This window comes from Spodoptera frugiperda, chromosome 20 (assembly GCF_023101765.2).
Source record: "Spodoptera frugiperda isolate SF20-4 chromosome 20, AGI-APGP_CSIRO_Sfru_2.0, whole genome shotgun sequence".
NCBI classification, from domain to species: domain Eukaryota; kingdom Metazoa; phylum Arthropoda; class Insecta; order Lepidoptera; family Noctuidae; genus Spodoptera; species Spodoptera frugiperda.
In genome coordinates this window covers 13,562,370-13,681,420 of record NC_064231.1, presented here as the reverse complement: position 1 = coordinate 13,681,420, position 119,051 = coordinate 13,562,370, and the positions used below count along the sequence as shown (strand labels likewise).

The following is a 119,051-nucleotide window of genomic DNA, read 5'->3' as shown; positions in this document are numbered from 1 at the left end:
GTCTCAGATAACTGGATATTAAACTGAACTCATTTAAGGTTAACATACTTAAAAGTAAATTCCAAGAATACCGTATAAGAGAACAAAATATTTTTTTAAATCAATCTTGTTGGTTTACCAAGTAGGAGTAACCAACTATGTACGCAAAATGAAATATTATTTTCGAAGTCGTACGACTATCGTGTCGTATTGTATAAAGATCACAAAATCACCAACCGTAAATATTAATGAAAACAAACGAAGAAGCGAAGGCGTTCAGTTCACGAAATGTCAAACCACAATATTAGTCTATTTCTATACGTTTTTTTTATCGTCTAGCTTTTAGCTGCGACTCTGTCTGCGAGAACTTAATTTAATAATAGCGAAGTTATGCACCTGATGGAGGTGGAATCTATTATTTAAGAATTTAATGCTATCTATAAATTATACATATAAGATAAGAAAAAAAGCATTTAATCTAATAATAAGGTCACTAGAGCTCATTATGAGGTCATGACACACACATCACAATGAATAATCGTAACCACGTAAGTCCTGAATCAAAGTCAATTTTAATAATACATACAAGATTTATTTTCAGTTTTTCTCTGATAAAATTCTACGTAATCCTTGCTTATCATTCTAGTGCCTATAAAATATTAAATCGAATATTAATTGCATAACAACGGCTTTATTATATGTGTTAAATAATACATAGGCTTATATAATGCTTATATGGATATACAATGAACTAGATATGCAGAATCTTCGAACCTAAAAACAGAACTACATTCTACAGCCTGGTCCAAATGAATAAATCAACAGAACAGGTGACATTATAAGCCCAAATATTATGTGGCTTATATTTTATTACACCACTTCATATCACTGTGATGATCACATCATACTTGCTAATAGAGGATCTAAATTAGATTAGTGAATAAATAACTGATTAATTTTGCTTTTGTGTCTTTATTTTTGGGAATAATAAATGTTATTTACGTAGGAATGTGGAAAATAGTTGCTAGCAGCGTCACCTAGATGTCTACCCACGCAGACGGATAACTCAAGGAACACGTTTAGCTAAATGTTAGATCAAGAACATAAAAATAATATTTTTATTAAATACCTGATTTTTTCCTATCGGTTATTTTGATCGAGAATCAGATTTTCATGTATTATTACTAGACAAATTTTATAAAAAATACGACAAAAATTTTACCACAAACCATAATAAAATCTACCCTGAAGAAAATCCGACACATGGTGGACAAATGACCTGATTAAGGTCGCAGGGAGCCGTTAGATGCAGATCGCTTCCAACCGGCCTATCTGGAAGTCATCGGGGGAGGCCTATGTTTAGCAGTGAACGTCTTATGGCTGATATGATGATGATGAAGAAGAAAATCAATGAATCAAATATTTGAACTTTACGCAATGCGTCAGGTGACGTATACAAAACTCTTTTTTTCTATGACATCATGACACTCGTCAAAAGACTGCTAGATTTTCCCGAGTCAACATTACACTACCGACCGTCTCATCAATTCCAAATACAATATTGTCCCACCAATCGTGTCATCAAACACTTAATTAAGGCTTTCCCAAACAAAATAATGTCGCTGACATCATGGGTACCTTGTGCAAATACTACGTAACTCATTAAAAAACCTAGAGTAACGTTAATTGGCTGGTTTACGCTGGGTCAAGCCAGAACCGGTTTTATCTGTGGGACTAGGTGACGGACGGACAAACTGTCATCCTAACGCGTTGTTGAAATCTTAGAGTCAACATATTGACGTAAAAATTAGTAAGGGCATGTTGTGTTACAAAATTGAGTTAGAATAAGCACTTAGTACCTATGTCTTATGAAAACGCTATAGATATTAAATTTTAAGTGTAGCACTTTAAAATAATTTAAAATATATATTATCTATGTTTATCTCCTAATCGATTCTCTAATCCAAGATAGATACACACCTTGAACCATTTTAAGTCATAATGCAATGTGGAAGCTTTGGTATCAGGAAAATCAAGGTTACGTATTGCTTTTCTTTAGTTAAATGTCCGATATAATACTAACTTACGCTACTTAAATGTGCTGCAAAGTGCTTTATATATCTATCTAATACTATCTAACACTACTATGGGGCGAAGTACTACACACACTACACTGCAAAATATCTTTTCATTAACCCTCGACATCTATGAAAGTGCACACACACACAAGTTTTCCAACTAATTGAATACCTAACAAACAAATTAAATATTTTACGATGTGCCATCTTTAGATGTTATTTTATAACCATTGATGCAACAGCGTAGGCTTATCTTTAATTACTTAATGACAAATAATAATCAATAAATCAAACAAATGTATGCAAGAGTAACGCCCATTGTTCTACTCGGTGACACCTCTTTCTAATATCTTGTGACATACTTACTTCGCAATTAATTAATTTTGGATATGATTTATGTCAACACGTGTAGTAATTTGTCTAGTATATAATTAATAATTTCTGTTATGTAAATACTGGACTGGAAACTACTAAATACCTTCAAATATTTTTTTACTCACACAGGGCTCGGGGATTTTTGCGAGAAGTTAGATCTGTTAAACAACTTTAGGTTATTTTTAAAAGAACATGTTATAGGGCCTCAACTACTAACAAATATTATTCTGCTGCGGATTATCAGGCGGATTACCGGGGCTCAGGCTCGAAAAGCAGGAGTAGGAACGGAGTAGTTTTTAGTCAGTAAGAGTCTGACACTCCTTCTCGCCTCGCCAAAAGAAGCAAATTCTTTAGTTAGAAAAATGAGTAGCTGACAGATTCAAAAGTAGATCCTCTGTGATTAAAGGGTGAAATCATTTTTGTGTTTGTAAACTTTAGAATTTTATTCTCTGCATTCCATGCATTAGTGACTAAGTAAATTAATTAATTATAATAAAATTTTCCTAAAACATTGAACATTAAAATATCAGGGTTTTGATATATTTAAACAGCCATGATTTTACGTAATAAATAAATAAATATCAATAAAAATGTCTGTAGATTCATATATAATTTAATAAAAAAAAAATAGTTTATTCAGTGTAGTACATGCCATATGTAAATATGTATAATTTATGCGACCTCAATTAACCTTAGGTGGTTAGTGCGAGCAAGATAAACACATATTTTAATATTCTATTACGATGGGACCATCAGTGGCTGTTAGAATTATGTCTTGATTTGTGATTTGCTGATGTGTGACTCACTGGTGATGACAATCATCACTAGTGACTAAGTTTTGGTAGAAGTTTCTTTATTATTGAATTTCCACGAAGTATCTTCAAGGGTGGATGAACAGTTGATACATTTAATGATTACTTAAACTTTAAACTATTCCTTAGCAATGATTTTGTTCTGAAAACAATTGCTAAGGACTTTGTTAATTATAATACATTTCTGAGGATTACTCTACAAAATTCTGCAGGACGGTCCTTGAGGTCTTGCTCTGCTTGTTTTTATTTCCTTGCTTACCTAGTGCGACCTTCATTAAACATATCGGTCTAACTAAATTGGGTAGACTTAAGGAAGTTGTGCAATATCTAGAAACCGCAGGACTCAAACAAAATTGTTTAACCAGTGGGTGTAGCCAGCGATCTTTTTTACAACTACCCGCAAGGCTAGAGTTGTTCAAGAAAAAAAAATTGTTCAACATTGACTTTTATCTACTACGAAGACACTCGGTGTCGACCACAAGTACTCATCATCAGAAATTACCGCTTCTGCGAATACGTACATCAATTAATGTCACATTGATGAAATGATTATGTTTATAATGTCAAGTTCAACGATTATTAAAAACGAATTTGGGTTTCTCATTAGTTCTAACGTACGTCACATTACATCACGACGTGTCGTCATTAGGGCAGGCAGTAGTGTTTGACGTTCGTTAAGTAAGAGATTTGTAAAGATATATGCTTTTATGGCGTTGAATCAATAAGAGCGGCCGACGTGGACGTACTCCCTAATACTAAGAATGACCATGATTTCTATCACTAAGTCAACTATTGCTGAAACTGTCTGGCTCTTGTTTCGGTATTTGTACGCTTTATTTGGCACCGGGGACGTGATGAGAATTAATTATCGAAATAAGATAACATATTTGTACACAGCATATTTTATAATATAGTCACTAGCAGAGACTATTTAAATAAATTCAGAATAAATTTTTTTTTTGGAGACAAACTACCCAATTTTGAATTTGTCATTTGTGAGGTTAACACGACTCGTGAACTTCGTATAGCGACATTACGTCCTGTAATGTGCACCTCTGCCTATCCCTTCGGGGATAAAAGGTGTGACATTGTAATACAACTCGTAGTTGTCATAACAAGACCCAGCTCAATACCTACATAGACTTCAGCAATACAAAATTAACTACTCTATATTACACTATAACCTTTAAACCAATAGTGAGCTAAGAATTACAAAGAAAAAATTATAAAAACCGACAACACACTGTACTATGACGGAATCTGAACAAACCGCAGACTAACATAGGCTATCTTGATTAATTGATTGATTGCTCTTTTTGGAACCACAAACACACCGCTGACTATTACACAAGCGTCACACTCAACAGCTGGTGTGAACAAAGCCTTTATCAATTAGTATAATTATTTAATGCAGCATCACCCTAAGACATTGTTAGAGAATCTAAATTGTTAGTGATGTATGTAAAGCTATACATATTAAAAATAAAAATAAATAAATATAAAGTTATCGGATATCCGAATAGATAGAACAATTGTATTCGAAATGTATTTCGCTTCTTACTCTTTCTACTAACATAAAACTGAATGTAAGTAACTCTATTATTGGGTTTGGATTATCTTCTGATTAATTGTGATCAGGCAGGATACTTAATACACTACCGAAAAGATTTTGCTTAGGAGGAAATAACACTTCCTAACCTTAACATGATATAAGATTGAATAGCGCGGATACATCAACAAACATGCAGAAGATACCTACTGCTACTCATTTTAAGAAACTGATCGATGTTTAAGGACATAACTAGGTTTACTACTCATAATTGACGTTTTAACCATAACTAATCGACAATCTGAATCCCGTATCGGTATCGAAACATCTTATTTTACTTAACGGTGCATATAAACTGTTTCTCTTTTTATTTTCTTTCTAAACATAATAAAATTATAATCATCATACATCAGACATACATGTATCCCTGATCTATTCACACTCGCCTATGTTAGGGCCAGCCTATTAATATATTGTAATATGATTATGTATTAATGATGTGTAATTAAACCATTGACTACCGTTCTGACGTATGAAAGTCAATCCAGACAATCGTAGGCCGTACCGTTTGACCTTAATTAATGTATATTTTAATAATGGAATGCTTTTATTAAGATTTAATGATTCGACTACGATTGATTGTGAATCAATATCATAATATTTTAAAATGTCTATGATATTTAACTGTCAAGCTAAGGGTCATGGGATTGAATTTCACTGGAAAGCCAAATAGATTATTGAGTTTTTTCGTATCATAACTTTTAAGAGATATTTAAATTACAACGTTCGCAGAACCGTTGTCGTGCAATGGTGTTCATGAATACGAGCCCCTAACGTAGCTTGAAACTAGTTGGATACCCTTGTCAAAAGTCTTTTGTCAGTTACGTGCTAAAGCCGTTAAGCGTATAATAAATTAATCATATTGATTTGCGAAATTTTCTGTATTTAGTAAAAGAATAGAATTGAACCTTGTGAGTATGTCTAATCCTTAAACAAGTGTTAACTTAAAATGTTACAAGAAAACGCTCAATATTTATTACGTTAAACCTCTTAATTCTGTTTATATTCTGATGTGGTTGTAAATTAAGGCATTAATCCTTATTACTTATAAAACTATTTACAAACACAATGAAAAACAAATATATATTATACATACAGAATTAGGGTGCATTTCCACCAGAGATGTGCTATGCTACATTGCTGTGGATGTGTTTGGCTTTCATCAATCATATTCATTGGTACATATAGCTTAGCACTGGTGGAAACGATTCAGCAAAGCTATTTTTTTTATATAGAAAGATGTGTGCTATAGATGGGGAAGCCACTACTACCATAATCGAGCTGCGCATCTTCCTTGCACAGCTATTTCGCGGCGACGCATCGTCATAGCACATCATACTCGCACAGCTACATAACTTAGTATCAGTGGAAATGGTCACACAGTTTGACAACTCAGCTATTACATTTTCGTAGTACAGCTATATAGCACATCTCTGCAAAAGCACCCTAACCTAACAAAAGCCTACGGTTACCTCAATAGCGTGCATAAAATCTATTAAAGTTTTCTCATCATGTTATATATTACGCTTAATTACTCTAAATGAGCTAAACTATATCTTACAAATGGATGTTTTGAAGGTGGAGACGAGGGGTACTTACATTCACGGTCAATACCACACTTAATCGTTTTGGTTTAGTGGTTGGTAAAAGCAGAACATTTGCAATAGGCTTAAAATGTGAATGGTTTTTTTACATATTTATGACTTTATTTTTAAGTAGCTGTTAAAGAACATTTTCCTGTTAAGATAATCTAAGGGAATATCTAGTTAGTTCCAGAAATCAATAACATTGTTGTGTCTTTTCTGATATGTGATGATGATCACTTTCAATCGAGCTGTTCCAATGTTGATTGACAGACATGTGTCAATTAAAATTCAGCTGAAATTAGCAGTAGGTATAATCGAACCTTATAAAATATATGTTTTTTTAAATAAAAACGGAAACCTCTTTCAATTTCCTTAACCACTTCTATTTTAAGTTCATGGTAGTTATCCCTGTATTTAAGGCAATAATTTACGTCGAAAATAGATTCTATGATGAAACCGCATCAAAATCAATTCAGCCAAATGCGAGATAGTCTTGCACAAACATACATACATACAGGTCAAACTGAAAACCCCCTTTTCTTTTTGAAGTCGGTTAATAAATCTTAATTCAATACTAAGTAAAATAAATGATATTTAATTTATTTCCACACACTACATCTGTACGAACCTTTACACTCGTTACAAGTGTGTGACCTATGCCTATTGTACTGAAGCCTAAATATGAGACCTATCACAACCTGCAGTGTCGCAAGCAGATGTTTAGTAATGTCTATCATGGCTTCGCTACTGTATTCGAATAATCGTAGCTGTCAGTATAAATAACATACGTTATTGTTGTGTTTAAACCCACATTATATAAACTAAACATTTTGATATTTCATTCTAGGTTTTGCTGTGGTTTGTACTCGACGGATGATTAAGAGAATTTGTAGCTATTTGTAAAGATTATGCAATAGTAAGGATGGTCGTATTAAAAATTAAATGTGAGGTAGCCATACTTTAGCTCGAATAGACAAATAACTCGACCTGGGTCCAGATCTTACAGTAAATCTGTATGGCACAATTCTTGAGATACAATGGAGAACAGATCCGCCTGACCATTTTCAAATTGCATTACTTGAACCCAGCAAAAACATTAAGCTATACCCCATAAATGTCTCATTTAAAAAAAGCAATAACATCGCAGTTTATTAACGCAACACTTGTAAATGCTTAGTCAGCTGTGCGGATGATGTTGTTAACTGTGCCGGAGCTGGCACTGTGTGACCACTCCGCTTCATTCGTCAATTCAAGGTCATGAGGCGGGCTCATCAGGAGCAAGTAAACATTACCTCAGTGGTGGTCAGGCGCATACAACCACCATTGTACCTATTTAGAGGTTACCATCCCTTTGAATAGCTTGAATGTCAGGCAATACGTCTGCTCGTTGGCGATCTTATCCAATAAGAAATATGGTAAAAATTAATAGAACTATCAACGAAGGACAAAATCAAGGTAAATATTCAAACATATAAACGTTTTCGTTTTAAGATGTCTTATTTAGTTTGGGACGCTACTTTCGTCCTACGCCATGGATAAACCGCAAATAGCGGAAGTATTACAATCTTGTTGACAATGATTTTGATGATCTCAGCTGAGATAATAATAGTCATTGGTATATTAAGCTGCCATGGAGTTTTGGCAATAGCTTCGCGTATATAGTATACAGACTGTGAGATGAATATTAAAAACGGTTAAAAGTGACCGTGCTGTAAGGTGAACATGATCTGCTTTATTAGGATGTGTGTCAGTGGTGTCTAAATAATCTTAAAAAGTACACATAACGTGTATAAATGGTAGGTTTCGAAATCGCACCCTCATGCATGTAGAGCGGGCGTCTAAAACCTCCGGACGACCACGACATTTTTTAAATATTAGTACCTCAACATCAAACTATTAACATCTATAGCAATGAAAAAGAAATTATCACAAAAAAACCGCAGGACAGCCCTTGACAACTGACCACGATGTTACTGGTGACGTCACAAAGTACGAAACGAGCGACAAATAAATTCTTGATAATATGCTAAACATCACATTGACATCAAATTCCATTGACATGTTAGAGATCAGAGAGGGTACATACGTGAGATACATGTCTGTTCGTTTGTTTGTTTGCTGAGAAAAAGTTCGGGTCAAGAACAGAATTTGTTAGTATTTAGTCACGATTCAATTAATTCCTTTATTTGGATGTATTGTCATGGTAATGGTGGTATTAATATCTGTCTGCTTCTAATTTTAGATATGTATATTAGTAACAAAGCGTTATTGGTAAATTAATAACAATAAAAAAGTTACATAACCTTATCGCCTTTAATAGATTGGTAACGATGAGTGGAGTGCATAGTACATATAGAAACAAAATATCGCTGCCGAAAACAGCACATTAAATTATTTTTTCTTAATGAATTTTCATGAGTTTAGCTTTCATTATCTTAGAACTTTCTATGTGCAGAAAATGAATCACAAAGAATAAACATAATGTACATACATGTATACATAACCTCACGACTGTCTCCCATAGAGACAGGCACAGACTATAGTACGCCAATTGCTAAGAATCTTACATACTTCTTTCGCTTTAAGAAAGAGGTATTTTGTGAATGAATGTATATATAGTATTATAGCATAAGTATATAGGTCAAGATCAAGCAAATAGCATACAGGCACATTCCAATACAAATATTCAATTTAAATATTAACAACGGCGTGCACCCACAATGTCGACATTTGGTTAGCATCAGTTAGGCTGCGGTGTCGGTGCGCGATGACGTGAACCAGTGTGCGACAGCGAAACGACGTGAACTTTAACGTTTCACAACAAGTGGGAAGTCATCAATGTTCTGGCGATTTAATAGACACTACCTGTCTATAAAACGTTAGGATTTTGTTAAGAAATTTGAAGCTTAGGTGTTTCTAGGTATTCTGGAATTGCGGACAACGTAAGAGGTTACCGGGGCTCCGGCTAAAAGCAAGAGAAGGTGACGGGGTGTTTTTTAGTAAGAAAGAGTCTAACACTCCCTCTCGCCTCACCCAAGGCGGGAGAAGAAGTGTATGGATGATTTTCCTCCTCTAAAAAAATAAATTAAATAAGGTGTTAAGGTGTAAAGTCCTTTCTTAGTTTCACTGCTCTCCTAAAACTGGGCTGCAGCACCCTCCGATGAAACTAAGCCTGTGAAACTATGATCATCTTTTAAACTTGGAGATTATGACAAACCCTTTTTTGAGGAGTTTGAAGATGATGTACCTGAATACTCACTGCTACAATTTTTTAAAGTAACTTCTTAAGTATACGTATATACCTACGTATGTTAGATAAACTTCGAAAAAATTACAATAAATTAATGTTTATGGAATTCCTAAAATATTTGAACTCAAATAAATAATGTAGTCCGATGACTAATTAAAATATTTTGATAATATATTCATGTTTTAATAGCTACATGTTGGTTATTAATATTGTTATGATTAATGTTCCCTGTATGAGAGATGTCTTCTTAATTGAAAACAGCTTCCTATGACTGGTCGTGGTTTAGAGTCGAAGGCCATCTTAGTATTTTATCAGTCTGCGGTCCAAACTGTTGACTGATTGTAAAGGAATTTAATGTGCAATGTCTGTGTGTACTTATTTATATAAATGCAGAATGTTGTAGAACAAAACGTACGTTTATTAAAAAAGAATTATAAGGAAAAATACTTTAGCTATAAGACTCACAATCTCCATCTTAGTAGGAAGGAGTGGGTTTTAGTAAGTAAGAGTCTGACACTCCTTCTCGTCACATCCATGGCAGGAAAAGCCATTGGATAATATTCAACACGATCTTTCGAAAATAGTTAGTAGCTAGTCTAGCTTTGGACCATGAGATCATCACTAGGATCACAAAGATTTTCTCCTGTGTCGTGGGTGCTTTTACAAACATACAAGTTCACATACACATGACACCCATACCCGAAACAACACAAAGAGTTGCTCCATGCACGAATCCAACCCACTACACGTTGCACGGTAACCAGTTGCCCAGCCGCTGCGCCAACCGCGAGTGAGTTGCAATAAAAGTTAATAAAACCTACTTATAGGTGATATATTTCCCAGGACATTTCGCAAACACAAGTAACTCGTAATATGATGCAGTTCATCTTAACATTCTTCCAGTATAGCATCACCAAATAACACGCGCATTATGTTCTCATTAATCGAATGCGCCGGCGCCGACAATCATCGTATTATTTATGGCCGACGTAAAGGTTGACTTGAAATAAATATCTATCAGTATTACACTCACTTGTTCGAGTGATGTATGGTAAGTTTAAATTTTAATGTGGTTTCCTTATGAGGCTTGTAGCCTTAGTATGAATTTGTTTTACGCTTAAACTAATCGAATCGAGATCATGTTTGGCGCTCTGTAACCTTAGTACGTGTTCCCATTTCGTTTTCGTTCAACGTAAAGAAAACTCGAACTAAGGATACTGTACCCTAACCTAACTTACTAGCAGGACCGACTCGAAAGGGTATAGTAACCTCAGTATGAATCGGCCCGGCTAATCAAAGCACTGAACGCGCTCTCGTTTTGATTACTTTACCTAAACGTAAAGTAAAGCCATCTAAGGTTACTGATTGGCCAGCTCGAACAAACTAACCAATCAGAGCGCTGAATGCGCTCTCGTTTCAGTTACCTTAAACGTAAAGCAAACTCTTACTAAGGGTACTGTTTTCATAAATGCATCTGCTCATTAAGGGTTTTGGGTAAGATCTTGGAATATAATTTTGCATCTGGAGCTGCAGCGGGTAAACGTAAACAGCTGAAGAAAAACATCTCAGTGCGAAGGGTTTCCTCTGAAAAACTGAAGATACAGAAATTATAGGCGGAGGTTTGGTGACCGTCCTAGTATTGATTCTAAAGATTACACTGTAGGTGTATTTTCTACCGTGTTAGTAGGAAATAGATTAGTACGAAACAGAGAAAATATTTTTATACATGACTTAGATTGGATGTGTATCAAATTTTATGAAACTGTCCCTGAAAAAGAATATTACAATAAATAAGAAAACCGCTAATCCCTTGGGAAATTATATTTTTGGAAATAGACTTGATGTAATATCTATGTATGTGTGTTCATATTTCAATGGCGATTAGCTAATTTGAAAATGACCTAAGAAGTAGCGGTACAGGTAGACAAGAAAATTAATTATAATAAATCAGTGTCAAAATAAGATGTCAATTTGTAATAAATTATTATTAGCATATATTTTGGACATGATTAGTCATAAACAAAAGGTGACTAAACTAAATATAGAAATAAACAATGTCAAAATAATATTGGCCATCATTGTGACTGACGTGGGTTTTTTAGCTAATAAAATAAATGCATTATGTGTTATCAGTTTCTAAAGCCACTTCCTTACCTTTTATGCTACGTCACGCCTTTTAACCCCGAAGGGGTAGGCAGAGGTGCACTCACTTTTCACTATTTGTGTTCCCATGTATTAGGGGATTAGCCTATTGTCACAGACTGGGCACAATACGGTAGTTTCCAACTAGTCAAATTCAATACTTTTATCAAAATGTCAAAAACGATACTTTTCTATGAATTTTGTAGGAGATCGCAACTTATGACGTCATATTTTTTTGCGTCAAATAGCATACTTATTTCTCAAAAAATTGCTAGAAAAATTAAAAAAATAAGTATATCGTCATATTAATGAATGAAAGTACGATTATTTTGGGATATTATATTGTATTAAAAAGCCAAAATAATTTATTTTTGACCTAGGAAACTACCCAACTCCAGACTCCGTGCTACTACTGAGACTTTTTTCGAAAAACCGATAAAAGCCCAGTAATACTTTGCCAAACCTGGGAATCGAACCCAAGGCGCCTTGTTCGGCAGTACCACTTGCAACCACTCGACTAACAAGGTAGTCTTGTCCTGTACCTCCTTTAGTAGTCGATATTACTATTTTTTTTAATGTTGAAGTCTGCGTTTGGCCACCAGTTCGCTTACTGCCAGGACGGCGAAGCGAAGATGTGACCGAAGATGGAGCACACAGACATAATACAGCAATATTTTAGTATTACTACTAAGTAGGTATTAATGAGTTATTCATTTTCGAGCAGATCAGATCGCTTTAGATTCCATTATCCACAACGTTCTCCACACGACACAGAAATGGATACACGACACGAAAAGGAATACCTACATAAGAGTTGTCCCGACGCTCAGCACTTATATTAGGGAAACAACATAAGGAGGAAATTCTTACAAATAGCAAAAAATTTGGTGTTTAGTAAAATACCTACATGGGAGGCAGACGTGAGTGCGTGAAGGTATGCATGTATGTATGTATTTCTGTTACATAACACATTTTTTGCTAATTTTCCTTGACAAATGTTTGTCGTAGCGTCATTGTAACGTTTCAGTTTTTCATAAGAATAATATTGTCAAATCTTAAATTAACTAAAAATCACGGTTTACTCACGTACATTAATGGAGAAAAGCTCTACTAGTTTCGAGTCACAGAGGAACTCTTTGTCATGAGCAGCGTGCGCAGACATGGCGACGTCGCGTAGCCTACTGTGTGACCATGATTTTTAGTTAATATAGTATATCTCACGATAGTTATTATAAAAGTCGTCAAATCCTGTTAGTATCAATGAAAAATAAAATCTACGCTTCTGTTGCACATATACATGACGTTTTCCCTAACAGGTGCAATAATAATAATTGTACAAGTAAACATAAAAAACTTGATGTATTTAATGTCATGTGGGTGAACTTTAAGCTATTTTCAAAGTTTAGGTAAGTTCATTTTCCTCAAGACAGATTTAACACTACAATAGGAAAAAATATGATTAGGGAAAATCTATTATTTTGTTACTTACGTACATTTTTAAATTTTCCTTGACTCGGGTATCAGACTCTAGCTTGACAGTCATATTTACGGCAGTTAGGTACACTCAAACAAAATATATTTCGTAGTCGTAGCATACAAATTAGAAGTTAAATAGTCTATGAGAATAGAGTTAATGCAGGTATTTCCTATAGGTCGATACTAATATGTGAAGATGTAGAAAGATTTCCTGTTTTGGCTTCGTTAGACTTACTGTGCTAAAAATTCATCTCTTGTCTGTCATATCAACACCCCGTGTCAATCAACAAGCTGAACTATAGGTCTCTGTTTAATCTAGTGTTGACACCAGCCTCGATAGATGGCGTTGTACGGTTTCATACAAACTGTAAATCGCGGTGTCAAGATTCTCCGGCGATTAATGACCCTTCGGGGATCAAAACTTTTAACTTTTACTTGCAAATGTATACAGTATTACTTCATTCACTACTCGCATCTCCAAGTTCTAATTCTAAACAATTGTTCTAGACATTCTTCTCTTCAAAAGAGGGGGATGCGATAGATATTTTTAATATTCACAGGAACGCAGTATTTTTATACTGCGTACCTTTTATACTGAATATTAAAGGTACAGGTTTTAAGAAAGAGTGTTACTGCCTGTGATAAACGTGCACTTAACATACAATGAATACACATCACAGCCACAGCCAAAATTTGTGGATCACACAAAGAATGATATCGTGAGAGGATCAAACCCGCGACAAGTTATTTAGCAGCTGGTTGTTCAACCACCACGCCAAACGTGTAGTCCATTTTTATTTTTGAGGGGGAAAATCATCCTATCGCTTCTTCCACCCTGGTTCAGGCGAGAGGGAGTGTGAGACTCTTACTGTAGTCAGTAAGAGTCTTACACTGTGTAGCTATTCTACCCTGATGTCATGCAAGAAAAGCAGATGAATGTATGTATATCTAATTGACTCGGCTATTACCGCACCAGATCGGCGGCAGATCACGTCACACCATTGCAAAATGGCATAGAAAGAAAATCAATATTACGAAAAACTAATTAAGGAGGCGTTTACCTAAAACTATAGAAACATCACCAAATTAAATGAAATATAATGAATATTTATTAGAAAATTTCATTTGATTCTGTTCATCAAGTTTTTAATGAAAATATACGAATATAATCACGTATTAAAATTGATTATGTATTCACGATGGGGCAATATTTTTTTTATGTTAGGTTTGCTGTTCATGTCAAAATAATTGTATAGGATGAACTTTGCGGTCTGTAAATACATTTTTCGGGTAATTGCATTTAAAGTAAACCTACATTTTAGACTTTGCATTCATTATATCCTGTCAACAAAATATTCGATTTAAATAAAAATAAATTAATAGACTTTGTTAAAGGTAATAAGATCCCTATTTTGTTATCTGACACACCAAATAAACATTATTTTTCATTAAAAAAAATGTGGTTTTTAGTTGGTAAGAGTCTGACACTTCCTCACGTATCGCCCAAGGCGGGAGAAGTAATTGCATGGTATTTTCCCTCTCAAAAAGAAAACAGGTATGTAGGTAACTTAGGTACGTACACATCTGTTTACCCACTTTAAGATAAGCACGTGTAATATTACGTATTGTTACGTAACAAAGAAAAGCCAAAGCTAACACAAAGAGAGTGAAAACTCGTACGGAACCTACGCAACACTTGTAACCATTGGCATTGAAAACCTTGAAGTACAATATTAGGTGTGGGTCGTTTACGCTATAGTAAAGTAAAGTAAGCAATTATAGGGTAGGCAGAGACTTTCGTTCGTTTAACTTAATGAAGGTATAGTTATTGTAGTCATTATTTTCTGAAAGCTGTTTCCTACTTTTTCTTCATCACATTTCTTATTTTTCACCAGTTGGGTAATAGTGCTATTGTTATGTTATTATTTTCAGGTTTTTCCTAATATGACAATTTGTCCTTAAATGTCGTGGTGGCTCGAAGATTTAATATACGAAGTGCTTCTCACTTTGAGACTGACAAACGGTGAAGGTAATCATCGAGAAGAAACCTAGGCTTTATAATTTGTAATTAGTATAATAAGTTTGAAATTGCCAATCCGCACTAAGCAAGCGTGGTGATGGTCAAACCTTCTCCGTGCGAGAAGAAGCCTGTGTTCAGCAGTGGCCACTTATAGGCTGATGATGTGATTTTTTTATAAAAAGTGTTGCTGAAATAGCCCAGTATGTTGGCATGCTGAAGTGGCAGTGGACGAGGAGTATAGCGCGTAGAACCGACGGCTGACGGGACAGAAAGGTTCTCAAATGTAGGTCACAGACCAGCAAGATGACCTGATTTAGCTCGCAAGGAACCGCTGGATGCAGGTTGCTTCTTACTATCTGAAGGAGGAGGAGAGGCCTATGTTTATAAAAGAATATTTTGTGGCTGATAAGCTGATACACTTTTTTAAACAAAAAGGGCTTAAGATCTCGTTCGTCCTCACCAAAGCCAAGACAAATTATTTAATTATGTAGCTTTCTTATATTATCTCCTTTTAAAGATTTAGATTAAGATAAAAGTAAGGTATATATTGAACAGTTTGTAGCCTCAATACCTCCGGGTTCGCCTGGCAAGTCAATAATATCCATAAGCGATAGTAGGTACCTATTGTAAAACAATGAATATTTCCGCATATCGTATCAGTTGATCGCGGATGCAAGGAGATTGCCACCTGCCTCTGACCTTTTTATTAATTCAGATAATGGTTACCTACCGACGGAGACGAATCCGTACTTTAATAATATTATAAACGGGAAAGTGTGTTTGTTTGTCCTTTCGTCACGTTGCAACGGAGTGAATTTATGATACGATTTGTTGTGTGAAGTTAGGGGTTGGAGAGTAACATGGATACTTGTCTTTTTGTATCTTTCTAAACCCCATTTCATTTGATTCAGACTTTACGTAATAAAATTGTACTGGAAATTCAATTTTAGGGTAAATTTCAAAAGCACTTTAATTTGGTATCTTCCAAGCTCGAATTTCCAAACATCAACTTAATGTTGGCAGCCATTAAGAATTGGTCTGAGAGGTTTGGCATAGCGGTGAATCCACTGAAATGCCAAGCCATTATCCTAGGAAGCACCCGTATACGCCAAGTAGTAAATACTGTAATATGCATCCCTCTGAATAAAAGGATCTATGTGCAAAAATGACGTCACCACAGTAATTGCAAGTGATTTTAAACTTGCATAGGAATAACATTTCCTTCAATGCAACGAATTTTAAGAAGTCGGAGGTCGCCGTATTTATGTGCTTTTCACACTTCCCAATGTCTAGACTAAACGGTTGCAGTGTGGATCTTGAGCCATATTGTTTGTTGTTGGTTATTGTGTGGTTTTTGCGAATTGCATTGTCGGTGCAGTGGCTGAGAGATGTGTGAAAATATATCACTACATAGTATAAAACAAAGTCCGTTCGTCCCATAACCGTCTTCTCCAATGTCCCACTCATCGTACTGACTTTCTCCATCTTTAAAATTACGCAACGGATTTTGTGGATGCGGTTTTTTGTATATCAGGTAGAGTCGATTCAAGAGGAATATATCACCAATGAGTTTTATACGTATATTCATCACAGACTATTTTCTGCGTAGTATATTATCATGTGCACCCATGCGAAGCTGGGGCGGGTAGTCATATATAAAAAAGTGAAAATGAGAAATATTATTTCTTATTTATGTTTAAGGAAGGTTACGTATATGTTATATATCGTAATTTTTTTTGAAAAATGCCCCATTTTTGAATTTTCTCCTGTGTCGTAAGTGCATTTACAAACATAAAATTTCATATATACGTAACACCCAGACCCGGAACAATAATCTTTGGATCAGAAAAAGAGTTACTCCATACGGAAATCGAACCCGCCACAGGTTGAACGGCAGATAGCCACAGCGTCAACTGTGCAGTCCTGGCATAATCAATAGATTTCCCTTACTGTTTATAAAGGTTTATAACGATTACCAACTTTAGGTATACATATAAGCGTAGGTAGGTGAAGCACCAGATTTTTGCTGACCTTTTTGGGGCAGTTAGGATTTTAATAGGTTGTTGGGGAATTGGGGTTGGGAAGAGGGGTAATTGGGCCTCTGTAAACCTCACTCACTAAACGATAACACAATGTCTATGCTGCATGCTGTCGGTTTTGACAAAATGGTACTGAATTTTTCTAATTAAAATATCCATTAGTAGGTAGTCCAGGGTCTGAAATAAACACCCAGAGGACACGGTGGAGCATATAGTAGCGGTGTTTCTTGCATTTTAGCACCGCCGTGTCCTTAGGGATGTGATCGGCGACGGTGACCTCTCGCGTCCGGCCCTGGTTCTGGCCATGGTACGGAGCGAGGGGGAATGGGACACCGTCTCCTCCTTGCTGCGAAGCAGTCATGCTTGCTAAGGAGGAGGCGGAGCGCTCGAGGCAATCCTCCTAACGCCCCAGCCGCCGTTTAGAAGACACTCCGGGCGTTTAGGATCGCGTGACGATCTCCAGGACACAAATAAGGGGGTCTGCGGACGACGAGCAAGGGTAGCTAAACCGCCCGATCAAAACCAGACCCGTGCTACGGCGCGTTTGCGTTCCGCGCGCGCCTCAAAGAGGCAGACCACCACAGATGGAGCCCAGGTAGGGCTGATGCCCGATCCGGAGCTTGGACAACTTAAAAGGTTAAATGGGCTCCTGTCTCACTCCCTCTCGCCTCACCCAAGGCGGGAGAAGTCATTGGATGTTTTCCCCCTTCAAATATCCAATAGTAGGTAAAACAGGGTCTGAAATAAGCACCGAAAGTTCGTTGGTCCTCTCTGGTTGTAACTAATCAGGAGCCACAGCACTCTTCACAGCATCTTAAAAAAATATTAAAATTCTAACAAACAAAATATCCATAAAAAACAAATAAAATCGTAATTTATCGGATGGTAATACAATACGAACTATACCCGACATCTTTATACGATTATTACATCACACACAAAATAGTTTTTAATCTATTCCTGAAACTGATCTTCAAAATCTCTTATAAAAGAGGATACTTCAATAACGCGGATGCGGTTTGGAAATACCACGCTTTATTTTACTATTAAACGAGCAACAGAAACTTTATACGAAAGATTCACGTCAAAAAAAACTAGTTCTTATTACCAATATATTGAAGGATCTAATTTCCCCCCACTATAAGGAAAATACCACAAAATAATTTAAGGGTTGACCTTAATTTGACCACAAGCAAGTTCAAATAAATGCTGGAAAATGTTCAGTACATCAATGTCAGTCAAACTTTCAGCCTTATATATAAGTTGGTAGGCGGTATATAATATATGCGATCGTCTCGGGTAAGCTCAAACGTATTCGCGCACGCGCAAAGTGAGTCGCGTTTGGTGCAGTGTGATCTGTAGATCAATTGTAATATGCAGTGTATGTGCTAGTCAACCGAAGGAAAAATGGTGAGTTCTGTGATTTTTCCTTTTATTTTAGGAAAATTTTAATTTTTAGTTTGCATTTGAAAAATGTTTTATGAAGTTTAAAAAAGAAATAAAAGCTTTTTTAAGTGATAAAACTCATATAGTAAATAGTTGTAGTAAATTTTCTTTTGATAATTTTCCTAAACAATAAATAAACGTAATTTTTTAAACATAATAAATTAAATAAAACTTTACTTAAATACTTAAATGCATAATCTTTTAAATATACACCTTTTTTGCAGATGTAACACTAAAAAAATATTTAAATTCACAGTCGTTTCCTAGTATGTTTAAATATTTTCAATGTCAACAGCTTCTTTTGATACAATTGCGAAATTTATCGATATCCTAATATATCGATGAGTACGAAATCGTGACACTTTCGAAACGATTTTCCCTAAGAATCGGATTAATATTAATATTTGACATTCGAACACATTTTTATTCGAAATGTCATAATCACAATGCATTCTTGATCTATGACAAAATGTTCGCAAATAATGGAATTGAGTTACGAGTGTTGATTTATTGTTATGTAAAAGTTTTAACATATTTACTTAAACTCATTATTAAATATTGACTGGATTACCTGGTTACGACAATAACTTAAAGTTCATATTACCGAAATAATGACGTGCTTGTTCTTTTATATTCCATCAATACTTAAAGAATCAAACATTTACCAAGGAATAAGAAAATAATAAGAGAGTTTATATAATAATAATATCCCTTACAATGCCTCTCAAGAAAACTTTAACCATAAACAATTACAATGAAATTGAACGAAACGTGACGCCAAAACCGACAAGTTCACTAAAATAATTGGATAACTGTAACCAATAATTAGGATGCGACTTTGTTACAACTAAAATTGTAAAGCTACGAAGATGCGCTTGCGCCGGAGGACAAAGTTACGCAACGCAGAAGGCCGCCGCGTAAAGGTCACACCCACCGAACGAGTGATTCGGCCAGTGGTAACTGGAATATTCAAATTTGTAACGTTTTCCATTAAATATTTTATATAAATAGAACATCACTTCATTAGGCTTATGTTCATTTACATATTTTATGTAATTCTAGATTTTATTATCGACCCGGCCAGAAATTTTAGTAGTTTAGTACCAATCAGATATCTTGACGCATATTCAAATATTCTCTCAATATATTTTACATAATATATATTTTAATTGACAGTTACATACCTTTAAGTTCGTAGAAATAACATTAGATAAGAATCTCGTTGCAAAATGTTATTTGAACAACAGAAACAAAACATTACGTACCGTGAAATATTTATTTAAATACCAACTTTTCGATGCAAACGTAACTACGATCATTTTATGGATTTATTAACTAGGTACAAGTTCCGTCAGCCGTGACTTTGGAGCGACGTCTTTTTATAATTTACGTACATTTATTCATAAAAGTATTTGTTTAAATAAATTAATCATTATTGATTTTTATGCTACAGGTACTACTTAATGCGTAGTATTAATGTAAACCTCTATTTATCAAAGAACTAGACAGGAATATAAATGACATATGACACACCCACATTCTTCAAATATTCATGATTTTTAGCACTCCTTATAAGAACATCTTTTGTGGTACAAAAAAGAATCAGGTAAATAAAAAAATAACTAAAAATCACGTTTTACGCAGAAAAAGACTTTTCTCCATTAATATACGTGGGTAAACCGTAATTTTTAGTTAATTTAGTATGTCTTACAATAGTTTTTATATAAAAATAAATACATTCTCAAACTAAAATGCAACACGCGATTCTCAAATCGATACGTGTCATGAGTTATGCGGTGATCTTTGACCCAATACGTAACACACAGTACAGTTCTATAAAGTTAGTTACAACTTCAAAATGTTACCGACACTACACACACACAGAACACAGATCTTTATGTCCGATTAGGGCCAGATGTCAGAAAAAAAATTATAGCGTCCAAATCCTACATCATCATTGGATTTCCTAAATGGCAAACGTGTGGGAGCCGTCTTTACTATTTTGGTTAAACTATTCCAACCTATTATGTGTAATGTTAATTTTATGATATTCTTTGTAAATATATTTTGTAAAATCATCAGACCGATCATTAACAGATAGTGAGAGACCACTGGTTGAGGACCCTTTCTACAAAAGATGGAGTTTGTAATATCCTTCATTCTTGGCAAGCGGGTTGGAAATGTTAGTTTCAAAGGGTCAGTTATATAAGAAGACTACTGCCCTGCTTGATCTCTGTTAAATATCCCTTAGTCCACTCAAATCTACCTTCGGGAAGTATAGGGATTGTGAAAAACGTATTCTACTTTGCTGTTATCACTCGGCTAAAATAACCATTTCTTATTTATAGGATCATAATCATTATTATATTTCTTCTGTATACACCGTTATCTAAGTTATGACCTGGGAGCATTGTCCTGCAACTATCATCAAGTGACATCATTAAATGACAATCGTCTTCACCTTGGCTTCTGTCCAAAAACTGTTATAATCACTGTTGCACCATATGTAAATATATGTCAGAGTAGCATTCTTAGTCATTTTGTGACACATCAGTTCCATATTTTCCATGGTCACATACTATAACACCTTTGTGTTCTAAATATTAAGGTAGGTGATATTAAGCACATCCTGCATTAGTCAATTGTTCTTGGGTTTTTATATATCAGGTCGAATTAACACGTTGTAGACAATAATAAAATTTGTATATCAAGTTTGGCATTATAGGATGTATAAATGTCAGATATTACTAAAACTCTGTCGTATTGACTCTATGCAATATTTAGTTTTTTATTGCAATATCACTTTATTTCTATAATAACACTACCACCCAATTTTTTCTTCTTGATATATATCTTTAAAGGTATACTTTTCAAAGTATACAAAAAGCCAAATAAACAATTTTCATATCAGTAGCGTATAAATCTAAATTAAATAATTAAAAGCGATCACCTCCTCATCAATACCAGTAACACCCATATATAATCCACTCAATAACTCTAAAAACGTAGCGATGTCAATTTTTTCCAACAAATTGAAGAAGCCTTAGTATTTGTATATTTAAATATCAAACCACATACCAAGGTTGTGTGTTGCGCAAACGTTGTCATTGGTCACTCAAGATTGTATTAATTAAAACGTATTTAAGTAATGATGTATCTATAAAAGGTTTTATTATTATGTATTTTTTATTTTATACGAGTCGGTAAATAAGATGTAATTATCGGATTAACAGCAGTTAGCAATTAAAGAGGTTTTGCTTATTAACGCGTGCTTGGCATTCTGTAAAGACCGGTAGCTAATTATTTATGAGATGTACTCCTATATTATATTATTATGTAGTATGTACTTATAAGCTTTAAACTATTATGGTTATTATTTATAATTATGTTATTAATTCATAGTTTTACACTGGACTTCTACAAATAATTCAAGACTAAAATTTGCCAAATCGGTCCAGCCGTCCTCGAGTTTTAGCGAGACTAACAAACAGCAATTGATCTTTATAATTATATAGATTTTCTCCTATATCACGGAAATGGAAAACTATTTGTTAAACTCTATTTCAACTAAAATAAACTTTTTACAGTTTCCTTGTAGATATTGAATGAAAGCCTTCCGCACTAAAACAACCGCAGAACGAATCATATTGTATTGACTTGCCGCATTCAACATACATACATACATTGAGTTTGACTGTGCATCAAATTGACTCGTGCCACAGTACAAAGTTACAGCGTACGGACGCAACTGGCCTATGGGATTAAAACATAATAGATAAGTGACAGGTACACTATAAAGCGCTAAGTTTATGTCTTAGTTACTCAATACTTAATCATAAACCTAAAGACTTAAAGGTTATGTTTAAGACAGCATTTGTTTCAAGTTTCGAGTGTCAATGCGTAGGATTTGTTGTATACGCAACTCTGACATTTTAAGAAATCTACAATCGATTATATACGGTACAGGTTGTCTAAAACTCATCGATATAATTTAAGCCGGTGATAGACCTTTCTGTGATGGTTCTGGAAACATACAAGAAAAATAAATATTACAGGTACCGGGTCAAATTATATCGTTGAATTTTGGGACATTCTGTATATGAAATGAAATACTGTTCTTTAGTCTTACTAAAACTCGAAAATGGCTGGACGGATTTGGTTAATTTTGTTCTTTATTGTTCAGGAATGATTTAAAAGCGGAAATAAAATGTTTGAGGCGGTACGGTATTTGTCGGGTCAGTTAGTGTATCATAATTATTGTAGTTTACGTGAAAATATAGCATATTTATGATTTTTCACTGTATATGAGTTACAATATTTTATTTTTATTTTACACTTTTATAATACCTGGTAGCTTAGTATGGTATGTTTACAAGCTTAATTTCTAACTGTTTTGACACACAAAAGATGTGACAAAATAACGAAAGTAATATTAATAATGCTTCTTGACCAAAAGTTGTTTGTCCTTGCTATTTTGAGACTATAATCTATACCTAATGTCCATTAAAATAAAGTCCTTAAGCATAAACATGTAATTCAAATGTCTAGACCTCTGACCTAAGCTTTCAAGACGCGGTGTAATGTGACGGGCGCTTAATTTAATTAAAAATCATCGCCTGTTTTGTATGTTGTTTGCAAACAAACATTAGGTCATAATGTTTTGAAAAAAGTCAGACTTATAGTAATTTGTCAGTGCAAGCTATTGCTAAATTGACTTTGGAAATAGTCTGTTAAAAGTAAATGCATCGACCAAAACAATAAAACTGTTTTAATAGATTTTTTTAGTCTGTAATTTTATTTTAAGTTACTATTTTTTTTTTGGTATTCTTTTATATATCCGAACGTCTCTATTGTTCGATGATTGATGTGGTATAAAAATGTATATAGAGTCATAAGTTCATACGAATCACCTGCGGATGTTAGTGTACCTATTGTTCTTGTTTTTTAAGACAGTACTAATTTCCAACGAAGGCTAGATTCTACATCTCACATTTTATTCTTACGAAATACAAAGCGATCGTACGCCGACACTTATCCATTTACTCATCAGCTAATTTTCGCACTTCTATTGTCTTATATTCCCTACCATTTTCACAAAGGCCCTGTTTCCAAAAGTCATTGGTTAGTCAACAATAACTTGTACTTAACATACACTACATATCTTCATTGTTTATGAAACAAAACGATGTTTTTTTCAGCAAATATTTTCATAAACAATAGAACTAGAGGAATGTTGCATACGTTTTGTATTTCTGTGTTACACCTAGATGTGGTATATGTGACAAAAGAATAGCGATTACACAATGCAGACTTTTGTTTTTATTAAAATGTACGACGACTATATGATACGACTATAAGTAACTAACCTTTACTCATAAAACATTATGTATACAATTTAAAATCAAAATGATAGGTCATTTCTCAGATATTGTTGTTCAGATAAATTGTAGAGTTTAGGAGGATATTCTGTAATGCACATTACAAAGACTATCACTCCAATCCTTGAAATCTATTTATAGTCACACTGTTGCATGTACAAAACATATTGCTCCCTGACCTCAGAAAGGCTTAAAACATAAAGATAAATGATGAGATTATCAATATTAATCATGTTAACACTACCAAAATCTGAGTTAAAAGGTTAGAGTATGTAAAAAATTAATAAATAAATAATAGTACACCAATGCCGCGTGCTTATTTGTCGTAACTAAATAGTATTTAAGAACAAATATGAATTAATTATTAGTCTGTTTCTGGTTGAAGGCCTGTTTGGTTACGCAACGGCTTAAGCGCCACCGTGTGTTATGATAAATGATGCACGTAGACATTGCTTAGCGGAGCGTCTTTAATACTAGTATTTGTTTGTTAGATTTTTGTGTTACGACGTAAGAATATAATAAACTATGCTAAGTATATGTATAGCAAATTTAGTAATCGCTCGTAGGATTTAAGATTCTAGATTATAGCAGTACACAAATAGGGATATTAAATTTTCAGTGCACAAAAATAATCATCTTTGGTAAATATAATATTTAATTAGATTAAAATCACACTGTAAATATACAGCACACTAATTCACACAGAGAACTACACACTTTAAATTTTTGTAACAATTTCCAAGCTGTCTACAATCTATTCTAAACGCTACCGCTTATGAATTAAGGCACAATATAAGCAAACGTACGCACTTTACGTCCTACTGTACAAGATGCGACGACAGATAGTTTTGTGTTCATACGCTTTGTCTAGCCAACTGACAACGTACACTCGTGATCACAAGTGATTAGAAACTATTTAATTTTAAGTATTTAACTGCCAATAGAATACTGTTGAAGGCAAATCCTCCGCTAACGTAGGTCACCGATGACCCCCGTGGCGTTTAAAGTGTTAATAAGGAAAATTTTGATAAAGAGTATTGATTGAGTGATGTGCTCTTTAAGTAATATTTTTGTAGAGGAAGCAATATAATATTATATTAAGTATTTATGAGGATTAGCATAAATGTCGAAGTATGACGAAAAAATGACGTCTAATGATTACCAACTTAATTATTATTTCTAAAGACTTAAAGTCAATAAATGAGACCTAGACCTTTTAATGAATTGCGTGATAAAACTCTTCCTATATTTTTTTTCATGAAATACCTTTGTTTTGTTTGCCAACTTTTTGCAAGAATCCGCAAAATGATTTTCGTAAAAACATTTTTTTTCCAAACCAAGCCTCTATTCACGTTGACCGCAACAAATGCATAATTAAATAATTCTTCCTTGTTTACGAAAACGATTATCAATGGAAATTACTTCTTATTATAGCATAGAACTTACCATATTTACAAAAACTTAACATCACGTTTTTTAGTATACAGGGTGACTTTGAATTCGACGTATTCCTCTCGGGAGGTGATAATACAACTAATTTCCTACAAAATTAGCCCTGAGGTCCTTGGGCGGAAAGTGGCTAGTTTCTGAGATATTCAACTTTTTTGGTTTTGGTGAAAAATCCCGAATTCATTACAAAAACATCAATAAATAAAAAAATACTGGATGGATTTTAGTAGTTTTAGTTTTAATCAGTTGCCAATACATCAGTTATCATTTATAAATACTAATAATGGCACAAATATCATTCGTTTTAAAATAGCAAGTAATTTCCTGTCAAATTTCTTTTTGTGTCACTAATTCGGTCGATAGGAAACTGGATTTATTTCAAAAAAAATTTATGACACTAAGCGTACAAACTATTAGAAAAACTTCCTTAGTTTATTAGCTATCCAGAAACCTAAAATTATTGACAACATTCTCAAAAATAAATGAATTAATTGATGATAAGTCGAGTGTAAAGAGAAAAGGGCAATTTCAAAAACATCTGTATTTGCAAAAAAATGTTCAAAGTAACCTTCCCTACGACAAATACATGCCCGAACACGCTTCCTTATCACTATTACAGTCACTTTTGGACTGAATATGCGTCTAATTTCGTCATTATCTTCAAATATGTTTTGGAGAAGAATTTCGATACACGACGTAATACCCCCTGTATAAACAAGGGACTCTATTTACAATCAATATTTACAATCCAAGACAATTTAATTTGACGTTTCAAAAGTGTCTAATTTAGGATTAATTGAAATAAATGCTTTGACTTTGACTTTGACTTTGACTATGTAAAAATCAACCGGCGTAGGTTTCTGGTCACTGTGCATGCCATGTAGTCATGTAGTGGGACCGCCCTGTCAATATACACATGGGAACCGAAATATCCTACCATTGCCGCACAGTAGATCGATAGTGCTCTGATCAAACTATCACAATATCCATTATTAGCCCCAAAACAGTCAACAAAATCTAAAAAAGCAAAACACGGTCCACGGATACGGTTTTGATACGGACTTGATTGGGCTCTACTTTTTACCCAATAATTTAAATAGTGAGAATTAAAATTAATTTTTAAGGAATGAACTAGGATCATTGTATTAAATTTGAATTTAGAAACAAGATTATGAGTTTATTCGAACACGACGATTGTTTAGTGCACTATCGAACTACTGTGCGGCAGTGGTTGGATAAATCGGTTTTCAGGCGTTGAATTGATAGGGCGGTCCCACTACATGACTACATGGCATGCACAACGACCAGAACCTAACGCCGGTTGATTTTTACATGAAGTCCCTTGTTTATACAAACGGAATATGCCGTGTATCGAAATTCTTCTCCAAAACATATGTATTTAAAGATAATGACGAAATTAGACGCATATTCAGTCCAAGAGTGACCGTCATAGAGATAAGGAAGCGTTTTCAGGTATGTATTCGTCGTAGGGAAGGTTACTTCGAACATTTTTTTGCAAATACAGATGTTTTTGAAATTGCCCTTTTCTCTTTACACTCGACTTATCATCAATTTATTCATTTATTTTTGAGAATGTTGTCAATAATTTTATTTTTCTGGATAGCTAATAAACCAAGGAAGTTTTTCTAATAGTTTGTACGTTTAGTGTCATACATTTTTTTTAAATAAATCCAGTTTTCTATCGACCGAATTAGTGACACAAAAAGAAATTTGACAGGAAATTACTTGCTATTTTAAAACGAATGATATTTGTGCCATTATTAGTATTTATAAATGATAACTGATGTATTGGCAACTGATTAAAACTAAAACTACTAAAATCCATCCAGTATTTTTTTATTTATTGATGTTTTTGTAATGAATTCGGGATTTTTTCACCAAAACCAAAAAAGTTGAATATCTCAGAAACTAGCCACTTTCCGCCCAAGGACCTCAGGGCTAATTTTGTAGGAAATTAGTTGTATTATCACCTCCCGAGAGGAATACGTCGAATTCAAAGTCACCCTGTATAACTAAATTATATTTGTGCCCAATCCAGTAATAGAACTGAAGACCTCTTGTTTGATAATCCCGTTCTAGGACACTTAGCTATATTCCTCTAGTATCCAGACTTTTACAAAGATTCTCATTATCATTAACAGATCTGAATCCAGTCCATCCATCCAGTCCCCAGTATAAAGACTTATAACACTAATTGTGAACAGTGGGTGTACATTGTATAGCGGCATTTATGTGCATCTCTGCCTACTCCTTCGGGGATAAAAGGTGTGATGATGATGAGATCTGAATCCACTACAAAATATAGGTCACCATACTGAGTTCGACCGCTGGCCTTTATAAATCCATTACATTTTAGTAAACATTTTTGAACACCACTGTCCTCGATAGTACCCACGTGTTACGCAACTCAGTAGTCGCTGACAGGTTATGAAACTGATTGGCAGTTCATGCGCTAAAGTTAAACGTACCGTTTATTGTATTAACTCACTCATAAGTTAACTTGTACTTAATTATTATAAGAATAAGTCATGTGTTGTAAATATTTTGGTAGAATAAACCTCCTTTGTTAAATTGTGGTTACTATTGTAACTGAACGCATATGTGTGAACAGTTGAGGTAGGTCGGTTGATGGTTATGTTTTGATATGAACATTCTCTTTACTCTTTGTTTTAAATAGCATGAAATTTAGGGTTCGACATTGTGTAGTTTGTGAGTATAATAAATAAGACTCCCAATAATATCATACATTGTTTAAGTGCTACATTAAGGCATCGTTGTTAAATTCATAATTAAAATGTTCTACATACATAACCCATTGAAATGTTCAACATCTTAATTAAAGTATAATAATAATATTTCCTACATAAGTACTACATTATGAATCATGTCTAAGCAAGGAATTTTACTTAGTTGATCTTATCAATTACAACAAAATTTATTACTATTGCAGAATTTAACTTGAGGTAATTAAATTTGAATGCTATGTGATTAAAAACTGCAGACAAGTAATGACTGAAAGTGTTGAAACTTAGAGTAATCGTGTAATCTCTACTCTTAGTAAAATATTGTGGATCCCAAGCTCGTTAAATAAAACGTCTACTTAAGAAAGTCTTAATAGAAAACTTCAGAAATAAGATACTACCGTGAATACATCTAACCAAGACAGTGCAGTTTATATATTAACTAAAAAAAACTATGAATCCATAACGCAAACCGCAGATCACAACAGATTGGGCCTTCAGGGCTGATGCCTAAACCGGAGCTGCGGAATACCTAGCGGGTTTACCGGGGTTCCGGCTCGAAAAGCAGGAGTAAGAGCGTGGTGATTTTTAGTCAGTAAAACAGTGTGATCACCAGAGCAATAAAGATAACGAATTTCATAGTACTCTCCTAGTAACTTAAATATCATATTTAATAATACTTTTCCAAATCGGAGGTATGTCTGACCTTGTACTCAACAATTACGCCTCTGACCAACAAGACACACAGAACATCGTAAGAATCTCGTTAATACCTATATTTGGCGAGAAGACGCTTGAGAAAATTGATTGCCTGATTGTTCACAAGCATATTGGCTACCTCTCATTATTTGTGACTTTTGCAATCATACACAAGCCTGATAGGTCAAAATACGTATTAGGCAATCGATATGTAATTTTGTATATTTTGAATAGGTTGTGTTGGTGAAATTACGGGAACATGAGCAGTTTATAAAGTGTGACTTAAAGGTCGGTGATGTATCAAAGATTACCTTCGTGTTGGTAAGGGATGACAGTTACCTTAAGATCCAAATTACACTCTTTAAGATTATTTATTCACCGTTAATGTGCCAATTGTGGACTATTATTTTAGTTGCTTTTGCTATAGGATTCTAAATTCTAATGTATAAGTATTTTAATCATACAATTGCTTGCAGGTATCAATACAAAATATTGCACGTTAGACTCAGTCATCATATCTATGTCACTAGGTACCGTGTTGCTAATTAAACGTCCATTAAAGGTTTACTACCGAAGAGAATTGTAAATTAGGATTACATTATTGCACTTTAGGTATATGCTATAAAATTATAAAAACATTGCCTGTTTGCTTAAAAGCATTAATCATAATTACATTGGCATCTTTCCAAGTTCTATATGTTCGAAATTGTAAATAATATGGAAAAAGAACATACGAAATGTAAAAATCTAAGGTGGAAACAATTAATTTATGACTAAGTGATTATCGACTAAGAAATTATAGAACTCAAGGGTAAATTATGGATTTGTTTGTCCTAATTTCAGACTTAATCTGCAAGTTCAATACAAAACGAGATAAAATAAATAGCCAGCATTTATTTAACCGAGTGCAGCCCACTGAGCAGTAATAGGGTGATTCATCATGGTGTCATAATAATTTATCGAAACCTTATGTAATGTATTCAACAAAAGTATTTTACAAATTGAAAGTGCGGGGTCAAGCAAGAATATTTATGCCTTTAACTTTATGGTTATGTTTGGATTTGTGACGTCGATTTCAGTAGTATTGACAGTGGGTTGCGCGATGTCGCCGCATCTGCGCGCGCTGCTCATGATGAAGAGATTTTCTCCATTAATGTAATTGAGAAAACCGTGAGAGTTTAAATTAATTCGGCTGATATTCTTTGTCGAACAATTTTATTTGAAATTTATAAAAATAATGATTTAAATCAATTTCAATATTAAAATACGTAATAAACCAATAATTAACCCGTAAGACGCGAAACGTAGATCAAATCCACGCGAGACACAATGTACGTACCTAATACTGTATCTCAAATACCGACAGTCAACAGGTTAATGAGCTAAAAATGAGTACTAACTGAAGAACTAACCTTAACCTCAAAATACAGTTCACTCACAAAGACAAAACACTAGGCTGTACACAAAAGAAACGTAAAAATCTTCACACTCATTGTTTATTTTGTTTCTTTAATTACTAAATACAATAAGTTGCACTGTTATGATGTATTTATGATTATCTCAATTATTTAATGCAAAAAGTAAAAATATTTACTTTTCTTTAATTGAGACATATAAAAGCCGGCTTTAAAGTCTCGTATAAAATTGTATGTAGGAAGAGAAGAATATTTGAATAATAAGTATCGCGAGACATACTAAATTAAGACGCGGCTCATGATGAAAAATCCCTCTGTGACTCGAAACGAGTGGACTTTTTCTTCATTAATTTGCGTGAGTAATCTGTGATATTATACTGGCATAATTATACTTTTATTTATATATTATGCTCAACCAGGGTTGATGTCACTAAATAATTGTGATGAGATAAAAAAAATAGCCACGATTTCCAAATTACCGTTCAAGTATATTTGTCTAGACATAATTAAGATATTTTTAAACGATCAATAATTATTTGAATGTAAATAATGTCGTGACCATTTTTTCCAATAAAATAATTATAACAAATAATTAAAAATAATTATGTCTATACATGATGAATACTAGTTAAGTAAATAGTCATTCATATCCTGTTACGGACATATCACAATTCAATGGCATCGCCCCAACCTAGCGATAAACTTGTCATTAAAATTTGAACATTAAATCTTATGTCGTATGATATATTTCGTAACGTCAATATAAAAAGGCTGTAAGCGAGTCGCCCGCGCCTTGGCAATGCGCTTACAGCTTTTTTGTATTGTTTTCAAAGCATAAACGCCATGCCGTATCCGTGCAGTTCATATGTGCGATGGCCCTTATTAAAAACCTTTTAGCCTAAAATTATTATTTCTGCAATTACTTGTATCAATGCGGATGCGAATTTTATTATAAATATTTACCCATATAGGTACATAATGATAACACAAAAACAGGATTTAAAGAACGTAGGTAATCGGTTTTTACCAAGACATCCTATAAGATTGTATAGGCACTTAAATTGATAAAAAGACAAGCCTTTAAATTAAAATACCGCGACAATTTTATACTTTAATCCCATCGTAATAAAGCTTATGATTAAAGCAAAAAAAAAACGAGCAGGAGCTTCAATATACTTGAATGTTCAATGTCAATTATTGAACAAATATGTCAAAGGTAACTTGAAGTGTCATCTATGCGGAAATAAATGTCTATACGCAAGATAGAATGGACTATATCGTAATCGAATTAGCGTTTATTTTGCCTTGAGTATAAAACGTCGCTTATGTCATAGGAATGTTTGCAAAAAAAAAATGTAAGTTTGCGAGAAATTAATGATGTTGTTAAACCTTGAACTTCGTATGTTTGTACTAATTAGACGACAGTGGTATAAAAATGTGGTATAATTGTCTCACATAATAACCATAAAGTTAATTAGTTTTCCGAATTTAAATTAATCCTTATTTTATGGTTTAGACACGGATATATTCGAAGATTACAAGAATAAATTATTTAATCTATATTTGGTAAATAGTTTTTTTATAATAAGCCCGTATTTTTATGAACAGTATTTTTATACAATCTGGTTCAAAAATTAATGAATAATGTATAACTTGTATTAATGTATAATTTTTATACGACACTAATTTTAAGTGTATTCTTTCAACAAACATGCTATATTGAATGACTGATTCAAGTTGCACGTCACTTGAAGTGGTCGATTAATAACAGTTTGCGCAACAACCATAATAAGACATATTTGGGAGATGCTTGGCTTAACCCTCCCACGCCACGGTGACAAGTGAACAAAACTTACGTAATACCTATATTATTATTTATATTAATAATTTTCTTTTGCAAAAATGCCAATTTCATGTCATACTACTATCTTAAACATGATTTTACATTTTAAATATCCAGTCAAGATTTCAATCATGAACAGCTTAGTGGCCACTGATCAAAGCCTCTCCTCGCATGTTTAAAGTTTCAGAATTAATCACCACGCTTGCTCACAGCGAGTTGGCAATTTTAAACTTATAATTAGACATTACAAACGGTGAAGAAAAAAATCGTGAAGAAACCTGGGCAGGATTCCTCACGATGTTTTCCTTCACCATTTGACAGCTGTGTCTAAATAATTTTAGAAAATAAATACAACTTGGAAAAGGTCACATTGCCACTTTTCCTTAATAGAAGCCGCGATGTTGCCAAGTCAAGATTTAATTAATTAAATAGTTTTCCTAATATCTTCAAAAAGGTTAATTAGTATCTTAATGATCGCGGAATATTTATAACAGAAATTAGATTGTATAAAAAGTAAAATAAGCACGTAATAGGTCACAATAAATAATCTGTCTTAATGGTTTAGATAAGATCAAATACCATTATTATTATCCGTATATGAATCCTGTATATTAAATGAAAATTCATTCATTAACAATAAAAGCAACATTAAAAAACTTGTTTGAACATCCGCCATACTTTTTATTATACAACAAAATAAAATAATAATACACACCTATTTGTTTCAAATGTCTAATCATTTCTAATTTGAATATTAATTTGTATAAAGAATGTAATAATTTAATGGCATTTGCACAGCTATTAATTATTATTATTCTTGAACATTACGGTTTTAATTGAATAATTTATATTTTATTATTGATTTAATCGTTACTGGTATTGTAATAGGTAAAATGTCGGTAGATACAAAAGAATAGTGTAATAATATCCTATTTTGTTACATAGTATACGTACATATTATAATTAATTATTGTCTTTCCTTATCGTCCTTATTTAAATATAATACTTTGTCACGTATATAATGTTGTTGGTGAAATATAAAAAAAAACTTGAATTATGTAATAACTTAAAATTAAACTTAAAGGTCAATGGCCGTAAATGAAATATTTTATTAATGGTTTTTATTTTTGAAAAGTGACGTAATTCTGTGGAATGCCGTTAGGTTCTTCTTTTTTCGAAAAACTTATTAATTTAATTTTGTTTAATAGAATATGCAAATTAATCTGTGATATTGATTTTTTAAACAAAGACTCATTTTTAAAGATACTATGTATTTGTCATAAGTATTCAATTCCATAATTCTATTTTTATACAATTACCAATTTATAACAATTTAAAAAAATATGTAAATTCTACCAAATTCACTCAAACTGAAGTTAGAATTAGTTCATTGAAATACCGTATTACTAATATCAAAAAAATTACAAGCATAAAATATTTCATAAACAACACATAATCCTATTAACGGTTTACGGTCACCTGAGGGTCATAATGGTCAAGTTTGCGTATCATCGATACTTATCGAAGGTTACAATTGGCGTTGTAATGCATAATGCTTATTACACAATTTTAGGCCTTGTTTACTGTTTGATATAAGTGTCAGAATCTTGTATTGTTAAGAAAAACATGGAGTTAATTACACAAATAAAAATAACTTAAAATATTGTAAGATTTTTATTGTGTGCGCATAATATACCCATAAAATAATAACGTGATATATTTTTGTAATAACTATCATGAGACATACTAAATTAACTAAAAAATCACGGATACTCAGCGCGACGTCATCATGAGCACGTCTGCAACAATGCTCATGATAAAGAGTCCCTCTGTGACTCGAAACTACTAGAGCTTTTCTCCAAATATTTAATTGAGAAAACCGGGGTTTTTTAGTTGACGTGATATATTTTAAGGTTATCTATTTTATATTTTTCTTATGATTTCAAACAAGTTTACCGGTCACCCATTAACAAAAATTAGTTATATAGAAAAACAGGTAACTTTTGTATAAAAATAGCCGATGACAAACAGAATTGATAGGTATCGTTCCGGAGATAGTGTTTGTACCTAATTAATTAATCGACGCCAAATTCAGTGACAGTAGGCATTCAACTTGTTTTGATAATTATAATAAAAATGCCATTAAAAATAAAATACGAACAGTATATACATACATATATGGACCCTTGAAAACGAACCAAGGTCATACCCATTAAGCTTCTTCAGAGTTCCAAAAGGAATCATAGCAATTATCAAGATAATAGATATTATTGCTTTGTGACAATCATCACATTTCAATAACTTAATTCCGAATATTTTAAGGAAAATTGGTCAGTTTTTAAAGCCCTTATTAAGATCTCTCGCTTATTATAATGCTATCTTCAAAAAATGTTGATATCTTGATTGACCTTACCTTTCATTACTTACACGGCGAGAAAAATAAACTTATTAATATACAAACCAGTTCCAATTTACCCATAAAAATTATAAAAAGACGTTTAGCCACCTGTGGCACTAATTATGGATATTACGTGATCTCACCCATTTCTGGGGAATCACAAAGAAATTGATTTAATTTAAAAATAAAAACCCATTTTTATTTTAATAAAAGTCAATGGTCTTTCATCATTTATAAATATGACGTAATATTTTATTTTTGAGCAGTTTTTTTAACTTGATTACCTATTTTATTTTATCTATTAAATTTAAATATTTTTATATCTAACGCATTAAAATTATACCAAATCAAATCTAACAAGACATAATATAATACATTTGATGGTAATAAAAATACATAAAATAAACGATACTAAAAACAAAATAAAAAAACAGGATTATTGTTTATCATTAAAACAAATAAAAAATAAACTTCATAAGTATAAGAATAACTTACAATTTAAATAAATTATAGATAAGCAATACATTAGAAAAACGAAAACTAGAGACACAGTCTGAACGAACAACAAACATAACACCTAATTTAGAGACACGTGTATTTTCCAAAAATTGCATAGAAACAGTATTTTTATTGCAAATGAGAATTGACATTGCAACAGTGACATTGACAAAACGGATGTATGAGTATGCGTAGGAGCATCTCAAGTCGACTGTCCTCATATAGACGTTGAGGGAACATTGGTGGGCAGTGTAGGTGCTGCTCTGGGTCATTCTGATACATCCTTTATTATAAATTCTATTAAAATGTAATTTTGGTCTGATACTAATTAAGTAGTAACATTTTAACTAAAAGAATTCAACATTGATAATGAGATTTACCGGGAACTTGGTTCGAATGCATTATGAGATACTTGTTTGTCAACATACTTAGGTCCCTAATAAACTATTAAGAAGATTCACTGCCATATTCAGAGACACTTAATGATTACTTAAACTATTCCTTAGTAACGATTTTGTTCCGAAAACAATCGCTGTGGACTGGGTTAAGTAACCATTAAATGAGTCTGAGTACGGCGGTTAGTAAGAGTGACGTCAGTTGGACAGATTAATGTCACTTGTCTACGCAAGCCCTAAGCAATAAAATGGAGAAAATATTGCATAATTATTAACAGCTTAATAACGCAACAACTAAGTAATAGTCACAGTAGAAGACACCAATAATTACTTTCAGCAATTATTCATTTAAACTTGACATACATAAAGAAAGTACTACCCAATCAGTAATTAACTAATTTACGAACAAACTTCGCATGTTTGTATTTGTATAGACAATACAATTTTTTCTCCACTCATACAAACGTAATGATAGTACTGAGTACTGCACGCCTTTGTTTTACCAAAGAATTTTGTACTCAATGCCAAATGCAAATAAAGACGGAATTGTAATAGCGTTACATTAAATACGACCAATTGTTCGGTACGTTGAGATGGTATCTATTTTTAAATAAATGGTGGAACGAATTATATTAATGGTGCTTTATCGGTTGCTTGGTAAAAAATGGATTCCGTAATGTGGTTATGATAATTTTGGACATGGTACCTAGTGACATCTTAAAAGTAAAAGGTTTTAAAACTTAAATGTTTATTATGTAGCAAGAGATAATTATGTAAGCTTAAAATATACCTGTTCGGCATGTACTTAAGGGAAAACTGCAATATGGCCGCTAATGTAGGTAGATACGTTTCTTTGAAGATTCAATAACTAACTTCAACAAAAGTTCACACTTAAAAATACCAAATATTTTATCTCCGTTTCAAAAATAAGACATTACTATGCATTCTTATATAACACGGATGCTTATTAGTACCATATGGCTATGTATTGTATTAATAGTAGCAGACGTATACGGTCTAGACGTAATTAAATGCCAAAAATGCATTATAGCTTCATCTCAAATCTCATTCACACGAAAAATAATAAAAATAGACGATGTTTATCCGAGGTATTCCTCGAAGCGCAACTGTTTTGAAGCGCACCTCTCCAAGCGCACCTATTTTATTCCTCGAAGCGCACCCGTTAGTTGCGCTTCAAGGAACTATTAAAAATATTAATTTTTATTTCCTCGAAGCGCACCTATGTTTTATTTTCGACTAGAGAGGGGATGCTAACTGAAACTATCGATAATAAGATATCAATAATCTGATATACGTAGCGCTATCTATGAGCAAATAAGGTTAAACCTTTAAAAATAGTTTTTTGTCGATGTATGACATCGCAAGATTAAATGTTCCGCTTGAAACCGCCAATCAACGACTTTTATTAGTTATTTTATACAATATTCAATTTAAAAATATTGAAACTGGACTGTATAATAAACGGAATAAAAGTCTTGGACTTCAACGTTTGTTTGGGAAATGTCCAACAGATGTTCAAGTAAGTAATAATAATTATACGTATTATACATATACTTTCGGTTGAGGTCTTTGTTCACTCATTAGGATCAAATAAATGAAAAAACTAAAAAACCCGACTGCGTTTCTTTATAATATAAAAATGAAAAAACTCTAATCTATATCTGAAAACTTAGTGAGGGCACATATAAATCTGCTTCAGTTTTACGATGACTTTCTTGTTTTAGGGTTTTATAAAGAAACGCAGTCGGGTTTTTTTAGTTTTTTAAATTACCTTTTTTATTTTATTATTTTTATATTTTGATATATCTAGTGTCACTCTCACAGTAAGTATACAAATCAAACGATTCCTATCAAGCTGAAATCCATCGAGTCATTCAGGCTATAAAGTGAACAATATTCGAATTTGGCGCCAAAAAACCGCTACTTTGTATTTTTTTTATATTTTGATATATCTAGTGTCACTCTCACAGTAAATACGAATCAAACGACTCCTATCAAGCTGAAATCCATCGAGTCGTTCAGGCTAGAGAGTGAGCAATATTCGAATTTGGCGCCAAAAATCCACCATTTTGTTTTTTTTATTATTTTGATATATCCAGTGTCACTCTCACAGTAAATACGAATCAAACGACCCCTATCAAGCTGAAATCCATCAAGTCGTTCAGGCTAGAGAGTGAGCAATATTCGAATTTGGCGCCAAAAATCCACCATTTTGTTTTTTTATTATTTTGATATATCCAGTGTCACTCTCACAGTAAATACGAATCTAACGAGACCTCTTAAGCCAAAATCCATCAAGCCGTTTAGGCTGCAGAGCGTGCCAAACAATTATACATACATACTCTCGAAAAACATAACCCTCCTTCTGGCGCTGTCGGGTAAAAAAATAACAATCTATGGTCGACGAGTACAGAGTTCTTGAATATTGTATAAAATGACTAATAAAAGTTTCAAGCGGAACATTTAATTTTGCGATGTCATATATCGACAATAAACTATTTTTAAAGGTTTAACCTTATTTGCTTATAGATAGCGCTACGTGTGTTAGATTATCGATATCTTATTATCGATAGTTTCAGTTAGCATCCCCTCTCTAGTCGAAAATAAAACATAGGTGCGCTTCGAGGAAATAAAAATTAATATTTTTAATAGTTCCTTGAAGCTCAACTAACGGGTGCGCTTCGAGGAATAAAATAGGTGCGCTTGGAGAGGTGCGCTTCAAAACAGTTGCGCTTCGAGGAATACCTCGTTCATCCAAAACCGAATAACAAAAAACTTGTTCATGAAACTCGATTATCATAATTAAACATTTAAATACTGTGAGTTTTATTATTTTGCTAAAACCTACATCCTACTGTGTTTGAAGTACCAAATTATATAATCACGAAAATATCACACTAATATTATAAACCTGAAAGTTTATTTGGATTTGTTTGTTTAGATGTTATCCGTCAATCACGCTGAAACTACTAAACGAATTTTGACGAAATTTGGTATGCAGACAGGGTATGAGCTGACTTGGGTGATAGGATACTTTTTATCTCACCGGAACGCGGGCGAAACCGCTGGCAGAAGCTAGTATATATTCCTTAGCATCATAAAATAAAACATCATAAATCTCTAAATCTTGCATCTATTCATAACTTTATATATTCTAAATTGATTCACAGCTCGCAATAAATCCCAAATGTTAAGTGCTTCCAACCAAATGCAACAATACAATTGACGTTTGACCTCAAAACGATATCATCAATCAGGTCAAATGACTGCAAGTGTGAACTGTTACACAAGAGAGAAAAAGGCCAGGTCAAAACTGCAACTCCTAATTTGCGGTTATAATATCACAATTAGCTATGGTCATACACAAAAAATAAGAATATTTAAAGCCCAAAAATATTTTGTATTCTGAGAAATTTACTAGGATTCCATGATATCCGGGAGATAAAAGGAAAATCCTAGTAAATTGTAGTTAATATTCGTGAGCTACGAACGTCACTAGCCAAAGGGCATTGGACTCTCAAAAATATGCGCATAAATTTCGTTAAACCTTAGGATGGGCAGACTAGTGTTGTAGTGAGAGGCTCTTTTGATGCTAGAGAAGATAATAATGCTTTAAACAATCGTATTGCGAAGTACAAAGATAAAGAAAATTACTTGAATTGAAAGGAAAGGGAAAGTATAAGATGCATTGAATAAAAAGGACAAAAATTCAACAAAAAAGAAAATCTATAGACACAGTCTATGTAATGACATAATAAGCAAAAAAATGTACTACGAAAAACAAAGTAAAGAAGCGTAATTAGATGCAAAGAGTTTATCAATATCACACGCAAATATGAAAACGATTATCGATACAGGATCAGCAAAATGGATTTCCCCGAATAAAAATTGGCAATTCTCTTACAAGATTTGACCCGGATCTCAAACCATCCGGACAAATACCGGAGCAAGGACAAATTCTACAAGTATTTTCTAAATGTCAAGGCTCCAAAAATAGCCCATCCGATTTGATTTACGATCTAAATCACCAATATCCTGGAAACATATTTCATTGTAATTTGGATTCTATTCAATAAGACTTATATGGTTCGAAGTATATTTATGTTATTGATCACAACTTGTTCTATGATCACTGATTTATTATTATTATGTTTATAATGCTTCTTTAACAAAATGTTAGCGTTGGTTATTTTGAATTTATCGTCTAGACTACGGTTGTTAAGTTCAAAGTGTTCAATACCATTGTTGTAGCATTCAATGTTCATCAAAGATTTCATATTGTTAATTTGATTTATTGCATATACATTTTCATGAACAAGATTATGTTTAATATTATCTTCTTCGTCTAATTTTACGTCCCTTTCTGCTGTTTAACTACTCTTTAATTATTTTATTTATTTTTAGCCGTGGTCGTCCCACTACAGGGCAAAGGTCTCTCTACCCTCCTTCCACTCCTCTCTTATATCAATGGCCAATCCTTATTGAAGGTGTCAAGTTCATCCCGCCATTTTCTTCTGCGGCTGCCTCCGCGTCTGTTGACGTCTACGACTCTTTAAGTCTCTATTTAATTATTATTATAGCAATAAAACAGGAGCATGTATAATAAGTATCCACAAATATATTCAAATTATCCCCCAGACCATCATTAGCGTCATTTATTTTGCTTTTACATCAAGAGTTTGCAACACTTTGATAGCTCTATTAACCTTTGAAGTTATTCTTCACCATTAACTCAGGTATTTGAATGAAGCTTGAACGTGCTTAATGTTTGCTGGGTCATCTGCTGCGACCACAAGGACGATACCTTTTATAGGCTCTGTGGGTTTAAGTACATCATTATTTAAACCATTAACATTACAAAATCATATACAATGTTTGGTGATAGAAAAAACAGACACTATAATGAACAAAATGATTTTCAAAGTTTTGAAAATATTCTCTTATATGAAATGGAATCCGTTGACATTAAGGAGTCTTTCAAACAAAGTAATTTGACCACATAAGAATGCCAAAATATGGTACACTCCATATTTATAGTCAAAATCAATCAGACACAACAAAACAGTTTTGACTTCGACATAAATTTTAACGCCGTGGGGTAAACCCGAAAATATGACCATAAAGGATGTCTGAACCCCAAAACCAGAATATAAAATTAACTGTCATATTAAAAATAATTACTATACAAGAGGTCCTCATTACTCTCGCTAAAGCTTACGTTATGGGTTACGCAAGCGAACCAACTGGACAAGCCATGTATGGGGAGATGACACCAAAAGACAATGAAATTGGTTTCGATTGAATTTTGTTGAGTGTGAATGATTTTGGTACTTTGAACGGACATAATAGGGCCAAGGTACGCGTTATATTTTAGTTTTTTACATTTGCAGAGAAACACCCAGAAGTAAATAGTGTAGGAGAGATTGTGAAAGAGGTATAAGAAAGTGACGTAATTTTTTCATGCAATAATAAACATGATGTAGTAAAATTCAATGGAATATTTAGGTATGTAGGTACAGGTTATTTCGATGACACATAATATTGATTTACTGTCTGCAAATAACTTTCCCGAGTATGGTTGTTCGTGTATTCGGTTTGCGTGTAGTTGGCGAAATAAATCAATCATTAAGAAATTCGAATGTGGAAAAGCAATCATTTAAAAGATGATGAATGCCAAATGAATTCCTTTCATTTTATCAAAAAAGTATAATAGATTGATGAAATCATAACTGACATTAGACTTCAGAAATTCCGTAGCTGGACTTAACACATTTCGAAAGACTCAATTCAATCAAACGACTCTACTAATATAAATTTACGATTCCAATCCCATCCAACGAATACAAATTAAACTCATAAAACATAAGAAATACTAACTATAGGTACACAGAACCATTAAAATCCCAGTTATGTTAAATGTGTCCTAACATCACATTATAAAGCAGTTAAGTTAAAACCTAATGGTCATTTAACTTAAACCTTGAATGCAGGTAATCTTTCACCAGTTTCTGGTTAAACTGGTTGGTGTTAAGTTAACGTAAGTTGACTTATTGTTGCTGATCTTTAAGTTAGAATTAATAAACCGATTTAGGACTTAAGTATTAAGCTCTTTGTATTGAAAAAGGAGAGTGAGTATTGTTACGTATTATTTGTTACGAGTGACATATAACTACTCGGTCATGGTCATCTTGGTTAAATAATTCTGATAAATTCTAAAAAGTTTGTTCCAAAATAGATTATTTTGACAATGAGCCGATCATCTTCATCAGCATCTTTAATCTCAATAAGTAATCATAAAGATTCTAGTATTAACGAAACATGCATGTACTCAAAGTTCAGTAATAAAATAATAATAATTAATAATACAGTTTAGGTTAAGAGTTCGTAGGAGGTAATCATTTTATCAACACATGCTTCCAATTGGAAGCTTGTAAGCAGTATTGATTTCTTTAATTGAATTCAATTAAAGAATGAAAGAATTCACTGAAGGAAATCGATACTGGTAGTAAAGTAGCAGATGTTATCTCACGAACTGTTTATGTTTCAAGTTTCCTTAAAATGGTAACCGATATCGTCTGAACGTTGCATTTAAATTGATTTCCATTTTAAATCTTAAAATGTCACGACAATTTGTAGGTAATATTTATTTACTTTTTCCTTTTATCAGCCGTTTATAAATTTCGATTTTATGGTAAATCTACGAAATAAAACTCTAAATTTTTTTATATATTTCTACTCTTCATATTACTTATCTCAATCTACCATTTCGACTACAAAATCCTGTGTAGAGACACATTGACATTTGCACCTGATCGCACTAAAATCAAATCGTATCGAAGTAATTGATTCAGAAGGTTTAATGAAACACGAAACTGTTAAAGAGATTATAAACAATTAGAAGTAACACTTTAACAGCATAATAGATTAGCCAAGCCAATTACAATCGTAACCGGCCAACCCGGGAGGCATGAATGGTATTTAACAGTATTGCTGATATGATTCCGGTAAACGCAACCTAAAGGTGAAGGTCACAGAGCATCAAATTACATGGAAGCGTAATTAGCGTGGAACCCTCAGGCGATATGATGACAGATTATTATTAGATATTGGCAAATTAAGATATATTGCTTAGCAGAAAAAAGAATAAAGCTAAATAACTTGAATTTGGAGATGTTATCGATAGCGCACATTACACATTTTTTCTGTCAACAGAATAGAAATAAGAAAGGTGAGGATTTAAGAAATAACTTCCATAAATTATGTTTTGGAGACTATTGATGTTTAATTTAACGTTGCGTCGATAGGTCTCGATGATGACACCATTGCTCCGTAATTTCAAACAAGGCAGATGTAAATATTAAACAAAGCAAAGTTTAGTGCATTACAAAAAAATATGCAGACCATTAGCCTAACGTTCATGATCATTTTACTAATAAATCTAACATTTAACACATCCTTTCACCAATTACAAAACGAGCTTACACAACGTAAATAACTATTACACGTACTTCAAAAATATTATCAGCTTAAATTTTGGTTAGAAACAAATCATCGATCACGGCTCCCTACAATTTATTATTGACAACGTCTAATTTATAAATGTTAAGAAATAGGTAGCAAACAATGGATTCTCCATCACCTTCAATGATTTTAATATTACTGTGATTTAAGGGTCACTTGACACCAATCCGTCTAGTTGTTGCATTACCAATGTTAAGCACTTGTGTCTAAATGGTTTAATATTCAATGGTTTCATTGTCATCAAGTTTCATTTCGGCTGTGACTTATGTTTCAAGTTGTATCATTATTTTTGTTTTCCCATCCCACATACCTTCATCTTCATTTAATATGTCTTTTTGTTTGGTTGTTTGTTTTCTTGATATGTTTGAATGACATTTGAGTGTTTTATTGACATCTGTCTCGTCTTTGTCTATCTTGACATGGAGATGAGCATCAAGGTTGTGTAGCTTAATATTGTCTTCATCACCTTTGATTGTTTTAACAGACATTTAATCTGATTCACGATCCATTGTGTAATGGACTACGATATCAACTGCAATGGTGTACAAAATACACAATAATGTTTCGAATTTTTGCACTAGTTTGTAGATACCAATTGTGTTAGTAAATATCGAAAGGAAAATTGTATCGTCGTCTACAGTATCACGAGCTAATGTTAGTATCAGATTACCTTCAGTATAGAACGGTGTGAAACACATTTTTCCAAAAAAGTATTTGAATTTTATTTGAGTAAGTTAAGACTTGATTGTTTTTACATAGTTTAGTTTAAATAAACAAACGTTTTGTGTATAATTTTCCAATTTCGTGTTGTATAAAATAACCCTGATATAGGTTTTTGACCTATTCTGTTTGACCAACGGAGATTAATGTCGATTGAATTTGATAATGATGAAATTAATAGATCATTGGAGTGAAGAAATGTCATTTGCTTGCACAATAAATAACTTTGCATCACCGTATTACGGTATAGTTTACTTTAAATTACCTCAGTGTTGTTTATTGAGTTTATTGGCTTTGGATTAATTACCTCATAGCGGAACGGTCAGTGTTTGTTTTCTGTTTGTGTTCTGTAACAAATATAAGTGATTTGATTTCACACCCTTGAAATTTAATTGATTAAAAGAGATTTCATTTCCTTGCTTTTAGAAGTCTCAAAAAGGGCTAACCATGACCTTATAGCGTCTTGAATCGTGAGCACTGCATTGTTTTATGGAATTTTCTGGAAGATCTTCTAATTTTAATACAACTTGTTACTTATCAAGTAACTAAGACAGATGGCCCAATTCAGAACACAAAGGGCTTAACAACACCGACCTACATGACATTTTTCTCAACCACTTGGTCAACATGTTGCGATCTGTTTCCAATCGATTCGCCTCGCCCGCTTAGAACATGTTCTTTTATCTTAATGGGACAAGTCAGTCCCCAAACAAATGCTGAAACTAGCACAGTTGCTGTTGTAACCTATGCAAGTCGCGGGTCTAGTTGAAATTAACAATGGTGTGGAATTTCTAGCATAAACGAGTACTTTAAGGTGAGTATAGACTACAGCATGTACTTGTAACACAACAACGAGCCGCTCTTTGATATGTCCTAGTATATCATCATTATACGAACTAAAATGCTTTGGAAACTAGTAAAACTGGAGCTTTTGCCTTGTATTATACCATTCATAAGAACGTTACATTACAGAGAAATGCTCCAAAAATGTTGTAGTCTATACTCATCTTTACTTATAAAATTGTTACTAGTGTTATATTAGGAACTGTCTTATTAGATACAACCAAACGCTAAAAGAGTTCCTTAGTACCAAACAATAGTAACTTACAGATAATAATTAGATTGATATTTTAATTAGTAATGCATTCTAGATACTTTGATGTAATCTATTTATTTTTTCGTATAAAAACTAGATAAGGCTGGTACTCGAGATTTTGGACTTTTGTCTAAGCCATCTAATGAAGACATAGTAGTTTATTTGCAAAAATTAAGAAAGACCTAGAAATACCATCTCTCGCATGACTTAATTTATCACCAGTAGCTTAAGTTGTATTTACTAAGTGTCGCAACCAGGGGTCAGAGCTGACTGTATCTTAGGTAAATAATTGCTCAGCCAGTGTCGTGCGACCTTCGATGGCATTTGTTAATTTTTGTGTGTCACCCGCTAATGTGTGTGACCTAGGGATCGCTGCCCGTTCAGTATTTGTATCAGCTATTTTACCTTCGAATTGTTTATTGATTTCATCTACATTTTGTACAAAATGTTGATTCTAAGGTTATTGTTAAGTGTTTTATCAAATACTAACAAACCCCGACGAACTCTGTTTGAATATGGCCACCAATGAATTTCCCTTTTTTCCTGTATTTGCTTTTCTTGATTTTTTTCACGAAGCCCGAGACTTTTAACAACGCCGTGGAAATCGGTTCGTGTATTCTGGTGTTATAGTCAGGAAGGCAAACCTGACTTATTTTTATATTATACATAAGTTCTAAGAAATAGATAATGTCAAATTAATGATTTTGATGTTTTAAAAATGTTAGTTGGTGATAAGGAAAATTATGTCTTTTTCCTTATTTTCCTTGCAGTTTTCTGTCGCAGGTATTACCAAATTTAGTGCATTTGTATGACGTAAAGCAAATATTTTAACTTCGTCATGTTTTATGAATGACCAGGAGACCAGACACAACAAAGACGTTTTACATAAATAGGTATTAGTTGTACATTTGTAACCTACTTACAAATACTTGTGTAGACCACACGTGCTCATTACAAATTCCTTTAATGGACAAAGAAAATTTATTATGTAAAACACGCATGCGCAAAATAATGGCGAACCATGCCTCGTCTAGTGTACTTTTGTTACTTTTAATTTTACAAAATTATTATAATATTCTACAATTACCTTATTTAGACGAGCTCTGCTTTTTGCTTTACTATTTTAAATAACTCTTTATTACTTTACGTCAAAACAACAGATACCAACAAACTTTCTCTACTTTAACTCTACATAAAAAGGCCCTAAATTCAGAACGCTACTCACTTTTAACCACTCAAAAACCGACTCATTTACTAACAAAACTACAAGTATTACTCAATAATTCCAGTAAAGCATCATTTAACTTCATCCTATTATACGTAGAACAAGTCTAATCTTTAAAGGTGAACAGATTATCTACAATTCTTATTAGGACTCCGATTGCTAACAGATTTTAATATGCATACTTAGTGTATCTTATATTAACAGGTAAACCGAATGGAGATAAAGTGCTAAGATACACATAACTTTAATATGCTACTACTATCATACATCGGTTTTGCATTAGGGAAATTTTAAGTGTATTAAAATTCTCAATCGAATGGTCTAATGAAAAAGGGTATTTAATAGGTTTTATCCTTTCATATGAAATTAAACTTAGCGCCTGTCTGATTACGGTGCAGTTAGCCTAACTAGCATATTACATAGCAACAACGCTTGTCTTGTGTGAGTGAGGTTACCAGAGGCTCAATCCCAGATTTCCCAACAACCCTTATATTCCTAACTCCCAAAAAGCCGGCAAAGCACTTGTAACGCCTCTAATGTTTTGGATGTCCATGAACGGCGGCAATTACCTACGATCAGGTGATCCGTCTGCTCGTTTACCAGCTTATACTATAAAAATAGATAAATTCAGTGTATAAATACGTAAAATTATTTGCTGTGACATTGTATGACGAGTCCTTAGAGGTGACTAAAAAATATTTTAAACATTTAATGCTCTCTTTATAACGTCAATTATCTGTTGATAACCCTATACATACTACATATTATGTACTTACCATCTTACATAGATATTTCGACAAATATCGTAAATCGAAATTCTCAAATTCATAATCAGTACAAAATCTATTGGCTTTATCTTTATCATCGACTATTAGTATTAGCATACAATTAATTGTACAACCTCTATTACTATGCCAAACTATTGTTTTATGTTGGAAAGAGTAATTATCATCCTACTGACGCCGACACGAGACCAAATTTATTGATGTTTTTGATGCTTGAGTGAACTGTCGAATTTTAATACAGCTATGCTTGGCTAGCTGAGTATCTGTCTATTCTTATACAACTATAAAGACAAGTAATACATAAAAATATGTTTTTATGTTAAACGATTTTTAACATATTGTATAGTAATCAAGATAAAGAATGCGCACCAAATATGAGATCAATCGGACGTGAGGAAGAGGGTTAAATGCCTATTACAAAATTTGACTAAAACAAACAAACAGGTCAAGCTCAATAAAACCATTTACATACTAGCTAAAACCGAATAATTTCATTTGCAAGGTATTTCTTTTTTCTGCCTTTCTCCTAAATTACTTAATATAGCCACAATATGTACATGTGTAATCTTTTCACGACTATTCCTATCATCCGATTACACTCTATTATTTCTTCACACAAAATATATTACATAATGTTTTAACTTTAATTCTTTTTTAATTAACCGAGAGGAGTTTGTCTTGCAACAAATAATACCTACTATAAAATGACATTAATAGAATTATATAAATTCGCAATCCTGCAATTACCCAGATATTACAAGTTGGCGAATCAAACGAAGGACAAGTAATCATTACGCATAATAACCAATCAGCGAACAAAAACACTATGACACGAGTGTGTTGACTTAATTAAATCATTGTTTGTGACAAAATGCTTCATCAATGTCATTGTGTGGTACAAGTTAGAAGGTTGAAGCGTTCATACTTAGAATTGAGATAATTATGATTAGTTATTCATTATTGATTAATTAATGAATATTATCCATTTAGATATCGTTTAATGTCAGCATGATAATTTAGATACGATTGATGAATATTGTTGATGGTAGAAAGATGGTGTGTAGGAATCGAATTACTTGGCATTCGATTGTCTAAGTGTCTCCCAATGGAAAATTGATGTGTACTTTGTTGTCATGCAATAATTTAATTTTTAATTAAAATGAGAAATAACACTTAAACTAGTCGCCATTATTTCCGCAGATAGCTTTGATAAAAATGGTAATATGTTTATCAGTATAATATATAAATCTGATCAATTAGTACCAGATAATGATGTCAATAAAATACATTTTTCTTTTAACATAAATTAATAAAAATAAATCAGATGAAACATAATACCATCTTGATAAGACATAAAACTTTATGTACTTTTAATATGTCGTTTACCCTTGAAACAACTGTCGCCTCTTCGCTACTCGATTTTACAAATTCACGAGCAACAAAAAGCCTACTTAATTTCCCAACACAAAATCAACTCGAATAATAAATCGATTAATTTAAAACAAAACTTGGTAATAAATCCATAAAATTTAACGGCAGTTGACGAAAGCCTTTACCTTGGACCAAACGACATACAAGTTGAAATTCTACAAGAGCCAACCGGAACGCCTTGAGCTTCTTCGAACGAAATATGTTTCATTGACGTATATAAGCGAACAGTCGTAAATACCATTCAGATGATAATCATTTAATCCAATTTAGTATTAAAAAGTTGTTTTCTGATTCTTATGCTATTATTGTATCGTGAATATTACGAAACTTGCTTCGAAGTGCCTATAAAAAACAACAACGCAATTTCTTTTATTAGAGCAAATTGCTATGCGTTTTATGACAGAGTACAATTCATCTTTAATTAGGCACTTTGGAAACGTGAAGATTGAATTGTCCGTTTGTCTGTCAGTGGAGCTAGGTGCTCGTTCCAAAATGAAGTTTCGAGAGAGATAGATATAAACTCCATCGTTCTTCTTTTAAAAATTATTTGCCGGCCAATAAACTAACCAATCGCAGATCCGCACGCGCACACACTCTCGTTTCGTTTTCGTTAATCATAAAGCAAACTTGTTCTAAGGCCCCTGAATAAAACAATGCACTCGTAACTTAGTTTCAACTATTATGACCTGGAAATTTCCACTAATCTAGCTTTTTATGACATAGTTTCTATAGAAATATTTATATTAGTTATGATATATGATAAATTATGCATTACATATATTATGTAACGTTGAATTTTGAAGTTTTCCACATTGAGAGATCTAAACAAATCTAGGCTATGCCACACAAGCATTTTCTAGATGCGCCAACGTAAATAAATAATGAATTAGAGATTAGATTACATAAGTAAAGACGCATTTAATTTATTGACATATAAATGTTAATGACATTGTTCGTTGCATAAAATACAATGATTAATGGGTACGCATGATGTCAAACAGTGGTCAGCAGGTCAAATACTTTGAAGCTGATGTTATGACACATGACCCTGACACAGAGATTTAAATCACCTAAGATTAGGGGAGAAGATTATCCCCGATTAAATATAAGCTATATAAATTGTTCACGAACTCTGAATATGGACGTTTTAAAATTTGAACTAAGTATGACCATTAGAATCCATGAATAGCGCTTTGTATGGATAAAATATCAGTACAGGACCATTTTAGATTATTTAGTATTTTTGTCACATGGTCATTTAGTACTTCTAGGAAACATATTAAACAATCTATCGAGTGTTATAGATTACATAATTTTAAATCCAAATTTTCTATTATTCCAGAGGCTGTCACTGCACCTAGCAGTGGTGCTGCTTGCAGTGTACCACACGTGCAAGGCAGAGCCCCGAGTGCCGCGAGCGATACAGTTCAGCTCGAATCAAAACTATGCTGTAATTGGATCTCCAATTTCTGCTAACCTTGACGAGGATGGGTATTTCTATCCGAAGCCGAAGATCCCCTTCCCGCCGCCGCCACCGCCGCCGCCTCCGACCAGGCCACCACCACCACCACCACCGCCACCTACCAGGCCACCTCCACCACCACCACCGCCGCCAACTAGGCCACCACCACCACCAGTCACAAGACCACCGATAACTCAAACTACTGGATATTATTATAATACTCCGAGCATACCATTTGAGATACCTACTACTCGAAGACCGCTTCCTCCCCCAACAACAAGGAGGCCTCCACCCCCTCCTCCACCACCTCCGACTAGGCCACCACCACCTCCACCACCACCACCAACAAGGCCTCCACCACCACCACCGCCGCCACCAACTAGACCACCACTAACTACAGGATACACATATCCAACACCACGCATCACATTCCCGCCACCAACAAGACCCCCACCTCCTCCACCACCACCCCCCACGAGGGCTCCCTCTACATACCTGCCACCTCCTCCACCAACTAGGCCACCACCTCCTCCACCACCACCCCCAACTAGACCACCACCTCCTCCACCACCGCCACCAACTAGGCCACCACCTCCTCCACCACCGCCACCAACTAGGCCTCCACCACCACCCACAACTAGGAGACCTCCTCCGCCACCACCACCTCCTCCAACTAGACCACCAACTTTAAGGACAACTGGCTACACTTACCCCACGCCACAAGTACCTTTTACCTACCCAACAACAACAAGAAGGCCTTACATTCCACCTGTAACACAGCCTACTACTCGTAGACCATTTCCTCCAGTAACATATCTGCCTCCGACTACGACGAGGAGACCTCCTCCTCCACCACCACCACCAACTAGGCCACCAACACCTCCGCCAACTAGACCCCCGACTTACAGAACACCCTCCACATACCTGCCACCTCCTCCACCAACAAGGCCTCCTACTCCTCCGCCAACAAGGCCACCTCCTCCACCCCCCACGAGGGCTCCCTCTACATACCTGCCACCTCCTCCACCAACAACAAGGAGACCTCCACCACCTCCACCACCACCACCAACTAGGCCACCCCCTCCTCCACCACCGCCACCAACTAGGCCTCCACCACCACCCACAACTAGGAGACCTCCTCCGCCACCACCACCTCCTCCAACTAGACCACCAACTTTAAGGACAACTGGCTACACTTACCCAACGCCACAAGTACCTTTTACCTACCCAACAACAACTAGAAGGCCTTACATTCCACCTGTGACACAGCCTACTACTCGTAGACCATTTCCTCCAGTAACATATCTGCCTCCGACTACGACGAGGAGACCTCCACCACCACCACCACCACCAACTAGGCCACCAACACCTCCGCCAACTAGACCCCCGACTTACAGAACACCCTCCACATACCTGCCACCTCCTCCACCAACAAGGCCTCCTACTCCTCCGCCAACAAGGCCTCCTCCTCCACCCCCCACGAGGGCTCCCTCTACATACTTGCCTCCTCCACCCCCAACACCACCACCAACAAGACCCCCGCCCCCACCACCACCACCACCGACCAGGCCACCACCACCTCCACCACCACCACCGACCAGGCCACCACCACCCCCACCACCACCACCAACCAGGCCACCACCACCACCACCACCACCACCGACTAGGCCACCACCTCCAGTGACACCACCACCAATCAGGACAACAGGCTACGACTACCCAAAACCTAAAGTGGAGTTTACTTTCCCAACGACGGTTAGACCTCAGACCCGGCCCCCGATCTATATTCCTCCAAAAACAAAAGCACCAGAGTACCTTCCTCCCCCTACGACCAGACGGCCAGTATACACACCCCCTCCAACTACACGAGCGCCCCCTGTATACATTCCCCCCTCGACTACCCGAGCGCCCCCTGTATACATCCCTCCCCAAACCACGAGGCTTCCAGTCTACATTCCCTCCACGACGAGAAGACCATTCACGACTCGACCTCCATTCGTCGAAGACAAGGGCTATTTCTACGACCGACCATTGGTACCATTCGTATTTTAACTTAGCTTAGTGTAGAAACCTGACGCATCATTTAAAAGTAATATGATACAATACATCACTCGTGTTGTTGTTTGTAGTTGCAATCCCAACTCGTACAAGTGTAATTTTTCTTGTGGAAAAAGTATTAATTTATACGAAATTGGTATTGCAACTACTGACAGATGTAATTTGTTAGTAGTCACAGAAACAGCAATATTTCATTATCGACATTGAATCAGCAAATACATTAAGTTAATGAACTTAGCAAATTATCTGGCTTTAACAAATCATTAACTGTCACATTAAAGAAGACATTTATTTAAATTTTACTACAAATCGTAAATATTGGAATTGTTAAGTAATGAGAATTAATTGATGCGATCAGGTATTAAATAAGTTGCCATAAATTGTGATACCAAACGAGTACTACGTACTTACAGTCGCAATAATACTATAATAATACTTTGTTAATAACTGTTTGTTTATGTATTAGTAACTAGTTATATATATTGTAACGGTAATACTCATAAAAATCGAAACGCGGAAACACTGCCTTCAACTAATTCTACGTTTAAGATTGTAAAATATTTTTTTAAAATAAATAAAAATTAATAAAATACTTGTAGTTTCTTTTGAACCTTTTGATAATGCTATAGCAGTCGACAAATGACATGTTACAGATGTCAGAAATCGCACATAGTCTATCGACGAGCAAATCAACGGATGACGTCATAAAATCCTACATCGCACATATGAAGTTTACATGCAGATAAACATGGATAGAAAATCCCAACGAAGAACGGTGGGACAGAAAGCCCACCAGGCATGATCACCTCGCCTGGTCAGAGCATCCTCCTTTTCGTAGGGAACTTTACTCACTGTTCTCTAAATTGAAAATGAGAAGAACATTTAGAATATCCTATCTTGATTTTACTATTAATTGCTACGTCATTGAGCGAGGCCTGTTAATGAAGACGATAAGTACACATACATAAATTACCAATTCCAATACACAATGACAGCACTTTTGTATCCATTCATCTTATTGAATCCAAGATCACTGTGAAAGTACAAGAAACATTGAATGATCATGATTATTCTAACCAAAAACTAAGTTTCATTTTCTTATACTTCTTATCCAATAAATCAACGCAGATCGTTGAAGCGCGACGCTCGACGACGCACTACTAATTCATTATCCGACTTAATGAGCTACGGACTTAGGAATTCCAGTGTTCCTAAGTGAAAATTCAGAAAGAAAAGAATGACATGTTGATGTATTAGGTCTGTTATGCATCAATTTATCAGAACATCAGAGGTTCATCAATCTTGTATATAATTATATGTAAAGTAAGCGTCAACGTTGTCAGTTTTGTATATAACTTTACTTACTATGCATGTATTTATATATGTACTCGTACATAACAAATTGGTCTGTCTTCATGCTATAGTGACACGAGAATGGCATTAAGACTTAGGCCATTGTGTCTCATTGAAAATTGCTTCTTTTAATTGTTTTTTTTTATTTTTGTTATTTATTCGAAAAAATCTATTACCAGGATCAAATAAAGTGAAGTGCGTTTTCTTCACAAGGAAATATGAAACAAAGACTATTGATATCGAAACTAGGTACAGTTATGTTATGAATCCCAATTTTGTTAAAGCAAATGTATTGCCATATACCAAGCTCCAATTAAGACCCCGTACCATAGTTGGACATTATCGACTACCCCATCAAACATCAAAACATCGAAACCCTATAAAAAAGTGACGCCGGTATGCCTTTGAAGCTCGGAGCTGCGGACTACCTAGCGGGTTTACCGGGGCTCCGGCTCGAAAAGCAGGAGAAGGAACGGGGTAGTTTTTAGTCAGTATGAGTATGACACTCTCTCTCGCCTCACCCAAGGCGGGAGAAGTTATTGCATGATATTACCCCTGAAAAAAATTCTATTAAAATTCTATTAAATCACCACGTAACAACAGTTTCCTCAGAGAGAGTATAAATACAAAGCAACAATGTATCACGGTCCGTCACAATAAATCCATTAAACTGTATTACTTCCAGTTGTCCATCATTGCTACGTATCGACAGCCGTATGGATTAGAAAGTTCATTAAAATTGTAATAATTGTAATCAGTATACTGTAGACTGTAGGCCTCTTACGTAATGTGTACTGTAACTGTAAACAATACACGTGAGAGTTTTTGTTGTGTTCTAATTCTAATAATGTTTGTAATTGAAAAAGGTTTGTTTAGATAATATCATTTGGATAAATGATTGCAAAGAATGAATATGGTTGGTGAAATGTTTTATTGAAGTTGTAGATTATCAAAAATTTTCCTACATCCCATATATAATTTTACCTGCGAATAAACATGGATAGAAAATCCCAACGAACAACAGTTGGGTAGAAATCCCGCCAGGCATGATCACCTCATCTGGTCGAAGGATCCAACAAGTCCCTGCAAAAAATAATTATCAAAGAGTTACAATTATTGTTACACTGCTATCAGAGACAAAACGAAGCAAAATGCATTTTAAAGACAAATCTGTCTTCAGATAGTACTTATAAGTTGTGCTATCCTTGATATTTATTCATGGTTTTTATGCTGCCAGTATTATAGTAGGCCTTATAAGTCTCTCAAAAGTTGACATAGCGATCTTATTCTTCTTCTTCATAATCTTCTTTGCTGAAGGTAAAGTTCATAGATTTTCAATGGAACGATGTCCATCGTGAGACATCCTGAATGAAGTTGTTAGCATGGCGATAGTGAGACATCCTGAATGAAGTTGTTAACATGGCGATAGGTCCCCTAAAAATATAACATACAAAGATATTAAATATACCTATACAAGGTAGTACTATAAAGCAGACTAGAAAAAAAATCAGCATATCGACCTCCTCATATCCGAATAAATTCGAAAGATTTTCCACATTACTGCATTGTTATAAAGTCGATTTTTGAAAGCTTGATTTTTATATTAGTGCTTGGCAAATCTATGGTACCGCTATAGATAATCCTTTGAGAGCAAAGAGCGTAAACTGAAATGAAACTTGATAATAATATATTGCAGTGGGTAATTAAAATTGATAGCAATACGAAGCGCTGCACTCAACCGCGGTAAGTGGAGCTCGTTCGGTGCTATCACAATGTGCTGAGATAAACATCTCTAGAGTCTTAGCGCATTAGGATAGGTATAGACTAATACAGAGACTGAATAATGTTTTGTGATATAGGATTTTATGAAGGACTTAAACTTTAAAACTATGATCGCAAACCCACCTGCCAAGCGCCAAGAGCCAAGAGATTAGTGCGGGTCTGCGGATTATGAACAAGGGTGTCTCGCCGCTTGGCCAGAACCAGACCCGTGCGTGCGGCGCGTCGCGTTCCGGGCGTGAGGTAAAGAGCCGTCAGACCACCACAGGTGGGGCTCAGTAGGGCTGATGCTTGATCCGGAGCTGCGGACTACCTAGCGGGTTTACCGGCTCGAAAAGCAGTAGAAACGGGGTGGTTTTTAGTCAGTAAGAGTCGGACACTCCCTCTCGCCTCGCCCAAGGCTGGAAAAGTCATTGGACGATTTTCCCCTCTTACAAAAAAAACTTAAGAGATTACGACAGTCCTCTTACGTGGAAGAGGCGAGGCCATCATCTAGCTGTGGACAGTAATGCAATAAGGACTGAATTACTGCAGTGTTCAGTTTTTAGAGCACATAAAACAAAGACTTGAATTACTGTTCAGTCTTTGTTTCAAGGCGTTAGTCATTTTTGATGTGTTTAGCTTATGAAACCATCGTCGCAAAAGTGTGCTAGTAAACTACTATCCTGGCTTCATTTTTTTTTTTCAGAAAGACATGTTTGTAACTTTCATGCGTGAAAAGATTGATGACTTGATGAAGCGAAAGAAGTAGTAGTTATGTATGTAAAAATCGTAACAATTGGTGTTCCATAGTCTCTTTCTATCCCCACGGGAGACTGACATAATGTCTGAGGTTATGTATGTAAATAGTGATCTTATATACTTACCCTAACACAATTAAGATTTACGACAGATTGATACACACCAAAGCTCACATAAACCAATAGATAATCGCATTACACTTATGTACGTAGATATTAATCGTTACTTACTCGTATTATAATGAAATATGGTTACTTTAATGATATTTTTTGTTTACAATTTGACTTTTATGTGACACGTTATTGCTTTAGAATAAGATTTGTGGTTAAAGATGATTGTATTTGTAAATGCTATCATTTAGATTAGATGATAATCTCCGTGAATACAATAAAAGTCTGTATTGCATTATCCAAAAACGAATCACACGATTGCACTAAAAGACATAAAACATAAGTTTAATCGTAACATTCACTTCACACGCATAGAAAGCGATTTACAGCCAAACAGACAAATGGTCATAAAAGTGTAATTTGTCCACTAAGCAGTGGATGTCCGGCCGTGACATGATGCAACATGTCAACGTCACAGAAATTCGCGATACAACACTCTCTACACTTACCCAAATGAGCCGAGCAATTTATGAGATAAGAGCACATAAAATAAACAAAAATTGCCCGTTTATTAACCTTACAATGTAAGTTTTGAGAACATAGGTAGTGATGTGAATACATTACATATTATAATTGCGATTTTCACTGGTGTTACGAATATTCGGTCGTGTGGGAGCGGTGGCCGGCACGCTCCAGTGCTCTGCGTCCGCGCATCGTGCTGGCTAGTGCTGGGAAAGTTATATCTATAGATATCGATATGTTTTATTTTCACGAATGTAAGATAAACAATGAGAGTAATATATTAAAAAAAAACGGTTTGAACAGCATGCAATAAAAGAATTATGGTTTTTAAATTAAAATATGTGAAAACTCTTTTAATTGCCTATTGTTTGATGTATAAAATATTTTGTGAAAATGTTTCAATTTAGTAAAACTAACAATCGAAATATTAATCCATCTCAAGAATCATAAAAAGCGGAAGATTCATATATCAATTAACTCTAAATTTAATTTTAAATCACAATTAATATTATTCAGAGACTTTAAATAAATGCATCTACTAGAGTAAAACAAACATATTATTTATCGATAACAAACAAACACTAAAGCCCCAACCCTACAATCTCAAAGGAAAACATTATCGTAGCTCGAAGAATCCGTCACATTTTCTAGTGCGGACGCGGCGCGTGCGCTCCAACTCACAAACAAACCATTCTTGCAGTAGTGATGTGTCGGTAACATGTCTAGTGAGGGCTCAGTGACGTCCAGTGGATCCCGGATCCGACAATTCGGGCTGTACAGGACTATCGATGCTAGGACCGAGGAGTTTTTAAGATCTTCCAGGAAAAGGCAGATAAGGCAAGGATGCGCCTGCGCTGCTATTTCTACCGCGATCACAGTTACCGTTGTCGTTGTAAGTATTGTTATATTTTATTTTCATTTTTTTAAGATAATTATAATTATATTTGTGTGTAAATGTTGTGTTAAATTTTTATGTGAATGTGAAGTCAAAGGTTTGTTTTAAATGTGTTTACCAAGTGTTTATTTATGTTTTGTGTATGACAAGCAATAAATAATTTTATATGTTTTGCATACTTAGTTAATGAATTTACAAAATAAATGTGTAAGTGTGTCTCACGTACTTGTATTGGCTAAAGCGTAGGTAAAGCAGACGGTTATGAAATGTTCTAATGTTAAGGATAGGACTAAGTAAAAGCCATGAAGGTCGCAAAATCGTAAAATTTTCGATTTCAGAACTTACTAACATTAACATAAAGGATATTATTGTCTTAGTATGTTTTGAGTGATAACTTGATTAATGTAAAATGTATATCTGTGTAGAAACCTGTGTAATTGTTGATGATATCGACATAAATGTATTGTCTTATGATTAGTGATACTTTTAGTGCTCCTCTCGCCTGTGATTTATGATATTGTTCCTAGTAAAGGCATTCTAAATTTGCGAAATCTATGATTTTGTTACAAATAATAATGCTTTAAAATTAAAGGGCATAATCTATTTTGCAATGTCTGATTAAGTTAGTAGGTGCGTATGACTAACTGATAATTTAATATATTTGTCGTACAATGCGTTAAAATATGTAAATAAATCAGTTAAACAAACAGATAATGCTGTGAAATAGATCTTTATGTAATAAAGCTAAAATGTAAAGTTGAATATGTCTCATTACTTTCGATTCAAGAACTAACATCTTAACACACGTTTTATTTGACATTTTCAATTCTATATTATGTACAATTATTTGATGATAATGTTATTTTTGAATACATTTAAATAGTGTACGCCTAATGGGCATTTTGTGTTACTATAATAAAAATTGTAAGTCCTATTGTATAACCAAAAAGCACACATAAGCAAAATTAAATACTTTGACTTAGGTAATGATCAAATACTTTGAGATTTTAGGTTATGACTAAATATAGTTTTAACAATTACGAAATACAAGATATGTTCTTAAACTAATATATTTTACACGTATAAAAGAATTATAAAGAAAACAAGGACTGAGAAACCAAATATAGACCTGAATATTGTTAAATAGCTACTATTTTCAGTACAATTTTGATTACCACGATAAAAATACAAGTCATAAAAATGTCTAGCTAAGCCTTTCAATTGTCGAAAGAAGCCCCGACGGCCAATGTAATTGACAGAAGAAAGCATAACATATCATCGCAACAGAAACAGCTGCAATAAATTAACAAAGGAAAAAACTAAAAAGAGGTTTGCAAGGAAATATTATCAGCAGCACAGTAGTGACAACAGCATACGAATATTGTTTACAAACTAACATATAAACACATTGTCTCAAATTATATAAACATTGGCCAATGATGTAGTGCCCATTGTAATTTTTGTTGTGCGTTTAAATTAATTGTTTGGCTCGGTACATACATTGAGAGAGCCTACATTTTGTCAAAGTATTTGATTACATAAAAGTTATTTGTGTCTTGTATGGCTATTGTTTCAGTTTACTGTGTTTATTAAGTCCGGTTTATATTGATTAGGCACTATGTAAACTATTTGTTTATGTGTAAACCTGTCTTGAGCATAGATTGACATGTTTTTATTTTAAGATTTAGTTAAAAATGTTGGATAGTAGTTACATGAGTTTTTGTTAGTAACATGGAGCTATAAAACATTTTCCAACTAGAATCTTTTGAAAATAATAAATACTTAAATGTAATGTTAACTAAATCCGTTTGAAAGTATGAAACACTAGCTTCTGCCTGTGGCTTCGCCTGTATTTCCGTAGGATAAAAACTAGCCAATATATTATTCCAAACCATAACCTATGATGATAATGATATTGCTGATCGAAATTTCATCCTTATTCGTTCAGCCATTTCAAGTAACAAACATATACACAAACTTTCACATCCTTATATAATATTAGTATGATTAGTTATTCCTTCAGGTCTACCAATTAGTAATGAGTTTCACAGAACAAACAATTGTTCACCGACAACCAATATCCTTCCAAAATTAACAGACACAAAATAATCATAAACTAGTCATAATTTCCTTTGATTTTGTTATGGCGTCAGTACCTCGAATAATATTCCAAACACGTTGTCATTTGTGTACACAATAGTTAGCGTTTGTTGCCTTTTTGTCAACTTTTTTATTTGTAAACACTTATTATACAGCGATTAGTTATTCGCTTCCTTTATTAACGCCACGCCATTTTTAGCGATGCGCGTCCGAATAACCAATTTAGGTAAACGTTTTGCCTGTTATTTAATTGAAATTTAGTATTGCCGCCGATCAAATAACGATATTAGCACAGTTTATTAACTTATGAATTATTTAAAAAATAGGCTCTCGGTACCCATAATTTGGCCCTTCTTTAATATTATACCGCCAATCGATGGAGCTATACAACCTACATAGCTGCGTCCCTCTTGCACTGATCAGTGATCGACCATTCTGACACAATTGTAATAGCAGACTAAGGCCCCTGGTCGCTTCATGTCCGACTAGGGCGCCCTCTGCCGACGACCTTTAATATTGTCATTATTGTTTTTAGTACTGAATCAGCTTAGAGTTAAAAATGTTTTGATTTATTGGAAAGTTACTATATAAATTATTAAAACTTCAAATCGTGGGATGCCAAAAAAAGAGTTTGATATGTAGTACTTTTCATATTTTGGATAAAATGCTTCTTAATACATGAGACCTATTATCTAATTATCCTGGTCAGTGAAAACTAAGTGCACACGTTTGCACTTAAACGGAATACATGCGTGACATTTACAGCCAAATGAAACATTATCTGCACACGATATGTTAGTGCGTTAAAAAGTAAATCACTCACACGTTTATTGCCCATTACCTATTACTGTTATTAATTCATAATCATGTTGTCATCGGCAGTTAAGTATTAAATAAGTTACTACTTCTTGTATAATTTATGAATATTATTCTTCTTTATACTTATATGTCATTGGGAAAGGTCTATGTTCAGCAGGGTGTCTTCAAAGTCAAAGACAAAATTATTTCAAATAGAGGAGGAAGGCAATTTTGCAAAGCAAGTTAGCTTTGAAAGTTAGAAGGTTGAAACTATGCATGTATGATCCTGGATGAGATAAGCACTAAATAGAATTTCCCTAAATTCCCTCTGGAACGGTAAAAACGCAAATCACCTATTTGTACTTATAAAGTCGCTGCTAGAAAGCTTGTTTAGTATTATAGTCTCATTTTTTTGAAGGGAGAAAATCATCCAAGTTTTTCTCCCGCCTTGGGTGAAGCAAGAGGGAGTGTCAGACACTCACTGAATAAAAAGAATCCTATTTGTCCTTATGCTTTTTGAGCCAGATCTCCGGCAATCCGGTAGTCCGCAGCAGCCAGATATAATAAATTGACACTAAGACTATTCTACTATCAAACCTTATCTATCCGGATCTGCGGACTACCTAGCGGGTTTACCGGGGTGGTTTTAAGTCAGTAAGAGTTTGATACTCCTACTCGCCTCGCCCAAGTCTGGATAAAAAAACCACCACTCAGTAAAGACAGTTTCTAGAAACGTCTAGGTACACCATCAAGAATGTCTGCCGTCCATCAACATTACTGTTCTACTTTGAAGGGCAAGTTGTCGCCGTAATTATAGGCATGAGAGACTCGTCAACTTTGTCTTTGAACGCTAAGCTACATGTGTGTGTTGTGACGCATCGACGTCCGTACACAACCGTGACCACTTTCCACCTCATGTACCGACATTTGAGTACATTTATACTTTAAATAGTAAATATGTACGGTTATAAACAAACCACTTTATTTACTATTTGCATTCTAAATTACGTTACGTACATTAAAAAATGTACGTTTGTTTTCAGTTATTTTTGAAATAAATAATCACTTGAATACATATTGTTATTTATAAATCTCTCACTGAATTAGATTAACGAATCACTGCTGTATTCTTACTCGGAAGAATACGGCAGTGATTCGTTAATAGCAGTAGCCTAAGGAGTAGTTTAAATGTCTCTACATGCAATAATTACTTAAACTATTTCTTAGTACGGTAACGATTTGTTTAAAAAACAATTTCTGAGGACTGCATTAAGTACTCATTAAATGATTCTGAATACGTTTGTCAGTCTCATTATTTTTACTTATTTATTTATGTATTCTTAAAAACAATATTCTATCCAATAAATGTCAATTTTTATTACTATTTAGTGCGTGTAGGCCACATTAAGCACGTATCTATTGCAGATACATAAAACAGCGATAGAATTCTTGGAACACCAGCTCGCGTGGTGAACAGAAATATACCACAGATAAATTATGGAAATAACATAAAATGCAAATATTTTATCTTCGAGCTGAACAACGTATGTACGTAGTTAACATATTGAGTGTGGTGTGCATACTTTCTGCTTTCTTCATCGGAGCAGGCGCACGGCGTGACGTCACTAGATAGTCTCTTGGCTAGTGTTTTAGTGAAAGGTTTTAAGAGAATTTAATGATCCTTAACACTACCACTTACATTACGTTGTTAATTTAACAATTTTTCTATACTTAATTTGTGTAATCAGACTACAGAATAATACTAATATTACTAATGATTAAATGATAAGTAAAGAATAATAAAATGTATCTTAAGTATAATAGTGTAAAATGTTATCAAGTCAAACATCTACCAGTAATTTAAATGTAAAAAAAATAGAAATAACAAAAATTAAACACATAAATAACGAAATAGTAATTAACATATTATACACAAAGGCGTACGCAAAAAATTATAATATTCATATTAGAATCAAAATTATATTGCAAATTTACGCACTCATAAAATCTGAATGACACAATAATAGTTCGCAATAACAATCTGTAATATTATATAGACCGTGAACAATGACTTCTTTTACATAATATCTTGTAATAGAAAAATATAGTTTATACATACTAAATCTCATTCAAAGTCATAAAGATTGGAATCGATGACAAATAAAGATTATTATGACGTTTTATTGTATATTAAGTCTTATATTAACGAGCTTAGAGTATGTTTTTATTAAAGATAGAGATGGATAATGTTAATTCTACGTTTATGTGGAAATTCAAGGAATTTCAGCAATTTTCTTTTACGTGCTTTGCTTTTACCCGGAGGTTTGAGACCCCCGTCTTAAACCTCCGGATTCGGCTTTTTCAGAGTTATATAAACTTTCTAAGATTATTTATACACCACTGAAAAACATCACGAGGAAACCTGAGGTTATAGTTTCTAATTGAGCAAGCGTGGTGATTAAATAATGTTCAAACTGACACAGCCGTGGGCAGCGCTGATCACCTACCATCGGGTGACTCGTTTGCTCGTTTGCCACCTATTCTATAAAAAAAGTGGCCACTTATAAGCTGTTGATTTGTGTGTGATATGTGATGTGATGCTAAATCTAAGTAAAGGTTAAATATTACTTAAGCTTAGACATGATACATTGATTGTTGTTAGTCTCCCATGAATAAGCGATGATAAATTTTTTGATGATGAAAATAATGTAATAATGCCTCGTTTTGTGTAATGACTATTGAGTTATTTATTAACTGTTCATTTTCACTAAGATTTTATGGTTTTCTAATAATGTGAGTTTAGTAACATCTCTCTACCTACGTTTGTGGTAAATCCTTCCTACGTAACTAACAATTTATGACTAATTGGTAAGTGTTTGTTATTACTTTTTTATATTTTTTTGCTATCAAATGGTACTATCGTTATCGTTGAAAGAAGTATAATTAAAAAATTCAATAAACATAATGTGTAAGTAATTTTTTTCTTTATTTTCAGACCGTGATACTAGTCTACGAGTACAGCATCAATTCACAAGCAACCAATGTCAATAAAAAAGTTACAACAAAACCCAACTGGATTGGTGTAATCAACGACAGCGATATCACATCCATAAGCTCTAAGTTTAATAAAAAAGTTAACTTTGATAGAACGACACTAAAATTATTGCCTATATTACTGAAGGCGTTAAACAAAAATCGGTATTTAGAGAAAATCTTAGAGGACTACTCGAGTTCCAGTCCACCTTTTGCAGGAAAAGATTCTACTGAAACATTTACAAGGAACATTTTTGCTAACTCCAAAAATTGGCTAAAGTTGCCAACAACAAGACACTACGCTGTTGATTACAAAACGTCACCATTAAGTTTCTGGAAGAATCCAACACAACGCCAAGATTATCTCACTAAAATAAGAAAGATAAGAGATTACCAAAGAATGTTGAACTATTTTGACAAAATGATCAATGATAAAAATGGCAGTAATCAGAGAAAAGACTTCGAATTCACTGAAAGGCCATTCGTTTCTGAGACAGCTCCCATGAAAAAATCCAAGCCCAGAAAAGTAGCACCGCATCAGCCTCCCGTACAATCAACGGAAGAGAGAAAGGAATATAAATCAGAGGAAAAGGGCGCTCATACTAGTTGCAGATGTCCGAAAAGATTAGGTAACTTGTTAAGTAAATTAATAGCCGGGATACAAGATATAATGCCTCATATTATCAATAATAAAGAAAGTTCTTCTCCTTGTAGTAAGACTAAATCAGTTACAGTCCCGACTCCACACAAAAGTGTTCAAGAAACTGAAAGAAAACCAAAACCCGATACAGGATTACTAACAAAAGAAGTATACACAGCGCATCCAGTAAGAACATATTTCGATAATGAACGTAAATCCAGGAGAAAATTTCAGAAACCAGAAAGATTTAAAACAACAACTAGTAAAATTATTACTTCAACTAGTACCACATATAGGACACCTTTAACTACTAGTACTATTACTCCTACCCGTACCACTACTAGTACCACTTCTAGTACGACATCAGACTCAACTACAACAACTAGAACGACTACAAGTACTACAGACACAACTCCTTCAACAACTTCAAGCACGGACACCTCCTCTACTGCTTTTACCACGCCTACAATGTTCACCTCCACAACTGAGCCCACTGCTACAACAACTGTTGACGATAAATCACTATCTGAAACTAAGGATAGTAAAACAAATTTTGAACAAAATACAGTACAGATGCCGACAAAAATGAATATGTTACTCTCTACCTTAGACGCAGACGAAAAACATATCTACGACTACGATTTCATATTTAAACCAACTGACATTTACTCAGAAACTTCAAAAAAATCAAACATAAAGACTCCAACAACAGAAATGTTTGTTCCAATCAAATTTATTGATTCTTCTCATGAAAGTACTACCACTGACAAATGGTTAGCAAGTGTAAGCTCACTTCGTCCGCGAATTAATGTTCCATTATTCAAAGAAGAAGAATACGATGATTACTTCATCACAACACCTAGCAAAAGTACTAGTGAACTGGAAAACTTCGAACTTCCTGATATGAAATTAATAAAAAATAAAATGTCAACAACTCTCAATAATCCTCAACCAACGGGATTTCGTGATAAAATGATTGGTAAATTGAAAACTACCAGTAGTCCGGCTAATAAACCGGAAGACTCAGATTTGGCGATGCGAAAAATGGCCGATTTAATATATTCGCCTCAAGAAAAAACTACAAAAGAAACAAAATATTCAACAGAAACTAGAGCTCCTGTTCCATTCTACGGAAGATACACTGATCCAACGTTACTTATTGACTTGAAAACAACTAATTCTATAGATAACAATAAAAACGCTAGAATCCCTCATTCAACTTCTTCAAAAGATACAAAAAGAATGTCCGAAGTGAAAATTGAAAATGAAGAGACAAAAATTAGCGGTGATGGACATATTAGTGAAAATGTATTAGACGATGAATTGCAAGAAGAATATGGTTATAGACTAGAAGTCACGACTAAAGTGCCCGACAAGTATTCAATGAGCCCACCCTTACCAGGAGATAGTAACAAAACTGGAAACGCAAATACAGTAAAAATGAAAACACCAAATAAGTTAGAACTGACAAAAAAGAAGGAAAAGCTCATGAACATCAACAAACAATCTAAATCAATGTTGCCTTCCATGAGGCCAATATACTTACAAATTCAGAGAAATAATGAATGGCGACAAGATGACCACGCCGATTACGATATTAATTTTAACAATAACATCTTTGATTTACCAAATATTAATTAGTTTACTCTAAATAAAATAATACTTAATCTTAATTATGTGGTATTCACTCTTTAAGATTTTTAAGGAATTATTATCGTATTTGGATCATTTGTTTCTTTGACCTCCGTTGGGGTTTGAATCTAATCCAAATTAATTTACATATCAATTGATATTCTTATTGAATAACTCCATAAGTTTAATTGTATATGACGAATAAAAATGTGTGAAGATCAGCGTCAAGATGCAGTTTTTATTTGCTGGTAATTTTTTTAGATGTCAATCCATGTTTTTACTTGTTTTCTGTTTATCTAAATTCTATTTGAAATCAAACAGACTACGACCTCTGTAGAAATTATAAGTTTAAAACAAAATTTAAAGATTAAAAGCGACAAACAAACCATTAAAAAAAACTGTACTTATGATGCAGTCAGTGTCTAACATTTTCTTTTTTTATTTCAGTAACTAATGCTCCTACACTTTAACAAATTGAAAATTATACACGTCAATAACAATTTTATCTTTCATTTTCAGGTAATTCTTCTGATCTACGAATACGCGATAGCTGTAGAATGGAGTTTAGTACAAAACAAACAAATCACGAACAGATCCGACGCCACCTGGAGGGACCAGCCTTTTGCCGACAGACTTGACCGCAGTTACTTTGGACTCGATCAAGATTATTATGAACGAATGCCCTTACTAATAAATGCTTTGCAAGAAAGCAGTTACTTTGACCCAACCATAGAAACAACAGGACCCTTCGCCAAGAGGCGATACAACATGACAATAATAAAACCGACAACCACGAAACCGACTTTTAAGCCGAGTTTAGTAAGAAGAACAAGCCCTCGACCCTTTTTCTTTGAATACAGAAGTCCCACTCCACTACCCTTTAGCAAAACTTACGGCTCAAGAAGTTGGATAGAACGATATCGAAACGAAGAAAGATTAAAAAATATTCGCCAAATAATAAAATATTTGGAAAACACAATTAACGCAAAGTCTGGAGACTTACATTCTAAGCCCTCAAGCACACACATTGCTTTTACAGGTGTTTATATTGAACCGATGCTAGATCATAAAGGCGTTGACACAGAACCCAAGTCAGATTTACAACAAGAAAGTTCAGAAAATATAAATCAGTTTAAATCGAACCATCTAGCAGATCCACTCTTCAATTTCAAACCAGAAAGTCCTGGAGAAGTTAATCTGTTAGCTGACGACTTTTTGCGATTTGCACCTGTTCCTACGCCGAGTCTGGATACTACGCACAAATATCCAATGTTCCGACAGATTCCATTCAACAAAAGGAATTGTCTGGGTAACAAATGCGAACAAAATTTTCCAAGTTCTATTGAAATAAAACCAACAGAGGCTCCACCACTGAGCACTACCAAATCATTTAGTGTTATGCTTAATTTGTTTCCCATTAAAAAGGAACCTACGACAACTGTGAAATCTTTAGATAGCATTTACCTTACAACTTCACGGCCTCTAATACAATTTAAAAGAAAGTCCAATGTTTTTCGACGAAGAATATTCACTCCTTACAAGAGACCGAAATATTTAAGTAACATTATAAATAAACAAAACAAAGTTGTGAAGCCTAAAGAGAATGAAAATAAAGAAACACCAACTGCAGAAGGTACACAAATGATAGTACATGTTAAAGTGTATAGTCCTGATGAAAAAACCGATTTGAAAAACGAAACAATCAAAAAGCATTTAACGATACCGTCAACACAAACCAATCCTTATACTACAAAGGCTCCTATAGAATTATCGTCATCAGAAATAGAGGATCATCACATAGGTAGCTCGGGTTACATACCAGTTGAAGCCAGTAGTACAGAACCAACTCTTCCAAAAGTGACAACCATATTACCATTCTTTGAATATACTACTGAGCATTGGCCAGCTCCAACTGAGGTATTTCAGTTTAATGCAGAAGACGCAAAAGTACCTAATCAGTATTTAGAATTAGAAAGAAGAAGTAATAACCGTCAAAATATACAGATTAGTAGACGGAATTCTGGCGAAGAAAAAGAAATCAGTGATCATGAAGAGCTGAGTACACTTATTGTTAAACTTAAAAATGAATACGTAAGAACCACTACAGAAGCTCCTTTGCTTAAAAGTACGGAGAAAGTAGAGGAAACCACAACAGAGTGGACGTATGTACCTCAAATAAATGGTCATTATAGAAACATTAATCAAAATTCAAAGAATGGTGATACTGAGTTGAATGCGAATCCAGAGAATAATAGAAAAAAACGTTTAGAGCAATCTGTATCGGGCTATCGTACTTATGTCCCAATGTATGTAGAAATTAAAAGAAATCATAGTCAAACTCCAACCAGTGATTCTGAGGATATTGTTGTTAACAAAGACAGTGAATAATGATATTCTTTCGTTGTGATTTTAATGTAAAATTTTCTATAGTAGTGTAATGATAATTTAGTTCTAATTGTAAATTTTAAAAGTACTTATTTATTTTCTGTGTCCCACCGACTTTACTTACTGCCCATTATTACGTGTCTCGTGCTGATTTCAACTTTGTGGGAACGTTTGTAAATAAAATAATAAATAATGGTAATCTTTGTTGTTTTATTTTGTCATGTGTCACAGTTTAGGGATCTTTTTATACCGTATGGAAAAATATACGACTTAATTTAAACCACATATTTGTTACCATCTTGGCTGACAATGTATGAAAAGTGAATGAAATTATTGAAGATCCAGATTATATAAACTTTTATGAGGATACACAATAAACCCAAATCCTTTTGAGTCATAGTATAATACATAAGTATGTAATCCGCTTTTAGCGCCACGATAATTTAACGGCAACATCCGGAACTAACGAGAATCGTGAAAGCTTCTCTACTCAATGCTCATACGCACAAACCGAAACGTTGTTCCGTCTGTATATAAGGCAGTTTGTTTCGCAATACATAGATGGCAGCACTATGTTACTTATTATTAAACGACTAATAAGATTTTTCATAAACCAGTAAGTAAATGAATAATAGTATCTAATGGGGGAGAACCCAAAAAGAAAACCTTTTTCAACTTAATATTAGGTATGTATGCCATCAGTTAAAAAAAGGTACACAAAGATAAATGTGGAAAGTACTTAGTACTTATAATCCCACCCAAAACATAAATGTGAAAGGCTTTCGATAATATTGGAATGCTTCGCCTATAAAAGTAGATCTAAATAGGGACCAAGTTCCATACACAGACCTCAGTTAAAAATGATATAACAAGTTGGCAAGTTTTCACACACTTTGTTATAAATTACTGTAATGAGTCAAGTATATAATTTTCTATTAAAACTTGCCAAGTTATATCATTTTTAACTGAGGTCTGTGTATGGAACTTGGTACTTATTTAGATCTCATTTCTTTTATAGGCGAAGCATTCCAATATTATCGAACTTGGCAACATTTATGTTTTGGGTGGGATTTCATTTATTTTTGTAAGGTTTATTTTCATTTTTTCTTATTTTACTTTACTTTGACTAAATACAAACCTTCGTAACGAATTTTTGGTCGGTACGACCATTGGATGATATAGATAATTTTTGGATAACCAAGCCAAACCACTTCATCCTACTCTGATTAGTTAAACAACGGACATACTTTTCACACTTTCCATAGCAACATACATTTTTGGTAAGTAGGTAATCGCCAAATCATATCATAGCACAACGTCATTGTACATATTGACTCACTCAAAAGTGAAAATAATGAGTAAGCGACATACTAGTCATCGATAGCATAATTTGAATGACGAAGTAAAAGTAGGTACCTTCAGTTCTTTTGTAAGTAAATAAATCGGATAAAAAGTGAAATAAAAGAAAAAAAAATGCTACAAGATCTGTGCTGGTCACGTTTGCAGCATGTCGGGCGAAATGTCGGCAAAACTTACAACTGAGTGGAGCCCACTCAACGTCAACAGAAGTTACGGCTGTCCCAGTATGAGGTGGCGGGACAAACTTGACACCTATGACAAGGATTGGCCGCAGAAAACTTTACACAGGGAGTAGTGGAAAGAGGGTAAGGAGGTGTTTGTCCTGCAGTGGGACGATCACAGCTGAAAATTACAAAATAATTAAAGTTACGTGATCAATAAAATATTTCAACCAATATTATAATGGAAACCGATGGTTAAAAGCCAGTTCTTTACATGGGACCCTTTCTCAATGACTAATATTGGATACCAAGCAAACAAATAAATCTCATTTATATATAAGCTCTAGTAACATACAATTTAAAAGATATAGGTACTTCTATATTCATCTATGAATAACATTGTAAGTGCATAACAAATACTGCACCAATGGAGGTCAGTGACCGATTAAATTAAAATTACAACGCTTGTCTACTGCCGGTATGAACCTGGCAATAATTTCGTTAGCATTTCAATTTGCCAGTTAAACCGTAAAATTTATGATCAAGGCCAATATGGGCAGTGAAAGATGAAATGTCTTAAACTATTTTTAGAACAAACATTGATTAGGTGATCATTCGGTATTTTAAACCAACTTGGCACCTGGGCTTTACGAGATTTTTTAATAGGTTAATTATAAAACCACTACTTGTCAGTGAATATAATAGTTACTATGTTTATTTTAATAAATAAACTATCTGCTAGATATAGTAGTTTCTACATTTTTACAGAGCTAAATACGTGAGCAATTCACACGCATGTGTTTTATAAGTCTAGTTGCATCTCGTTTTCCGTCAGGCGTCGGTTGTTACGTTGTTGCGCCAGTGAAAAACATCATCTTAGCGATGTGTCAGAAGTAAGGCAAACGATGCGATTTTCATTAATTGGTGACTGTCAGTTACACTTTATAGAAAAATACCGAACTGAGTACAATTCTTCTGAGTACATCAATTATCACTATCACTCTGTAATATCACCATTAATCTCTGACTAACAATCCATCACAGGTCTATGGGTTGGCTCCTTTACTTTTCTATAGTAAAGCCGGTAAATGAGCAGACGGATCACCTAATGATAAGCCATCCCCGCCGCCCATTGACACCCGAAAGGCCAGAGGCGTCACAAATGCGTTGCCGATTTTTTCTCACTCACACAACGCAAGCGTTGTTTCACGTCGGTTTTCTCTGAGGCAGTGGTATCACCGATCGAGCCGGCCCATTCATGCCGAAGCATGGCTCTTTACTTAAGAGGACTTGCCGTCTATGTTTTGTAGGCAAATTGCATTGCAGTTTGGAGTGCTATTGCCCGGTCTCTATAAAATGTGTAGTGTGTAGTCCCTTAGCCGATTCTTATAACAACCAAACAACAAGGTATACAATATATTTTCTTCAACATCCCACTTTTGAAGGCAGTCTGAAGACGATATGGTATTGACAATACATTAGGTGTAATAATAACACAATCCATTAAACTACTTCAAACACCCTACCAGCTTTAAAAGTTCTGTTACAACGAAAACTGAGATAAAAAGTCACACTAGTGCCATTTGGTTAGACCTTGAAGTAGTGACGAAACTTTGGATACTGTTATAATGGTCGCCAGTTACACATTTTATGAGATACCACGATGTTGTCGGTCTCATGAGATTGTAGTCCAGATTATAAAGATTATATACAATGTATTGTTTTAGAGCCGAGAGAAGATCTAAATAGAATCATTAGAAGACAAAAAAGGTTTTTGAATGCAATGATGCGATGCTCTAGATCTGTTTTTCCTTTTTTGGGAAAATATTAACTTCAACTAATGTTGTTCATTCAACGTTAAGTAAGGTTTGTCTGCTATCTCAACATATTATGCAAATTCACGTTGAGTTCTAAATAACTCTGTAACCAACAACTAGTCATGCATAGCATTTCTATTAGCACACGCCTGTACACCAGTTATTTTACAAATGCATTCAAAAAACGGCGCACCTACAAGTTTCAAACGGTCACTCCAATTTGACCCAAAAAAATCTAAAATGACCCTTAAAAACAGTGCCGGGAACTAAATTCCCTTAGTACCAAAACACTTCTCTGAATGCAACGGACCCCTTAGAACGTGACCTAGTAGACCTTTTCTCTCCCTCTAACACCATTGACCTCAAATCTCCTGTCTCACATCACGCATCTTAAGAAAAACCCCGTTACTTTTACCTGTGCAAAAAGGCTCTATCTGCGGAGGTAGAAAGACGTTACTGACTGGTTTTTGTTGTCTCTCTCTTTTATTTACTTTTAGTTTGTACGTAAGAAAGGGAGAGGTAGAATGCTAATCCGGTACCGTAGACCGGTGGTGCAAGTTTTTGACAGTACGTATCAAAGTTAGCGGAGTGTTTGAGTCGGTGTATAGTGTATTTAGTTTCGTTAGTGTTATTTAATATTTATAAATAAAAATATGTAATATTGTGCGTTTAGTGAAGTGATTTGTGTTTATAGGAAGTACTTTTATCAAGGTACGTGGTGAAACGTGTAAAATTTTGCAATAAGGCGTGTTTACACAATACTTTCTTTGCATAACATGTCAGTTAGTCATCAAGGTCAAAATATATCTCTTGTAGCCTGACCTTTAGGAAACGGATAGATTTATAAATTGAATAGAATCAATAAAAATCCAAAGAACCAGTAGGTACTGCTTATGTCATTGAGAAACTTGATGATATCATACATATTTTGCCCATAACAATACATTTAATTCGACACAGCAGTTTTTGAGTTTATGCAAGAATACATACTGACTGTATAAAAATATTTGATTGTGTTGGTTTCCGCATTTATTGTTCTTTTAAAATGAAACCTTATAAATGCTTACCGGCACACAAACTACGAAGGTTTTAAAACTTTATACCAAGAGTGTATGATGATGTAAACTCCTAATGGATTCTTCCCTAAAGAGGTAGGCAGAGGTTTAACAGAGTAAATACAATTATAGTTTGCTAGTTAATTAAGAATTTAATATAATATCTAAATCTAATCCAATTACGAGTAGTAATACGTTCAATTAAAGAAATGAATTTGTATGTCAACTACCAGTATATGGCAATAGGTTCACCCCCATGGGACTTATAACACAGATGGTGAAAAGTGTGTGTACATTGTATAGCGGCATTACTTACCGTCTTGTGCACCTCTGCCTACCCCTTCGAGGATAAAAGGCGTGACGTTGCATGTCAACTACAATACCATGCATTAGGTAAATAATACAAAATGATAACACACATTTAAAATACTTTAAGCTAGCCTTCTGTTAGGAACAGACAGAAGAGATGCTATTGTATACGTACTCACTTTTTGTCCTTTGACAAATCTTCATACGTTTTTCTATGTCTACCAATGAGCTAATCATTTGATTATATTTTCATCAAACAATATCAACAATATATTTTTTTCAATGTATTTACTTTTCCATTTCAAATAAGACTTCGTTCATCAATCCAATAAGACGATGATGTGACCAAAAGGTTTCGGAACGAGTTCCAAACGGTACAATTTGTATGTCAGTGGCGCAGCGGAGACATTCGGAAACAAGACACGCGGTATGTCACGCAAATTGCGGTATTTAGGTAATATTATAGGCTTGGTACTAATAAACTGTTATTGAACATGAAGCTAGTTATTAGTGTGTTTAGTAACGATATACTTTTCTATCATGATGCAGATAATACGAGTAGGGTAGTGGAGTCGCTGTTGAGCTGTGTAATTGTTGTTTGCTTTTAGATTTCGAAAGTCTCTTCTTTAGAAGGAGTACGGGTCTGAAATTATTTCTATATTTATATGTATTTATGTATTATAATACTATAAAGCTATATAATATAACGCTCAAGAGTCTGTTCGTTTGTTTGAAAACGCTAATCTCTGGGAGTAATGGTTCGATATGAAAATTTTTTTGCATTGGATAGCGCATTTGTTGAGGAAGGCGATAGACAAAATAAAACATCACGCTGCGACTAATAAAAGCCCAGCAGCAGGGTGAAACGTACGTCTCTCTATGATGGAGTCTCGCAGTAAATAACGCAATCATAATAGGTCACCCCCTATGACATAGGACTTATAACACAAATGGTAAAAGTGGGTGTACATTGTACAGAGACATTACGTGCCGTAATGTGCACATCTGCTTACTCCTTCGGGGATAAAAGGTTTGACGTTGCATAATAGGTCACTTGAGCAAGTTGGACCAATTAAATCCGAGTATGATAGGATAGAAAACAAATAACATTCTTCTAATTGCAGTTCAAATTATCCTTTTTAGCATATGCATAATCGTAAGTTGAAAAGTCAAATATTAATTTCATATACCAAACCGCAAACACTACTGCCTTCCTTTCTAGTTTATCAAGGCCTTGAGTGGAATATAATATGAAGAACAATGACATTACTTCGAGTTTTAAATAGTTCACGCAATACTTTGTTTGGACGTTTCACATGCTTCGTAGTGGTAATATCAAACCTCTTCAATGTGTGTAACTAATTACATTGTAGTGTTTTTGTTACTGTGCATTTAAACCGATATATCATAACATCACGCAGATCACTTCAATCCCATTTTTATCTTCAGTTCAATTACAATTTTTGATTCATACTCGCCGATTGCCGGACAAGGAACCTGTCGGTTTTTTCCAGCTTCAAATCCTGGGTCGAGTATAATAACATTAAAATTCTAGTAATAATTCTCTCCATCTCTCTATGACTCTGGTAATATGATAATAACTTTTGACCCTCCTGGGATAAATAGCATAAGTGACCAACATTGGGACTTGCTTTATAAACGGCCTATTTATTCCTTCAGGTAATATAAGAGGTCTTAGTACGTATTTATTTTACGTTCGACGAACAAAACGCGACTGCATTCGGCGCTCTGAGTAAAAGAAACTAATACTAAGTATGTTAAAACTGCGCAAAATTACTTCGAAAATATTCTACACACGTACCTAGATATTCTTGAGATTGCGATACCATCAAAAACCTACATTTATTCCCAAAACAACACTATTATCTAGCAAAATTCTAGTCTAACTGCATTGATACGAGTATTGTTATAGTCTGCTACTCCCACACAAGATGTTCGGTCACCCCATAAGGAAATGAAAGCGTGAAGATATTGGTAAATGTAGTTTTATACAATACAATGGTCGAACTGGTCATTGTGTTCGTATAGTAGGGTCATTCCGGCATTTTGTATGAATGATGTACATGTGTGTAGATTTGTAGATAGGACTAGTTTCTCGTTCCGTGTCCGTAAGGAAGAGAAAGAAAGAAAAAGGAAAACTAAATGTAATAGATCAAATCTACACCAGAATCTGAATTCAATGGTAATTAAAAACCGAAATGAATAACCGATCTTAATCCAAAATCTCTGGATCGATCTAAGTAAGAATTTGAAATTCTATAAAAACTATGTATATTCCTTAAGGACTGTAGGGGAGAACTAAAAGAGGATTTTCCTAAATTCCCACGGGAACAGAAAAATGGGAATCACTTATTTATGCGAACAAAGTCGTTGGCAGATACTAGTTTGTCCATAAATAAGAAGTACTGAATGATATCCTCGAAAATCTGTTTATATCTATTGTATTGGATATATATTGTTATGTAACGGGATTTATTTAACTTTAGATTTTAAACGTTAATCAGGTACTATTTTAATTGGTAACTTTAGTTAGAAAAATCCATCACTATTTTTTTAAAAGCATACCAAAAAAGTGTTTCATTCACAGAATCAATGTTTGTTGAGGAGCTGTGAGAGAGGTATCAGTTGCTAAGTAATCGCAGGTTCTATGCTCAGCCGGAACAAATAATGTATCTACAGGTAGTATTTTCCGGTTCACACAGTGTCGGGATAATATTAGCATTTACACTTGACAAGACCTCAGGACAGTGTGATATTTTACTTTTATTTTTAAGAAAAAAATCATAAATTTTTTGGTCTCCTTTAATTCCAAGTTAAAAAATTACAATACTAAATGGGTACTCAATAAGAAATATATTGTAATCAATTGAATTCAAGTCTATGGGAACGTGTTGTAGCTAAGTACCAATAAGTATGTTAGAGTACAACTCAAGTAACTAGTAGCTTGTTAGCTCATCGCGTTAAGTAACATATTTCCTTCAACTAAGTACGATTACACGGAAAGTCGAACACATAATCACTGTATTTTCTCGCACATTAAGATGCTATCTTACTTTGTATGTCTTCATTACAAACTTAGATTCATCTTTTAAGGAATGTATTTGATGATTGCTATTTTATACCTATTCTAACCGCCGTACTCTAAATGATTTAGGGTCGGTTCATATCTGACGGAATATGCACCGCGTATTATCGGTCACGTAACGCCAGAACAGACAAATGTATAGAAAAATAGTTGACCATTCTCACTCAACCAATGATACGTTAGTGCAACCGATGATACGCTTGACGTATTTTACGTCAGATATAAACCGACCTTTAATGTAGTAGGACAAAAAGGTAAATTATTTTTTATCAATGTTAATCACCTCACTACGAGAATAGAGCAAAGGCTTACTTTTTCTAACCTGGAAGTAATACCTATACAAATTATACCATAGGTAGGCTTGTATGTATACTGGTGCCCCTTACAGGTGCTGAGGGTGGCCACCGGGGTGGTTTTGGTGAGGTAAAAATCGCACTCCATAGTCTTTTATCCCCAGAAAGCTAGGCGCCTTTTGAAGGTTTCCTACCGTTACAAAAAAAAAAGGCTTGTATTGTATACAAGGTAATTGTATAAAACGTAAAGGTTCGAAAGTTTCTTATAAATTCAATATTCTAGGTTAGAAGCAGTAACGCAACGCCATTGTGTGTCGACCTCGTGTCACTGAACTGAGCACAATGCTCGTGGGAAATCACCATAATAATTGTTTGACTCCTTCGTTCTTCGAGTAACTGCTTTTTGCAAAGGAGGAACTTCGCTGTTAATTCTTTTGTCTGAACACTTTTTTGTTAAGTATTGATTTAGGCTTGCTATGTGTTGATTGGAGTGGCGAAAACCTATTTGATCCAATATTGGACGTTAATGTTTTTCCTACCAACTAAATAATGTTTGCTCATGTTTATCACAAACTTACGTCCATGTTTAAATTTCAAATAGCAAATCATAGGTATGTGACCATTGGCTTGCGCACGTAACTGTTTGATGAGGCACTCGGCTAGTTTCAAGCTATACTAAAGGCTCATATTCATGACCACCATTCTGCGATACACGAGAAAGCCGAAAAATATAATAATTAATTTAGTGAGTCTCACAAAAGTTATAATAAAAACTTATCAAGTTATCAGCTAAGTAAGAAAATCGTCAATTTTCAAATATTCGTCGTATAAGTCACTGAATGACTAGACAGTGAAAGTAGTTAGAGAGAACACCTAAATAAACAAGAGTTTGGTATCGATAGTTCTTTGTTTTGCACAATAAAACTATTCTCTAGTTCTAACTCATTTGCTCTAGATGCCAATTTAAGATGGCCGTATAACTTTCATCATTTATTTGATTGGTAGGTACTATTTCGTTGATCTAACGACCGCAAGCGCAATAACTGATGAGCATGAAGCACTTGGTATTAGGCAAAGTATTATTAGGTTGTTAGATTTCAAATACTAAGTAGACTGTGAAGGCTTGAATTAGGTAGTGTATTGAGATTGTGTACTTATTTTTGGTAACTATATCAGATGAAAAATTTTTTATAAATAAATTGTTATTTGTGCCTTTGGGCCTTTCTCAGTCTTTTTGTCTCCTGCGTCAAATTCACTGAGGGAAGAGAAACTATCGTTTTTCTCTTATAATATGTTTTCTTTCTTTCTTTCACATCTAATCTAATTCAAATCTTCTGATTTATTTCTTTGCGGGATCCAAGACAGTTATTCAAGTTCCTGGGACTTCAGTATTCCGGTGTTGTCATGGTTGTACCTATTGTAAATCCTGGCTTACAAGAGTTGCAGCCGTTTCGAGAGGTCATAGTGCGCTTGTCCGATAAAAGAAATCTTAAATTGCAATGACATTGTTATACTATCTTTATAAAATATACTATAAGTGTTATTACACAACAAAAGAACTAGGTATTAAAAGTAAGTAAGTACCTATAATTACAATCAATTAATATTCTTAGCATGACCATCCATAGTATCGATATAACACGCATTATGATAACAATTACTAAGATAATTAATAAAACTGTTTAGTACACACGACACGTTACGTGTGACGTCACATACATACTCAGCATTTTACGATAATATCGTTTCAAGTAGTATTTACGTAATAAGATCATTAAACAATTATTCTTATTAAGGTAATCGAATATGACATTACGCAGAAGCAGTATATAGGGATCATTTTATGTAACATTTCGAGATTTTTGACTGCACGGTTGGTGCGGTGGCTGGGCGACCGGCTGTCGCGCTACGTGTAGCGGGTTCGAATCCCGCACGGATCAACTCTTTGTGTGATCCACAAATTGTTGTTTCGGGTTTGTCATGTATATGTGAACTTGTATGTTTGTAAGCGCACCTACAACCCAGGACAAAAGCCTAGTGTGGGTCAACGGTTTAAAAGAAAAGCAATAACTATAAATTATTATAAATAAGTATGTACCTATCGTCAACTTTATGTATTGATAGTAGACGATTAGTTTTATTTAAGCCAATTTATATTTGTTACGGAAGCTCTGGTGTATTAAAGTACTTTCATCTCTATTTACTAGTAGTTGTAGTCTATTTTAATTTAAATTCAATTACACCATTGTCTATCAATTCAATTATGGACTGCTATTAGAACATACATAATACTAAAGCTTCCATTCTTACATTGAGGTGAAGGGGATGTTTAAATGTTAGCAATCCAGTTGACTTTGACATTTCCTTATGTAAAGATTGCACTAACATATACTTAAATTCTAATTAGGTACGGTACTTATTTATACCGATTTTATATAATAAAATAAATCTACACTGAGGAAATCTATACTAAAACTAATTTTAACATAGGATGCTAATATTTCTGTTAACATAAACATATTTTTAAAGAGTAATACTAATGGAGTTTCTTACTCCTTCTTCTCTATTCGAAGCTACACTTTGAAACTAGCACCTAGCTTTACTGACGAACAGACTGATTTACTATTATTTATTCATTTAATTGATGATGTTTCAAAAGTACCATTTATTTAGTTAATATAAAATAACAACATTAAAACTTTATAAATCTTTGGATTGATGTTAATTGAGACATTAGTTTGTATCGAATTTCCAGACACGATTAAATAGGAATTCGAATTGAAATTCTTTATAAATCTTAGCCGTAAAGTTTTGTTTTTGATCCTAACATAACAATATCTCAACTAAAACTATTTTCAAAAGCTGTCGACTATCGTGAACATTATTTTAATGAGTGACTTAATTCCCCAGCCACACTTCTGTAGCGGTCAGACCGACACTCTCGCCTCCTTACATCAGTGTTTTGTTTTGCAACACGATGGTATTTAGCCGATGATATCTAGGCATCGTTAGCATTTGTTTTTGTTACATTGTGAACACAATAGAACATGTTCTGACATGGTTTACAAGAGTCACTGGATTGTGTCTTCCATAGATTGTGTAGTTAGTAAGGTTATATTTGGCTATTTTTTTGATGGGGGAAAATTATCCAATCACTTCTCCCGCCTTGGGCGAGGCGAGAGGGAGCCCCAGTAACCGGCAGTCCGCAGCTCCGGGTCGGCATCAGTCCTATTGGGCCCCATCTGTGGTGGTCAGTTGGCTCTTTGAGACGGGCTTCAATTCTGAAGGGTTTACGAAATATTCCATGAAAAGTTTTGTCTTGGTCGAAGCAGCTTTCAAAATGCGACAGCATCTTTCTTTAAAATGTAATGTAGCACATATTTCCCTAGCTGCGGACTACCTAGTGGGTTTGCCGGGGCTCCGGCTTACCAAAAGCAAAAGTAGGAAGGGGCCACCCCAACCTACTTTTGCTTTTTAATCAGCAAGAGTCTGACACTCACTCTACAGCCTCGTCCAAGGCGGGAGAAGTCATTGCATGATTGTTCTCCCTTAAAAAACTCATATGTCCCATAGTTCCAGATTAACTTACCCAAGTACTAATTTCGAAATCGAACTCAATAGTACTTAAGCTGACCCAACTACGTCATAATAATTGCGGCTACTAAACCCACAAGGTAGTTGACAGAGCAACCATTATACATTATACAATCGCGATTGTTCGTTTCCCTAGATTATATCCGCGGAGATATGAAACTGCTTGTTAATGGTGTATTACAAACTAGTTAGAATGTCACAAGACAGTGGCCAGACGATTGAGAAATAATATAAACTAAAGCGACAGGTTGGTCAATGAACACATTGCGCTATGTATTTGTTCTATTAAACACACATAGGTATGCACAAATATGCAGAAAAGAGAATATTTATGTTCACAGCTTGATGTTTTAAAAATAAGCAGCTTTATCAATGAAACCTATCAGATTTTAATCTAGTGCATGTGTGTATATAATGTAATGTGTGTAATATGTATTTGATTGGAAATAATTGCACAATGTACACCCACTTTTCACCGCTTGTGTTATAAGTCCCATGTAATAGGGGTGAGTCTATTATCATATACCGGGTACCATTCCAAGACTCCGTGCTACCAATAACTTTTTTGAAAAATTTGAGACCAAGGGGTTTTGAGTTTGTAAATAATCTTCTGAAGAATTTAAAAATAATTTCTGATTTAATTTTGCGATCGAAGGGCTTAATTTGTTATGATGGATTATATTAGTAACTAAATAGATTAAAACATTACCACTCCTACACATATACATAACATGAAAATCCGAAGTTTCAAAACGCCTAAAGCAACCACTATAAAACTGTAACCTAACACCTCCTAATACCGGTACACAGACACCACACAACTAGTTCACTAACTTACTTAACTTAGCAACTAAGTATAAAATTAATATTATGTATACTTACTTAAAGTTACGTATGAAAATGTTGATGCTTATGATGATATGATGTTCACGCACGAAGGGAGACGACCTCGAAAATATTTCGTATTTACATTATTTTTATATTTACATATAATTAGTGTGTTTGTGTTTTTAGTTTCTTGGTTCGTAGTGTATGTTTTGTTAGTCGTAGAAGCGGTGTATGGGAACTATTTCTATAGAAGGATTAATTATTATGAGGGGCTAGTTTATTAACATATTCAACTCAAGTTCCTGCAATAAATATAAAAAAAACTTTTATATAGCCCTAGGAAAAAACAGGCATAAATGTTGTTATTAGTTAAAGCATTACATCATAATTTTTTTCTACTTTACCGCTAATACTAAATATAGGAAATTTAATTTAAGAAACTTAGTATCTTAGTATCTTCATATTCTTATTCGGGATATTTTCTGAATTCCAGGATGGCAGAAATAATATTCCAGCGGCGAAAGATCCCAACAGTAGTATCAGACCCGAACCCTCTGATAATCCTCCTGATACTCTCTCTACTGCAGTCATGTTGGACACAAGTGATCAACAGAGCTCCTCACTTCGTGCCACAGATAGGAGACATGTCACAATTCAGTCTATCCGAGGACACACCTGTTGGAACACCGGTTTATCATTTAAAAGGTAAAGTTGGATTTTCTCTTCATACTAACTAGTACAACTGGTTCTGTATGATTAGATAGTCATATTTTTATCCTATGTAGGGTTGTGGTTTAGCAGGATGAACATGATATATTTCTAAATAACTATACTGAAGAATGAACCTCGATGTTTTCAATCCACAGCCTATAAGTGTGCTGCTGACCAATTGCCTCTTCTCGTAGGGAGAAGGTTTAAGATTAATGACCATGATATTAAAAGCTTTTAAACTGACATGGTCACTAACACTAAGATTAGAACTTGAGAAGGCATATTATCATGTTTATTTATGTCTATGAGTTGATCAAGGCATAAACGTGGTAAATATCCCATCTTAAGTTCTAATGTTAGTATTAATCACCATGCTTGCTCAATGCTCAATAGTAAATACAGGTACAGTTTTGTACCAAAAATGATTATAATAACTACTCTTTTTAAATTTCCAGGAGTTGATCCAGAGAATGGTCCGCTAAGGTACTCGATATCAGGGCAGTACTTCTCAGTGGACTCGCTGACGGGTGTCGTGACTCTCGCCAAGACCCTGGACAGGGAGGAGCAGAGCGCTTTGGAAGTCATCATCAGCATAACTGGTATGAAGTTAAACATAAACTATTAATAATAATGCTTAAAGTTGTTACCACCTCCTTATTTTCTATGGCGTGGTAAGAGCCAAATATGGAACTATACTTTTGATAGCGACTGAGAAGAAGCACCCTCAGATAAACTTAAAACTTTCTGCGATCTTCAACTTGACTGACAAAGTCAAAGTCGAAATCAAAATTATTTATTTCAAATAGACCTGGAAGGTCGTTTGAACGTCAACGCAAATATCACAATATGAAAAAAAAAGTGTCTGTCTGTCGGTCAGTCTTCTAGTGAAGCTATTTGCTTGTACCCAAGTGTCTGCCTGTCGATTATGGCAAATCTCTTTATCTATTTGCAGTAAACCGCTAATGTTGATAAATCCTTGTTTAAAAAATGAAGGCGATTTTTTTCACATTTGCAGTTTACAGTAATTCGTTTGGCCTCGGTTAGAAAGTTCCGAGTCAGTCCAATATACATACATATATGTATCTACCAGAAACAATTCTCACATTACCAATACTTCGTTAATTTGCTAATTGTTTCCGTCCGTTTCATTGCTTCGTAACGGTATTTTAAGGTTATTGCTTTTACAATGTAAACGGTTAACTTGTGTTTAACTTTTTTTTGTTTTAATAAAAATATAGACAGAATTTAGTTTTTGATGAGTTTTTCAAATAATAAAAAAAATATCCATATATTGCCTCAATGGTGGTGGTTTGCCATTTTACGTGGAGGACTAAGGGGGAGGCCTTTGCTTAAAAGTGGGAGGTCTTCCAGCTGATGATGATGACGATTGCCTCAACGCTTACCTATCTTTTCATACAGACAATTTACATATTTATATTGTTATATTTTCAAGCAGCAGTAATAAGATTATTATTTAATGTTTTGGTGATTTAAGTTGAGCAATTCAGTTACTAATTATTATTTTTATGTTACAGATGAAGGCATAGCTAACACTGAACCCAACACGATATCATTAAGGCGAGTGATACCAGTGAAGGATGTGAATGACAATCCTCCCATCTTCCACAACCGGCCATATATAGTCAACATTAGTGAAGCCACAACTGTTGGCACTGAAATAGAGGTAAGCAGAAATAGTAGAAATTAAAATTATGTTTAGAGTAACAATATTCATAAAACTTATCTCTATCTATATACCATATGGGACCAATCCATCTGTATCAGTGTTAAAACTGGCAATACAGTATCCGAACGATCATTCACTAGATAGTGCTTCACAGATTAGACTTTTAGATTTAATACCCAACCCAACCCAAGACAACAACAACGTCACGCCTTTTATCCCCGAAGAAATAGGCAGAGGTGCATCTGCACATTACGGCACGTAATGCCACTGTACAATGTAATTTGATACCCAAGACGTGAAAAGATAATTATAAAGAGAGCAAAGGAGTTTTAAAAGCATTTAACACAATGTGATACTGAGTAATAGTAAATTAATGCGTTACAGGTAAACCCAAAGATAACGGTAACAGATCGGGATGAAGGAGAGAATGCCAGAATACGAGTGACATGCTCAACCAAAGAGAAAGGAAGCGATTCTGAAGCATGCGCAACGTTCCGCGTTGATACTGACATGGTAAGTGAAGATCGCGTAAAACTAAAACAAAACAAAACAACAGATATGAAGTAACAGATTCTATAAAGAAGGTCACATAATAATGGTAATTAGAATCTGTTTCTAAAGTATACGAGTATAAAATTTTGCTTGTTTTAAATATTTTGACTGTAATTGTTTATATGATCCTAATTTTGACTGCACTGTTGGCGCGGTGGCTGGACAGCCAGCTGCCGCGTAGTGTACTAGCTAACGTGTAGTGGGTTTGATTCCCGCACGGAGCAACTCTTTGTGTGATCCACAAATTGTTGTTTCAGGTCTAGGTGTCATGTGCATGTGACCTTGTGTGTCTGTAAACGCATCGAAGACACAGGAGAAAATCCTAATATAAATAAATGATATTAGTCGTTTCTTGGCAACTAAGCAATTGAAAAGTAACGACAGTATTTTAAATGAATTATTTTCTATTTACAGATAACACCAAACGAATACCAAGTACGACTGTTTCTAAACCAGCCTTTAGACTTCGAGAGTAGATCAGCATACGTCATCAGTTTAGAAGCCACTGATTCATCAGACAGACCACTGAGAGCCCTCGCTAGTGTTTCAGTTGCTGTATGGGACGTACAAGATCAACCACCAATGTTCTTGAATGCACCATTTTCAGCTACTGTACCAGAAAATACTTTACCGGTAAGAGAAAATCACAACATCAGAGGCAATAGAACATTTTTTGTTTGAGATATTCTAAAACATGTTTTTAACTCACCTACTAACGTTGTACAATGAACGTCTTTTCAGAATACAAGCATAATGGAGATAATAGCTAAAGACGGTGACACAGCCAACCCTCGTCCAGTCTTGTTGACCCTGGAAGGTGATACGGAACAGTACTTCAAGTTACTACCCGACAGACCTTTGGGACGAGCTACACTGGTGGCTTCAGACATTCCTATTGACAGAGAAAGTGATGTCGTAATGCAAAATGGAGGCGTCTACAGCTTCTTTGTTAAGGTGATCACGACTTTTTGAACAACGAATTATATTGAGATTTAAGTAACAACAAACATTTTACATGTTTTAAAATAATATGTTTTGTTATTTCCAGGCTACAGAATTGATAAATAATGAAGTGCCATCAGATTTCACAGTGACCACTATAACTATTATCGTAACTGATGTCGATGATCATGTACCAAAGTTCAATAAAGAAGAGTTTGATATTTCTATACCAGAAAATATAGAGAATGGAAGTCCCATCCCTGGTTTGTCAATATACGTTGAAGATCATGACATTGGACAGAATAGTAAATATGATTTAAAATTGAGAGATGTATGGAACTCTGAAGGTGTATTTTCTATTAGTACAGACCATGGTGAAGGAAGAACACCGATTAGCATTAAAGTTAAAGATTCGTCTAAGTTAGACTATGAAGTAGATGATGATGAAAAACGACTATTTAGTTTCGACATCGTCACATCTGCTAATGGGATAGAATTATCGTCTGCACGAGTTAATATAAAACTTCTGGATATGAATGATAACTCGCCTGTTTTCCAAGAACCTACGTATAAATTTAACGTTCCTGAAAATGCAACTATTGGAACTAAAATAGGCGATGTATATGCTACAGATAGAGATTATGGAATATTTGGTGAGATCGAATATACTTTGACTGGGTTTGGATCAAATATGTTCAAGACTGATAAAAATACGGGTGGCGTATATGTACGGCAGATACTAGATTATGAGAAGCAGAAAAGCTACAGTCTAACACTATTTGCTAAGGATGGAGGTGGCAAGGGATCGACAGCGAGTATATTTATTGATGTGTTGGACATTAATGATAACGCTCCTTTATTTGAAGCAGCAGAATATAGTAGGACAATTAGAGATGGTGCTACTAGCTTTGAGCCACAATTCGTTATTCGGGTAAGTTTATTTCCGGGTACCTATATAATATTAATTATCCATTTACATATTATCATTGATAATTTTCTTGTATTTATTTAGGCTACCGATGCGGATGGTCCGACACAAGGTGACGGTCAAATTAAATACTCATTAGAATCTGACAACAGTATTAGTCGCAAAGGCAACGTGTTCACGATAGATGAAGAAACAGGAGAAATAAGCATTATTGAAAAAGTTGATAGCATGGACACTCCTCGAGGACAATATGAACTAGTTGTAAGGGCCACGGATTATGGTGAGTATTTTTGAGAAATGTGTAATATAGGATTAACCAGAATTTGAACAAAGCTTGATTATAACTTTTCATTTATTATTTCAGGTATCCCACCACTCCACAATGAAACACGAGTCTACATTCGTGTGGGCGTTCCAGGTAATCAAAGACCAACTTTCAAGGGTAACTACCACCACTACAAATACACCGTTTCACAAAATAGCCCCGAGACCACAGAAGACTTCACATTTGATTTAAATCCAATGAACTACAAGGCAAATATTAGAGAAGACGCTAAACCTGGACAGAATGTGACCATGGTCGTGGCTAATGATCCCGATGGACTTGATGACTTGCTTACGTATCATATTGTATCAGGGTCAAAGGATAATTTCGTGATAAATGAGAAGTAAGTAATTAAATGCAGTATAAAATAATTTAAGAAACTTTCTTATGACACTTTATTTAATTGTATTATTTTCTTTTTTCTAGATCTGGTCTCATAACTGTATCCAATGACGCTAATTTAGACAGAGATATCAACCCTGAAAGATATGAAATCATTGTATCAGCTGTCGATAGTGGAATGCCTATACCAGAAACAGCCACTACCACAGTCTTCGTTACTATACAAGATGTAAATGACAAACCACCAAAATTCAATGTGACTGAATCAACTACACATATTTCTGAGAAAGCAAAAATAGATGATTTAGTGGCACAAATCACTGCTTACGATACAGATGTCAATGCAAAGTTGCAATATAGTATTGTACAGCCAATAAAGGCTCTTTCTAAAGCTGGAGTTCAGCTAAAACCTAACTCGCCTTATGATTACAAACATATTTTCCGAATTAACGAAGACACTGGAGAAATATTTGTCAACGGGACTTTAGACTACAGTATGGCATCAATAGTTATATTGACAATCAAAGTTGTGGATGTTAACGCAGAAATCAACAAGGATAAACAATTCGCTCTCATAGAACATACGATTTATATACAACCTTACGCTGACAAAAATCCACAATTCACCAATGCCGGTTGGACTAGTTCCAATCCAGTAATATACCACAAAATTAAAGAAGAACAACCAATTGGAAGTACTGTACTTGTTTTGTCAGCTGAAGATCCAGTTTCAGGACATGTAGTGTCCAGTTACAAAGTTATAAATGCAGAAACTGGCCTACTTCAAGTAGATCCTCTCAGTGGTCAAGTGGTTTTAACCAAACACTTAGATTATGAAGACTTAACGACACCTAATTTAACTATAACAGTTAAAGCCACAAGCAATGACGGTAGCAAGCATAGTATAGCTAAAATTATTATAGAAGTTATGAACATCAACGATAATCCACCTATTTTTGAAAAAGACGTATGTTTTATTTTACTAATTTCTTAAAAATAACGTTAAACACGATGTACAACAATAATATATTCTCATTAACAAACTTATTTCCAGCTCTACAAAGTCAGCGTTTTAGAGTCCGTCAAATATCCAGAACAAATTGTTTTGGTCAAAGCTCATGATGCTGATGCCGTATTGACTGAAGAAGACAAAGCCAAAGGTTATTCAGATATTCGATATACGTTGAGGGGCGAAAATTCTGACCTGTTCAAAATTGATAATGTTACTGGATCTATACAGGTAAATAATTTAAAAAATATTGATTAACATTTTAAAATTTCTGTATCTTGGATCTATAAAATTAAAGCAATAATATTTCAGGTAGCCGAAAATAAAACATTAGATAGAGAACGACAATCAGTTCTTCGGATGGAAATCGAAGCAGCTGATACTCCAAATGGAGGAGCTGACAAGTTGAAGGCTACTGCCACTATTTTGGTAGATGTACTTGATGTTGATGATAACTCTCCCCAATTCGAGAAAAATATTTACACAGGTATGACAGTTACAGAAATTGTGTACTACGTGCCTATACTTTTACTATTTTTACAACTTCTTGTTCAAACTTTATCTGAATTTACAGCCGTAGTGCCAGAAAACGTGCCAATTGGTATAAGCGTCATAAATGTGACTGCGACAGATCCAGATGAAGGATTGGGTGGAGAAATCAAATACGAGTTTTTGGATGAAGGCGAAGCTAATGGTAAGTGAAATAAAGAGGACTTATTACGTGTATTAAAAGAATATAATAATAATGATTATTTTGTTTCTTAGGTCTATTCACAATCGACGCTGTGACAGGAGAAATTAAAACTCATAAAGTGCTAACTGGCCGTGGTCGCACAGATCCTTATAGACTGCTAGTTGGTGCCACTGATGGTGGTGGACATTCTGGAGACACTTCATTGTCTTTGTACATCGGTGACGTTAGTGCTAATGATGGAGTACCGAGATTTATCAGACCAGCTGCTGGAGAAATACTAAGTATTAGTGAGGTAAGACTTATCACTTAATACCAAAATTTTGTCAGCATTAAAAATTAAAACTGTTGTTATAGGTTTTGAAATAAAATCATGTTTAATCTTACAGAATGCTACTATAGGATCTGCAGTTTACCAGGTGGTTGCAAGTGACCCAGATGACCCAACTCAGCCTTCTGGACAGTTGTTCTACTCTATACAACCAAGCAATCCTGATGCCAAGATTTTTGCTATTGGTAAATATGTTTTTATGATATTTTCAAAATAAGATTTCATTAAAACATAATATTATGTATTTTTAAGGTCCTTGGTAGTACATATTAACAATTCATTTTTAATTCCAGATCCCCATTCTGGTCAAATAACAACAAGACAGTCGCTAGACCGGGAGAGAAAGGCCTCATATACATTGGTGCTACTAGTCACAGATAGAGGTCAACCACCTCAACAGAGTACCAGAATTGTCACTGTCATGGTCACTGACGTAGATGATCACAAACCACACTTTGGAAGAAACTCGGTAAGTTTGCTGAAATTATTTTATTATACATCAGATACAGTGGATGGTGAGATTTTTTTAGCTAAAGCAGTTTTTAACAAAAACTTATACGGTACGTAAGATGCTCACCCAAGACTTTTTGTATATTGTTTGTATTATTGGATTTTATTAGATTATGTTTCACCAGTTCTTGAAAACTGTATTTCTATCCGTGAAAACCTATAATTGGCTTTCTGACGTTATTTATTGGCTGCCACTATTTATTTGCCATGTATAGCTGTTACTTTTCCGTTAAATAAATAAAATTTAGAACAATGTACCTCCATCACTTCTACCTAACCGTAATACATGTTTTTTAATAAATTTAAAATTAACTTTAAAATCATAGATCTATACTATTTTCTAGGATGATCCCCCAGTTCTAATGACAGTAAAGGAGGAAGTTCCCATTGGAACTGTGATTGGTCAACTTGAAGCCATCGATGAAGACATAGACGAGAATGCTGCTATCGACTACGCAATTACTGGTAAGCACTAAGCAGTAAATTAACCATTTACAGCTACAGTACTTTCTTTAATTGCAATTAGTATTATAACAGACAATTTATCGTTCACAGTTGGAAATGACTTTGGTTTACTAAAACTAGAAAGGACGAACGACAGCAAGGCCCTGATCATAGCAGCAGCGAGACTGGACAGGGAGACAGTGTCGAAGCAACTAATAACTGTTAAATGTTTCAAGTATGGCACTAAGCCAAGATTAACAAAATCATATAATAGACTGGTAAGATATTTCCAAATGTTTACTGCTTACGATTAACAGGCGTGATCTTACGTGTTTGGTTTGAATTCAAATTTCAAGTACCAATTACGATAGTGCTTTATAGACTATGACATCATCAGGTATCAGATTTATAATAGGTTGTATCAACACCAAACATTTTTTATTTGTTTTTTTTTGAGGGACTCTTACTGACTAAAAACCACACCGTTCCTTTTCCTGCTTTTCGAACCGGAGCTCCGGTAAACCCGCTAGGTAGTCCGCACCTCCATCAACACCAAACTTGGAGTGCTTTTTTATTATATTATTTAAGCATTGCACTTTTTCAGGATCCCTCAGAAACTCAAGTATTGATCAAAATCTTGGATATAGATGATCACCTACCAAAATTCGAGAGTGCCAACATGACTGTTGGAGTGAGACTGAATGTACCAATAGATACCATAATAGCTTCTGTCAAGGCCATTGACAAGGACCCTGATGCAAGACCCATTAACTACAGCATTGTCAACATGACTTTTGTTTCACCGATCAAGGGTAAATCTTTGGATAACATCACTGATGTGATTGTTCTGAATAATATGACCGGAGATTTAAAGATTATGAGGAATTTAATACATTATGCTGATGGTATATTTAGGTGAGCATCTCTACTTATCACATTCTTTGCAAAGCAAGCTACGCTTTGGAACGAGCGCCTAGCTTCACTGACAGACAGACTTACAGATAATTCAATTTGACGATTCAAAACTGCCTAATTAATAAGGATTAATTGAAATAAATGCTTTGACGTTCTCTTGTTCTTGTACATGGTATCTCTATAAGCCCTTTTGGGGGGGGGTCTCATTCAATGACCTCTCCTGCCTTGGACAAGGCTAGAGGGTGTGTCACACTTTTAGTGACTAAAAACCCCTTAAAAGGAGGAATTAGGATCTACTAAATGACCTTGGAATTCTTAAATAATATCTTGGTTTCAGGTTGATCGTACGCGCTAACAACACAAATGATCCGGAACGATTCAGCGATATTTTAGTAGAGGTACTTATTCAATTTATTTGAAAACTAAATAAACATGCAAATCGTACGATACGAGTATATATGCAAAAAGTATTATAAAAGGTTACTAATGAGCAATTGCCACTCGATGCATAGTTCAAACTATTTGTGTATAAGTTTATTTAAATATAATTATTGTGCTTTAGTACGTTATAATGCATACTATTACGTACTTCTTCAAGATTATTTGCTATCATACTTTAAAATCGACGTCGACTAATGTTTTTGTTATTCAGATTTCAATATTGTTTAAGTGTGACTTATTAGTCTCTATATATTTATCCATTTACATACGCGGCTATTTAACGTAATTGTGTTATATAAATATCCACTCGATGAACCAGAGTTGAGTAATTTCTTATTATTTGTTAAGATTTTCAATAAGACTTATTATCATGATTACAAGTCATGAAAATTATAGATCTTATAAACCTTCAAGAAAACTTTACTCCTTTTTAAAAGGCCGGCAACGCATCTGTGACTCCTCTGGTGTTGCGAGTGTCCATGGGCGGCGCTAATCGCTTACCATTAGGTGACACGTCTGCTCGTTTGCCACCTGTTCCATAAAAAAGATCTACTTGTTTCTACATACATACATACATACATACATACATAACCTCACGCCTGTCTCCCATGGGGGTAGGCAGAGACAATAGAACGCCAATTGCCACGGTTCTTACACACTTCTTTCGCTTCATCAACAGTCATCAGTCTTTTCATGCATGCTCGTCGGTTAAAGGTACTTTTAATTTGGCCCTTTTTTAATATATTGCCAATCTGGTCGCTATATGTCCGTCTGGGGCGCCCTCTACCGACGGTCCCACTCATATTTGCCTTGTATACTACTTTCGTAAATCTGCTTCCATTCTTACTTTGTACATGCCAAAACCATCGTAACATTCCCTTTTCAATCCTTGTCACTACATCGTCTTTCAAACCACACTTTTCTCTAACAACACTATTTTTCACTCGATCACTCAGTTTTACTCCACACATACTTCTCAAGGCTCTCATTTCCACCGCATTAATCCTGCTTTCATGCTTCTTCTGCCACACCCATGATTCACTACCATACATAATTTACTTGTTTCTTAACTTTATGACTTCATCGTGCTAAACCAAAATATTAGATAAGGTATTTGATCCTATCAGACAGATTACAGATTACCTATGTTGCTATACTAGTAGATACAGTATTAAATGTTTATTTCCTAGGTTGTGGTGGTAAGAGAACGCGACCTCCTCCGGCTGGTGATGCCTGGTGGCACCAGACAGAAGTATGCTGACCTTCGGGACAGAATGTCGGCTGCTCTCACGCAAAAAGGACTTCGCATGCAGCTTCATGATGCCAACACAGCATTCTTTGCAAATCCAGGGTAAGATGTTATTGGTTAAAGCGCATAATTAACCACAATATAAGTTGAAGGCAAATCCTCCACCAACGTCAGTCATTTGTGACTATTATTAGTCTCTATTAGTCTGTTAATTAACTACGTATTATTACAACGTAACACGCATTTTCATCACTTTGTTAACTATTTCTGGGTTTAAAAGGTGTGACGTTGTGTTATTTAAATATAAACCTAAAATCAAAGCAGCATAGTATTATAAGAAACTAGTCAAGATTATGACAAATATTGATGTAGATACTACCTATGTATGTATAATACGTTTAACAAAAACCATATTGACAAGTCACACTCACTTAATGTATTTAAACTTTGAAATCTACTCTTGTAAATATCAAGGTCGAAATTATTAGGCGTTTAATAGTGAAACAGTAAATTTATATGCTTATGGGGTTAGCCACACTGTATAGAATATCTCAGGTCATTTAACTTAAGGGTAGCTATTATACCCGTGCGTACGGCGACCACCCAACAAACATACGACTAATTTGTACAACATATTAACTTTTGCTTTGTTTACAGGCCATGCTTCCAATTTAGGAAAACGGATTCTGGCGAAGCATTAACACCTAAAGCCATGAAGGCAACCATACGAGCCCTAGGAACAGAGTTCCAAGAGATCCTGGAAAACTTCAATGTTCACAACATCACCAGCTGTGGGGTATCGCGAACGAAACATTCGCCAGCACAGCATGCATTGCTGGCTTTGGCTGGAGTGCTGCCGTTGGCAGCGTTCATAGCCACCCTTGTATTGTGCTGCATGCATTCCAGTGGTAAGTTTTCTCATACTTTTATTCTATAAGAATTATGTAAGAATGTTATATGAGATAAGAGTTATAATAGCAAACTGTGTCTTTAGTGTTTACTATTGTGCTGACGTGCCTAAAAAAGATTTCTAATTTGAAATTGGCTTACATCTCTTTCCTCTAGTAATAAGGGGTGGTCCTTTATTCAGCAATAGACGTCCTACGATTGATTATGATGTTGATGATTACTTCTTACTGATTAGTCAAGAACTTTTGTAGCCTATTTAATGCATACAACAAAATTAGCAGCGCTTCTGATAAATCCAAAGCTTTTTTTAAACGATTTCTAATGAAACGTAAAGATTATGATGTGAACCCGCTTAAGTAAAGGAGGCTCATAGTCCACCACTGGATTCTCACGTTCCGGTATAAATCTAATGTCATAATGACACGTCATCTGTCTGTGGGTAGATACCTATACCGAGTGAGGTTAAGAGTCGGTTAATGCACTTGAACCAAAAATGTTTATACAAAAGTATTTGACTACACTTGTAATAAGTACTTTTGTGGAAAAACCAACGAGCAATGCAAACTTACGTCAATGGTCCCAAATAAGATAATAATAAAAATTGTATTCGTTTCTTATGATACGTAAATCACAATATTATTGAACAAGGATGTATATACTCGTAGTTTATTAATCTAGCGGTTACGCCTTGTTCGTACCTACTACGCTAGTATTTTAATAAGTAAGTATTTAGTAGCTCTCTCTCGCTTCGATTTTGGAACAGAAGCGAGAGAGAGCTGCTATGTACTCGCTACTAGACTAAATACTAGCATATTACAAACAAGTCATTAGAGCTTAACCTCTGAGAACTAAATATGTATTATAGGAAGCTTAAATAATATTAAACACGACACTGCCCATAGACACCCGACACAGTACAAGAGGCATTACAAATGAGTTGCCGGCCTTTTGTGGCTTAGGAATTTAAGGGGATCGGGGATTGAGATGATGGTAGAAGAGGCGGTAATTGGGCCTCCGGTAACCTCACGCACACGACGAAACACAACGCAACCGTTGTTTCACGTCGGTTTTCTGTGAGGCCGTGATATCACTCCGGTCGAGCCGGGCCCATTCGTATTGAAGCATGGCTCTTCCAAACTTAAAATCAGTCAGTAGAAAACGATTTAATAAGAAGTTCTTTTAATTTTATTCTTCTCTTCCAGCCAAGAAGAGGGCGCGGGAAGCCCTATTAATAACTAGAGAACCACCACCAGTGGCTGCCAGCAACATATCAGTGCCAACGAGGTTATATGCAGAACCTCTGTATACAACGTGATGTAGCCTCGGAAACTGAGCTCTATTATATTAAACAAAAGGTTGGTTTTATATTTTATTGTGTGTTGAGTTTTATGGAAATGTAAACATCAAGAAAACGTTGTATGGATTTTTTAAGATACAATTGTTACTGATATAATATGTCTACAGATTATATTGTTTTGAAGCTATTTTGGGTTTCCTAATATTTATAAAAACAGAAGAAACAAAGCCTGGTTAATCTAGATTAGTCAAGATACGACAAAGTAACACTCAAAATTAAATTTTCAGATGCACTTCATCATTTGATATTATTAATCTGTCAGTAAAGTACCTAATATCTAATTTTAATATTACAGATTTTATTTAAGTCAAGTTAAGGCTGTCGGGAAATGAGATGCCCAATGCCCATGTGTGAGACGTAGAGGTGGTGGTTTGTCAGTAAGAGTCTGATGGGTCCCATTCGTCCTCCATAAACCAAGACGCCGAAGCCCCCTCAGGCTTAATGAGGATTTCCCATAGTATGTATTCATACGAGAGTCTGCTATGTTTGTGTCATATCTGTAAGAATAAAAAAAACAATACTTAATACAAAAAAATTACTGTGAGTGAGATTATAATAGGGTAGATGACTAATTTTTATTTTAATGTCCGTCTTGTAGATTATTTTCAAATATTAGACACGTATTTTTTATTTTCTTACAGAAACAAATACTTTTAAAGATATATCGCTTTAAAAAAATATAACGTCACTTCTATGTACATTATATATGTAGAAATGACGTAATTGCTCCCACTGTTAAACTTTGATTCGTTTCATCTAACCATTGCTATCTTATGTGACAAAATAAAAAAAATACATGTCTTATGCATTTTCTTTAGCTAACTGATGGGCTAAATAGATTTTTAATTTTCATACCCCGTCATCATCCCTATTAAACATTTTAGTTGACTTAGGTACAAAAAATCATTACTTCTTGTTGATTATTTAAATAATTATGAGTTAGAATAGGTAAAAAACTAATGTAAATAATAACCTTGATAGGAGTCAACGTACTTGACATGTTTATTGTTTTCAATTATATTTTATATTTATTAAACCTAATGATAAGTTAAATCACATCCATATTATGTTGATAAATATAAGAATTAACTGTCAAAAAAATAAATAGTCACTATATTTTCCATTTATCTTCTGAAAGACAAAACGTATTCTTCATTTATGTTTTTACAGTAAATAAGTAAAGTAAGATATATATTGTAAATAAATTACGATTAGAAATATATCACACTAAGTGTATAATAAATAGAATATAATATATTAATTTAATTTAATGTTTATAAAAAGCTTTGTAAAAAATGCGAATTGTATTTAAAATAGTTTTTTGTTAAAATCATTTTGGTTTATGTCACTATACTGCATAATTTATATGTATATAGTAGACTATGCCGGATGTATACCTTGGTAGCAAATAAAAGGAGCGTTTTGCTTTTTCATTTCTTGGTAAATTTTATATGATACAAGTATTTTATTAATTAGTTACGTACGTTATGATAGGTTGTTCAATTACCTTAAAAATAAGACTTTCAGTATTCTTCAGTTTTAAAACGATTTTTTTCAGTTAGGTATAGATAGTTATTTAAAATGAAAAAAAATACTAGAGTCTCCGTTTTTTTGCTCCCAAGTGTATATTGCTGTAGATTTTCTAAAATTTGAATGAAAATCTCAAAAGATTCTGAATAGTTTCAATCTTATTTTATCTGCAGTTACTCGTAAGTACTTATCTTAGTTACGTTAACAAACACAAATTCTCACATATTTATGAGATTTCAACACGCTGATTGATGATTTTGGATCACGCGAATATGTATCTAGTTGTTCCATGCGAGAAGTGAAGTTTCGATCATAAATAAATTAATCCAATAAAAACACCACAAAGCATGAGAGTAAAACCACGGGCAATAGTTAGCTAGAACCAATATTTATTGACAAATAAAAGATACATGCCATACGAAACGAATTATGTAATGTAATGAATATTAAAATGTTTGTTGCCACTCAGATAAAAAAAAAAACATTGCCAATTTTGCCTAATGTTTATATTACAAAATAAATCCTAAGTCAGTACAAAATAATGTATTCTATAATATGTATTGTATAATAATGTTAAATATTCACATATTTATGAAGCACAAGCGATTTTTGGAACTCAATAAGAAATGTATTAAAAACTGTGTCATGATAATAATAATACCTTTTAGTGTGATTGTAATTTAGAAATACATTAATTAGGTTGTACGGCTTACTCACGTAACTGATAGACAAGATTCTTCAACTAATTTCAAGCCACAGCGGGGCCCTTAAATATGAGCATACGCGACTGTTGATGCGACGATTGGTATAATATGACCAATCCTTTTGACTTTTTACAGACCCTTGACGCGACTTGAAACTAGTTGAATTAACCTTGTCAAAAAGAAATTAAATAATTAATTTAATATACATATTTAACGATAGGTGTAGGTAATGTAAATAAATATTATATTTAGGTAATCTAAGTCATAATAACAGGATTACTTTCAGCCCCTAACTATTCATTATAATACATCTTATTTTAGTATCACTAGGATACTGTGAAAAGGAATTATGTATGTATAAATGTGATTTTCTTAGATTATTTAAAACAATCTATGTTTTTTACATTCGATTAAGAATAATATTAAGATGTATGTAATTACGTACTTAGATAAATTATTATGAAACCTATATGAACAATATTGTACCTAAAAAATAAATACTTCTATAAATATCTAATTTAATTTTAATTTCTATTATTTTCTGTTATGCATACCACCACCATATCACTGTTTTTTTTTTATTTCATTCGTTTAAAATATTACCATGACAATTAATAAGCTTAATTTCATTATTAGGTGCCAGACATTATTAAAGTAAAATAATAACGATATTTTACTAGGATATCACAAAAACTTTTAACTAACAAATAAAAATGATTATGAACACTATCGGAGGCAAAGGACGTATACTTCCCGTCTCGTCATGAAAAGGTGTGAAATGTTTTGCAAGTCGTTCCGTGGCCGCATCGTTACGCATAAAGTACATGAACTAGTCGAGCAACTTCAGCACAATACACAATGTCCGTACGCAATATAACTAACCGAAGCGAAATCGCTAACTATCAGTGTAACTTCATTCGGCATTGACGCGGCACGATGTACGGCATTTTACTAATATTAGCATTAGTTATAATTATCGCACTCGTCGTCGGTATACACCAAAAGAACACGAACGCAGTATGTCTCTCCAGAAGAAGGTTAGAAGGAAAAACTATAATAGTCACAGGTGGAACTGCAGGCATGGGCCTTGAGATGGCAGTAGATTTCGCCAACCGCGGGGCCAAGGTCATCATAGCCTGCCCTTTTGAAGACGAGGGCAAAAACGCAAGGAACCTCATCATACAACAAACAGAAAATCAGAATATTGTGTTCAAATTATTGAACCTTGCATCCTTAAAGTCTGTGCGACAGTTCGCCGCAGATATCCTGAGATCCGAAGACCGTTTGGACGTTTTAATAAACAACGCTGGAGTGGGAGCACCCAGAGATAAGTTGACTCAAGATGGACTGAACTTCATCATGCAAGTCAATTACTACGGGGCCTTTTTATTGACACTTTTACTTCTACCCCTGCTCATAAAGACGGGGAAGCCTGGTGAACGGAGCAGGATACTATTGACTACATCAGTGCTTCATAGAATTGGACAAATGGACTTTGAAAATATGAACAAGACTGACTACTGGTACAAGATACAGATCTATGGCAACAGCAAGCTGTGCCTCATACCTTTCGCTTCTGAATTATCGAAAAGATTAGAAGGCACCAATGTTGTTGTGAATAATGTTGATCCTGGAGCAGTCGGCACGAGAATATTTGACTCTGGGAGCAAAGTGTTAGGATTTTTCCTGAGAAATATTATAATCAATTTATTCAAGACTCCATGGCAAGGAGCTCAGACGGCGTTGTATGCTGCTCTGGATAAAAAAGCTGGTGAAGTGAGTGGAGCGTACTTCCGTAACTGCGGCCTAGCTAGAGCTGTGAACAGGGCGTATTGTGAAAAAACTGCTAAAATTCTATGGGAAGAATCCGTGAGATTAGTGCAATTGACAAATGAAGAAGTGGAACAGTGTTTTAAGTCGCTATAAATCTGAGTTTATGTACAGTATTATTACATGTGAGTGAATCCAAACGTGAAATTATTGGCAGACAGATCACCTGATGGTAAGCAATCAGCGCCGTGCATGGACGCACACATCAGACATTATTATAAAACGTGCGTTGCTATTTTTTTATGGGAGATTTGGGCCTCCGGCTGTTACTACCTTATTTAGAGACATTTGCGACTAAACTTGAGCCCGACATCGACCTTGCTTAAGGCTCGACGAACGATACAGTGACAAATAATTAAGTTAATTTAAGTGAGTACTTACAAAGCTAAAAGTTTTGTGATAATTGAGAAAGTATTTTTAGATTCTAGAATGGAATAAATGACTAAGAGTAAACTATTTATTTTTTGAGAGATCTCACTTAAGTGTCCTTTCGGTAAACCTAGAAAGGTAAGCAATATACTTAGGTAATATAATAAAACATACATAGTACATACACAAATAGTAAAACCGCTTTCAACGAGTTATGGTATCAGGGCAAGTGTAATAACGGTCAGGGTAAACCAAGGGTCAGATAGGCAGAAAATGCGAACGGCATTATGTTCTATGTATTTAAGTGCATAAAGCTTTTAAATAAATAAATAAAATAAGGTGGTAAACCTATTCAAACATCTGATCCGGAGCTATGGACTACCTAGCAGGTTTTCTTCTGCTCGAAAAGCAGGAGTAAGAACGTGGTGGTTTTTAGTCAGTAAGAGTCTGACACTCCCTCTTGTCTCGCCCAAGGCGGGATAAGTCATTTTCCCTTGTGATGTAATTTTCCCCACTTAAAAAGCCTATTCGAACATAAATATTTCACACAGTTACTGATCGGATGCTGTGCAATGTACTGCGATACGGCGTTGGTAGCCGCACGAAATTGTTCCTTGAGTACGTTAAGTGTTCCATCTCATAGGAGATGAGCCTGCTAACATAAACTAGGATACAATACCAGACTCCTCTCTATCTCGATTGCGACCAACAATTTTATGATCCTATGAAAAATTAAATGTTTGTTTTCCTTCGACAAAATTGTAGGAAAATTAAATGCTGTTTCAGATCAGATCATTTGTGTAAGATCAGGGTTAAAAAGGTTAGGTACATTGTATGTTTCATATCGAGATCATAATATGTGTCATTTGCATAAGTCGTAATAAGACAACACTTTGATGTTTCATACATAATTATAAGTGTTTCATAATTGCAATTCATCAAATATGACACTTTTGTATGGAAATTCATAAAATTTTTAACTATTTTTAATTATTTTTTGTGTGTATTTCGTGGAAAATCGATGATTTCCTTTAAAAAAACCTTTTTCTTACATTAGGATTTTCTCTTGAATCGCGGGTGCGTTTACAAACATACAAGTTCACATACACATGACACCCAAACCCAAAACAACAATTTGTGGATCACACAAAGAGTTGTTCCGTGTATCGAGCCTGCTACACGTAACGCGGCAGCCGGTTACCCAGCCACCGTACCAACCGTGCAGTTAAATTAATTTTACACACACATTAATTGAGTATCATCTAATTTTGTGTTTTGACGGTATTTTTTTTTCTATAGGTACTTTCAATTCAAGTACTTGGTGCATTTCTCTTTAGATAAAAATAAAACACATTATTTGTTTAATGTTTTTCTACCTAATTATTGTTGATAAGAAATATTGTTTAATTTAATTGATAAAGTTATATCATTATTAATGAAATGAAAAATTATTAGCTATTACTTAATGAAATAGTAAACTGCGACCATTATCGTATTGCTAAACTTGTTATATTAAAATACAGTTGTTTGAGTTGTCGTTATCATCTAAGATAACGGATATTATTATTGCTATACTTAATAACGTTAATATTAATCAATTATTGAAGTGTGGGAGTTTTCATGCTTCGGCACGAATGGGCCGACTCGACCGGAGTGATACCACGGCCTTACCGAAAACCGACGTGAAACAATGCTCGCGTTGTTTTTCGTTGTGTGAGTGAGGTTACCGGAGGCCCACTATCTCAGATTTATAATATTAGTGGATATCACACGAATGTTATAAATCTGTTTTTTTTTTTCGTATTACCTTTTCGTAATAATAACAAACCCTACAAAAATAAATTACGAAATCGAAGCTGTTCTCGAGATTTACGATTAGCAACATCTTTATATTTATGTATAGATTTTTATATATCTATTTTGTATTTTTTTACTTAAATAGGAAGTAGATTTTGAATTTGAAAGTCACGTCTTTATACTAGTTTTTTTGAATTTGCATTAACGAGTTGACATTTTTGGATATTTAAAAAAAAATACGTGACGATATTTTCGAAAATTTAAATTTAAAATTGATCTGTGGATATTATTGAACAGGTCAGCAAAAAATATATTATTCGGTTTTATTTAACATGATTCATTAAAACCGTTTAACATTAAAAATATTGTTTAAAATATATAATATTATATTAGTACGCAACGCAACGTCACGCCTTTTATCCCCGAAAGGGTAGGCAGAGGTGCTCATTACGACACGTAATGCCGTTATACAATGTACATTGTACACCCACTTTTCACCATTTGTGTTATAAGTCCCATGTAATAGGGGGTGAGTATAATATATTAAGTAATTAAATTAAAAAGCATTTCAACGTTGAAACAGCATCAGTGAGATCATCATCAGTTGAAACAGCATCAGTACTTTAGACTACAACAAGAAAAGAGGAAGACAAGTGAGTCGTTTTGTTTGCTCAACTTTATTTGTACAAACATAATAATAATGTATACAGTGCCTACAACATTCGAGTACGACAACATTACATCACATTTATTACTAAGAACTTGCTTGATAGAAAAGATGCAGAAGTACGTTTATCTTAATAATACACTTTAATAAATACATATATATACAAAATCTCGATCGTTCGATTTAGATCATGGTGGCAAGCCTAACTAGCCCACTACACAGAAGATATTACGAATGTATGGGCACAAGTTAGTTAGCGCTAATACAGGTTGCATTCTCTGCTGAACCCGATGAGAAAGGCAGACAGACTCGCAATCCTTCTCCTCATCCGGAAACCCCAAAAGACTGGCTACGCACCTATAATTATGTGATGAGTAAGCTCGTTTATCGCTATATCCCAAAAAAATGGGGATCTGAGCTTGATACTTTTACCTAATACCTAAATACTGTTTTTTGATGTCGGAAAATCATTAAATGACTTCTCCCACCAGACGAGAGGCAGTGTCTCTTACAGACTAAAAACCACCGTTCCTACTCTTTCTCTTCGAGCCGGAGCCTTGGTAACCCGCTAGGTAGTCCGCAGCACTGGGTAATTTCAATAAATACTTGGATCTTTTATCATGATTAGCGAAAATAAACGATTTACTCAACAAAACCCTTCAAATAAATCACATATTGTTAATTTACGTAATGATTGCAAATCATTAAGGTACCCATTGTACCTATGTCAAGTGAATATTAACAAAATGGCTTCCATAATGCACATCGTTATTTTTACGACATAAGTAGGTACTATGCTTCTATATTGCTAGTCTGTCTTTAATAGTTTTTATGGAATTCTGTAATTTTAAAAACCGTACAGAATTCAGTTCTTATCGCATAGTATCCACTGCTGAGCAAAGATTTCTTGTCATACGTAGAAGGTTTGAGCATTAATCACCACGCTTGCTCAATGCGGGTTGACAATTTCGAACTTATAATTAGAAATTATAAGCCCAGGTTTCCTGATGATGTTTTCCTTCACCGTTTATCAGTACATAACAACTCTGAAAATGTTATATTGGGCCGTTGGTGAATGACAAACGTCATTCACTTGAGATGACGCACGCATGAGAAGCGGATGTCTTTAACCTCCGCGAAACCACAACATATGGGCAAACTTACCATTACTGACTTGGAATCAGAAAGCGTCAACAATATAATCCAGAAAACAAATAGAATAGCTACTGATGGTCCATCGCATAATCTCTCTCCGATCGAGTCGGATCAATAAATTTTCAGCTATTCATAAAGACTGTATGAGGACAAAGAGAGTGCATGTGCACTCAATATTTTTGCCCAGTACACTAGTCACTTCTGACATCGGCCATTGAACTTTTTTCATCGAAATCATTTAGAAATACATTATTAGATAAAAATTAAAAAAAGGATCCAGTTTTGCTAGTCCTTTAGTGTTTCTGACGCAAACACATGCTATTAATATAGAAATTTATTACTTCTCATTTATATTTCATTGCGTAGGCCCTGGCATTATCCATTATCATAATTATTAAGGCGCTTTGCACATGGAGCAACTATTACAGCAACTTATTGTTCCAGACTCGTGCATTTTTAAACACCTATTTGGGAGACGAGAAAATTGTCCTGGCAACTTATAACAGTTTATAGGTATACCAGCGATTCGCCCCAGCTTCGCATGGGTGCAATACTGATATGCATTATACATATAAACCTTCCTCTTCAATCACTTTATCTATTAGAAAAACTGCATCAAAATCCGTTGTGTAGTTTAAAATATTTAAGCATACATAGGGACAGAGAAAGCGACTTTGTTTTATACTATTGTAGTGATTAACTCGAGTTTTGAGTTGCAGTGATCATTAGAAACATTGCCAGTTTTCTGTTCCTGTAACCGATGAGTAAAAATTATATTCCTAATTTTCACCACTAGCAATTATTATTATTACAGGAAACTTTCAAAAAGTTGATAGTTGTCCCAATTTGTGCTGCTCTGTGTGTACACCCCCTTAATTTTTTCAAATTATTTAGTGATATTTCTTAATATTCTTTTATATTGCTTATCATGTGAAATCCGCAGTCACGTGTATTCTACCAAACATTTGTTTTTAATACAACTCGTTATACACCGTATCCTTCTAATGTCAAGGTACATTATTAAATACATAATATTAAGTAAATATTTGAGCTCAGTCGTGTGTAGGCCTAGTCTATTGTCATAGTAAAGTGAAAAAAAACTGGATGGTAATGTGTTTTATTTACATATTGTAATTATTACCCACGATGTGGTGGTGCGTACTGACGTCATAGTATGTTTGAATACCTTTAGTACCATTAACTCTGCTACTGCTCATTGCTCAAATACTTTTAGGACAGAAGTCCTAATAGGCACCCAGCAGTGTTGCAGTTTCAGTATATTAAATTACACTGCACGGTTGGCCTAGTGGTCGACTGCTGTCCTACGTGTCTCGGGTTCGATTCCCACACCGGCCAGTGCCAATAGCATTTTCTGAGTAAAATTACCATTATAAGCTCGTAGCCAAGAAGCTCGGTGCCTGCCCTCTTTTCGGTCGTGTAGATCTGCCATCCCGAAAGGAAAGGTATACAGACATGGTATGACTTCGGTGATAGCATACTTTTTATCCCACGGGAACGTGGGCGAAGCCGCTGGCAGAAGCTAGTATATAATATTTGTAACTACTTTTATGTTATTTATTACACTAGTCATATAGGCACGGAACTGCCTGTAGAAGGCGTTTATGGACACAGATACAATAGTAAGTAGTAATAGTATCGTATCTGTGTCAATGTATTGATTAAGATAGTTATCTATTTTTAAATAAGCATAAGACATTCAATGTATTTTCTTAACTAAAAATAACACATAAAACCGTCTTTCAACTATGATCCTCCTGAGATATCAAACAAACAATGTAAGATGTATAGAGTCGACATAATTATGTGATAATAAGAGGTAGGTTTGGATGGTGTTGGTCATGAGTTTTTTTTGTATGAAGGTTGCCCAATGTCCTTACTCCAGATAGTATATTTGAAGTAAGACCAGATCGGCTAATTAATTAGACAGGTTTATAAAAATCTGTAATAAAACCACCACTCACAGCTTCGCAGTTCGGTTGAAACCTGCATCGACATCGCAGCGATGTCCGTTGTGCTTTTTATTGTACTCATTGCTATCATCATTGCGCTGTCTGTGGCGCTCTACCAGAAGACCACAAACGCATTATGTATATCAAGAAGAAGACTGGATGGCAAAACAGTAATAGTGACTGGAGGAACAGCTGGAATGGGCCTCCACATAGCTACAGACCTGGCCCATAGAGGAGCGCGAGTGATAGTCGCCTGTCCCTTTGAAGATGAAGGTACCAACGCCAGGAAACAAATAGTGGAAGAGACTGGCAACGAGAACGTGGTGTACAAATACCTCGATTTGGGATCTTTACAATCTGTGAGACAATTTGCTGCAGACATCTTGAAGACTGAGGACAGACTGGACGTTCTACTCAACAACGCTGGAGTTTTAGTTCCTGGAGACTTCCTGACTTCAGATGGAATGAACTTTATAATGCAAGTGAACTACTACGGAACATTTCTACTGACACTACTACTTATCCCTCTTCTAAAGAAAACTGGGAAGCCTGGTGAAGCGAGCAGAATCATAACAACAGCGTCAGTGACACACCGTGTTGCAAAAATAGACATCGAACATTTTAATAAAACCAATTATTGGAAACGATATGAGATTTATTCTAATAGTAAGCTATGTATCGTCCTTTTTGCCCATGAACTATCAAAACGATTGAAAGGCTCGAATGTAGTGATCAATAATGTAGATCCAGGATTTGTTGGCACCAGAATATACGATTCTGCAAATAAAACATTAGGATCCTTCGTAACATCAGCAACGAAAATATTGTTTAAGACCCCGTGGGAAGGCGCACAAACAGCTTTACATGTTGCGTTGGACAAGAAGGCTGGAGAAGTGAGTGGAGCATACTTCATGAACTGTAGAAGAATTCAAGCTGCGAAACATGCGTGTTGTGCTAAAACTGCTAAAGTGCTTTGGGACGAATCAGTGAGATTAGTGAAAGTAACAGAAGACGAACTAGAACAATGTTTTAAGTGATTTCTTTTATTCTAGCTTAACGTACTTCTAGTCATGTATTATTTTGTATATAATGTGTTATAAAATATGTCCAGGGTATGGATCTTTATTTACAACAGTGAATCGAGCAAAATCAATTAATTGTAATATACATATAGGCAGGACCTACATTAGAGTCCTCTGTAGATAATTATAGACTAACAATCTTTAGGAAAATGAATAAAATGTTATGAAATTGATTAATCAATCATTTGCTGCAACTAAGCGAGTCTGTTGGCATTTATTTACCATGCACAATTATATATCGATAGACATTGACATAATTATCGACATAGATATCATTTCCAATGGTCGGTCCTTGTGATAAACCACTCACCAATTACACAATTTTAGATTTCGCTGTAACTACTTAAACATTCAGAATCGAAAATACTTGATTTAAAAATTTGACATTCAAACTCAAAATCTTGTGATGACCTTGCTACCTGCTCACCCAAAAGTCAAAGTCTCAAAGAATTTTAAATTTCAAATAACCCCCACACTTGACATTTTTGCAAAATAAAATTAATGACAAAATATAGTTAATAATATATTTTTTCTCTCTACACAAAGGATTATGTTTTTGTCATAAAAATATGATACAAAATCAGAAGCAAACATTAAGCTCATTTGTGAGAGACTGCGGTCTATACTAAGATTAATTAAGGATTGATTATATATTTCTACGGGATACGGAGCAAGCAAACAAAGCAGACGCATCACCTGATGGCAAGGGAACACCGCCACCCACTAATAACTTATTTTCTTAAAATTTTCAGTCTTTTATTTTTTTTAAACGTTGCTCCACATTAGGATTTTCTCATGTTTCGTGGGTGCGTTTACAAACATACAAGTTCACGTACACATGACACCCAGACCCGAAACAACAATTTGTGGATCACACAAAGAGTTGTTCCGTACAAGAATCGAACCTGCGACACGTTGCACGTCAGCCAGTTGCCCAGCCACCGCACCAACTGTGCAGTCGTATAGGATCTATCAGGAAAAAACGCAAAAAAAATATTACTAATTTATTTCGGGTGAAGCAAATTATCACATCGATACACTTACATTAAATTAGACTTCGGGACATTACTGAAACTAGCCCGGTCCGAGCTGGTAACTTAACGCATTTGTAATTTTTAGACTGTAAAACTATTAACTGATACATCCAATAACCGATCTTAATCCAAAATATTTGTATCGAATTTTATTTTTAACAGAAACTCTGTAGAACTAATGTCAAAAATCGATCTCAATCTAATATGATTTTGGATTGAGATTGGTCATTAAAATCGGCATTAAAAAGAAAAATGAGTAAACTAAAACAAGAAAGTACCTAATTGTTTCGGAAGAGCATCCCACGTTGTTGTAAAATATAGCTCTTATATCTAATATACTTAAAAAAGAGACTCGCGTTGTTTTAGTTTTGTAGTAAAGAGCCTCGTGAGCATAAATTATGCCTCGACATGAGCATATTTCTAAAAATTACAAGTACAAGAATCGGATTCTAAAATTATCCTCAATATACAGTGAACTTATCTTACATAATAGGGAACACGAAAGCTTAATAAGTTAACTAAATTACTATACCTAACAAAGCGCCTAAGTAAAAACTACAACCACCCACTTCTACTGCTTGCCTCATTATCGCTCTAGGCATACAAATCCTTCAAAAACAAAGGGGTAGATCATGACCCTTTCCACCTGCGGTGGTTGCACCTTCGACCCTCTTTAATGGATCCGAGGACAATGGATTTGGAGGAAAAGTTCTAAGACATTTCTAAGTGTGGGAGAGCCATGATTTTGCACGAATTGGCCAGCTCGACCGGAGTCATACCACGGCCTTAGAGAAAACCGACGTGAGGTAAACGAGTAGACGGATCACCTGATGGTAAGCAATCGCCGCCATCAGAGGCGTTAAAAGTGCATTCCAGGCCTGTTATGGGTTAGAAAGGTTGTTGGAGATTCGGGGATTGGTAACCCCACCCACACAATGAAACACAATGTAAGCGTTGTTTCACGTCGGTTTTCTGTGAGTAACGGTAAAGTAACGTAAAACCGTGGCGATTTTACCCGCATAGAGAAAACCAGAAAACGCACGAGCAGCCGCACTTGCAGTTTTTGTACGCAACTGATTACAAAAACGCACAGCACACAAACACTAAACCAAAATAAAAAAAAATTAAAAAGTACACACACACACAACGTCACGCCTTTTATCCCCGAAGGGGTAGGCAGAGGTGCACATTAAGGCACGTAGTGCCACTATACAATGTACACCCAATTTTTACCATTTGTGTTATAAGTCCCATGTAATAGGGGGTGAGCCTATTGCCATATACCGGGCACAATTCCAGACTCCGTGCTTCTACTGAGAAATTTTCGAAAAATGCCCAGCAATACTTTGCCCGACCCGGGAATCGAAAGCGACACCTGTTGTTCGGCAGTCGCACTTGCGACCACTCGACCAACGAGGCAGTCATGTAAAAAGTAATGGGTTCCAAAAAAAAAATTAAGGTGTACAACGCTAAACTTTTTGCTATCAGCAACAATTTATTATTAATTTTTAGGTTTTTGCAGAAGTAAATTTTTTTTGACAAATTATTTAAATTATTCATAGATTTATTTTAATCAGAACTGGTTCGCCTTGAAGTCCTTGAACAAACAAACATATCTCTAACAATAATACGACGATAAGATCAAACCATGAGAAATAAGGTTTATATTGGGGCAAAACAGCTCTTTGTGCCGCAGTGTATTAGAAGCTGGTGGCGAGTCTGTATCTACGAATATGTTCGTCATAGTATTTATAGTCCCTACTATTATCATCACCGCATTGACCTTGGCTCTGTACCAGAAGACCACAAACGCAATATGCCTGTCAAGAAGAAGACTGGATGGCAAAACAGTAATAGTGACCGGAGGAACAGCTGGAATGGGCCTCCACATAGCTACAGACCTGGCCCATAGAGGAGCGCGAGTGATAGTCGCCTGTCCCTTTGAAGATGAAGGTACCAACGCCAGGAAACAAATAGTGGAAGAGACTGGCAACGAGAACGTGGTGTACAAATACCTCGATTTGGGATCTTTACAATCTGTGAGACAATTTGCTGCAGACATCTTGAAGACTGAGGACAGGCTGGACGTTCTACTCAACAACGCTGGAGTTGGTATGCCTTGGAACTTGCTGACATCGGATGGAATGAACTTTGTAATGCAAGTGAATTACTACGGAACATTTCTACTGACACTACTACTTATCCCTCTTCTAAAGAAAACTGGGAAGCCTGGTGAAGCTAGCAGAATCATCAATACAGCGTCAGTTCTACATCGTATTGCAAAAATGGAAATGGAAAACTTGAACAGAATTAATTACTGGAACTACAAACTCAGAATTTATGGCAACAGTAAACTTTGTATCGTATTATTCACACATGAACTCTCTGAAAGGTTGAATGGATCGAACGTCGTAGTTAACAGTGTGGATCCCGGGTTTGTGGGCACCAGGATATTTGATGCCCTGAACATAGTTATAGGATTTATTTTAACGTCGATATCGACATTATTCTTCAAGACGCCGTGGGAAGGCGCACAGACAGCTTTGTACGCTGCGTTGGACGAGAAGTCTGGAGAAGTGAGTGGAACATATTTTATGAATTGTAGAAGGTACAGAGCTTCAAAACAAGCGCATTGTAGTAAAACTGCGAAAGTGCTTTGGGAAGAATCAGTGAAATTAGTGAAGTTAACAGAAGATGAATTAGAACAGTGCTTTAAGTCGTTACCCTGAAGCTGCTAAGCTAACCATTCAAAATGCGTTATTCTGTAATTGAATGTACAAATGAAAATGTAAGTTTAAATAATACGTAATGATTAATTGAACTCTGTCTGGAACACGTTATTTTCTTTTAATTCTCTCAAAGTCATATCATTGAGACCAATATAAAGCATTTTTGGGTTGCAATCAAAATAGAAGTGTCACTCTGTTGGTTAGTCCTCTAGTAAAGCATTTTTTCGTTCCAAAGTATAGATTCATATTAAGAAAAACGTGTAAGAAATTCCATGATTACTATTATTTCGTAAATTTTACGATGCAGTGAATACTTACCCTATAATGTATATTTTTAACGTGACTTAACCTAGAAGTGACGTCACGTGATATTTCAAATATATAACGTGTTACTAAAAGGGGGTATACATATCAAGTGCACGGTTTCTAGATAACATAACAAACGATACGGGAAGGGTTTTTTAAACTCATGTTTTCATGGTACCAAGTTATGATTTTTTCCAATCGCGCCGCCGCGCGAATCAAAATTAGGTAGACAGGTACTAGGCGATCAGATTGACAGAAGAAATGTTTCGTAATATTAGCGAGTGACCCCTGTAGTGTTGTGACACGTTTGTATGATTTGAAACCAAGAACTATGCGATACCAAGTATTTGGTACAATTTTTTTTTAAACATATTTTAAGCTTAAACTTTGTGTAGAGATTCTATTCAACCTGTATTCATCAGGGCTTGATGTATAAGGGTATTTTGTTACACGTTGTATGCATATTTGTGTATCTCCAAAAATATTTGTTTCTGTAAGAAAATAAAAATACTTGTCTAATGTTTTAAAAAAATCTACAAGACGGACACTAAAATAAAAAGTAGTAATTTACTCTATTTAAGGTTTGTTGGGAAATCGGGGATTGGGACGATTGAGAAGGGGATTGATTGGGCCTCCGGTAATCTCGTTCACACAATGAAACACAACACAAGCATTGTTTCACGTCGGTTTTCTGTGAGCAACGGTAAAGTAACGTAAAACCGTGGCGATTTTACCCGCATAGAGAAACTAGAAAACGCATGTAAGCAGTCGCACTTGCAGTTTTTGTCCGCAACTGATTTCAATGCCGTGCAATGTTACAAAAGCGTGACAGAAAAAAACCAACCACATTAGTAGCTAACACAAAATTAAGTGGTTGAACAAATAGAAACAAAGCTTTTTGTGACGGAAAAGTCCAAAAGTCAAAGTCAAAATTATTTATTTCAAATAGACTGAGAAGGCACTTTTGAATGTCAAAGCAAATTACACTTACAATATTAAAAAAAAAATCAAAATGTACTCTCTCTCTATACTCCATCTATACATCGGACTTGAAATCGTAAGTCAAAGAAAAATTTTAATACTTTGGTATCGTCCTGAATGAAACCGAAGGCGCTTGCAAGAATGCTATCGTTTATAAGTAAATAGTCTTTCATCCACGTTTTGCAATAGGTTGAAGGATGTAGGACAATTTTTCTATAGGTCATTTGTCTCTTCCTTCCTGCTCTATGCGAATTGGGACCTTGATGTCTATTTTTATCTCACTAATAACACAATTAGCACACTATACATAGTTGCAACTTCACTAGCTGCTGCCTTCGAGTTTTCTCTAATAAATCTTTGTTTTATTTCTCAATTTTCTTTTCTTTGTTTTTAATTCCAATCACTATAAAGCTATATAGAAGTAACCATACTTCTACATAAACTGACTAACTGACTTAGTAAATAAATAAATGTCTCAAATCTAAAAATGGGAACTATAACGTCAATAAAAATAATAATGTTTTTTCAGAAGTAAAAAAATGTTACAGTGGGATAAGGCATGATTTTTGTACATCTTCAACAGGTAACACAGCACACAAACACTTAACGAAAAATGCCTATATAAAAATAATGGATTGCAAAAGAAAAAAAAATGTGTGCAACGCTTATATTTTTGTGGTCAGCAACAATTTGTTATTAAATGATAAATGATATTTATTTCTGTAAATAGATTATAAAATAACACTTTTACACGTCAATATTTCAAATAGCTAGATGAGGCCGGCATTTCCTATCCGACTACTCTGAGAAGAAATGCCGAAACAAACTCAGAGGTCATAGTCTCTTTTAAAGTCCAGACAAAATCAATTAGAGATGTCGGAGAACCGTGCAAGTTTATTCTGTAGTGGTCTTTTGAGGAAAGAACCACAGCAGTTTGAGCGGACCTGTTCAGATGGCAGCACGGATGTGTCAGTTACAATTAACTCAGCTGACGGCTGTTGCTAAATGATCCGACGAACAATACCAACCAAAAGAACATTTGGGTAGGCCACACAAATGCTCACACTGTCAGAATATAATTAACTAAAAGTGAAATGACTAGGCAAACTCTCGCACGGTCCTCAAACTAAACAATATTTTATATTAAATATTTTAGGTAGTTTTATAAACACATAACAAAACAAAACCAAGTTTTTTTGAAAAAATATTTCATTTTTTTAAGAATGTTCTAGAGGTCTAACAACAAACAAACATATATCTTAACTATAATACGTATACAGATATAATTCTGGCCAAGATCGTGCAATGAGAAATGAACTTAGACAGGTTTATATTAAGGCAACGCAGCTCTACGTGCCGCAGAACATTTGGTGTTGGTGTCGAGTCTGTAGCTATGTTCTTCATAGTATTTATAATCCCTACTTTTATCATCACCGCATTGACTCTGGCTTTGTACCAGAAGACCACAAACGCAATATGCCTGTCAAGAAGAAGACTGGATGGCAAAACAGTAATAGTGACTGGAGGAACAGCTGGAATGGGCCTCCACATAGCTACAGACCTGGCCCATAGAGGAGCGCGAGTGATAGTCGCCTGTCCCTTTGAAGATGAAGGCACCAACGCCAGGAAACAAATAGTGGAAGAGACTGGCAACGAGAACGTGGTGTACAAATACCTCGATTTGGGATCTTTACAATCTGTGAGACAATTTGCTGCAGACATCTTGAAGACTGAGGACAGACTGGACATTCTACTCAACAACGCTGGGGTTGGTATGCCTGGAGACTTCCTGACGTCCGATGGACTGAACTTTGTAATGCAAGTGAATTATTACGGAACATTTCTACTGACACTACTACTTATCCCTCTTCTGAAGAAAACTGGGAAGCCTGGTGAAGCGAGCAGAATCATCAATACAGCGTCAATTCTGCATCGTATTGCAAAAATAGAAATGGAAAACTTGAACAGAACTAATTACTGGAACAAGGTTAGAATATATTGCAACAGTAAACTTTGTATCGCATTATTCACACATGAACTCTCTGAAAGGTTGAATGGATCGAACGTCGTAGTTAACAGTGTGGATCCTGGGTTTGTAGGCACCAGGATATTTGATGCCCTGAACATAGTTATAGGATTCATTTTAACGTCGATATCGACATTATTCTTCAAGACCCCGTGGGAAGGTGCACAAACAGCTTTGTACGCTGCATTGGACGAGAAATCTGGAGAAGTGAGCGGAACATATTTTATGAATTGTAGAAGGTACAGAGCTTCAAAACAAGCGCATTGTAGTAAAACTGCGAAAGTGCTTTGGGAAGAATCAGTGAAATTAGTGAAGTTAACAGAAGATGAATTAGGACAGTGTTTTAAGTCGTTGCCCTGAAGTGCTAAGCTGTAAGAAAATGTAAGTTTGAATAAATACTCAATTAAACAACCACAAGCATTGCCTTTTTTATGGGCCCTCCTCCTCTCTTATAACCTCATTTAGAGACATTTGCGACTAAACTTGAGCCCGACATCGACATTGCTGAAGGCTCGACGGTCAATACAGTGACAAATAATTAAGTTAATTAAAGTGAGTACTTACAAAGCTAAAAGATTTGTGATAAATGGGAAACTTGTTTAAGATTCTAGAATGGAATAAATGACAAAGTGTAATAAACTTTTAATTTTTTGTGAGATCCCACTTAAGTGTCCTTTCGGTAACCTTATAAGGATAAGCAAAGTTATTAGTTAATATAGTCAAACAAACATGATTTAAATGAAACTACAAGTAGTACTCGTCCACAGAAGCATAATACAACTAAATATTTCAAGGAAAACCGAAAATATAAAAATTTAAATTTTCAAACAAAATAAATGATGAAATTAATCAAGTATTAAATTCTGTGGAATCAGTTTTATATTTCTTTACCACCGAAGAGTTGAAATGTTGTAGGTGTCTAGGAATTTTACGGACATGCGGCGCAGCTGTTATAATGCCATATTTGTAAAGTTCAAAATATTAGCTCAACGAGAATAATGCACTTTTTGGCTTAACTACTGGGCCTATTTCGCAAATTTTTCGTATATTGTCAGACAAGATGATATCAAATCTGTGGTTTAAATTAAGTCATAAGAAATTTACCCATACGGTATATTAAAACGGAATTACTCTCAAGAAAATTGATTAATATTGAATAAATATTTTAAATATAAAATATTTAAAACAAATATGCAATAATGACATCTATAGTTAAGGCATGAATACAAACGCGGCTTACAACACATTTTATGATTTATTTCATTATGTGATACGATCTTTGTTTTCCTATACAGAAAATCTAGGCTGAAATGGATGTCTCGAAGTCTGAAAGTATGCAGTAAGTATAAATACCAATCAAAATCTGTTGCCAACAGGAATAAAGCGACTTGTAAAGTAATCAATGAAATTAAATCCAAATACCCAAATGAAGGTGAAACTGAACCTATTAATAAACAATGACGAAATCACAAATAATTCCCAAGACGTTTAGAAAATGTTTTCTTGACATTAACGAGAATAATACTAGTCTACCCCAACTAGTAATCTGACATATAACTTTATAATTTAATGATTATGACACTAACTATCCCTGAAGATTTGAAGTGTGGGACAGCCATGCTTCCCCATCCAATTATTCTTTAAGACGCCGTGGGAAAGACAAGTGTAATGAAAATTAAAGTAAACTGGGTTTTTCCATACTATTTGCCCATTGACCTTTATTGTATTGTTAGTGTAGCATGGCTTTCCGCAAAGTGATGCCTGATTCTATTCTATTAAATAATAATGGGTCTGAAGAATTAAATTAGTACCGGTTATGATAATATAATGAAAAACATTGTTATAATATCTGAACCATTAAGTTTCATCATCAACTTTTGTATAGAGTAAGTGATCTTTCCAGACGAACTAAAGAATACCTGATACCTAAATACACTTGCACGGTCTCACATTATCCTTTATTTGATTGTCTCGACTTTAAAAGAGATATGACCTCTGAATTTGTTTCGGCATTTCTTCACAAAGTAGTCGGATAGGAAATGCCTCATCTAGTTATTTCAAAGATTAACGTGTAAAAGTGTTATTTTGTAACCAACTTGCAGAAATAAATATCATTTACAATATTCCGGGGCAAAGATTCTCCATAATCTGTTGGTGGCTAAGTGCTACTACTCTATCTCTATAAAACCTTAGTTATGGGACAAATAACTCCTATAATATCGTCTTTCTCAGTCATGATGTGATCAGTGGTCTGATTGATGTATTTTTGTGTTTTATTGTATTTTTAAATGATGTCAGACTCATACTATCTGAATATTGTATGGCTTAAGAGCGGGATATGGCTGATCAATGTAATTATGCAACACGTGTATTATGCACAAACACGTGACCGACAATAAATATATAGGAATTTAAATTTGAATATTTGCGATGCTATTTTTTGCATCGAAGGTTATAAAAAGATATTTTTAGACACCAATGTTAACTACTATTTAAATACAGACTCGTGTGTCTATTAATAAACAATATGTTAATGTATATGACCTAACTTCCTTATCAAAATCTAAAAATAACTTGGACTTTAACTTTATTTTTGTTGGTACAATTTGAATATCTTATGTCATCAAACATTTTCTTATATAAACAAAAGCAAAACTTTTTCCTGATATAGTTACGTGAAGATAAACAATAAACATTTCGGGGTTATATGCTTAGTACAGTGCCCGCTCCCATTAGATAAAAAATATCCGATGTCCTTTCCGGGTTGAGAACCGGGCCAGCCAACACTTTATATCTTTTCAATTGTGTACAGTCTAAGTTTTTAAACTGACATGGTCACTAACACTATTATTAGAACTTATTACGGGATATTTGCCATGTTTATTCAATTTGGTGAGTTTGTGTACAGTCGTTTAGAATATAGACAGCCTCAGGATTTTAAAGCATAGTTCCCTTTTCCGTGTCTTATTTTATCGAGTCTTAAACTATTTCTGTACCAAACCTAAAGTCCCAAAGGTCACGGTTAGATATTATGATATTTTATTGAAATAAATAATGTACTCGAAATGTTTACTTTAACTGAAAATATTATTTCTGTTTGTAGGTGTAGAGGTCTTATATTTTTTTTGTATTCTCAAAAGTGTCTTTTTTAAATACAACTTATAAAGTATTTTTGTATATAAATTATGTATCAGATGGATATTTAATAAGGCGGTGGCGCCCTCTTTGAAAAATTGGTTGTACCTACTTAGACACAATGAGCTCATGCACAAAAACTTTGCTAAAGATTATATACAATAATGATTTGCATAGTTTACGATTCTATAAAGGATATTCAGATTTATTTTAATGAATAATATGTTTTTTCCTAGTAATACACATTTAGAGAACGATGAGTAAAATTCCCTAAGAAAAGAAAGATCATATAGGGGTACCTATACTATATTTTCAGATACTATTCAGGGTTTCCTTGATTAGTTTCACCTTAAAAAAACTCTGATGTGATTCGAAAACATACGAGCAAACTCGAATAGTTTACAACAAACCTACTTCAATAGTAGTCCATTCACTCAAATTTCTTTACATATAATCCAATATAATACAAACGCGCAACAAGTCGTCTTACTACCACTTGCAGAGATTTTGCGCTAGGCGTGAGGCAATTATTGCTTTTTCTTTTAAGGCTCTGATTGGTTGGTTAATTCGAGCCGGCCAATCTAATCTATTCCATCTAAGGGTTCAGAACACCAAAACTGTGTCGGTCCTAGAATGCTACCTTGGCATACTCCCGATCTCGTACTAAGTACTCTTTAGACCACAAGACGTTATTTGCAATTTCTGACGTAAATATATTTCTAAAATATTTGTTTATCACTAGAATTTGTAGAAAATGCTATTGACAAAACAAAAGTTAATCTAATATATAAAATTTACATGTCACAATGTAAGTTACCGTACTTCTCCGAAACGGCTTTGCCCATTTTTACCAAATTTTGAATGCGTATTCAATAGGTCCAAGAATCGGCTACTATCTATTTTCTATAACCCTTATATGTATTTCAACGAATTTTTTTGTATAGATTTTATATAATGAGGTATTATTTTTTTTAGAATGCAAAACGTTTGCCGTCTCGGCTAGTAAATAATAAATATGCATTTGTAAAACTAGAAACCATTCAATTTTAATAATCTAATGGATTAACATACTTTTAAGTATGTAAAGTGTAAACGTCATAATTTACTGGATTCTGCAGTGGCATTCTGCAGTCATTATTCCTTTATCATTTGCAAACCATAAAATAATATGTAATAATACTTCGAAACGCCATTTCTAAATACCCACTCATATATACGGTAATTATGTGAATGCTAAAATTAAAAAACTCGTTTAATCGTAATGGAAAAATAAGATATAAATTACCATAAACCAAGCCCTTTGAAAAACATTTTTTGAATGCTACACTTCACTATACTGATATTTTACTAGCTTTTGCCTACTAATTACAAGCCTAGTTTTAATACCGAGATCGAATTAATGGAAGAAAGAAAAATAATACTTAATGAGCAGGTTTATATTAAGATAACTCAGCCCTTCGTACCGCAGTACGGTAGAGGTCAGTGTCGGAGTCGTGTGCCGTCGCTATGTACGCCGTGATTATTGCACTCATTACTATTATTATCATCATCTTTGCGCTATACCAAAAGAAAAAGAACGCATTATGTATATCAAGAAGAAGACTGGATGGCAAAACCGTAATAGTGACTGGAGGAACAGCCGGAATGGGCCTCCACATAGCTACAGACCTGGCCCATAGAGGAGCGCGAGTGATAGTCGCCTGTCCCTTTGAAGATGAAGGCACCAACGCCAGGAAACAAATAGTGAAAGAGACTGGCAACGAGAACGTGGTGTACAAATACCTCGATTTGGGATCTTTACAATCTGTGAGACAATTTGCTGCAGACATCTTGAAGACTGAAGACAGGCTGGACGTTCTACTCAACAACGCTGGAGTTGGTATCCCTGGAGACTTCCTCACATCAGATGGACTGAACTTTATAATGCAAGTGAACTACTACGGAACATTTCTACTGACACTACTACTTATCCCGCTTCTGAAGAAAACTGGAAAGCCTGGTGAAGCAAGCAGAATCATATTAACTGCGTCAATGCTTCATCGTATTGCAAAAATGGAAATGGAAAACTTAAATAAAACGAATTATTGGAATAAGATTAGAATGTACGGCAATAGTAAACTATGCCTTGTGCTATTTGGTAAAGAATTATCAAAGAGGTTGAAAGGGTCCAATGTCGTGGTTAACAATATAGATCCAGGTTTAGCTGGAACCAGAATCTACAAATCTGCAAACACAGTGCTTGGAAACATAACGATATTGATTTTGAATTCATGCTTCAAGACTCCTTGGGAGGGCGCACAGACTTCCTTACATGTGGCATTGGACGAGGAAGCTGGAAAAGTGAGTGGAGAATACTTCATAAATTGTGAAATAGGTACACCATCCAAGCAAGCTTGTTGTGATAAAACTGCTAAGATGCTATGGGAAGAATCAGTGAGATTAGTGAAATTAACAGAAAATGAATTACAACATTGTTTTAAGTCTTTATAACTATCTTACTAGGTCTTAAGTTCTTAACAATAAATAGTGTTTACAGTGTAACAATAGTAAGTCATAGTAGTAATTAGAATGCGCTGGTTAATGGTCACGGCCGCTAATCAGTTTTAATTATTTGTAAATTTATCACTCTGATCAAAGTGCGTTTACTATTAAAACTTGTTTGAGTCCAAATAAACATTGGTGTCGCAATACGTTTGGATTTTTTTTATCATAGTAAAGGGCCTCTGCATATAGTTATAAGAAGTTGTAGGTCCGATGCGGTCAACGTATGTTGGGACTTGTGATTTGATTTGTCGAATGTTGGTGTCAATCCTTGACATTTATTTTCCTGTTCTAACTAGATTAATGTCATGTATTAGAGGGGCTGGTGAAATTTCCTCCATACAACTGTACGTATTTTCTTGGTTGTATAATCTTTTCATATGACCAAGGGTATTGTTATAAAATAGGCCTGTAACTACTATAATTGTATGTAAATATTACGTGAGCAAAAACATAATATTACCTACAAAGGTACAAAATTACTGTGCCTATAGTTACGTTTTTTGTCACTTCTGAATATTAATATCTGAAGGTTATTTAAGAAGGGTAACCTACAAACAACTGTGTACTCGTCCACACACGTCATTCGACAAAATTTATATATAGGTAGTATTTTTTTTAAAGAACGTTGCCCCACCCTTCGGTGGATTTTTTGATTCGATTGATTTGGAAATGTCTCCGGTATATGGCGATAGGCTCACACCCTATTACATGGGACTTATAATATTAATTGTGAAAAGAGAGGGGTCAGATAATACTGCTGGTTTTATTGATTATTGATTTTTAATGATTTACTCTTTTGTACTCGCAGATATTTCAGAGATTTTGTATTCGCACAGAGATCAAACATACACACATAATTATACACACTGATTTATTTATTTATTTATTTATTTAAAGTAAAACTTAATTTCCCTTTAAAAAGTAAAAAAATAATAAAAGTAACTTAATCTTAAAGTACCTAAGAATGTACTAATAATTCTAAAAAAATACGTCGCGTTGGGGGACCGCTCCTAATTATTTCTTAGAATTATTCTATTATATTCTAAAATAGAAATATAGCGGCGCGGGCGGCGGTGTAGAGTCCATATGAATGCGGTCCCCCAACGAGACGTATTTTTCTAGAATTATTAGTACATTCTTAGGTACTTTAAGATTAAGTTACTTTTATTATTTTTTTACTTTTTAAAGGGAAATTAAGTTTTTTGTCGGGGGTTTTTTAAATTTTTAATTTAATTTTTTATTTTATACTTTTTATAGGTAGGTTAGGTTAAGTTAGGCTTAGTATATTACATATTGTGGCGACACTGACAAGTGACAGTTGACAGATGACAGATGTCGCACATAGACTATCGACGAGCAAATCAATGGATG

The 119,051-nt window shown here is 34.5% G+C and overlaps 7 protein-coding genes across 8 annotated transcripts; all 7 read left to right on the top strand.

Moving 5' to 3' along the window:
- The first annotated feature begins 18,615 nt into the window (after positions 1–18,615).
- Positions 18,616–52,560, top strand: LOC118282246 (basic proline-rich protein). Its single transcript, XM_035603234.2, has 2 exons — positions 18,616–18,776; positions 49,791–52,560. The coding sequence occupies exons 1-2, from the start codon at positions 18,774–18,776 to the stop codon at positions 51,960–51,962; spliced, it is 2,175 nt and encodes a 724-aa protein (XP_035459127.2). The 5' UTR covers positions 18,616–18,773; the 3' UTR covers positions 51,963–52,560.
- Positions 52,561–57,107: 4,547 nt separating this feature from the next.
- Positions 57,108–68,155, top strand: LOC118262102 (uncharacterized). The gene is made up of 2 exons (XM_035573221.2): positions 57,108–57,365; positions 66,091–68,155. The coding sequence occupies exons 1-2, from the start codon at positions 57,192–57,194 to the stop codon at positions 67,957–67,959; spliced, it is 2,043 nt and encodes a 680-aa protein (XP_035429114.2). The 5' UTR covers positions 57,108–57,191; the 3' UTR covers positions 67,960–68,155.
- Positions 68,156–71,847: 3,692 nt separating this feature from the next.
- On the top strand, positions 71,848–93,788 carry LOC118261851 (cadherin-23). The gene is made up of 24 exons (XM_050701146.1): positions 71,848–72,004; positions 80,972–81,183; positions 81,645–81,788; positions 82,725–82,873; positions 83,261–83,389; positions 83,843–84,061; positions 84,170–84,382; positions 84,477–85,301; positions 85,383–85,578; positions 85,663–85,966; positions 86,050–86,932; positions 87,020–87,205; positions 87,287–87,461; positions 87,549–87,668; positions 87,740–87,960; positions 88,055–88,181; positions 88,290–88,465; positions 88,851–88,971; positions 89,062–89,228; positions 89,555–89,865; positions 90,203–90,263; positions 91,497–91,657; positions 92,213–92,463; positions 93,667–93,788. Exons 2-24 carry the CDS (start codon positions 80,973–80,975, stop codon positions 93,777–93,779), a joined length of 5,463 nt encoding a protein of 1,820 aa, XP_050557103.1. The 5' UTR covers positions 71,848–72,004; position 80,972; the 3' UTR covers positions 93,780–93,788.
- Positions 93,789–96,943: 3,155 nt separating this feature from the next.
- Positions 96,944–98,338, top strand: LOC118262117 (retinol dehydrogenase 11). The gene has a single exon (XM_035573259.2). The coding sequence runs from the start codon at positions 96,992–96,994 to the stop codon at positions 97,979–97,981; it is 990 nt and encodes a 329-aa protein (XP_035429152.2). The 5' UTR covers positions 96,944–96,991; the 3' UTR covers positions 97,982–98,338.
- A 5,515-nt stretch (positions 98,339–103,853) lies between these two features.
- On the top strand, positions 103,854–105,062 carry LOC118261825 (retinol dehydrogenase 13-like). Its single transcript, XM_035572814.2, has one exon. The coding sequence runs from the start codon at positions 103,897–103,899 to the stop codon at positions 104,878–104,880; it is 984 nt and encodes a 327-aa protein (XP_035428707.2). The 5' UTR covers positions 103,854–103,896; the 3' UTR covers positions 104,881–105,062.
- A 2,572-nt stretch (positions 105,063–107,634) lies between these two features.
- LOC118282377 (retinol dehydrogenase 11-like) lies at positions 107,635–112,418 on the top strand. 2 transcript variants are annotated; one of them, XM_050701089.1, is made up of 2 exons: positions 107,635–108,401; positions 112,075–112,418. In XM_050701089.1, the coding sequence occupies exons 1-2, from the start codon at positions 107,693–107,695 to the stop codon at positions 112,359–112,361; spliced, it is 996 nt and encodes a 331-aa protein (XP_050557046.1). In that variant the 5' UTR covers positions 107,635–107,692; the 3' UTR covers positions 112,362–112,418. The 2 variants fall into 2 exon arrangements, with proteins under 2 accessions (XP_050557046.1, XP_035459328.2); XM_035603435.2 differs by lacking the exon at positions 107,635–108,401 and having other exon boundaries at positions 108,409–112,418.
- Positions 112,419–116,588: 4,170 nt separating this feature from the next.
- LOC118282234 (retinol dehydrogenase 13-like) lies at positions 116,589–117,827 on the top strand. Its single transcript, XM_035603214.2, has one exon. The coding sequence runs from the start codon at positions 116,643–116,645 to the stop codon at positions 117,624–117,626; it is 984 nt and encodes a 327-aa protein (XP_035459107.2). The 5' UTR covers positions 116,589–116,642; the 3' UTR covers positions 117,627–117,827.
- Positions 117,828–119,051: the final 1,224 nt, after the last annotated feature.

Bases quoted from the DNA above. Each gene is read 5' to 3' on its own strand.
- LOC118262102 (XM_035573221.2), top strand. From the start codon at position 57,192: ATGTCTAGTGAGGGCTCAGTGACGTCCAGTGGATCCCGGATCCGACAA. The intron at 57,366-66,090 runs GTAAGTATTGTT...TTTCATTTTCAG, and splicing joins TCACAGTTACCGTTGTCGTT to GTAATTCTTCTGATCTACGA.
- LOC118261851 (XM_050701146.1), top strand. From the start codon at position 80,973: ATGGCAGAAATAATATTCCAGCGGCGAAAGATCCCAACAGTAGTATCA. The intron at 87,669-87,739 runs GTAAGTGAAATA...TTTGTTTCTTAG, and splicing joins GGATGAAGGCGAAGCTAATG to GTCTATTCACAATCGACGCT. The intron at 90,264-91,496 runs GTACTTATTCAA...TTTATTTCCTAG, and splicing joins TCAGCGATATTTTAGTAGAG to GTTGTGGTGGTAAGAGAACG.
- LOC118262117 (XM_035573259.2), top strand. From the start codon at position 96,992: ATGTACGGCATTTTACTAATATTAGCATTAGTTATAATTATCGCACTC.
- LOC118261825 (XM_035572814.2), top strand. From the start codon at position 103,897: ATGTCCGTTGTGCTTTTTATTGTACTCATTGCTATCATCATTGCGCTG.
- LOC118282377 (XM_035603435.2), top strand. From the start codon at position 111,288: ATGAACTTAGACAGGTTTATATTAAGGCAACGCAGCTCTACGTGCCGC.
- LOC118282234 (XM_035603214.2), top strand. From the start codon at position 116,643: ATGTACGCCGTGATTATTGCACTCATTACTATTATTATCATCATCTTT.